The 144,179-nt window shown below is 43.3% G+C and overlaps 1 protein-coding gene and 1 long non-coding RNA gene across 2 annotated transcripts in view; both read left to right on the forward strand.

The window, feature by feature from the left end:
- Positions 1-2,343: 2,343 nt before the first annotated feature.
- On the forward strand, positions 2,344-100,104 carry CACNA1E (calcium voltage-gated channel subunit alpha1 E). Its single transcript, XM_033196736.1, has 40 exons — positions 2,344-2,454; positions 6,764-6,817; positions 7,782-7,871; positions 8,799-9,008; positions 9,762-9,874; positions 11,419-11,531; positions 11,867-11,998; positions 12,451-12,523; positions 13,420-13,537; positions 16,113-16,180; positions 17,706-17,803; positions 22,560-22,616; positions 23,761-24,411; positions 24,808-25,121; positions 27,690-27,849; positions 28,940-29,069; positions 29,794-29,853; positions 30,574-30,680; positions 44,140-44,236; positions 47,246-47,406; positions 47,965-48,102; positions 48,930-49,131; positions 49,951-50,115; positions 50,760-50,870; positions 54,602-54,685; positions 55,461-55,586; positions 59,340-59,405; positions 63,965-64,056; positions 64,737-64,902; positions 69,500-69,627; positions 72,859-72,955; positions 77,073-77,178; positions 78,044-78,151; positions 78,701-78,801; positions 79,092-79,198; positions 83,788-83,899; positions 86,964-87,092; positions 88,156-88,336; positions 89,954-90,144; positions 91,600-100,104. The coding sequence occupies exons 1-40, from the start codon at positions 2,385-2,387 to the stop codon at positions 92,140-92,142; spliced, it is 5,829 nt and encodes a 1,942-aa protein (XP_033052627.1). The 5' UTR covers positions 2,344-2,384; the 3' UTR covers positions 92,143-100,104.
- Positions 100,105-137,755: 37,651 nt separating this feature from the next.
- LOC117074041 overlaps positions 137,756-144,179 on the forward strand; it is a 25,547-nt gene continuing 19,123 nt past the window's right edge. Inside the window, exon 1 of the long non-coding RNA XR_004433507.1 lies at positions 137,756-137,769. This is a non-coding gene — a long non-coding RNA (uncharacterized LOC117074041). The remainder of the gene's footprint in view (positions 137,770-144,179) is intronic.

Here is a 144,179-nt window from a genome sequence, read left to right on the forward strand (position 1 = left end):
GGCCTGAAGGACTTGGGCTCTTATAAGAGAAAGGCCTGGGTTCTAATCTTGGCTCTGTTTCTTAAACTCCATCAAGTTGCATAACTTTAAGTGAAGAATGAAAACACCTATTCTACCTTCTTCTCAGAATGGTTGTAAAGATTAAATGAGCAAAATGTATGAAGATGCTTGGTAAATTAAGAGATGCTCTACACATGCTACTTGCTATGGTTATTACTGGAGGTAATAACCTCCAGTAGGAGGTTTAGAAGTGGTAAGATCCAATGAAGCGCCTTTTAAAAAGATAACATTGATAGTGTGAGATGGGTGAAAGGAGGAGAAAGAGACAGGAGGTTGAGAGACCAGCTGGGTGCTATTGCAGTGGTCCAGGCGAGGAAGGATGAGATCATGGACCAAGATAGCAGGGTGAATTCAGGTGCTTTTATGAAGGTAGAACCAACAGGACAATGGTACTAATTGGACAGGAGGGACGGAAAGAAGCAAAGATCCAAAGGTAAGAATTTTGGTGGATGGTGATGCCATGAACCAAGCCAGCCCCTTGTTACTTTCAAATTGCTGAAATTCAGAAAGCAGAAAGGAGGCATCCCAGGGCTTGAATTCAGTTACCCTGGCCCTCACTGGCCCTGGTTGCTCTTCATTCTGACTCTCCCCTTTCCTTCTACCATAGCACCTTTAGTAGAACCCAGTGAACCTGAAGCCAAGCACAGGAGAAATTCTCCTTCCAATGTGCCTTTCCCTAAACCCTCTGCCTGATTGTAAGCAGGTGGCTATACCCAAGGACACCAGCTCTATTTCGGCAGGAGGGCCAGGTGAGGCACGAGCAGGTGTCTCTTGGCATTATTGTAGACTGGCATCTCCCCTTTCCCCGCACTGTGGCTGGGGCCCATCCCCCAGCCCCTCATTCATTTCTTCTTCCCTAGACATGAGAGAGAAACTGGTAGGACTCACAGTGGGTGCTGGACTCCCTCAGATTCAGACTGCACCTCTCTCTCTATTTTTTTTTTTTTTTTGAAACAATGTCTTGCTGTCACCCAGGCTGGAGTGCAGTGGCACAATCACAGCTCACTGTAACCTCGAACTCCTGGGCTCAAGCAGTCCTTCCACCTCAGCTTCCCAAAGTGCTGGGGTTACAGGCATGAGCCACTGTGCCTGGCCTGCAGTTCTTTATGGAGATCACATTTAATAAGTAGAACAGCTTCTCAGGTAGTAGAACACCTGAGCCACGGCTGGGAGGCACTGCGCTGGTAAGGGGCATCTTAGCCTGGAAGGGTGTTTGGTGATGAGAAAGGCATTGCTAGAGGTGGCTTCTGGAGGAACCTGTTAGGAGACTGATTTATTTATCCCCATTCTTTCACTCATTAAATTTGATCCTCCTTTTCTCTACCAGGGAACCGTTAGTCCTCTTCTCTCCTCTTCCTCCCATGGAACTGTAGCCTTCTCATTCCTATTGTCACACCAAGTGGCATTAGTCCCCTGAACCTGTCATGGGCTCTGTCTTCTTCCTGACCCTCACCTGGGCATTCCCTCTGCCTCATCATCTCCCCACCTTCCCACTGGCTTTATGGGAGTCAGGTGTCCTTCCCACGTCCCTTCCTTTCTTATTTAACTGACATCAGCCACCTTTGAATAGCATTTTAGCCTTTGAAGTCATCAGCCTCATTGATCTTCAGTGGCAGCTTTTATTAAGCACCAGAGTACAGGACAGCAGAGGCAACATGGCATTGTTGTTAGAGTTCAAATCCCAGCAAGGTATTTCACCTCACTAAACCTTGGCTTCCCCATCTGTTAAATAGGAATTTTAATAGTATTAATACTTCATAGGATGGTTGTGAGGATGAAATGAGTTAACGGGTGTGAAAACCATTGCCACCATCCAGGGAGGAGATAGTGGTGAGAACAGGTATTTTCCTAAGCCTTGGTCATATATTGATCATAATTGGTCAATATACATTAATCGCTATTGTTATCAAAAGGAGAAAGAGTAGCTGTGCCCTTCAGAGGGTTAAGGGTTTTCATTGTAGCTGAAGAGGTGGAACATGGCATTTTGAAACCTAGTTTCTCACATGGCTAAGAACATACCTTTCAAAATAGAGCAAGCAATCAGTTGGTCCTGAATGGAATACAGCTAGTCTGGGAAGGCTTCCTGTGTGAGGCTGAATGAGGTGTGTTTCTGTGTAACATTGTAAGGAGGTCATATTTGCAGCCTGGATCAGAGGAAAGGGTACATGAGCTTAATAGAGGTACTTGCTCAGATGCTCTGTCTCTGTTGCTTGATCCACCCTTTCCCTGAGTCATGGCCCTATCCAAACCCAGTGAATCTTATCCTTCTTGTCCACAGGGAGTTTGCCAAAGAGAGAGAGAGAGTGGAGAACCGAAGGGCTTTCATGAAACTGCGACGCCAGCAGCAGATTGAGCGTGAGCTGAATGGCTACCGTGCCTGGATAGACAAAGCAGGTAGGCCTGGGGGGCTGCAGGAGGCTGGTGAGTGGGCTGCAGAGACATCAGGGCCGGCCCCTCACTCCCAATTCTTCCATTCAAGGGGCAGCCTAGACAAGAGAAGAGAGACACTTTGGATGCCCGGTTGGCTCTTAAGGTTCCCTGCTCATCCCGCTTTCTTCCTCTGGGCTCTAACTGTCCCGTCTACCAAACTGTCCCATCTACCCAACACCTTAAGGCAGGCATCTTAGCAAGGTGAACTGAGTAAAAGTAACATACCCCAATCCTGGAGCTGAGACTGGGCTGATGGTGTGTTATAATATTGTTCCTGGTGCTCACAGCCATCCATTTGTTCAGCAAATATTTATTGAGTGCCTACTTTGTGCCAGACCCTGTTCTAAGCACTTGGGATACAGCAGTGAACCAAATGGTCAAACAGTTCACCAAAGCTCTTCTCTTGTAAAGCTCTCTAGTTGGGGAAGGCAACAATAAACAAAATAATAAATGAGTAACTCATAAGACAATGATAAGGTAGTAAGTACTATGGGAAAACTGATCAAGGTAGGGTTATGGGGTATAGAATGTGCCACAGTTTTAAATAGGAGGTCAGGGTGGCCCCATTGGTGTGTAGACTTGAAGAGATGAAGGAGTGAGCCAGAGGAAGATCTGGGAGAGGAGTATTTCAGCACCAAGTACTTAACATGGGAGTGAGCCAGGGGTGCCCGAGGAGCAGAAGGGGGAAGGAATAGGAAGGAGGAACAGGAGACAGAGTGATGGCTGTCACCGGGGAAGTGGGCAGCAATTGTGTTTGACCTTATGGGGCATTGTAAGGGCTATGAGCTTCACTCTGAGAAACACAAGAACCACGGGAGGGTTTTGAGCAGAGGACTGATGTGCTCTGACTTTAGACCATAAAGGAGCATGTGCTGGCCACATTGAGAATAGACCATAGAATGACAAGGTTGGAAGCAGAGGGACTAGTAGTGAGGCCATTGCCACCATCCAGGGAGGAGATAATGGTGAGAACAGGTGTTTTCCTAAGCTTTGAGCTGTCATCAGTTCTCACTCTGTGGCTCAGCATTAGGAATGGTTCTCAGCTGCCTGTGAGAATAGGTCCAAACCTATCATGATTTCATTAAACCACAGAGCCACTAGATTCAAGTTTGGCTGTGGCTCAGATGCTTATGAGGGGGCATCAATCACCCCCATACTTGTCAAGAAAAGGGGTGGGTTTGCTTTCTTTATTATTTTAAAGGTTGGTTTGCATTAGTATTATATATCTTCATTTTCTTCCAGAGGAACACGTGATTTTTTTTAAAAACTACACATATAACAGTCAGTATCTTTTCTCTGTTCCTAATAGAAAACATAGCACAAAAGTGAGGTCACAGAGGAAAAATTTGGAGTATGATTTAGTGCTTAGTTGCTTGAGCCTTATTCTTCTGTAGGAGCTTTGGAATGACACTATGACACTGTGGCTGCCAACACACAAAAACCCTCTCTAAGCTCTGCAGTCAACTTTTGGTGACCTCCAAGGGTTGAGAGAGTACATGTATGATTGCTATCTGCACTCACTTGTAGCCTCTGGAAACATGAGCAATGTGTATTGACTATACTTGCATTTCACCCTTTCTCCTCCAAGGCTATTGTGTAGGGATGAAGCGGACATGAGTGTCCCCCACCGCTTCCCAGAATGGTAACTCAGGCTTGCCATGGGAGGGCAAGCAGATTTGCCTCCAGGCCAGGCAGGCAGCTCGATGGTCCCAGCTGTCCTTGGCTTTCTCGGCGGAGGAGCCATCTGACAGACCACTAAGAGAGCTGGCAGCAGACCCAGGAAGGAGCCCTCACAGCCCTGGCCACCCCACACAGGTCAGGTGGCAGGGTATGCTGCTCGCTGGGGCTCTGCTTTTCAAATACTTGCAGAATTCCAAGGCTTCCCTTTCTTCCAGTTGGCAAAGCCAGCTCTCTCCTTCTAAGAAAAAAGACGCACTGCGACGTCAAAATGTGCTTCCTGGCCCTTCCCTTTACAAATGGAGCGCGAGTGAATCAGAGACATATGGGTTACATTTCCCTGGAAAGACACTCAAGTTCTAAAGCGAACTTGGCAAAAGGGATGAGGTGGGGAGGAAGGGGGGTGGCTTCAGCACATCCAGAGCCCTTGAGTGCTTCCCAGAGATCTCGGCAGCACCACACACCTTCCATCTACCCTGGGGGGTCCCCAGATCTGCCCACCCCAAAGCCCAGACACTGTGTATGCAAAAGTAACTGTCTGGCTAAGGTGATTAAAGTTGCTATGAGGGATTTTTAACACGTTCCTAATTTTAAAATGATGCCCTCCAAACATGTGCTATAAAATGACTTAAAGCCCCTTTTTGTCTGCAGGCAGGAGTGCCCCACCAATAGCACTTAACCTATTAACTTAGCCAGAGGCTATACTTAAAAAAGAAAGCAAACATTTATGACTTGGTAATAATGGCCATCCTATGAGTACCATCCAAGCCTTAACATGTTCACCTCCCTAGGAAATACATTATGTACTCTCAGTTTTATCTGCAGCTGGAATTATGGTAATGACTTTAACCTCTCCTACTGTCCTTTTACTTGTTAAAAGTGTTTATGTTTAAATTAAACCATTGTTTAGTAGGGTCTGAGGCTATCTTTCCCCCAGCAGCTGGGATCTTAGGGAATGTTTACTGAGGCCTCCAGCTCCCTGGCCTGTGGGTTGGGCTCAAAACTCATCCCATCACTCCTCCTCACAGGGCATGCAGGATCCCACCAGACGTGGGAGAGAAAGGCTATTTTGTTGGTGCACTTGGAGGGATGCTAGTGAGGTTTGGTCCAACAAGTCTTAGTAGAAAATATTCCCCTTCAGATGATGACACCTCAGTAGAGTATGGGACTGCTCCTGGGGGCACCAAGAAGGAAGAGGACAGGGGACTGTGTGGTGTCGTTTTAGAACTCCAATAAGCAAATATATTATTTCAGCATCAACCAATCCTTCAGTTCTCTAACACCAACTAGGTGTTCAACAATCAGTTAAATTCTAACACTAAATACTACCTCAAATTAGCACAGACCCCACAGGTTAAAGGCTCCGTTCCATAGGACTGCCCCCACTTGAGATGGCAGCCAAAACTGGGGTCTCCAGGCAACCAGCATATCTGCCTGGCTGACTACAAATCTGGGGTTCCCACAACTGTCCCCCTCCTCTCCACTGGTTCAGTAATTTGCTAGAATGACTCACAGAACTTTGGAAAAACCATACTGTATTATAAAGGATACAACTCAGGAACAGCCCAATGGAAGAGGTGTATAGGGCAGGGGATGGGGGTGGGGGGCGCAGAGTTTCGTGTCCTCTCTGGGAACACCACCGTCCCTGCTCATTGATGTGTTTACCAACTCAGATGCCTCCTGAACCCCAACATTTAGGGGGGTTTATGGATATCTCATTACATAGGCATGCTCGATTACACCATCAGCCATTGGCAATTAAACTCATCTCTAGTGCCCCCTCCTCCCTAGAAGTGGGAGTAGGGAGAAGCTGAAAGTTCTAGCCTCCAGTCCTGTGGCTGTTTGTTCTGGCTACAAGCTACCTCCTCTAATCTATCAGGGCCCCTCTCTCCTCCAAGAGTCATTTCATTAGCATACGAAAGACTGCCAGGAACCAGAGACAAAAACCAAATACTTACTTTTTATTTTATCTTAGGGACAAATTCATGATTGGCCCAAGCCTCTTTGGCTCAGGCTGTGGTAAACCAAGAAAGGATGGAAGCAATGGGGACAGGAGGAAGCCCACAAGCCCCTGTCCTGTCTCCGAGGACCTTTGGGCATCTTCCTCTGACCCCTCCTCAGAGACTTAGACTAAACCCCAAAACGTGGGCTCAGCTCCTGAATGAGGGTGTAGATGTTATGACCAATGGCCACTGGCAAGAGAAGCTAAGGAAGCTCTTGCTGCTAGAAGTTCAAGGAGTTAGGAAAGACAGGAAGCTGGGTGGAATTGAAAACAGAAATAGAAATTTTTCATTCCTATCAAGGATTTTAGCCTCTTCTTCTCCTCTCACAGGTATCCTCCTGAACAGGGGTATCAGACATAGAGTGGATTGTTACCCCAAGCACCCCCTCCCCGAGGCTTCCTTTCTGTTCTCAGGAGCTCTGTGTGCACCCTCTGTGACACTTGCTTTCTTTCTGATGCTGGTGCCTGTGATAGGCTCTGAACTCTGCTCTCTCTCTCTGTTGCCCTAAGCTGGAGCTGTCCCTGAGAGATTTTCATCTTGCAGAATAATTTGGCATTTACAGATAATTTACCAAACCATTTGTTTCCATATAGAGGAAGTCATGCTCGCTGAAGAAAATAAAAATGCTGGAACATCTGCCTTAGAAGGTAAGGAAATGTTCTGACGCCTTATTCCAGTTGGATTTGCCCCCTCTTCGGCGATGGCAATCTCTCTTGATCAAAAGGGGAGAAAGAAATAAAAGACGGTGCTCTGGGATTTGAAATGAGAGTCTTTCTGTCATAAAATCCCTCATGCTTTAAAATGAAGGGAATTGAGTCACAGATTTAAATGCCTTTTAAAGTGATGAAAATGAAACCCAAGAGTTGCTTTGTTCCAGGGCATGTGATTGATACTGAGCGAGGAAAAGGCCATCCTACAACCAATGCTATCTAAAGGGACCTTCTCTTACAATGTGTGGGGGTCACCTTGAGACCACTTTCTTTTTTTTTTTTTTTTTTTTTTGAGACGGAGTCTCGCTCTGTCGCCTGGGCTGGAGTGCAGTGGCCAGATCTCAGCTCACTGCAAGCTCCGCCTCCCAGGTTTACGCCATTCTCCTGCCTCAGCCTTCCGAGCAGCTGGGACTACAGACGCCCGCCACCTCGCCCAGCTAGTTTTTTGTATTTTTTAGTAGAGACGGGGTTTCACCATGTTAGCCAGGATGGTCTCGATCTCCTGACCTCGTGATCCGCCCGTCTCGGCCTCCCAAACTGCTGGGATTACAGGCTTGAGCCACTGCACCCGGCCGAGACCACTTTCATTACCAGGAAGTGGCATTGTAGGTGAAGAGCCAGGACAGATGGATACAGAGTGCCTGTTTACCTTCTGCATTTAGATAGGCTCTAGCATGGCTTCCAGAGCCCTTGTGTTGCAGGAGGTGCTGGTGAGCACGGCATTGGTGGTCTAGTAGACGTCCTTGATTTCTCTTACCCTGGCTCAGGTATTAAAGGCAGATAGAAGCCAATGTTACAGGGACCTCAAACGAGGCCTCTTGTCTGCATTCCTCAAAGTTTTGTCCAGAATGATCTGGGTGTACTTGTGGCCTCTCACTGGCCTTCCCTTTCCCTGGTGCAGTGCTTCGAAGGGCAACCATCAAGAGGAGCCGGACAGAGGCCATGACCCGAGACTCCAGCGATGAGCACTGTGTTGATATCTCCTCTGTGGGTGAGTGGATCCAGTTAGATCTTTTACTTCTCTGATCTCCCACGAAAAGGAAGATCCTACCTTTTGAGAAGCACCACAAGGAGGGAAAGAATCCGAACAGTCCAGATTTTAGGAATGTAATTAAGGAAAAGGGTGGAAATGGAATCTAGATTACAATGATTTGTTAAAAAAAAAAAAAAGACCTGGGGATGCTGTTCACATGAAACATGGGATTTAGGGCTAAGAATCCAACCCAAGTTTTTCAGGTGTGGCAGATGTATTCCATTTGCAGAGGTATCCGCCCTCTCCTGGGAGTGATGATGAGAACCCACTTTGGGACATTGTTCAAAGGATCCTGAGGACCTGTTGCTTCCAGGGACATGGATGTGAGATCTTGAAGCCATTTGCTTAACTTAAAACTAATTCTGACTGGCAATTCTTTAATAGTATGGGTTCCATCTCAGGTGCTCCTAGAGATTCTGGCTGATGGCAGGTTTTTCCTCCCCAGAAAAAGGGAAAAATCTTGTTCCATCCTCAAAAGCAGAAAGGACTTACAAAGCTCCTTGCTGTTTTGTGCCACCAGTAGTAGAAATATCACCAATGCAGCAGAAGGATTGTAGTGCTTGAAGCTATTTAAAAGGAAAGGGCAGAGAGAAGCCCAGTCTGTTGCCAACATAAACACGATCCTATTAAGATTCAAGACGCTGGTGTCCTGCCTGGGGAATCTTTCCATTTCTTAGGACTGAGAGTGCCCAGAGAGGAAAAACAGGGTCACTGCCTGTAGAAACTACTGAGCCCATAAGATGGGGATTCCCCAGACCTGCAATGTGGCAGTCACCTTGCCCTGGGACTAGAGCAGCCCATCTTGTCCTTCGAATGCTCCCTGGCCATGGAGGGTGACCACAGGATATTTTGCACTTCATTCTTCCTCCTTACTTTTCCCCTTAGGCACACCTCTGGCCCGAGCCAGTATCAAAAGTGCAAAGGTAGACGGGGTCTCTTATTTCCGGCACAAGGAAAGGCTTCTGCGCATCTCCATTCGCCACATGGTTAAATCCCAAGTGTTTTACTGGATTGTGCTGAGCCTTGTAGCACTCAACACTGCCTGTGTGGCCATTGTCCATCACAACCAGCCCCAGTGGCTCACCCACCTCCTCTGTAAGTAAAGCCTCTCTCTAAAGCCTCCTCTGCTGGTCCCCATGCAGGGCAGCTTGGTGTGTGTGTGAACGCAAGAGAGCAAAGCACCCTGCTAGGAGGAGTTCTACCTCTTCACACTGTGAGGGAGGCCACATCATCCTCAAGGGGGCTGGAGTATCTCATGACTGTTACCAGCTTTCATTCTTTAGGTAAACAGGTCATTGCTGATGAATCAACAAGATAGCATAGCGTTATACTTTTGGGTACCACAAAGCCTTCACTTCCTTTCTTAAGGAGGCTCAACGATCGGGAGTTTTGATCACTGAAATCCTGGGCAGGAAGTTCTCAGGGCAATGGAGATCTCAAATAGACCAGAAGAAGAGCTGATAGGTCAGCTCCAGATTAGACTGCCGCTGGACATGGGTGAGGGTCAAGGGCCTGTCCCTGCTGGGTGTGTGGGGAGGAATCCAGCCCGTTGATCAAAGCCATAGTAAGTCCTCTCTTTCCCCTATGAGGGCCCTCTACCATATAAAGGCCAGTGACAGGCCTACCTACTGAAAGAGAGCAATGCTGATCTGTTGAGTGCGCCTGGGACTCAGCCTGGGTCAGAGAGTACTCAGACATCACTAGGCTCTGCCCAGCCCTGGCCTGATATGGCCACCGAATGTCCCGACATGTGTTTTTGTGAGCTGCTCTGTAAGTGGGTGTGTTAGCTGAGAAATGCCTGAGCCCACCCCACAGGTGGAACCAATGCTCTACTTTTAATACTTCCAGACTATGCAGAATTTCTGTTTCTGGGACTCTTCCTCTTGGAGATGTCCCTGAAGATGTATGGCATGGGGCCTCGCCTTTATTTTCACTCTTCATTCAACTGCTTTGATTTTGGGGTAAGTCATCGGAAGCCTGCCTGTGCTCCTGCTTTGTGTTGATAGGCCCTGGTTTTAGATAAGCAGCTTGCTCCTTACTCAGCATGAGGTACTGAAATCAGAATATATAAAAAGAGAATCGATAAGATTAGCTAAAGGGAATTCAGAAGTGAATTAATCCTTCCCATGCAAGGTTTGTTTGTTTTTCTAAGCTCTTTGATTTTCAATATTTTTATTAAAATGTAACACATACATTATAAAGGGTACACTTAAGTGTATAGCTCCGTGAGAGTTTACAAAGCTACCCATAGCCAGACTTTTGAACCACTTATTATCTTGGGGGAAGCCTGAGAAGGACAAAGGACTTGATTCTAGAGGTGGTTCCGTAGGAAAGAGAAGCTTATATATTTGTTTTTCTACTTCAGTTTAAAATTGGGATAATTATCTAGATAGACCCTGATGCAAGCACACACACACACTCTTATATTAGCAAGTCCCCACAGAGAATCTCTCAGTCAGCTGTTTACTTTCTACGTAGTATGGATATCTAAATGTATACATTGTGCTAACACTTCAAGGTGCTTTCACATATCTTTTATTTTTGTCCCCTGCCGCTTACAGGAGTCCTATGACTATATTACATTGCAGGAGTTAGCCTTCCCACTTACAAAAGAATAAATAGAAACTCCCGTGCCCAAGTTCATATACTCAGCAGCAGAATTGGGTCGCAGAACTTTGGGCTCCTGAACCACTTCTCTTTCTGCCAATCCCACTACTTTTTCTGCCAAAGCTTCAGTTAGGTGCTAAAGATTTCGAGCACTTGCTAATCTACATTTTAACTTGGAGCATATGGTTCTGAGTACGGGCAGTTTTCAAGCATAACAGCTAGTGAGAGATCACTTTAACCTTAGTTTCTTTGTGTCCGTACCTTTCGGCATTACTGTCAGGATTAATAGTTGTTGTTTCTCCTAGCACAATATCTAGAACATAGTGGACATTCAATAAATACATAATTAAAATAAAAGGAAATTGAAATGTTCATCTGCAATTGCTGCATCTTGTAGCAATCAGATCCTACATCACCATGAACTGTCACATTGCGGGATGCAAGACCTCTGTGACTGAGAGATATTTATTATATCAAGGACCAAAATGTTCTTGTTAGCACTGAATTTTAGGATGATGAGAGAATGTAGACCTTCTCTGAGATTTCTGTATTGAGATGAAACTTGTACTAATCCAAATCGGTTTCTTTGTTTTGAGTACCACTCCTTTGTCAGAGCAGCAGAAGCAGCAACTGGCTGTTGTAGTTTTTACCAAGGACAGGAGTCAGTAAGCCAATCTACAGTATGAAGTATTAAAGTTAGGAAGGGGATTGAAGAGCAATGGGAGAGAGGTGGCAGCTTCCCACATAGGTAGTTTTACTGAAGGTAGAGCTAGTGGGAGAGGAGAGTTTTTATTCTCCCATCCCCCACCGAGAGCTGTTGATTGTGTGCTGGGCACTAGAATGCCCCCCTCTTCTTCTCCTCCTCCTCCTCTCACTGTGACTGGCATTGCCTCCCTAGGTCACAGTGGGCAGTATCTTTGAAGTGGTCTGGGCAATCTTCAGACCTGGTACGTCTTTTGGAATCAGTGTCTTGCGAGCCCTCCGGCTTCTAAGAATATTTAAAATAACCAAGTAAGTGAGCAGAATTTGGACTTTTCCCAATGACTTTGAGAGTAGAACCTTTTCTCTGCCTTGTATTTTCTTTCATCTTCTCTTTCCCCCTTAGGGAGAAAGTATCCCTTCCCTGCCCCACCCCTTCTCTATTCTTTAGCTCTTCCTTCTTCTCCAAAGATTAAACCAAAAATATCTATGGTGCCACATTCCCAAGGGGAGCAATAGGTTACTCCTATTGCTACAAATATACAAATGCAGGTTATTTCATAGACTACCAGGCAGATGCTGAGCTGGGCTTGGGGGCTAACTTGGTATGCAGTGTTCACAGCTGTCACATTGTCTGGGTTTTGTAGGTATTGGGCTTCCCTGCGGAATTTGGTGGTCTCCTTGATGAGCTCAATGAAGTCTATCATCAGTTTACTTTTCCTCCTCTTCCTCTTCATCGTTGTCTTTGCTCTCCTAGGAATGCAGTTATTTGGCGGCAGGTATGTGCTCAGAAGCTTTCCATCCAAAGGAGGCTCAAAACCCAGTCGTAGCCTGTGTTGGGCCAGGGTCTAATATTAACTCGATCACCATGTTACTATCCTGTCTGCCTTTGCCCATGGCCTGAATTGACCACTGAGTGCGTGCATATGTGGAGTAAACATCTCTGCTTTTATTACTTTCAGGCTGTACAGGGTTCTCGTTCTGGGGACCCATTTCTTTGGTGCTGTCCCTGAAATGTGCAGCATGGGCACATCCTTCAAAGTGCATAGTTCATCAGTAGTAGTCATTGTTACAGTCTTTATAAGTTATGTGGAATGGGGAAAAAGTAGGGAAGAGGGGGGTTGTAGAAGAAAGGAGAAAAGAAGTGATGAAATCTGTGATCTTGGGGAATGAAAAACTTGGTATGTGAGATTTTCATTCCATTCTTTTCTCTATTTTTTTTTTTTTTCAGATTTAACTTTAATGATGGGACTCCTTCGGCAAATTTTGACACCTTCCCTGCAGCCATCATGACCGTGTTCCAGGTATGAGGCCAGCTGATGGTTCACAAGTTCTGCGTGAGGTCCCTTGGACTGCACACTGCAAGACAAGGATGAGTTTCAGGATAATTCTGCTTTTCCTTTCCAGGCTCCTCCCAGGGGATTGAGACACTCTTTCTAGTTGAGCGGTCATTACTACAATAATCCCTAGAACTTCTGTGGCTTTGTTCTTACCAATAATAAGAGAGCTCTGTTGGGACCATCTCACTGTCCTTCTCCCACACCTGTGAGTTTGCAGGAGACATTGAGTCTGAGGCATTCAGCCAAGAATCACATCTATGGTTTTCTGAAATCTAGGGACGTCTTCTAACCCATTTAATGAGGTATCCATTAAATGGTGTTTATTTAACAAGGTCTCTTTTCCACCCCTGCTCCCCCTAAAACTCAACTGTTTAAATCATGGGGAAAATTCAAAATTGATAGTATCTTAGACCTAAAGAAAAATACTATTTGGCCAGAATCTGAGGTTGGACCAGAACCCAAGTTTCCTGAACTGCAGCTCACAAGGCTCTTTCCAATCATGCTGCTGTTCCAGACCCTGTATCTGGGAAGCTCTGAGGACAGTTAGGTAATGACCAGACCACCTGATTTGTGTGATTTCCACAAGGACCTTGCAAAACTGAAGGTGGGAGACAATCTGTAGTTGGAGGAACAGAACCTTTCCCTTTGATGCTCTCCTTCCATTTTCAGTGTCTAAAATTCTCTTCCATATCAAAAGAAAGTTTAGGATTATTTATGGGACTTTTTTTTTAACTCCCTGGCAGGATGGTCCAGCAAGGGGGTAGATGCAAAAGACCCAGGCCCAGAATTTGCCCTTGGCATTGACTCCATTTTCTCCACCAGCCCAGGTTTCTGATGTGCCTGTCATTTGCTTTGTGTAGATCCTGACGGGTGAGGACTGGAATGAGGTGATGTACAATGGGATCCGCTCCCAGGGCGGGGTCAGCTCAGGCATGTGGTCCGCCATCTACTTCATTGTGCTCACCTTGTTTGGCAACTGTATCCTTTTTAAGATGTACCTCCTCAAGCTGCCCGCCTTTCTGGACCAGCATTTGAGGAGGTATTGGTGGTGGTGGTGCTAGAGCTTGGGTTGGTGGGACAGGGGCGTGAACATTGTTTGGTGTTCTAAAGTAAATAAGGATCCTGATCTGAAGGATTTCATGTACTAGTTGGGTAAAGAATACAAACATAAGATAGAGTATTATCCAAATCTGTCATGTATGCAAAGAATAACATAGGAGGCTGTTACATTGAATGGTTGGCGGTACTATGAGCTGGGCAACATTAGACAAAGCAGAGATCACTGTAGGCTGAAATAGGCACATTATACCACTAATGAATTAATTACATGCTAATGTAGAACAAAGCCTGCCACATAGTAAGATCTCAGAATATTAGCGTTAGGATTAATGCCATTACTGCTAATTCTAGCAAATATGTATTGTATTTGGGCTATACGTGAGACCTTAAACTAAGTGCTTCATAGGCACTATTTAATCCTTATAAGAGAAAAAAAATCTCGAGTAAAATAACTATTAAATTGTAAAGGGAGACTAAAGTCCAGTTCCATCTAACTCCAGTGCCCTATCCAGTCACAAGATCTAGACCAGGAAATTTAGGTTTTAATCCCAGTAACTCTGTGTATCAGCTGTGTGGCCTTGGTGGGAACGTTACTTAATCACTCCAAGCTTCTATTTTTTACAGCTGAAAGGAGGATAATATTTATCTCCTTTGTTAGTGGTGAATACTGAATGAGATAATTGATTTGCATGTGATTTATAATTACAAACTTCTATACAACTGTTAGGTGCTTTTGGGGAGTGGGGTTGGCCATGAATTGGGATTAGTAGAATAAAAAGGGAGAACCATGGGATGCAGGTGTATTTTTGCATTTTCCATAGTTTCATAGAGAAGACGTGTTCTTTTAAGTTTTCTGCCCTGAAAATGTCTAGAGGTTGGAGCTGACTAGAAGCTCAACATGAGAAACTCATGAAAAGAACACCAGGCAGTGAGTCACAGTCATGGAAGCCCCATGTGTCCCAATGGCATCATGATTGTCCTGATATTCTGGGGGTAGTCAGAGCTGGACTTTGATGCTAGAACAGTTCTGTGTTCCACAACACATAGGCTTTGAAGACAGTTGGAAATTGAGACTTCAGGCCCTAGAGTATGGCATAGGAATAGATTTCATAGTGAATCATGTCTGCTGTGTGACATTTTGTTAAATGAAATGTGGAACCTTTCAGGACTCTCACAAGAAGAACGGGAGAAGTTAGCATCTCATTATTGGGAGATGCTCAGTAACAGGGGCTGTGGAATCTCATTCTTTTTGTCTTTAAGGACAGAATGGTGTGACACCCATTGGCCTAGGTAGGATTCAATTTCAGCCTCCCAGAATGGGCAGATGAGCTCCCACACTAAGCTCCCTACACATCTTGTTCAGTGATTCTCTTAGTTGTTATTGCTACAGGTAGAGGCCACAGCTGTCTAAAGACATTTTGAATGTGGCCAAACAAATTCAAAGTGCTTTTTCTGTTCCCTTACTCATCAGCAATCAATGCAGAAGACTTCTGTAACCAAATGTGTGTTTTTTTTTACTCACCAAGCAAACAATCCTGCAGCAGATACTAGTTGGTGTCCTCTAATTCAATTCTGATGCTATCTACCTGGAGATAGCATTAGATCCCACAGGTTGAGGGCTGAATCCCCAAGACTGCCACTGGCTTACAATGACAATTGCATGCCTCAGGTTACTTTACGTGTGTTTTGAAGACTATAATTTGGGTTTCCCACAACCCCCTTCCTGGGTTCAGTTAATTTGCTAGAGTGGCTCACGGAACTCAGGAAAACACATTTACTGGTTTATTATAAAGGATATTACAGAGGATACAGTTGAAGAGAGGCAGAGGGAAAGGCATTGGGGATGGGCACAGAACTTTCATGCCCTCTCCGGGAGTGCCAGTCTCCAGGAACCTCCACATGTTCTGCTATCCAGAAGCTCTCTGAACCCTGTCCTTTTGGATTTTTATGGAGCCTTCATTACATAGGCATGATTGATTAAGCCATTGGCCATTCGTGATCAACTTAACCTTCAGCCCCTCCTCCCCCAGAGGTTGGGGGGATAGGGCTGAAAGTTCCAACCCTCTAATCATGCCTTGGTTTGGTGACCAGCCCCCATCCAGAAGCTACCTAGGGGCTACCAGATATCACTTTGGAGTTTCTCAGGATTTTAAGAGTTGTATGCTGGGATACATAGTTAAAGACCAAATAATAATTTTTCAGAGTATTGTAATTCTCCTCACCCCATCTGGCCCCCAGATGGTTTGATTCAGGCATTTCTTTATCCTGGGTAAAGAGATGATATGTGGAAAGAAGGAAGAAATACCCTCTTTCTCCTTTCAACAGAGTTGTACAGCATCTCCCTCTCTGTTCCCACAGCCCCTGCTTAAGTGACTCTTCAGGGTAGCTTCTGTTCCTGTTAGTGTCCCAGGCAGGAAAGATCATTAGGTGGCCTCTCAGCCTTGCTGAAGACTTTTGCTTTTCTTATTTGCCCATCCTTAATTCATCACCCCAGACACGCTACTGAATGTGTTCTTGGCTATCGCTGTAGATAATCTGGCCAACGCCCAGGAGCTGACCAAGGTAAGCATTGTTCTCTGGGGATCTGATGTTTCTCTAGTGCCATTGGGTGCCCTCTGGCTTTTGGAACTCTCTCCAAAAGTCTACATTGTCTGAGTTAGGCCTGCCAAGAAGGCCCTTTCTGGAAACTTCTGGACAGTTGAATAGCCACACACCGATGATGGAAGCCTGGTTCACTTTTATTGAGTTTGGTGAGCCTCAACCTCACGTAGGGGGCCTCAAGGAACACGGAAAATAACATCTTAATTTCTATGAGCCCTCAAAGGAGTCCTTTCCAGGATTATCATGGAGAGTCAGGAAAATTCTAGAGCCCTGGTTTTAAGTTCCACCTCTGCTACTACAAACTATGGCTGTGTGACCTGAATCACATGACTTAACCCTTCTGGGTTTTGGTAGGAGAGAGATCAGGGCCATCACAGTTCCTGGGCTATGGCTGTTGGGATATTCCAGTGGCCAAGGTCATTTTGGGGAAATTTCAATGAAGCCAGATACTAAATTTCTCACAGAACTGTTCCCTTCTTTTCTCTGATTAATTTCCCCAGTATGGGGAGGCAATATTAACAGCAGTGGGATGGTCTACAGAGATGAGTAAATACCCTTTTCTCCACAGAGAGTGTCAATTTGGTTTTGGGCAGAAGTGCATAGCATCCTGCTGACGTTTCTGAGCTGCTTCCATGCATTCTCTGGTGTTCTTTCTACATCCTTGAGGGTCTTATTATCCGCATATATGGTAGGAAAAATACCAGCTTTAAGTAGCTGAGAAACTGGGTCTGAGTCCCACACCTGCCACTGGTTATGTTGGCTTGGCTTGGACTCCTGATCTCCATTAGCATCGGTTTCTTCATGCGTGAGGCAGGAATGCCATATCTGCCTTGTGTACCTTACATGATTACTGTGAGGATCAAGTAAAATAACGTCTGTGAAAACCATAGCATGCTCTGAAGATGTATGTGCTCTTATTAGCTCTAATCCTTTTACCTGAGCTGGTTTTCCTTGGGTTCATCACATAGAGGGGATGCTTGCAGGAATGCTGCTTGAAGGGATGAGAGCTCTGCCTAAGCACCCACTTAGCTGTGCAGGGAAGACACTGCAATGGGGTGCTCAGCCTCAGCACTTTACTCAGCAGGGTCCTTGCCTGGAAGTCCCCTGCTCCATCACTTCTAGACACTGTAGGACATCTGAGAAGTGTCAGCTCCTGCCACTGACCTCCACAGCCATAGCCAGCTCCACTGAGGACTAGGGGTTGGGGTAGACTTCTCCTGGTTCTCATGAGCAGCCTGTGGATGACTCCAGGATGGAGACAAGGATTGCTGACCATGCCGGAGCAGTGAGGCTCCTGACTCCCAAGGGGCCTGGCCTCTGGCCATCAGAGGTCTCCGAGCCAACCTAACATCTCGCTACCTTGTTTATCCTCTTCCTGTGTCTTCCTCACTTCAGTTGGTATTCAGAACTCCTCCTTAGGAGAGCCAAGGGAAGCTACTCTCCTTCCTGGGGATCCCAAGCAAAGCCATCTCTGCTTTGTGTCTAGGATGAACAGGAGGAAGAAGAGGCCTTCAACCAGAAACATGCACTGCAGAAGGCCAAGGAGGTCAGCCCGATGTCTGCACCCAACATGCCTTCGATCGAGTGAGTCAGCTGCCCCCTTCACTGATCACTGAGCTCCTGTGCTAACAGCCAATTCATCAACTCACAAAACTATTGGTTGTAGGAGTGCACCTACTCCATACCGGAACTGTTCCTGAGAATACAGCAGTGAGCAAGACAGAGTCTGTTCTCATGGAACTATTATTTAAGTGAGCGAGATAGATAATAAACGCGCACATTATTTCAGATAGTGACAAGTGCTATAAGTAAATGAAACGGGTCCTATAGTGGAGAAGTACAGGAGCTGGGTGGGAGCAGCTTATGTCAAGCCAGAAGGGATTCTCTGAGGGGGAGCTGTTTAAGCAGAGACCTAAATGTGTAGATGACAGTCATGTGACATTTTGAAGGAAGAGTGTTCCCAGCAAGGTCCAGTGTGGCTGATGTGTAATTAATGAGGGGAGATAGAGACAGGGCCAGGGAGGGGACGGGGCCAAGTCTGAGGTCCTTAAAGTCCAGATGGAAGAATTTAGCTTTTATTCTGGCTGAAATCACAGGAGGACCTCAAGTGGAAGGATGAATAGGATATGATTTACACTTTTAAAAAGGTCACTCTGTTCCGTGGAGCATAACAGACTGTAGGGGCCAGAGTGGAGGCAGGGAAAGAGTCAGCTCTCAGAGTAAAGTAGGGGAGAGGTGATGGGGGTTTTAGACTAGGGTGGGGGAAATGGAGGACATGAGTAATCCCATTCAGTCTGTAGTTTGGAGAGAGAGCCAATAGGATGAGCTCATGGATTCAATGTGGCAGGGGTGAGGATGAATAAAAGGGAAGAAACAAAAATTGATCCCAGGTTTTGAGGTTTTGCAGACTAAGCAGCGGGTTGGGGGTGGTGGTAGTTACTGGATCCCTGGAAACCGGTGGAAATCTAAAGTTCATTTTGAGATTCTTCTGAGGCATCCAAGTGTTGAATAGACTATTGGTTACCTGCAGCAGGAGCTCAGAAAAGTCAGAATTAAAACAATGATTGGGGGAGGTTATTCGCGTTTAGATAGTATTTAAGTTATCGGTATGGGTCAGGTATCCCAGAGACCTAGCTGCTGAGGACAGAGGCTGACAGTGCTCCTCCTGCTTACGAGGAGAAACCAGCCACGGAGACCGAGGGAGTACAGCTAGGAGGCAAGAGAAAGAACAGGAGGCATAGTGTGCTGGAAACCTGTGAGGGAAAACTCTGCAGGAAGGAGGAGTGGGTGCCGGTGCTGCATACTGTAGAAAAATCACTTACAATAAGGAACAGAAAAGGGACCATTGCATATGGCAAAATGAAAGCTGTTAGTGACCTTACAAGAGCCATTTCCATGGCCAGGTTGGAACAGAACCCAGTTGAAGTGGACTAGGGAGAGAACAGGAGGTGATAAAGGAGAGTGGTGAGTCTACTGCTTCAGGGGACCAGCCTGGACCTGTGGTAGAGCTACAGGCAGTCGGCCTGGGCCCTGCGTGGCCTGGTCTCTGCATGGTGAGACGGGGAGGTGTCGGAGGAGAGGCTGGGAAGTGACTGTAGAACCATATAACTCCTGTTGTTGCGTCCAGGCCTGCATGAGGACTGTGTGAGTGGTGAATGGTGCTGGGGCATCTGTGGGATGGTCTGAGACCCCCAAGGGGGTGGAAGTCTATCCTGGCAATGACCCTGTCATTGTTACTTGAAGCTAGTAAGGGAGGAGCCCTTGGCTGGCTAGAGCTCCGGTAAACAGCTCCCAGCAGCCTCTTCTTGCCTTGTGGGGCGTGCCAGGGTTGTGTGCGTGGTGGGGGGGACCTCCCTCCATGCACAGCCATCATCTTGCCTTTGCCTTTTAAAACTAAAGGCCTGGCCCTTGGAACCCTCTTCTGTGAGTGAGAGAAAACAGTTCCCTTCCGAATTGTTAAAAGTTGATAGGGAAATGCCAGAGATTGATAGGGAATATTCCTCTCTGGAATATTCTCTGGGCCTTGAGTAATTTCTGCTCCACCTTCCCTGAACTCATGAGTCTGGGTTAAAAACACATACACACAGGTAACCAAAAATGTGGATGGGTAGGCCTGGCTGCCGCTTAGGAGTGGGTGGTTCTATTTACTGAGATGAGGAAGCCTGGGGGAGAAGTGGGTTTAGAGAGATGTGAGTTGGGACGATGCTTGGCCCAGAGTAGAAACTCACTATTTCTGGAATGAAAGAATGAATGAAATGTGGGTAGGCACAGGCAGGGCCGTGGGAATTGAGCAGAGTGTGCATCAGGGCACAGCGAGGTAGAAGGAGGTGCTGCAAACATCCAAGACCAGCAGACACCCGGGCTTTGGTGCTGTACATGTGCTGTGAGGTTGGTGTTGCTGGTGTGAGCCACCTCCAGGTGTGTGTGCCCTGCTCAGCTGTGTGCACTCTGCTCAGGTATGTGTACTCTGCACAGATGTGTGTGCCCTGAAAAGATGTGTGCACCCTGCTCGTGTGAGTGCTCTGCTCAGGTGTATGTGCCCTGCACAAGTGTGTTTACATTGCTCAGGTGTGTGTGTCCTACATAGGTGTGTGTCCTCTGCCCAGGTGCGTGTGCCCTGCACAGGTGTGTGTATAATGCTCAGGTGTGTGTGCATTTTGCTTGGGTGTGTGTGCCCTGCTCAGCTGTGTGTGCCCTGCACAGATGTGTGTACATTGCTCAGATGTATGTGCCCTACTCGGGTGTGTGTGCCCTGCTTAGGTGTGTGTGCACTGCTCAGGTGTGTGTGCATTTTGCTTGTGTGTGTGTGCCCTGCTCAGCTGTGTGTGTGCCCTGCACAGATGTGTGTACACTGCTCAGGTGTATGTGCCCTGCTCAGGTGTGTGTGCCCTGCACCAGTGTGCGTACACTGCTCAGGTGTGTGTGCGCTCTGCACAGGTGTGTGTGCCCTGCACCAGTGTGCATACACTGCTCAGGTGTGTGTGCCCTGCACCAGTGTGCGTACACTGCTCAGGTGTGTGTGCTCTGCTCAGTTGTGTATGCCTTGCTCAGGTGTTCATGCCCTGCTTGGGTGTTAAGGCAAAACTGCTGATTTCAAACTACACTTTAAGTGCAAACATGGCTGTCCATGGGGAAACACAGAAGAAGCACTGTTAAAAACCAAAGTGCCTGAGTGCTAGTTATATTTCTCTCACTAATATACTCTGTGATCTCAGAGAGACAACCACTCCGATCTCAGAACCTCTGTTTCCTCATCTTTGAAATGAGAAGAATGCCACCTGCCCTCCCTATCCCACAAGGCTATTGTGGGGTGTACACAAGGTCTCATTCATATGAGTGGGAGACATATGGATGCTTCTCTGTATGATTTTAGGTATGAATGTAAGTTTGAATCTGTGCATATGTGAGTAGAGAGAATGCCCATGCTTGTGTGTATGAGAGAGAGAATCCTTCCACGTACATACACTCTTACACACATGCTTCTGGATAGCTGGTATTTGAATATTTGAGAATTTGCAAATAGATGGTGTGATGTGCTTTTCCTAGCAGGTGTGCATGCTGCCTGTCTAGAGCGTACGCTTCTACTTTTGTATCTACCCATGCTTCTTGGCTCTCCTGCCCCCACCTGTGCCTTGTTGCATTGCAGACTACTGATGCTGAGGGATGTATTCAGTTGAGGAGCTCACAGGCTTCTCCACAATGATGTCTGCATCAGTGGGTGCTCCTGGGCAGCCACACACATGTGCACTGTGCATCTTCCATACACCCAGAGTGGGCCTCAGACCAACTGCCTCTGCTCCCTCAGAGGGTGGGGGTCTTCTGCAGACATGTGAAAGATGGCAGTTGATGGGGATTAATTTGCCTAGCATGTTCTCCGTGGGTGGGCATCAGCTTTTTCAGGAGAGGAACAGCATTTGCCAACATCCCAGGTCCAAACAGGGCCCATTGGGCTGGACTGAGTTCATCAGGCCAGTAACTGGGGCAGGCTTACCGCAAAGATAGCCCAGATGTATCGTCCTCTAGCTGAGCATTGACCCTGTGCTGACAGCTTATTTACCAGGCGTCCTGTCTGTTTTTGTGGGCACAGTTCATACGTTGCCATTCTAACCTTGTGTTTGTAAGGACACAATATGCGTGTGAAAGAGAGTTTTCTCTGTACAAGGCTTAGAAGGTCAATATTGTGCTCTGCCCTGCCGAACATAGAACAGGGCCTATGGCCAGGGCCTCTGCATTGCTCATAGGCAGAGGTCACTGCTCATATCCTGGAGTACATGGATGGTGGCCTATGGAAAGATGGTGCTGCCTCTGACCGTGGAGCACTTTGTAGCCTTGACATCATGCATGGCAGAGCACTTGCTCCCCTGCATGTTTTGTGAAGCTGAGTCAGGGTCTGCTATAGGAGTCATGAGCTGGGGAGCCACACCCAATGAATGTGCTATGCTAGCCCTAGAAATGACGGGGGAGGGGAAGAAAACTACTTGGCAACATCTACTGGATTTCCAAAATAGGAATCTGAAGGATGTGTAGGTGGAAGTTTGCGTGCCTGTGGGGCATGGTGTTTGAGCATCTGGAGCTGTGGATCATGTGAAATGGCATAGCCTGTGTGGCTCTGCATGTGTGCTTCAAAAACTAGATCCATGTATTTGCACATAGCAAGGAATTGGAAGTCACTGCATTGGAGAGTCGAACATGGGGAGTCTACAGAAGGCAAGCAGGCACATGGAGACCCGATGGCCACGCAGAGGACTCTGTGTCCCCCTCCAGAAATCCGCTGGTGGCTCTGGGGCTTGAGGTTCCTAGAGGTTGGGGTGAACTGAACCTGTTCGTTTTTCTTCCCCAGAAGAGACAGAAGGAGAAGACACCACATGTCGATGTGGGAGCCACGCAGCAGCCACCTGTATGTGTGTACCAGTTTGCGTGTTTGTGAGTGGTTACGTGTGGGTGTGGGACAATGTGTTGTTGTCCTTGCCATAGACAAAGTGGCACTGGGTGTGCATGTCAGTGTGTGGCTTGGTGTGTGTGTGTGTTCTGTTCACATGATCTGTGGATATGCCCTCTGCACCTCTCAACATGTGCTTATATCAGTGTGTGTCTACGTACGTGACCTGTGTGTTTTTCGCTCTTCAGTCTGGCCTGTGAATGGGTAAATGTTGTGTTAGTGTTGGTGGGTGTACCTCTCACGGAGGCAGTTGTGTACAGCTATGTGTGGGCCTCAGTGAGGGTGCGTGTGGGTACATCTGCGTGTCCCCTTCACAGTTTGTAGGTGTGCGCCCACAGGCACAGGCGTGGGGGAGGAGGTGACTCCCCATCCGCCCAGCAAGCCCTCTCCTGTGTGCTCTCCTGCATTTGTGTTCGTGTGTTTCTGCTGCCCCGTGAATGCTCCTCTAGGCCCCTGGGCTGAAATGCGCGATCGCAGTTTTGAGTATGAGCTCCTGGTGGTCTCTGCACTTAGCCTTCTGTGGCTTTTATTAGCTATTGTGGAAGAGACTCCTAGCACTCACTTTTGAGGGTGGTATCAAGACTTTGTAATAAGTCTGCCTGGCACTCTTCTCACCCTTCAATGGTATCTGACCATTTCAGCCCTCATTATCCCAGGCTGTAACCTGAGAGGGAAGGGAGATGAGGGGGAGAGGAGGAGGAAAGACCTTTGACCTTGAATCAAGGGCCATTGAGTGTGTACAAGCAGATGCCCCAAAAGCAAGGAGAGCAGGGGAGTGAAGACGTGGTAAGCCTGTGGACTGCTGCCCCAGCAGGCCCTGGGGACTTGGAACCCCTCCCAGGGCTGATGCCTACCCACCCCTCAGTTACTGCAAAGCAGGGATTGGAGTGGAAAGTGCCCAGGCTGGGAGGCACCTGCCCGATGAGCTCCTCACGTGTGGCCCGCCTGCTCCTCCCATCTTTCTGTGCTTCCTGTCTGCAGGTCCTGGGCGCTCCCATTTGCCCCCACCATGTGTCCCGCCCTCTCACATGGCCCCTGCGGCCACCCTCCCTGCCTGCAGCTTTCAGGCTCTGACCACAGCCCTGCCCTTTCCCCTTGGCAGGAGGGAGCGGAGGCGCCGGCACCACATGTCTGTGTGGGAGCAGCGCACCAGCCAGCTGAGGAAGCACATGCAGATGTCCAGCCAGGAGGCCCTCAACAGGGAGGAGGCGCCGCCCATGAACCCACTCAACCCCCTCAACCCACTCAGCTCCCTCAACCCACTCAACGCACACTCCAGCCTTTATCGGAGACCCAGGGCCATCGAGGGCCTGGCCCTGGGCCTGGCCCTGGAGAAGTTCGAGGAGGAGCGCATCAGCCGTGGGGGGTCCCTCAAGGGGGATGGAGGGGACCGATCCAGTGCCCTGGACAACCAGAGGACCCCCTTGTCCCTGGGCCAGCGGGAGCCGCCGTGGCTGGCCAGGCCCTGTCATGGGAACTGTGACCCGACTCAGCAGGAGGCGGGGGGAGGAGAGGCTGTGGTGACCTTTGAGGACCGGGCCAGGCACAGGCAGAGCCAGCGGCGCAGCCGGCATCGCCGCGTCAGGACGGAAGGCAAGGAGTCCTCCTCAGCCTCTCGGAGCAGGTCTGCTAGCCAGGAACGCAGTCTGGATGAAGCCATGCCCACTGAAGGGGAGAAGGATCCTGAGCTCAGGGGCAACCATGGTGCCAAGGAGCCAACGATCCAAGAAGAGAGAGCCCAGGATTTAAGGAGGTGAGTGAGTCACGGGGTCCCAGATGGATGGCGCACAGGCTGCTGTTAGGCGTTCCTCAATATAAGCCTTTCTGAGCTCCAGTTTCCCCTTTTATAAAATGGAAATTATGCTGACACACACTTTGTGAGGTATGAGTAAATATAACAGGCAGTGGGCTCTGTCCCCCTGAAAACGAGGGCCTGTTGGAAGTGGGTCATGGATAGAAGGACAGGAATAAGGCAGTGACCATGGCGTGTGGGTCTTAGCACCTCTCTGCCTGGCTGGGTGGGGTGGAAGGCGGTGGTGGCTTTGTGCCTTCCAGGCTGCCTGAGCTTCCCCACCTTCCCCTCGGGCCAGGCACACCCGCCATTTGGGGACAGCATCTGAGCACCAGCTCTCTCCTCCTCTCTCTGCAGGACCAACAGTCTGATGGTGTCCAGAGGCTCCGGGCTGGCAGGAGGCCTTGATGAGGCCAATGCCCCCTTAGTCCTGCCCCATCCTGAGCTGGAAGTGGGGAAGGACATGGTGCCGACGGAGCAGGAGCCGGAAGGTAGCAGTGAGCAGGCCCTGCTGGGGGATGTGCAGCTAGACATGGGCCGGGTCATCAGCCAGAGTGAGCCCGACCTCTCCTGCATCACGGCCAACACGGACAAGGCCACCACCGAGAGCACCAGCGTCACTGTCGCCATCCCCGACGTGGACCCCTTGGTGGACTCAACCGTGGTGCACAGTGAGAGCGCGGTCCCGTTTCCCCTCCAACCCCACCTCCTATCCTGTCTGGGGCTGGGGCCCTTCCAATAAAGCCACATGGAAAGCACCACCAGGAGGAGGAAATCATCCTTCAAGAAGTAAAAATGGCCGGGCGCGGTGGCTCAAGCCTGTAATCCCAGCACTTTGGGAGGCCGAGACGGGCGGATCACGAGGTCAGGAGATCGAGACTATCCTGGCTAACCCGGTGAAACCCCGTCTCTACTAAAAAAATACAAAAAAAAACTAGCCGGGCGAGGTGGCAGGCGCCTGTGGTCCCAGCTACTTGGGAGGCTGAGGCAGGAGAATGGCGGCGGGAACCCGGAAGGCGGAGCTTGCAGTGAGCTGAGATCTGGCCACTGCACTCCAGCCTGGGCGACAGAGCAAGACTCTGTCTCAAGAAAAAAAAAAAAAAAAAAAGAAGTAAAAATGAGTGGCAGTTTTCTCCCAGTGTGCAGAACAAAAATAAGCTAGCATTCTCTTCATCTTAAATTTTTCATAAAATTTCCCCAAGCTTTTGGTTCCTGTGACCACACTCAGATCTTCAGAGTGATCACATGTGACTTTGTGCCCAGTGAGATATTCAGCTATTTGCTTTGGTGTATGAATATTTGATGGTGTTCTCTGGGGTCTCCCAGGTGCTCTGCTGCCCCAGCAAGTTAGGGAGCCTCTGATGGAGTGGACCATGGCTCTGCTCACTGAGTGACCTTGGAAAAACCTCTGTGTCTCTTGAGGCCTCAGTTTGTCGTCTGTAAAGTGAGAGCGTTGTACTAGATGATCTCTGAGGCCGTTCCCTGTACTAATATTTTATATGATTCTATTGCTCTTACCAACTCTTTTTCTCCTAGGAGCTGTTAGTCACAAGTTCTCCCCATCACAGTTCCCTTAGGCAACAAATGTTAATTATTGATGTCCTAAAGGGAAACACAGCAAAACAGACAAACAAACAAAACAAACAAAACAACACTTCCCCACCCCTGCCCTGACCCTACATCCCATCCCTGTATTCATCCCACTCCTTATCCTTGCCCGGACCCCATACCCCATCCCTGCCCTGACCCAACACCTCACCCCTGCATTATTAATTCCACACCCTATCCTTGCCCTGACCCCATACCCCATCCCTGCCCTGACCCCACACCTCACCCCTGCATTATTAATTCCATACCCTATCCTTGCCCTGACCCCATACCCCATGGCTGCTCTGGCCTCATGCTGTCCCCGCATTAATCCCACCTGCTATCCCAAGATCACTGAATTGTGACCACAGGGTTCCAGCTTTGATGTTTTCCTCTTACTTTTTCTGTATTTACTCTTTCACATGACAGTCTTCCCCCTCCCTGTTTTTCTTTCTTCCATGCTCCCTCCCCATTTCTGCATGTTCTCTACAGCCAACATGCCACTACTACTTCAGAAAGTGCAGTCTCCCATGTCCAGTGGCATGCTTCAGTTGACTTGGGCATGTCTCAGGATCCCAGACCCACAGCTCTTTTGGTGTTTGTTTGCTTTAATACGTAAGAAGTGTTTGGGGCCTTCTTTTATGAGAAAGAACGTAAAGCTTTACTCTCCCTCTGTTCTAATTCCAGAGCTACTCTTTGGTCTTGGTCATAGGTAAAAGCATGTGATAGGAAGGCTTTTGGATACTTCTTATGACTTACTCTTTAGGAAGAGGCCCTGGCATGGGCCAGGACCACCAGGATCCACTGCTGACACGGGGTTCCAGGGTAGAGTCATTCAATGAGCAGGGAGCAGTGGGTGAGGGTGACTGGGGCCCTTTCCCCACTGTAACAGCTTCAGCCTCCTTCCAGTTTAACCTATACTGTGTCTTGAGTATGGAAACAGCAGCAGCAGCAGCTGAGAGCTCCCCTCGACCTCTGGCTCTTTCGTCCTCCCAATCCTGGGATGCAGTCATGAACCTATACTCACATGATTATTACATTCTCATTTCTACATTAATCATGGCCAAAAAAAAGCATAGCCAGAAAGACTGCTGCAAACAGAGTCATGATTTATTGAAATCTTCCATTGCAGGGTGATTCACTTAAAGGCGATAGAATTTTAAATCGGGAACCCATACTAGCTGTATGACCTTAGGAAAAGTACTTAAATTGCCAGAACTTTAGTTTTCCCATCTGTATCATGGGAGTAATAATACGTGCCACTCAGGGTATACCATGGGAAAATTCAGTAAGTGAATATGTACAAAAAATCCAGAGTTTAGATATAAAATCTAAACCTTGTAAATTTTATAACAGAAACACTGTGTTGTTTATCAGACTCTAAAAGTTCAACCTTAAAAGGGGAAACATGATCATAGTCATTTATATGACATAAAAGGTTATTTCTCATAACATCTGGGGAGGGTGAAATAAGAAGAGAAGAGTTTAACTCAATGTCAGGTAGTAAATACCCCCAATGCCTGCAGGGCACCTTGTTAGGGATGTCCCTGGAGCCCTTTCTCCTCCTCTCCTTTCACCCCCAACTAAACACAAATGGTGCCAGTTTCACATGCGGCATGGTTTCTGAAGATTTCAATGTGTTCCTCTTGTAGTTAGCAACAAGACGGATGGGGAAGCCAGTCCCTTGAAGGAGGCAGAGATCAGAGAGGATGAGGAGGAGGTGGAGAATAAGAAGCAGAAGAAGGAGAAGCGCGAGACAGGCAAAGCCATGGTGCCCCACAGCTCAATGTTCATCTTCAGCACCACCAACCCGTAAGCCATCCTCGCGTTGCCCCCTCTTTGGTGCTAGGGTAAACGGCCAGGTGTGAGGCAGGGCAGGGTGAAGGGGAGAGGAAGGATGGGGGCCCAGCTATCTTCTTAAGCCTTCCTGGTGGGGCATGGCCAGCCATTGAGCATCTGGGGTGCCCACTAAGTGAGGTGGGTTGGTAAGTTAGACAGCCTCTGAACTCTGCCCGTAGCCGAAAGAGTAATGTCAGACAGGAGAGCATGAGACATGTCATCGGAAAGGAACTCTTTACCAGTCTTTGGTCAGTAGGTAGCGTGGAGAAAGGAAGGAAATCTACATGAGATTGTGTCACCGAATATTCCAGAAGTGGATAAAGCCAAGAATGTGGAGCCTAGAATGACCAGATCACCTGTTTGAGTTGAGAGTTTTGGTCACACTGCTCTCCATGTGGAGTTTTGAAATGGTCTGCTCTGAGCGTGCTACTCAGAGCAGAGGCAGGGACATGAAGTGGGCGTGACAGAGCGGAGTCTGGAAGGTTAGATTCAGGAAAGATGGAATTTGGGAAGAGCGTTCCAGCAGGGCTCCGGGAAGAGGGCAACCTGGGTTAAGGCATGTGAGCCATCCATGACTAGAATGCAGAATATAGAATACAGTTACTTTAACCAGAATAATCTGGGGCTCATGGAAACTCATTACTGCTTTCATCAGGAATCTTAGAATCAAGATCTATTTTTATGTTTCTTGGTTCTTTGTAATTTCCTTGGGATGTCCCAGTTTCCTTAGAGTGGGAGAGTAGACATCAAGATACAGCAGAGGGTGCTGTGCAGCCGCCCTGAGTTGGTAGGCTGATGCTGGCTGCTCCCCATGGCTCAGACGTGTCTGCAGATAATGTATCTTGGCTTGCGTGGTGCAGCCTCTAACCAATCTAATTACCTTCTTCCACTGGGGCTTTAAATCAAGGGTGGTGGCTGAGAAATTAAATTGCTCTCCCTGGCGGCTTCCTTTGGCAAGGGCCTGGCTGTCTGGCAGGGGCCGATATGTGTATGTGGGAGTGAGGAGTAAGGGCATGGGTGTAGTGGGGAGTGGGCCAGCTCAGCCGTGCTCCACTGCCCGCAGGATCCGGAGGGCCTGCCACTACATCGTGAACCTGCGCTACTTTGAGATGTGCATCCTCCTGGTGATTGCAGCCAGCAGCATCGCCCTGGCAGCAGAGGACCCTGTCCTGACCAACTCAGAGCGCAACAAAGTGGGTGCACAGGGACCATGTGTCAGCCTCCGTAGTACTCTGGTGCTCACCCCATCCCAGCACTGGAGGTGAACCGAGATGGTAGCAAGGTTTCTGGGGAATGAGCAAGGATTGGAAATTGCCCACTCCTGTTCCTCAGGGCTCAGTATGAACCATTCCCAGACAAGCCCCTTCCAAGCCCAACACACTGCAAGGCTCTGCCTCAAACCGGCCAGGGCTCTGCGAGGCTCTGCAGCCACCCATGGGCTTGGATGTGGGTCTAATGTAGGGTCATGGATGGTGTGTGTGAAGCTGGCAGCTGCAGCTTCACCACAGGGGGCCAAGGCCTCTCCTGGGGGTCCCACGGGTATATGTCATGAGACATGAGGGACACGAGGAGGACAGGAGCTGACAAGGATTTCAGGTCCCAAGCCAGAACTGAGGGACAGTTGGACAATTCTGAATATGGACAATTCAGACCCAAAAAGTTAAGTTCTGGCCAACGAGAGGCAACAGCCAAGGAGTGGCCACTGGGTCACACGGGTCCAGCAGGGCCCATGGCCCCTCCTTCTGGCATTTCTCTCTCAGTCCAGCTAATGGCTCTAATTCCAAGCCTTTGTTCTGAGGGTGCAGTGGGTGAGGGCCGGGGTGCACAGGCACGAGTGCATGTGTCCTGGCAGGTGGGAGTGCATGTAGTAGCCTGTTGGCCACACATGGTCATTTCCTTCTGCCATATGTCTTTCAGGTCCTGAGGTATTTTGACTATGTGTTCACGGGCGTGTTCACCTTTGAGATGGTTATAAAGGTAAAAACTTCTAGAGAAAACCTGGGCTCTTGGGTTTAGATGGGTCACCTGTCTGCTCCTTAGGCTAGAGCCCTTCCTCAGTGTTACCACCTACCAGCCAATGGCAGCCCTCAGTAGAGCTTCTGCCACCCCTTCTCTGGCCTCAGAATCCTGAAGAAATCTGTCTCAGCAAGACATGGCTGCATGGATATGTTTGTACTGGTGCAGGCCTGTGGACATGGCCCAAGTAGGAGGCAGGCAACAGGTGTGCAGACAGGCTTGGGGCCAGCACTCTCCTCCCCAGTGCTTGTCCTGGCTGAGCCTGGGTGTATGCCAAGGCAAAGGGCTAGGTAGAGATGAGTCTTCCTGGGCTTCATCTAGTCCCAGCCACCATAACACCCCATAGTCTGTCTTGTTCCCAGCCTCATCCATCCAGGATTTTACCCATCTGTGCATATGTGGCAATGCCCAGTGCTCTGAGCCATAAATGAAAGGAGGAATGTGGCAGGGTTCTGTGAAAACCAAGGAGTCTAGTGAACCCTGGGTGACTATGAGATGGGGGCCTCAGGACTCAGTCATGTGGAGAAAGCCTGCTGGACCTACGCTCTCATTCTCCAGGTCCTAGCATAGGGTTGGTTGTGGAGATGGTGGCAGTGGAGGCATTGCCATGATGAACAGAGCTCAAGTCAAGTGTTGCCCACACCTTCTGGGCTCATTGTGGCTGTTCATCTTCTTCTGCAGATGATAGACCAAGGCTTGATCCTGCAGGACGGGTCCTACTTCCGAGACCTGTGGAACATCCTGGACTTTGTGGTGGTCGTTGGTGCATTGGTGGCCTTTGCTCTGGCGTAAGTGACTCTTTTGTTATTTGATTCCCTTCCTTCCCTCTTCCTGGAGACTCCAGTTGATTTGAAGCCCTTTCCAGAAATGCAACATTCAGGGTGATGCCAAAGAATGCCCCTCTGGGAAATCTGCTCCCCAGTCACCCTCAGCAGAGCTCCTGAGCACCTTGCAGCTCCAGCTCATGTGACCTGACTGGCAGAATGGGGGAAGCAGGAGTAGGGAGCGTCAGGAGGGAGAAGTCAGAGGCCCTGGGAATTCCTTTCCTGGAAACGAGTAAGCATGGGCAGGCACTCACAGTGTGGACAGTGCTTCCATGCATTTAGCAATAGACCCAGGAACAGCTTATGGACCCTTTCTTTCTTGAGTGTGTCAATCAAGGAAGCAGCTTGAAAGAAAGATGCAGAGGGTAGTGCAAAGTTGAGGATCACGGAATCCTAGGCATGGTGAGGTTTTCTGTTCATAGCAGGTGTAAATGAGAGCTCTTCCAGAGATGCAAGAACCATGCTTTTGCACACACCTAATAATATGTTTAATCTCCGAAAGGAAAGGCTTTCCAAATTTTCCTTGATAATGTACTTAGGAAAACAGCCTTAAACCATTCAGGCAACTAAATCATGTTCATTATATTTGTGGGCTTTTTTTTCCCCCACACATGGATCCAACTCTAGACAGTTTTCAATCACATTCTGACATTTCCTGTGGAATCTAGCCAAGGAAAGGGCTCTTCTAGCCCTCGTGGGTGTAACTAGGAAATGGGATGCTTTCAGGGTCTTTTCCTTAACCCGGTGTGTAGAGTGCCCCAGAAGGATGAATGACAGCCTCGGGGTTCTGTCTGTACCTTGTTCACCCTGAGCAGCTTCAGCCTCTTCCAGGATGCACAACAGAATTCTCAGAGCTATCCCTCAAGTCTCTCTGAGTACAAGTGGAAGCCTCATCTTTAGCCTCAGCAAGGCTAGCTACACCGTGTGGCGAGGCAGGAGAACTTTCAGGAGCTGCTGTCATTGAGTCATTGATGGCAGCTGCGAAAGGAACACAATGTCTTCATACATTTACTCTTCTGAGTGGTTTTCCCTCCAAGGGTTTGCCCTTCCAAGTGTTTAGAAAGAGATCACTATTGGAAGGGTTTGCCCTTCTAAATGTTTAGAAAGACAGGGAAGCTGGGCCGGGCATGGTGGCTCACACCTGTAATCCCAGCACTTTGGGAGGCTGAGGCAGGCGGATCACAAGGTCAGGAGATCGAGACCATCCTGGCTAACACAGTGAAACCCCATCTCTACTAAAAACACAAAAAAATAGCCGGGCATGGTGGTGGGCACCTGTGGTCCCAGTTACTTGGGAGGCTGAGGCAGGAGAATGGCGTGAACCAGGGAGGTGGAGCTTGCAGTGAGCCGAGATCACGCCACTGCACTCCAGCCTGGGCGACAGAGCGAGACTCCGTCTCAAAAAAAAAAAGAAAGGGAAGCTGACAGTGCTTCTCCTCAAGCTTCTCCTCAAGTACTGTCAGCTTCTGTCTCTTATCCTTTCCGGCAGAAAAATAGGTGGGATGAGAATTACAAGATATTTCTCAAGTGGCCTGGTGGGGTGGGGATAGTGGAGGGCTATCTGTCTTAAGGAGAGGTACAAGGTACACTCCCAGCTGTGCTAGAAGTGTAGGATCTCCCAGAACCTGGAAGTGAACTGTGCTCCCTCAGTCATGAGAGACCCTACAAAAGAAAACCACGTTGGGCATAGTTTGTGACCCTGAAATGGGCTGGTGATCAAGGTAACTCCAGTGTCCCTTGTCTCCTTGTGCACATGTTAATTCCATTGTGCAGTCACTTTTGCCCCCCACAAAAAGAAAGCTTTCTGTCACATGTGGCTGGACTGTTCTTGAGGAAATTTTACAGAAGCATGGGGTATTTTCTCAAGCATCTGGGCCCTGTCTGGATTCTCGTGGTGCAGTGAAAGGAAAGGCAGCTCTGGCTCCATCAGAGGGACTTCCAGCTCCTCTTCCGTCTTCTTGGAAAGACGGATTAAAGTCTGCTTTTGCCCTAAGGAGACCCACATTTTTTGTTAGAGATAAATATTATCCTTAGATTTTTAAAAGGTCAAGTTCCCTTTTCATTTTGCTAATTCATTTGCATAGATTATCCACTGTATCATTCTCATTTTGATCTCTAAAAATCATGTGTCTCTCTTTGAAGTATAAAGAACAAGGAGATAGAAGCATATAGGAAAGAACCCACCCCATCTTTAGAAAGAACAGAACCCATTGGCGTAACAGGACAGAGTGGCAGTAAAGGTTGGGCTGTGGAACCAGATGGGCCCTTGTTTGAATCCCAGCCCGTCTACTTTCCAGCTTTGTGTCCTTGAGCCACACAGCAAAATATTAACCCTCCTAACCTCAGTTCTCATCTCTGAAATGCAGATAAAATAATGTGTATAAAGTGCTTAGGACAGGGCCTGATGTAGTGTGAACAATCAATACATGTTAATTCCCCCTCCTCATCCTTCCATTCTCCTATCACATCATGAAATCCAAATATAGGAGCAAATATGTATTGATGCGCAATGTATACAGATAGATGTGTGCAGGCTGGCCCAAGACCTAGCTGTTTTATACATATACACCCCCTTGCCTATGCCTGTGTGCCTGGTAACCAGGATGGCGTTTTGGTGCCAGTGTGGGAGGAGGTGTGTTTTAGAGGAAGCTCCTGCATGCCTGCCTATTGTCCACAGTCCAGACATCTCTCCTCAGACCCAGAGCAGTGATGTGCAGTAGAGCTGTCATTTGTCTTGTTCTTTCTTTGTGCCCTTTGAAACATGGCAGTGGTGGCTTTGGTGCTGGTGGCAGGGGAAGCCTTAACAGCCCCGGAGCCGAAGCCTCTCTGTTGTTCCTCAGACCAGGTACAGTGCAGGGGCCTCCAGGAACTCCCTGGTTCTGGGGTCCATACTTATGTGATGGATTGAGAGTTATGATCCATCATTTGCTTTTAGTCATGTCACTTCTTGAACTCTCCCTTCGTTTTCTCCGAAACATAGATGGTACTTGCTCACCTTTCTCCATCCATTTTCTCTTTTGCCTTCAACTTTCCAAGCTTGCCATACCCATTCCCTCTCCCCTTTCTCTGCTCATGGAGCAGGCTTCCACTCCCCCTCCTCTGGCCTTCGTCATATTTGCCGAGCGAGGTCCAGGTAATGCTTTCTTTTGCTCATGCACCCATGCTTTCAAACTCTGTCCTGTTCCTTTCCTCATTAATGGCACCAGAGAATTCAGCTCTCCCATCACTTTGGTGGAGTTAGCCAGAGTCCTGCCTGCCAGCAGAGAGAGGACCTGGCCTGGTACAGAGAGTGAAACAAGTCACTGAGACTATGTCCCTCATGGTCAGGGGCTCAGGCCAGCAGAAAGCCAAATGTAGGGTTGTCTGCAGGCTTGTCAAGTAAACGTGTAAACGTGTGTTTACAACTTTCGTTATCATATCCCATATATTTGCCCCATAATGTCCACCATTCAAATAACCTTATTCCTGTCCCAGTCTCTTTTTCTCTCTTTCTTAAAATTGAACCATGACTTACTGAGGAGGTTTCTGTGAAGCCTATTGCTTAATTGACTTGAGCTACTGATGGTGGTTGCCATGGTAGCATCTTTCTGTGGCTCCTCAGAAACCAGGGCTGACATGGCATTCCTTCCACCACCCAGCCAGAGCCTTCTCAGACCCTGGTCCAACCCCCAGGAGCAAAGCCCCTCACCAAGCGAGGGGAATGACCTCTAGCTGAATTCTCAAAGAAAGCTGCAGTGTCCCCTGAGCCCTCCTGCCGAGGCGTGTGCCTGCCACCATGTATGTTTTCTACAAGCATATATGTTGTTTATGCAGTGGCTGAAGAGAAGACTGTTCTCCACAGCTGCATACATCAAGTTAAGGGAATGTTTATAATGTAAACCTGGAAAATTCCACTGGGGAACTTTATTGACTTTTGAGGAGGAAGGGAAGGGGATTTTTTCATTTATTTATTTTTCTTCTTGGATTTATTTTAAGTGTGGGCAGAGCAGTGGATAAAAAAAATAAATGGAAAGATACCCACATTGCAACTTCTCTGTTCTTTCCAATTCACTTTTACATTATAAGGCATTTATAAGAACACTCAGGTCTCCTTCCTTAAGCTCAGCGTCCCTGCAGGGAGGTGGGCAGAGTTTCGGCAAAGGTTGGGTTCAGGACTTCATTATTCCACTGTCCTCACAACGCCTGCTTTCTGGGCCACATGGAGACAGAGTGTTTGCTGACTATAAATGTCCGGAGCTGTGCCTTCTGTACTTTGAGGTTTCAAGAAAAGTCTGGTGAGTGGCTGGATCTATGAAACCTTCCTCTTTTATCTTTTTCTTTCCAAAGAAGAGGGATTCTTTTGTGTGATTTTATGTGAAAGGACCAGAAACCACTTTGCCCAGTTTCCACACACCCTGTTGCCATCTCTGCTGCTTCCCGGCCTCCTGGAGGGAAGGCAAAGATGGTTACAGCCTTGGCATTTCCGGGGATCTGCACATGAGGCACATTCCCTTGGTTTGGGGGACCCTGCTCCCCAACTAAAGTCAGCTGCCTTGTAGGGAGGTCACGCAACCACTACACAGATTACATTCCTGAACCTCACAGAACCCTCATGTTTCATGTCTTTCATGTTTAGTGAAGTGACTTGGGCAAACAGGTGGGCAGGGACAGCATCTCTGGAGGAATGCAGAAGAGGACCAGAACACCTGTGCGTGTGTGTCTTTCTGTGTGTGACACCTGCACTCCAACCCAGGACCCTCACCCTCTCCATTTCCACTGCTCTACAACATGTTACTTGACTAGCTCGATTCAGATGAGCAGGTGAGCTCTCCTGGATTGGATTCTAAGTAGTCAACTCACGGCTTATAATTGTTCAGCAGCAGCACAGATGGTTTAATAGAAAAATAACTAGCAATTCTGCTCCCATCTCCTCCCCCACCTCAGAATTCACAATGGCCTGTGCATCAGTCAGTTATACAGGCTCTCCGGTGGCTGACGCCAAAACTTCCTGTTGCCATTTGCCGTTGTAGCAGGGCATGGGGTGAGGTCAGGACTCCCTGGCACTCAGGAGATTTGGCTCACAGCCGCACTTGGCCTTTCATTATTCAGTCCTTAGCCAGAAATGAAAAACATGAGTCAATCTGCCTTCTTGATGCCAGAAGGAACTGGAGTTCCCACATTAGCTTTTATTACATTCTTTTCATTAAAGTATGTCACTTTCCTGACACTTGACACTCTGCCCTAGTCGCTGAGATGGATAAGGTCCATTGAATGCATTCAGCACTAGCTGTGGCAGCAGAGTTATATACACAGGCATGGACGATTTTAGATTTGGAAGGAATCTAAGGAGCCAGAGAATATGTTCCTCTGGGAGCTGGGAGTGGTGGCTCACGCCTGTAACCCCAGCAAGTCGGGAGGCTGAGATGCGAGGATTGTTTAAGGCTGGGAGTTCAATAATATGGTCCTCTGGTTCTGGATTTGCTTGTGGGATTTTGTGTGTTAGAAGGTGAGAATGTGCACATGTAAGAAAGAGGTGGCTATTCAGCACCAAAATGCTCATACATACTCATGCTCAGCACAGCATGGAAACAACAGACAAACATTTCACCCTAAACCTGGTTGGTTGTTTCTCCTATTCTTCACTACCTGCCTGTGTCTCAGGCAGTCCCCTCAAACCTCCAGCGTTGCCTATGGGACTTCTTTCTTGACAGAACTTCCCTCTTTTTAAACTGAAAGGGGAGTCTGCCAAAGGAAGCAGTGACTGCACATTAATCTTGGAGGCAAAAAAAGTGGACGAAGTACTGCTTCATGCAGAGAAGACCCATTTACCACTGAGCCAGACAGGCCATCCAGTTCCCCTGTTCTGTGGAAGAGAACGAAGGATTAAAATTAAATTTAGCCGTCAAGTAGCCCATTAACTGTGGATTTAGGAGGCCAGCTGAAAAAGAATTGGAAATTTCCAACCGTAAGCAGATAGGAGGATATTGTTCCCTGAGACTCCAGTTTAAAAGTCACCTCAAGAATGACTACATCTGATTTTTATGCCCAGTCAAGGACACTAAAGATGGTCAATGCCCATGGACTTTTGAGCTGCCTACTGCTATATCATAGCTGCTTTGAAAATGGAGTTTGGGAGGGAGGAAGGAGGGACAGAGTGGCAGCCACATGGAGGGAGTGAGTGTCTGAAAGGAGATAAGTCCTCAGTCTACCTACTCTTGGCATTAAGTCTCAGCATGCATAGTTTTTAGTGAACGCTGGAAAATGTGTTGTCTGTTGCATGTGACATTGGTGCTGCCGAGGAACCGCCTGTAGAATATTCACTTTGAGACCTTTATCTTACGGAGGCAATGGCTGTGAACACCACAGTATTATTATTATTATTTTAATCAACAGCATGAAATTGGGAGACGGTTCGTTGTAAATGGGATCTTAGCCTGTGGCCACAGACCCAAGCAAAATGAAATGATCCAATTAGGGAACACTGCCCCATCCACATGGTAACCAACACCAACCAGACCCACATACAAAAAGCACCCTGTGAGCCTTCACAACCATGGGAAGAGCCCAGTACTGCTGAATTAGTGGAAACTCCTCATAGTGCCCTCCAGATTTAAAAGTAGATTTTAGGCCGGGCGCGGTGGCTCACGCCTATAATCCCAGCACTTTGAAAGGCTGAGGCGGGCGTATCACGAGGTCAGGAGATCGAGACCATCCTGGCTAACACGGTGAAACCCCGACTCTAATAAAAGTACAAAAAATTAGCCGGGCGTGGTGGTAGCGGGCGCCTGTAGTTCCAGCTACTCAGGAGGCTGAGGCAGGAGAATGGCGTGAACCTGGGAGGCGGAGCTTGCAGTGAGCCAAGATCGCACCACTGCACTCCAGCCTGGGCGACAGAGCAAGACTCTGTCTCAAAAAAAAAAAAAAGGTAGATTTTAGAGTTACTTGGGTCAGAAGACTTCGTAATGGACTTGGGGACCATCAACACAGATCATGCCAGCCACCTGCCTAATCCACATGCACAGGGGCACAGCCTAGCATTTCAAATTAGTCTTCAGTGGGACAAGTGTATTGGGTAGACTTCTACCAGCTCCAAGACCTTCTTAGAAAGATCAGCAGATGAGGTGTCTTTGGGTATGTTGAGAATAAAAGGACAAAGAAAAGAGACAACTAAGTCCACTGTTCACCAGATTGAATAATAAAACTGCTAGGAGACAGTTAGATGCTCTGCTGTCTCCTTTTGCTTCTCAGTGTTTGGACAAAAACACCACCAGTTGGAGTATGGTGCTGTGTATGGCAAAGGAGGAAGCTTACAAAAGGCTCTCAGGAGTGTGTATGAGCTTGTTGACGTCCATGTGCAAGAGGGAAAGGATTATGCACCAAACACTTAGCACAGAGCTAGTGCTCTGGTCACACGACAAAGAAAGATGGCACAGTAACAACGGATTGAGGGTTCGAGGGTGACCCCAAGAGATGCTGAGGCACAGACCACGAGGTAAAATAAACCCCAAATGGCAGCTGCTAAGCAGTGACAAGGTCAAAGTGGTAAATTTAAAATTTTCACAGAAGCAGATGAACATATCCTTATCTGCAGGTCCTAGAGAGACAGGCACTGCCAGTGCAAAAGGGGAAACTTCCCCACAGGTCTTTAGCAAAAGGGGAAACTTCCCCACAGGTCTTTAGAATTTTTAAAGTGTTTTCACACTGTTTATTTTATTTATCACTGAACAGTCCTGTTTTACAACTGAGAAGTGGATTGCCTGAGGTTTGACTAGTCTAACTCATTTGACTAGTAAGTAGCAAAGCCAGTTCTTGAACAACCTTGGTGTTCTGATTTGAAGTTCAGTGTTGTCTCCATTATGTTAAGCGCCCTTCTACACATCATGTTCTCGTTAGCTCCAAGCAATTAACCCCTGTAAGCTAAGAGCAGTGGCTTAGTATAGATCTCTCCTCAACCTACAGATCCTTCTGTCTCTACCTGGTGACAGACAAGACCTATGGGTAGATGGAGAAGGGCATCCCTGAACTTGTCCATCTTGATGTTTCATCTGCAACTTTTTTTTCCTACGAACTCTCATAGACCCTAAACTGATTACAGGGAGTGTGAGAGCTCACTATTTGAGATCAGGAAGTACTGGTCCTTTTACTGTTTCCTTCTTTGGTTAAAACCCTCCAGTGGTTCCCATTTGAAAGGCACTCTAACATCACAAATAAGAGCATAGGTTTCAGAGTCAGGTACATTTAGGTCTGAATCCCAGCACTATTATTAACTGCCTTAACTTTGAACCTCTGCTTCTTCATCTGTAAATGGGGATTCAAAAATAATATTTTGGTCCTATGAGCATTAAATAAGGTAAAATGTATTTAATGTCTGCTGTAGTGCCAAGCACTTAGTAATTGTATAATGATAGTTATTATTTCCTACCAAATAATAGTCCAGACACATTAGTGAGACACTCGAGGCTCCTCACAGCATGACCGCTCCATCTACCTTTCACTGCTGCAAGCCTGGCCATTGCCTGAGGCAAGAGATTCCTTCAGATCCCTGAGCTATTCCCTGCTGAGCTCATGGGGGTGGGCAGAAGGCCATGGCACTTAAAGGACATAAGGGTTCTTCAGAACCTGATGTCCCTGCTCTGCCCTCATGGGAGGAGAGTCAGTTCCTGGCAGAAATCAACTTGAGAGCATGTCCTTTGAGAAGAGGGGACCTGGGAGGTGAAGAGCAAGATTACATTGAATGATGAGTGATTACACATGAAAGATCTGGAGGCCAACTTGACAATTGAGCTGGAAAAGTCTCATCTTTTCCTGATGAAACAAGAAAAAAAATGTGTCATTTTTTTCTCCTGGAGAGCAGCCAGGAACCTACCAAATAAATAGAAAATAAATAGTAAAATGGGTGGCCCAACTGAGTCCCAATTAAAGTGAGACCAGTGCATCCTAGTGTGTGGAATTGTCCTTAGATTTTAACATTAGAGTCAATTTTTGAACCTGATAGAAATTTAGTTAATTAGGCAGTGTAAAAACATCTGATGATAATTTAGTAGCAGAGACTAGCAAAGTACTACCGAACTATGACATTTAAATGATTTGTAAAATGCACGTGAAATATTTCCAAAACAATGTGCCTTAATTAAGGTACTTGAAGAGCTTATCCTTTTAGTTTAGTGAAATGTCTTCCTTGCGATCTTGTTGACTTTGATAATGGCTTAAATCACTCTTGTATGCGTGGATTTGGGAGCAGTACTTTGGCCTAGTCCCTGTGTAAATTATATTTTAACTAATGGGGACTAAATTGTTGAGGCTTTTCTTGACTCCAGGGCTTTGTTATTCAGTACTCTTTTCATTTCAAATGGCAATTTTTAAATCAGTTAAATCTTGCCCCTGTTAACAAAACTGAGGATGAAAGCATAGTTTTCTGCAGCTATTCCAGTTTATAGCTTTTCAATGGCTCCTCTGCAGTAAGAGACCTGATGAAAGATGCGTAGAGCAACGACTAATTTTTTTTTTTTTTATTTAACTTTTGGCCTGTGTGTGATTGCTATCCCTGGCTCAGACCTGTGGGAGTTAGGATGGGACAAATAGCCCCACCCAGTGGTTCGGCAGCCACACTCAGCTGTTAAGATCAGAGTGTACCATTAAGGAACCCTGTTTTCCAAAACGAGGGACAATGGTGAGTTTGCATTATGCCATGCAATATATGATATATGTGGTAATATAATGAATTATACCATGACGTTTTACTAGGATTCTGGGGGGGAAATTAATTCAAGAGAGCAAATTATATCCTTTATCCAGGTATGTGGGAAGAGCAGAAAATATTGGGGCCTCCCGCAGAAGATGCATGTCTGTGAGCGTGACCTCTGAGAACCTTTTCAGATGCTGCAGGATAGAAAGGTCTCCGGGATGAGGACTTGAGTTAAGCAGAAGGCAGAAGCTTGGGGTGTGTGATCCTAGACCACCTACCTATATATCGATCTCTTACCCTATTCCTACATCTTAGAGATATGAAAGATTATCCCGTAGTTCTTCCTTAAGACAAATGTAGCCTGGGGAAAGGGAAACCTATGTAGTTATTTTGGTAAACTTTTTAATTGATTTCATTTTTCCTGTGGCAGCTTGCAGTTATACTTTTATTTATGTGCTTGTTTACTTGAGGTCTGTCTTCCCTACTAGACTAGGTAAGTTTCAAAAGGTTGGCAACCTCATTTGGTCACAACTGTGTATCCAGTATGCAGAACAGTGCCTGATATATATTAAGGACTGCACAGATGCTTGCTATATGAATGAACAAAGGTGTGTTTGGCTGACCTACCATATGCCCTGTCTTATATGTGAGAAGATGCTGGGGGAGATATTTCTGTCCTCTCAACATTTGGAGGTTATCACATTAAGGATTTAAGGTTTATAAGGCCTTGGGTCTAATTCCCAAGTCATCATTCATTTGGCATTTATAGTGAAAATGAATTTAATTTTGAATATGGGATCATTTGTTGAGTAAAATGACCATTAGAAGTCTTTCCTTGTGACATACAGTAGTGGAACATAGGTTTGCCATACATTGGCAAAAAATAAGAAAGGAAAGAAAAAAAGTAACCTTCATCACAATCTGCAACTAAGAACCAAAACCTGAATTATGAGCACTTCTTCTTAGCAGCAGGCCAGGACAGGGAATCATGAGATGCAGGTTCACCTATGGTGAACTCACTCAGTGAATAATCTTAGGCAAGGCACTTCCTCCTGGGGCCTCAGTTTCCTTTGCAGTTGGGTGGATTTCAGGGATCTCTTCCAGTTCAGAAATTCACTGTGCTGTTTGACAGAACTTTGAACTAAAACCTGCTGGTGCAGAGCCTTAGTGGTTAAGAGCAAGAGCTTTGATCATCATACATGCTTGGGTTCATGTCCCAGCTCTGCCAACTGATGCCGGGCACTCTACCTCTCTGAATCTCTTCTGTGAAATGGGGATAGTGATTCCTATGTACTAAAGTTAGGAGGTTTAAATAAAGATTTGCACTAAAATTGCTTAGCACAGAGTCTGGCCCAGAATAAATTAATATTCAAAAAATTTAGAAGTTGTCATTACTTCTATCTTGAAGATATTTATGCCCTTACTTATTTTAAATGCCTCACCAATAGAACTGGGATGATTTTTCATCATCAAACTGCACAGTATGCTCACAATGGACAGGTGGTCATTTAATTTATCAAAAGGCAAACTTTGGTGTGACATCATGATCTTGACAGACAAATGCCTGCCTCCCTTATTTCAGGTTAGTTTAATGGTGGCGCTCCTCTGAGCTTCTAAGAGACATCAGTGTGTCTCTCTCTGAGTGGTTGCGTGTCCCTCTTTAGATGAAAGCCTTTATAAGCATAACCATGCCAGTGTGTGAGAGAATTTCTGACCCAGAGTGGGCATAGTTCCTCCAGCCTGGTTTCTTATAAATTCACTGGAAACAGAGTTTGTCTAAAGACTACACAGGAAATGAAAGTAAACACCTGCACTTACAAAACTGCAGTTAAACCAGACTCCATGGAAATAATGCACAATACCCAGAAGCCTATGTAGAATTGTCACTTGTGCTGGCAGAGGGCCTTCGCCCCTGCAGGCTGGGACAGTGGCCATGGAGCAAATGGTGTGCTGGCCCTTCCTTTCACAAAGGTGTGGACACTCTAAGTGCCAAGGCTGTGGGTGGGGTCCCTTGGGCCTGTGCTGTTCTGCTTCCCTATCATTGTAAGGTTCTCTTTTCTCCCTGAAGTGTTCTGACTGTCTTTCTTCTCTCTACCCCAACCCCACTTTTGTTTTACTTTGATTTTCTACTGCTCTCTGATTGGATCCTCCATAGGAACGCTTTGGGGTAAATATGTTCAATTATCTTTGATGTAAAAGATACAAGGAATGAGTTGGAGGAGCAAGAAAGTATGGTTGGGAGGAGAGGGGCTCATACATTGAGAAAAGAGTGATCAGCTTTTATTTATATCTCAGAGACCAAATCAGGAGTCACCAAGCCTTCTTGGGAAATGATCATTCTTGTTGGTTTGGATATGTATTAGACTCATACATTGCCTCTTTTAGGTATGTAGACAGATGAGCCTAATGCGGTGAAATAGTTTGTAAAATATACCAAAGCCTCTGGATGCTAAAGACCGTATGAATGCAATGTTTTTGGATTATTTATATTCAGATCTAGGATTGAATAAAAGTGGCTAGTAGGTCATGGCTTATAATCATTAAGAGAGTCTTAAAATAAACATTCTGGGCAAAGTCGGCATTCCTTGAATTCAATTAAATATCTTTTGGCCTCGCTTCTGTGAAAGAAAGCCCTTGCAGTTCCCACCTGATGTTCTGGACCCCATTTCCTCAGACTGTTGGTGTAAGAGTAATCTGGGTCAACATGAAGAAAGAGACAGAGCCTTACTCCACTATTTGGAGTCTTGTTTTCCACCATTTGTGTGTTTTATAAATGATAATTATTTGAATTAAATGCAGAGGTCTCAGGGGATGAACAGGGAAGAAAGAGAAATGCAAGTTTATTGTTCATTTTATTCCTAAAAATAAAAAGAGAAACATACTGTCACTATTAGGAGTAAACATTTCCAAGAGGCTGAATAGGGAGGGTCATTAGCTGTAGGGCCAGGATAAAGGTAGGCTGGGCCTGCAGTTTGGGCCTCCCCCAGCCGAGTGACTCTGCAGCCTGTGCTAGGTGCACACCGTCTGCAATGGAAGGTACTGTGGGAAAAACCAGCCACACGGAGGTACTGCAGTTTGAGCCAAGGTCCTGGCTAGAAGCCTGCATGACATGCTTTCTCTGGAACACGTGGCCCAGCGAGAGTGTCATGTCTGCCACCACCCTGCCTCACCTTGCTCTCTCCTGCACTAATGAACTGTGCAGCGGTGACAAACCTAGGTTAAGTCAAGTGCGCTGATGAGGCTTGCTCTCAACTGTGGGTTCATCAATTCAGCGATTATCATTTGAGAACCTATCATTTAACAAACACTGGATTTGGCACAGTGGGGATCTGAAGTGGGCTACTGCTCACATTCCCTAGTGGACGTGTCTTCTGTTTTCATTGTGCCAGTGTAGTAATCAGCAGCATTAGACTGGTAGTTAGGGAAGGAAGTGTTTATTAACATATGTGCATGGATGCCTCTGTGTGCCTATATGTTCCTCTGTGTATATATATTTGAGTGTGTATGTGCATGTGTGGGTGTTTATGCACGTGGATGTGTGTTCATGTGTGCACACTGGGAAGTGATTTGAAAATATTCCTGCAGCGTTTTTCGTAGGATGTCCCTGGAGTCAAATCTGACTCAAGTTTCTGACTTCTTGCCTCCATCTCTCCCATACATCTCTCCCCTTTTAGTCTGTTGTTGCTAATGCCATAGTTTGAATGTCATTTTTATTTCTCCCCCATTCCATATGATTCCCTGGGGGCCTCTCCCCTGCAGAACCAACAAAGGACGGGACATCAAGACCATCAAGTCTCTGCGGGTGCTCCGAGTTCTCAGGCCACTGAAAACCATCAAGCGCTTGCCCAAGCTCAAGGTAGTGTTTACAGAGTTTGTTCCCATCAAATCCCCTTCTCCCATCTTCTCTCTTTAGCCATGGCTGGCCTGCCTTTGGAGAATTTGTTCTGGGAATATTCCTTTTTCTCACACAGATATTGAAGTTCTTGTCATCTGTCTGAGCTGAAGGTCTTAGTTTCAAAGGAAAATAGCCAACATCCCAAGAAATCTATAAGAAAGTTTTTCCTTTTAGTTCAGACCCAGGTGGTATCTTCTCTCCAGTGTGATATGTCATCCAAGAGGGAATCCTGTGTGGCTTTGTCCTGGGGCCTCCTATGTCCCCAGTGCAGACCCAGAACACCAGAATGGAAGCAACGGGACCCCTCTGTGTGTTGTGGTCTGCGTATTTTTTAAGGCCGAGTATCCTGGGACATTTTCTTTTTCTTATAGCTCTAGAGGAGAAGAGGCTCTTCTAGCCCCACCCTTTATAATTTTGAGGCACAGATAGGTCAGTAACTTGTCCAAGGACATGCAGTCCATTTTTGGCAGAGGCAGAGAAGAAATGGGGAAGTGAGATGACATGAATTAAGTTCTTCCTATTGCCAGGACTTTGACTAGGTATCTTACCAGGATTTCTCCTTGTCTAATACTCCCTGCTCAACTCGCTTGGGGCTCCACCTTCCATGAGCCTTCCTGCCTCTCAGGAAAGCATCATGCACTCTATTACACAAGTCTGCTAGCCTGTTGAACCCACCTGCCCCACCCCACATACTTTGCTGTTAATAGAAGCTGAGGCTCCATGGGAGGAAAGTTCTTTCTCCCTGAATTCCTATGAATGTCAGCAAGTCACTGCCAGGGAGAGGAACAGAGCTCCTGGTTTCCAGCCCCAAAGTCTTTCTGCTGCTCAGGCCACACAGCCAGCCAAGCCCCATCTTCAGGGGCTACACCAGAATACTTTCCAGCAAGCAGACTCAATTCCCTAACTTCAGCATCGCATGGAATCATGCAGTGCTTCTCAAGGTGTGGGTCATAGGCCACCTGCATCAGGATCACCTGGGTACTCCTTAAAATCCAGATTGCTGGCCACCACAACACAACAGAGCCAGAATCCCTGTGGGAGGGGCTTGGAGTGCGCCTCCTAAACCGGCTTCCCAGGTGACTCTTAGAATATAGTGTAGTTTGAGAACCCCTGTCAACATTAAAAAGAACCCACGTGAGTGCCAGGCTCAGCTCTAGGACTTAGGAGCTATATGACCCAGGGCAAATTACTTATTCTTTGACTTTCTTTCACATGGGAAATGAGGACACCTTGTAACTCATACATCTGTGGTATGGAGAAAATGAACTGATGTGAGTGGTCCCTGTTAGAAAACTCAACAGTTCCTCTGGAATGCCTGGGCCTGCTCTCCCAAGCCTGCCACAGAGGACAGAGCTTGGGGAGGGCTCTTGTGCACTTGACTCTCCCTTGCTTCTCAATTCCCACTTCCTATTGGATTCTCATCACCTCTGATACTCTTTGCCCACCCCCACCCCAAACCTCCTTCAGGCCTCATAGCACTGCTTCCTTTTCAACCATTTGGCTCTGCAGAGAGGTGGCAAAACTAACTAGGTTCATGAAACAGAAGAAAAGTCACTTCTGAGAGACCCTGATGTGACTGAAACCTGGCTACGTTTCAGAGCCCAGGGCCCTGGCCCACCGCATGGGTTCCCAGAGAGAGACACCCATGCTCCCAAGGAAGTGGCCTGGCCGACTGCTGTCCTCCCTGGCTACCCCGCCTTGCCCCTGGAGGAGGCACTTGCACAATGTTAGCTGTTTATTACTACCTTCCTGCCCGATAATGGCCCAGTTCAGCACCTGCCCATAAATACTCATTGGGTTCTGCCTCACATCCCACAGAGTGTGCTGCCTGGGGCCCTGACCCTTATCAGTGTTGTCAGTGATCCTGCAGGGCAGGATTCAGTGGGCCTCAAGGAGAGTGCAGACAAGCTTGATGAGATTAGTTAATAGGCCAGAGAAAGCACCCTGCAACCTTGCTTAATTCTGTTAAAATAGAAAGGGCTAGTTTCTCGCTCCGCAGCTCCATAACCTGAGGGAGACGTAGGTGGCTCTGATGATTCCACAAGGCTGCCTGTCACTCACATTCCCCGCAGTGTTGAACTAATTAAACCAGCAGTGCTTCACCCAGTGCTGCAAAGAAGCAACTGCACAAATGCAGCACCACTGTGGGGCTAGATTATCCTGTGTGCTAAACCTAAAACCTAGAAAATAACCTAAAAATGGCCTACAATGTGTTGAATTCCCATGTAACTCCTCACAGCTTAGGGCATAGAGTGGAGGTCTCTGGAGGTCTGTTGCCTTTTAACTGAAGTGTAAGTCCCTGGTTCTATCTACCCAGTCTCGCCATCTCTAAGAGAAGGTGTATATTGGTCTTTCCCACTTTACTTCTATTGGTCTTCATCCCAAATGCAGCCACCTTCACTAGAGAACATTTACATGAAGTACTGAATATAATCACAAATGTATGAACTTGCTATGAAATATTAGTGAAATGAACAAAGATGATAGTGTATTATTACCTGATCCTTTTAGAAAGGTAAGGAGAAAATAATACATACTCAGTATATAATTCGAATCTAAGAATGTCACCAAATAAAGCACAAGCTATTTAAAGACTAAAATGGGCTAAATGATCTCAAAGATCCCTTCCAGCAATACACTTCTATGCTTCACACTAAGTGGAGTACCGGTACCAGGAACCCACAGAGGACCACATTCCTTGCTTGATATCATCGGATTTCTACTGCGTTGGGTCTACATTCAGTTTCAGAACATGTGTTCCCATCTTAGGTGGTAGGTCCTTGCAGTCATAACCAGCTTAGAAGCCAGCCCTTAATCTCATGAGCGACGCCTCACCTCTTAGCAGGAAATTCTGTCCTGGGACAACTTCTTAGTGGGGCTTGGTGGTGGTGGTGTGGCCCAGCTCGGCTCTAGGCAAGTGTGCAGACCATCACAGGGTTCACACAGCAGGGCTCTTTGCTCTATCCACAGGCTGTCTTCGACTGCGTGGTGACCTCCTTGAAGAATGTCTTCAACATACTCATTGTCTACAAGCTCTTCATGTTCATCTTTGCTGTCATCGCAGTTCAGCTCTTCAAGGGAAAGTTCTTTTATTGCACGGACAGTTCCAAGGACACAGAGAAGGAGTGCATGTAAGTGCCGCCAGCACATCCCACTTGATTTTGCTGAAGCATGTCCTGATGAGCCCACTCCACCCCCACAGGTCCACCTTCCCTCCTTTCTATCTTACCCATCTCCACTCTTCTTTCAGCAAAAAGACAAAACAGGGAATCAATAAACTTTTTATTGAGTGCCTCTTTTGTGTCAGACATGAAAACTTGAGTGTAAACTGTCTTGTACCATGACATTTTACACTCGAGTTTTCATTTTAAACCCCTATAATGAGCTATTGAAATGAGTTTTATTTGCTTATTATACAAGTGGAAACTAAGACTCAGAAAGTTAACCTTAAGCAAGTTGCTCAAGGTTACACAGCCACTAGTGAAAGGGTTAGGATTTACTCCCATATCTATTGGGCACCAAATCCCATTTTTGCTCATGGTAAAAATACATTCCTTTAATAAAATTCCTTTTCCTTACACATATATGGTGATCATTATTACCCCCAAATTATTGTGGCCTGTAGAATGTGCTGACTCTTCCATGAGCTATAGTGAGGAGGCCCTCTTTCATTTCTGCTCTGGTTTTAGAGGCAACTACGTAGATCATGAGAAAAACAAGATGGAGGTGAAGGGCCGGGAATGGAAGCGCCATGAATTCCACTACGACAACATTATCTGGGCCCTGCTGACCCTCTTCACCGTCTCCACGGGGGAAGGATGGCCTCAGTGAGTGATTGAGTTGGCATGCTTGTATGTGGCTGCGATAGGGCCCCTGGTTGCCTTGAGAAGCTGACTCAAGATGAACAAGGCTCACCCTTTGTTATTGTATCAGGGAAAGTAAGGGGTTTTCAGAAGGTGACACAGGCAGAAAAGAGGAAGAATGAAAATTCTTCAGGCAAAAATGGAGAAGTGGGTGAGCAAATCAGGGAAATATTTGAAACTCTTAATGGTTTAGCCCATTATTGAGGAGTTGAGTGGAGCCATCTGACTTCTGTGGAACAAATGAGTTTTGAACAGCCCTGTACCCATAAGGAGAGTTTCTAAAAGCTGTTATAGACAGATTTATCCTCCAGGGGGGCCCAGTACCTGAGAGCCTGAGGATTGAGGGTTAAGAATGAGTTGGCAAAACCCAAAGGCACTTCCTGTGATCATGAAGAAGACCACAGAATACAGGTCTTATGCTGCCCATAGCTGAAAGCTAATTTTTCAGAGACTTAGCAATAACTAAGACACCACTTTCTGGTGGCAGCATGTTCTTGTTGGCAGCAAAATGTTAAATGGAAATCTAGGAGTCTCCTTGTATTGAACATGACAACCTAAACTATGAAATTATGTCCCTCTGTTGCTTAGGAGTCAAGTGCATGATGGAACAGGGGCTAGAAAGAGAAGCGGATTGTTGATAGCAGGATATGACACTTGGGTTTGGACTCAAAAAACTTAATGGAGGATCTGCAAAGTCAAAGAAGTCAGATAAAATATTATGATAGGTGGCATATCTCCTAATGAAGCCAAGACTGTCATCCACCATCTGTGCCCTCGTTCTGTCCCCACAGAGTTCTGCAGCACTCTGTAGATGTGACAGAGGAAGACCGAGGCCCAAGCCGCAGCAACCGCATGGAGATGTCTATTTTTTATGTGGTCTACTTTGTGGTCTTCCCTTTCTTCTTTGTCAATATCTTTGTGGCTCTCATCATCATCACCTTCCAGGAGCAAGGGGATAAGATGATGGAGGAGTGCAGCCTGGAGAAGAATGAGGTAACAACAATTGGTCTAAAGTGGGAGGCAGGAGGGGCTCCAGAAAGGATTCTTGGGCCAGCAGTATAAGAAAGGAGGACTGCATTTTCTTAACTTGATTAAGAATTATAGAGAGAAGATGAGAAAAGTAATTATTCAGTCATTAAATAAACATTTTCCAAGCACTGTTTAAGGCCTGTGTATGAGGCACAGAGATCTGGAAGATGTGTAAGATGTTTATGATACAGTCATTACCTTTGTGTATGCATAGTCTAGAAAACAAAGATGTGTGGCACAATGATATCAGATATCTGCTTATCTGACTGCTGTGACCTTCCATGCCATGTATTTGCTGTAAAGGCAGGGAATGTGTCTTATCGCAGCTTTTCCAGCAATAAGCATAGTTCTGGCACACTGTAAGGTTTCAAAAGCTTTTTTTGAAATTTCTTTCCTTTTTTTTTTTTTTTAACGATGGAACTGAACTAGAAACGTTAGGGACTGTAAGAGATGTGACAGAAAGTGCTGTAGAAACACATAGGTAGGTAGATCTTTACTTCTGACTAAGGGCACCAAGGAAGGCTTCCTGCCTAAATAGCTCAGCCACATGCTGTGTAAAGGACTTTTAAAATAATCATGAAGTCTCTACTCCACGTGACAACACCTCCTTCAAGGTGATGCCTTGTCTGTAGTTTTGTCTAGGTGACCCCAGTTGCCATCTTTACTTGCCCAGGCCTGCCCTTTTTCCCATTCACCGTCCTCCTCTTCTGAGCATGGAACAGAGCCTGCCATGCTAGATCTATGGGATTTGAACTTGTGCGAATAACCGTGACTTTCTTGCAGAGGGCGTGCATCGACTTCGCCATCAGCGCCAAACCTCTCACCCGCTACATGCCACAGAACAGGCACACCTTCCAGTACCGCGTGTGGCACTTTGTGGTGTCTCCGTCCTTCGAATACACCATTATGGCCATGATCGCCTTGAATACCGTCGTGCTGATGATGAAGGTGAGAGGAGAGAGGCACAAGAGCCGGTTGAGCGCCAGCGATGGTTCCCTCCCAGGGCAAGTGGGAAGACACCCCAACATCCCAGCCTGTCACTGCTTTACCTACTTTTCCATCATGGAATCCTTTTGTGATCTGTATTTTGTTCAACAACCCAACCTCTGGGGCTTTGGGGGTCCACTGAGCAAAATGCAGTGCAGCCTATAGTAGCCATCCAGGGGCTCCCAAGACCTGAGATGGCAATGGGAGGCAGCTTCAGACAAGGGTGGAAAAATCAGGAGACAGAGATCCATCATCATGGGGTCTGAAGGAGCCTTGGCATTTCAGAGAGCCTCATCTTATTTAATACTAAATGACTAACTCCAGTAACTAACTCTAGAAAACGTTTCTTCTCTGCCTACCCTCATCTCTAGGAAGACTGGCCATTTTGCTATTAAGTCTGGTGGGCGTGGGTCTGTGTTTTCTTTTGTTTTGTTGGGTAGAGTGCTGGTTCTCCCCTCCAGCACTCGAAGTCCATCTCTCCTCCTGTACCGCGTACCAGAGTCTCCTACAGGGCAGGAATGAGAGATGGCCAACCTCGGTGACATGTATTCCCCCTCTTACCTTAAGGCTGTGATTCTTTCTCTCTTCTTTTCTCTTCCTGGCAGTATTACTCTGCTCCCTGTACCTATGAGCTGGCCCTGAAGTACCTGAATATCGCCTTCACCATGGTGTTTTCCCTGGAATGCGTCCTGAAGGTCATCGCTTTTGGCTTTTTGGTACGTGGCTGAATGCTTCCCAGCACTGGGCTTGTCTCTTTCTGTTAGGTGCTTTCCCAGCCTTTGTTGAAAGGGAGGTGGTTACTGCTTTTCCAGAAATCACTCACCTAGATGTGGGCTCGTTTTGACCGCTCAGTAAACTGCCATAGAGACAAGATGATGTGTGAGGAAGTTGGGAGAAAGGACAAAGGCAGCCACATCCCAGGTTCATGCTTATGGAGCTATCAGCCCTGGTCCTGTGAAATTCTGTCAGCAGTCCAGAGGCGGCCATCATTGGGTTTTACTAGAACTGCAATTTATGTGTAGATGAAGGAGCAAGCCAAAGATTGGGCTAATAAACTTTGAGTGCTTATTTACTGGTAAAAGGTATAAGAGTTTTATAACACAAATGGGAAAATACCTATCTCTGTTAGCCTCAAACATAGCAAATAATAGATTTTACCTATTAGTCCTTCTGCCGTTAGTAACATGAAGAATAGTTTCTGCCAAATAAAATAGGTGTTTATTACTTATGCCTATAAAGGTTAATGGCCTTTAAGAGGTGTGTGTGTGTGTGTGTGTGTGTGTGTGTGTGTGTGTGTAGTGCAAGGGGAAGGATTCTGGAATTAAGTCTGAGGAGGTTTGGGGATGATGAATTTTTCTGCTATGAGCCCTCTTTTTTCTTTTCCTCAACTACTATTAATAGTTATAATTGTTTGGCAAATTCTTGCATCTGTTCTCAAGAGTGTTAAGAAAACCTAGCCCTTTGCTTCAGTGTCCTATAAACAAGATAATCCCCCTGGCCACCCTCCCCCGACCTTGCTTCAGTGTGTACAGTGAGTTCAGTGGGATGCAAGCCCACGTGACAGCTGTTTCACACTTACTTAGGGTGTGAGCTACCATTTCAAATTACATGGGTATATGGCTTTCCCTGCAAGAAGGAGAACTTTGCTCATTATCTGAATAAGTGTTTGTCTGGTAGCAGCTTTAACAGAGACTCTGGGCTGGGTTCAATAATTGTGAGTGTTGATTACGGGGGCTGCTTTTGGTCTCCCAGCAGGTTCTTTGAAAAACCATTAATTTGATCATTTTGGGTGGAGAGTTTAAGGGAACCAATTGCAGTTGGCTGCATTGTGTTTGCCTGGCTCCCTTTTGAGTGTTTTGAGACTTGGGGAATTAAAAAAGTAAAAGAAACTACCACCAACAAAGATGCCTTTATAATACAGTCTAGCCCTGAGCAGGGGGAGTTGACCGAGAGAGAGACACAAGCACCACAACAGGGAAAGTTTTTCTGTGCATGTTGATTACTTGTATGTGGTATTGACATTGTCTGTGACTTAAGTCCCATTACTTGTCTAATTATGGTGAATGCTGAATATATACTCACAGCCCTAACTAGATTCAGCCCTTGAAGCCTGCATCCTTCCCACCCTACTCCCATGTTTTCATTCAAGGTCTAGAGGGATTTTCACTCTATAAAAGGTACCACTAATTCTGATAAGTCCTTACATTGTTAAGGCACTCTAAGCCTTCAGAATATCGTAATATATACTATTTCATTAGATCTTCTCAGTGACTCTGAAATAGGTATGGCAGATGTCACTATCATAATTGCCATTATTGTTGTTGTTATTTTAAATGAGGAAATTGAAGTTCAGAAAAATTGTATAGCTTCCTAAAGATTACATAATGACAGGCAATAGAATTGCAAGGCAAAATGGGAAAAAAAAGGAAAGGAAAAAGAAAAAGAGGGTAAGATGTAACAAAAATTGGTTGGTTATCAAGTACCAAATGCTTTACATATTGCTTTTCTCTCCATAACAATATCTTAGATAAGCATTCTTATTTTTTCCTTTTTATGGATCAGCTGGAGCTCAGAAAGGTTGAATACTTTGGCCAAGATTAGTAAGAGGTAGGGCTAGGATTCAGACCCTGTTCTATCTGACTTCAAAGTTCACAATAATCTACTAGTCTACACTACACTGTACTATTCTATACCATACACCACAGTGTGCTAGTCTATACTACAGCATGCTATTCTGTATTGTAAAGCATTGTTAACTGGAATCCAGAGCTTCTGGTCCTCTGAGACTTAGATCCATGCACCAATATTTAGAAAGAATTAAAACCAAGAATTAGGAAGTTCACCCCAGGTTGGACAATAGGAGAGCCCTGAGAATTGAGGAATTCAGCGACTTAATTTAGCTCCACCACTGATAGACTAAATATTCTAATGGAAAGTGAATTTATGAAACTGTGTGCTTCAGTCTCTCCACATGCCCCGTAAGTACATGTGGCTTTGGAATAAGGCCTCTCTCAGCCTCATTTTCTGGTACATAAAATGAGGATAATAGTAGCTACCTTATGGCCTTAGCTACTTTGTTGTATGTATCCAATTAAGTGATGTTCATAACCTTCTGAGTGGATGTTCATTAAATATAACTTCTCTCTCTCTCCACACTCCTTTTCTCTCTTTATTGGGTATTTTTCCCCACTCTTGCCAACTTTTCCGTTCAGGATTCTATGAACATGGGGTATTTGTCACTCCCTGCCTCTAGGATCCATGAGAGGAATAAATGAGTTGAAAGAATGCCAAAGGCCTGGCCTAGTGTCTGGCTCATGTCATAGGAATTCAGTGATGCTAGTTGTGAGGCTGGGATGGAGTATACTTCTGCAGTGCTCTGAGAGTCTCTTGTTTTTTATGCCAAGGATAGGATAAAATAATCCATTGTCCTGTGATCTTGCTGAGGATATCAATTACAGGTGTTTGAAATTTTCTTCTCCTTGTACTTTCTCTGTCTCCTCTGAATTTCTGCATTCTGTTGATTTTAATCTCTGTTTTCTGTGTTACAGACTGCCCTTAAATGTCCCAGGGGCAAGCAAGTGAATTGTTTTTGAGATTCAAGTATCCTTTTTGTTTGTTTGTTTTTAAAGGAGCATGGTCTAAGGTCTGTGTTCATCTGAGCCTAGGAGATGGATGCATAGTCCACCCCCTCCTGTTAAATGGAGTGTTATCTGGTTGGTGGATTTTCCAGGCCTTTTATATCTCCTTCAGCCCACTCATTTTATTACTGCTTCCTTGTACTTAGTTACATCTCCTCAAAAGGTATAACAGCAGAGAAAAAGGGGAAACATGAAGTCTATTCATCCTATTACCAATCAGTAGTTGGTTTGAAAAGGCTCAATGGAGTTAGAAGGAGATTTTTGGCACATCTGTAACCTTTAATCAGTTACAACTTGTGTGACTTTTGTTGATAGTTGAAAGTCAGACTGTATTTTCTAGGGCACTTGATGCAATAGAGATAATTTGAAAGCTATAGCTGTATGACCATGGCGATGGTTTCACAGGTACAGACATTTCCCCAAACCAATCAAGATATATACCTTAAATATGGATAACTTTTTATTTGTCAATCATGCCTCCATAGAGGTTTTAAAATACATAAATATTTGTTAAAAGTAAAAATTGGAAAAACCTTTTTTACATATGAGCTTTTGGTGACTGTTTCAAAAATAAAGTCTTCAAATGGTGATGGAACTGCTTTCCAAATGAGAGATTCCCAGATTAGTAAAGGAGAAATGGTATCTCTGGTTAGAAATGGGAAACTGAAGCCAAAGTAAGAGTGAACTTATGCATGAATTGACAAGTTTTATTTCCAAGTGACAAACAAAGTTATATAATGAAAGATGTCTTTTCTCCTCTTTTTTTCTTTCCTTTTTCTGATGTTCCTATGACTGAATTCATTTGGCAGAACTATTTCCGAGACACCTGGAATATCTTTGACTTCATCACCGTGATTGGCAGTATAACAGAAATTATCCTGACAGACAGCAAGGTGAATGGCCTATAAGATCCATGTCTGTAAGCTTGGTCCTGGAGTAGCATTTTTAAGAATCCTCTGTACATTCAGTCCATTTTTAACCCACCAGAGAAATGTGTACCCCTCTAAGTGTTGGGAATTTACTCCCTCACTGCTCGGCATTAGCCAGGGAATGCAAACTTGGGAGTGGCACTGGATCTCCAGGAAGGCTTTGTTGATCTGCATGACTCAGGCAGCAGACCTCTAATGGGGTAGGTGGAATAGACGGTGTCAGAAGAGAGCTAGTATGCATAGCATTCCACTAGATTCTCAAAGGAGGCACAGTGTCTTTGCCCTCAAAGTTCATAGACTTGTTCCATAAACTTGTTCTTTCTAAAGACGTATTTTTTCCATAAACTTGTTCTTTCTAAAGACGACTTGGAGAGCTCATGGTAACTCTCATTGAATATTAGAGGGCCAACGTGTGCTAGAGGGGTTCCTAGATCTGCTCTTTTTGGCATCTAAGTGCAGACTTCAGACCACTCAGTAGAAGACTAGGAAGGCTGGATTTGTGAGCAGGGTACCCTTCTCAGGTACATCCTTTACCCTTCTACCTGGGGAAAGAGAGCAGGCATGGGAAGACTTAGGAGATGGGCCTCACTGGCCAGCCCATCAGCTGGAATTGGGGTTAACAAAGACAGAGAGTGTGTCCCATTTATCGGAATGAGGGATAAATACACAAATACTAGTGCTTAGATTTTTCTGAATGACCATGATGTTCCTAATTATATGTTTCCTTTTGGTCCACCAGCTGGTGAACACCAGTGGCTTCAATATGAGCTTTCTGAAGCTCTTCCGAGCTGCCCGCCTCATAAAGCTTCTGCGTCAGGGCTATACCATACGCATTTTGCTATGGACCTTTGTGCAGTCTTTTAAGGTAAGAGGTACCAGCAAATCCTCTCTGAGGGTTATCATATCAGACAGCACAGCCAGGCAACACTGGCATCATTACCCGAGTCCCTTCACCTCTGGGAAGCTGAAGCTAGTAGAATGGGTGTTTGTTAGAAGCATTCAGTAAATACTGCAATTCTTAGTTACAGCACAGCTTGGCTTGACTGGAATCAGCTTATGTCTACTGGATAGAATCTCATTTTAGAAAAACACCTTGACTTTGTGACTCAGGGATCCTCTCTGTCTGCTGAGGCAGGAGACACGTTTTATAAGATGTGCTTTGTCCCTAGAGATTCCAGACAGTCCTGAGTAACCCCATCCATGTAAAGAGCCAGTGGTCTGTAGTCAGATGTCCTCTGCATTTTCAGGGACTTTGGGTGTTTTTATTTCACATGAAAGTTTTTCACAGGACTCACTGAGTTGTGTTTCATAGATGATTCATATTTAGCCCCACCTTTGTCTTCATCAGCGTTTATTTCCTGAGCCACTGAACACAGGGTATACTTTTTTTTTTTTTTTTTTTTTTTTTTTTTTGAGACGGGGTCTCTCTCTGTCACCCGGGCTGGAGTGCAGTGGCCGGATCTCAGCTCACTGCAAGCTCCGCCTCCCGGGTTTACGCCATTCTCCTGCCTCAGCCTCCCGAGTAGCTGGGACTACAGGCGTCCGCCACCTCGCCCGGCTAGAATTTTTTTGTATTTTTTAGTAGAGACGGGGTTTCACTGTGTTAGCCAGGATGGTCTCGATCTCCTGACCTCATGATCCGCCCGTCTCGGCCTCCCAAAGTGCTGGGATTACAGGCTTGAGCCACCACGCCCGGCCTACACAGGGTATACTAATGGTCACCTCTGCGTCCTACAAATAAATAGGGACATCTGGGCCGGTTAATATGCTGTGTTTCCTTTGAACAGTCTAGTGGAGCTGTATAGCCGTGTATATATAATAAATAAAAGTAAAAAATTGACAGCTGAGACCCAAACTTTCAGTAAAAGTTTCCTAAACATACTTAAATATCTTTGGGCTCTAGCAAGTACCATAAATTAGTTGTTTTTAAGCTTTGGGGGGCAGGGGCCTAAATGTTGTTCAAATGCCTGTTCTTACTAAAACGAGTTTTCCAGTGAATGTGTTTAAAAATAAACTGGATGGAATTACGTGATTCAAAGATGAGAAATTATGAATTCACCAAATTGACTTTAATTATTTATACAGTTTAATTAAAAATTAAGCTAAAGATTGGGAGGCCGAGACGGGTGGATCACGAGGTCAGGAGATCGAGACCATCCTGGCTAACATGGTGAAACCCCGTCTCTACTAAAAAAAAATACAAAAAACTAGCTGGGCAAGGTGGCAGGCGCCTATAGTCCCAGCTACTTGGGAGGCTGAGGCAGGAGAATGGCGTAAACCTGGGAGGCGGAGCTTGCAGTGAGCTGAGATCCGGCCACTGCACTCCAGCCTGGGCGACAGAGCGAGACTCCGTCTCAAAAAAAGAAAAAAAATTAAGCTAAAGAAGGCAAGCCAGTGAACTCATGGTTTCTCATCACTTGAAAAAGGATTTTTCCCCACATCCATCATTACTGATTTACTTCCTCACCGAGGACCTGGAGTTTGAGATGTGAGATCAATTTGAAGGATGCTCTGGCTCCTAGGAGCGACCTTGACATTTTTATCATATCCAGAACAATTGTTTGGCATAATGACTCCCACGGAGGCCTCACCTCAATGAAAACTATTTTTCTAAAGCTAGATATGGAAAGAAATCTAAAACCTTAGCAAGAATTTTCTGAGTCTCAGGTGATTTTGGATTTAGAATTGGAAACACAAGATGCTTTTAAAAACTTTTTTTTTAGAGTATTGCCCAATAAACCTCAGTTGTTGGTCTCTTAAGAAATATGTGTCATCCTGTCATATTTTCACAATTACCAAGTCTCTGAGAAACCATATACTATTGAGGGCAAAGATAATATTGTCAGAATTTTCTTGATGGCCAAATGGTTGACTTATTCCAGCAAATACTACAGAGAACAGAGAAGACAGGTGAATTTGCCTCCAGGTGACACTGTGTTATAGATAGATGTTTCCTTTTCAGAACAGTTCTGGGACACAGTATAGAAGTTTGATTTTTAAAAGTCAGATTAGCAAAGGCTGCCTCTGCAAATAGAAAGCAGAGAGCCACACAATATAAACAGCATCGACATTGCCTATACCTCCCCCACCTTCCCCTAAACAGCATCCAGTTTTCTCCATCTGACCCCTACTCTAGAGTTCTTCCCTCTTTTTCCTTATTTTGTGTTAGAATGTGTAAACATGACAAGAAAGGAAAACAGAATGAATCTTTGCTTTTCCCCCTAAGTTGGGAGTAGGGAGAGATAAACTAGGGACTAGAGTGGAGACCATAGAATAAGGGTAGAAGGTGAAGATGAAAGGCAGCAGCACTACAGGCACAAGAAACCCTGTCTCCTTCCTTCTGGCTTTCTGTAGAGAAGGTCCACATTACCCGTCAAAGTGCAGCCAACCCCCATCACAGAGCCTAGGAATCAACACTTCCTCGGAGAGGGAATTCTCCCACCCGCTTTCAGTCGCATTTTAATTTTAGCCTTTATTCAAGTTGTAAATAGTCTCATCGGGCTCTTCATTTTGTTAGTGCTGTTGAAAAGCTCGGCCCTGTTCATGTAGTCTGAAAGCCTCAATTGATCTCCTGGGATTCATGGTGTACACAATCAAGACAGGGTGGAGACTCCTCATAGCACTGTCTGCCAGGGAGCTTAGTGGATGGTAAAGAAGAAGGACTTCTCTGACAGCACTGAGATCAACACAAAATTACAGTGTCCCACCCTGGCCCCAAATCCAAACTGTCCTATGTCTGCATCCTCCTCCAGCACCAAGGCCAGTTCCCTGCCTCACATCTCCTTGCCTTGACTGACCCTCACCTCTAAAACTGGAATATTATCCCAAAGTGGCAGTAAGCATGCACAGTATGGAATTTTGTGCTACATGGCTTCATGGAAGAGTTTTTTGGTGGCTAACTTACCAGGCTTTTGCATGAAACATAATAAAACGTCAGGAGGCTTAAACACTGGGAAATGACATTTCATCAGAAAATGAAAGAGCCTTCTGGGAACTTAAAAACAAGTGAGCTACTTGGGAGGCTGAGGCAGGAGAATGGCGTAAACCCAGGAGGCGGAGCTTGCAGTGAGCTGAGATCCGGCCACTGCACTCTAGCCCGGGCAACAGAGCAAGACTCCGTCTCAAAAAAAAAAAAAAAACACAAGTGAGACCCCAGTCATTTCACTTTGATTCCAGAGTCTTCACTATGGGCACCACTTTGGGTATGGGAGTGGGATAGGGTAATACAGGGATTTGGAAGCCAAAGCTAGGTGCTTCCTATTTAATTTACATCATGATTGCTAGGTTATTGATTTTCTGCATAGCAAGTAGGATGAACCCCAAGTCCAAGAAGTTTTCCCAGCTTTCCTTCTAGATATGGGCTATACTTATGGGTGAGTAAATCTTCCTGATAGAAGTAAATTTTAAGCCTCCCTTTGGCCAACTCTTTACCTATCTGTCAGAGGACAAGGATGCCTGAGAAAGTATTGCACCTCAAAACAGAACAACCTCAGGGAATAGAGAGTCCCAGTCTCTGTTTGCATTAGCCTCCAGGCAAGATCCTGTACTGCCAGTGACTGCAGCTTGTTGAGTCTGGGTGCTGCCTTTGATTAATGTCTTATCTCTGCTTTCCTTCCAGGCCCTCCCTTACGTCTGCCTTTTAATTGCCATGCTTTTCTTCATTTATGCCATCATTGGGATGCAGGTGAGCTAGTAAAACAAGGGCCCGGTGGGGGACAGCTGTTACCCAGATAATCTCTGGCTTAGCAACTTAAGCATGCAAGACCTGAAGATGCTTTGAACCCCTTCTTGCCTAAGGGTGTTCCCGTGAGGTCTTGTCACAATGTGACCTTGGGAATTTCACATGTGCAGTGGCTCCCCATTTAGCTTGCCTAAGAATTCAGGGTAGTCTGGTACAAGGGCTTCAGCTCAGGTTGTCAGATCATGGTGCTAATTCGTAAGCAGCTAGGCTTCTGTGGTGACAGCAATGGAACTAAAGCAAAGATGACACCTTTGTTCTTAGCCAGAAAGATCCCCCAGGAGACTAAGAAGTGGGAGCTCATGTCAATCTATTTCTCAGGATATCTGGTATTTTGACTTGGCCTAAAAGAAGGTCAGATGTTAGTTCTTCCTGTATATGGTGACACCAAATCACCACATATAGTCATGGCTGTCTTATAGAGTCTTATACTTACACAGTCTTGACTGGCTCCCTAAGGCACATCACTGTGAACAACTCATGGAGTTCCTGGCAGCCTGCTCATTCCTAGGGAGACTCAAGGGCCACATTCCAGCTAATAAGGCCATGCAACTTGCTGGACAGTTCCCTTGTTTTCCCACCCCAGGTGTTTATGCAGGTAGCCAGAGGCCTGCTAAGCAGAAGAAGCCAAAGGACCTTTCAAAGATGATGGTTGTTCATGGTGGGTGAACTCCTACTGTAAATAACCAGCAGCACATCCATGAACCTATCTGGTTGGAGACACAGGCTTTCTGCTTGTCTCCAGAGGACTAACTTTCTGACTTGGAGATACTGTGACTAGATCCCAGCAAAGAACTTCGGCTATGTGACAGCCTCCTGCAGTCAGGCAGTCTGGCTGCCTTGGGCCTGCCGGCTGCCTTCCCAACTGTGTTGCCACCTGGAGCTGCTGCTGGAGTGTCCCAGCCTTGCTGCGTCTGCAGCCTTTTCCAGAGCCTTTCTGAAATGTCTCTTCCTTTCACTCTTCTCTCTTGCCTGTACTTCTTGGTTTCATTCTTTAACTCTATTACTGGAGAAATTTGTTCTCTAAAAATACAATAGAATGTCAAGTGTCAAAATGTGTGACTTGGTTGAGAAGTCGTGAGTTCTCCTTCACTGAGGATATTTCAGTAGGAATTTAATGATCATGTTGGCAGTGTTGGAAATAGAATTTCTGCTGAAGTTTCAGATTGGCTTGGTAACACCCATGAAGTCCTGTCTAACTCCAGTATATTTGATTCTGGAATTAAAATATCCTCGAAGAGCCAAATGAAAGCTTGATTTAAATTATTTTTCCAAAATTAATTTTTTTTATATATAATTGTAGATATTTTTAGGGTACATGTGATATTTTGATGCTTGTATATAATGTGTAATGATCAAATCAGGGTAATTGCATTATCCATCACCTCAAACATTTATAATCCTTCTTGTCTGGTTATCATTAAGTTCTTTTTGCCTATGCTCAAAATAGTTCTTACCCCTTTTCATCTTCAAACAAAATAAACTAGAATAATACCATCCCCAGTACTGATCTGGTATGAATACTGTTGATTCTGATAATGGCGATAATGCTATTTACCATTATTTAAATTCCTTGGTGTACAAGACACTGTACTAAATGTACATGGAGAGAAAGAAAGTGAGGGGGGGAGAAAGGGAGGGAGTGAAAGAAAGACAGAGCAAGCATCCCCAGGCAAGACATATGACTAATGTTTTTGAGTAACGTGAAAACATTTATAGGTGGGTTTCATTGTCTCCACTAATGTTTAGTGTAGTTAAGTAACTTATAACATGTTCAAGTTCCCAGACAGTAAGTGAAAGAGGTGAGTTGTAAGATCACTAGTATTTATTTTTACCCTCTAGTTGGAGGTAGAAGTTGTTCAGTTATGAAACTGTAGTCTTCACAATAACTGTGCAGTCTAACATCTTATTCCCCTCAGATTTCTTTCCAAAAGATAAGAGTACTATGTCCATTCCACAGAGACATGAATGACATTTCTGCTATGACTTGCTTTGAGCTGGCTATCCCCATCCTGGTCTGTGACAGAAATACAGCACCAAGCACAAAGCAGATACCTGAGCTTGTTGCTAGAGAGACTGTTTCTAATATAGTCACAAAAAAACTGAGGGATCTATACAAATAAACACAAGGGCAGGGACAAGCTTTTGGAAACGTATTAATAGAAACAAGGTATGTCTGAGAAAAACCTTTATTATTCCAAACTTTCCAAAGCACCTTGGAAAAAGGGACCTTTGCAGAAGAATCAGAAGTTAGAAAGGAGGAGTAACTTGCTGGGAATGAGAAAGAGCCCTGTGGCTACATGGTGTTAGGAAGTGGGATTGTCAGCCTTAGCTCCTTCACGAACCGTGTGAACTTGGTAAAGTCACAATATCTCTCTTCACCTTAACTCCCTCACCAGTACAGTGGAGGCGTTGGTTAAAGACCTTCACAAGTATCTTCTAGTTCTAAAGTTCTGTAATCCCAAGTGAAATCGATTTAAATCTATACTCTCGTGAGATTTTTCTGTGGGGCCTCAGCATCCCCTCTTTCTCTTCCATACCCTATTGATGGAGGTTTAGGTTAGTGACAAGGACTAAGTGAAAAGTGAAAAAAAAAAAAGTACAAATAATTTAAGACCACCTTCACAATAAATATATGTTTTTGACTTAAATTTTGTTTTGTTTTGTTTGTGTGTGTGTATTTTTGTAAAGACGAGGTCTCACTGTGTTGCCCAGGCTTGTCGTGAACTCCTGGGCTCAAGCAGTCCTCTCACCTCAGCCCCTCAAAGTGCTGGGATTACAGGTGTGAGCCACCATGCCCAGCTTGACTTAAATTATCTTAGATTCAAAATAGCTTTGGTTTACTGGACTATTACTCACATATTTTGTGCAAAATCACAATGTGCTCTCCAGTTAGTTTGTGATTGGATAGAGGTGTTTGAGAAAATCATAATGAATTCAACTCATGATACTTCCAGGAGTGTCATAGGGGAAAAAAGACACTGTAAGTTGTATGTCTGATGAATCAAGGATAAATCGTGAATTCCGAACCAAGAGGGTGAAAAAGAAGAGGGCAGGAAATGTGAACAGGGCAAGGATAAATGTCAGTGCCCTCCTGGGGTATCCAGAGTTAATTAGATTTGATTGCTTGGGTGAGATTTTTTAAATGCTACTATTTGTCTCTTTGGGGCCCTCTAGCTTCTTCTCCTCTTTCCATTCTTCTCTGCTGCTGCCTCACTTGCCACCTCCATTCTCCCTGAGAGACAAGTAGTATTTGGGTTTTGAAAAACAGCGTTGAGAACAAATTCCCAGAGCAGGTGTCAGTGGGAGTTACTTGAGCAAAATAGCTGGGGGCAGAGATTGTTCCTCAATTGCACATTCTAAAAACTGTGAGGGGGAAAATGTGTTCCATTTAGTATACATTGGATAAACTGAAGCATGTTCAGTGCAGGCTGAAAATTGTCTCAGATGACTGGAAAAGTAACCCCGTAAGTCCTCGACTGTCCCAACATTGACTTGTGAGAATAGGTGCTGATACCCGAAATGTGATTGGGGAAGAAGAGTACATGTGTGAAAGCCTCCTTTTCATCTGAAGAGTGGAGGGGTTGACCTTGGCTCCAGGCAGCCCTGTGTCTGGGAGTTCATCATTACTCAGTCTCTGTGGATAAAGATCTCTGAGTGTTCACAGTGATCACATTCTAAGCTCAGTAGCCAGCAGCAGATCAGCAAATCTCACTCTGTCACTCAGAATCTGCCCAAAGCCATTTTTTGTTTTCCTTTTCAAAGTGTCCAGTTGGCCCGACTTTCTCCATCCTATTGGCCTGGACTTCATTTTAGATCCTGCACAAATGTTTCCTTTTGGATGGGATTTGGGTCTTTTGGATGATACATGTGGACATACATAGATATATGCACATGGATATATGTGTGTTCATTCTCATGGATTCTACATTAATGACAAACAGACCTTCTAAGATGTGACTCAATGGATAGAAACATATCTAAGGAAGATAGAGATGCCACTCTCTGACCTGATCTGCTTGTAAATTCCAGGGTAGCATCTCCCCAAGCCATAAATGATGTCTTCTTGCAAATTTGAATGCTCCCATCATGACTACCTGAGACAGGAAGAGAGGGGTAACTCCTTCCATGCACTCCTGCTGTGAGATAATGTCTTTGACAGACTGCTTGAGTACCATGGTGACAGGTACCATGGAAATAAAAGACCAGATTAAATGTGGGAGGAACTATGTACAGGCAGAATGACTTTGAAAGAGGCTGCATTCTACGTTATGCTCGGACCTTGCTGCACAGGTCCCCTTTGCTGCACTAGAGCAGTGGAGGATAATTATTCTTGCATATCAGCCCAAGAGCACAGTGTCCAGCAGCTCTCTGGGTCTGAGTTGTCTGCTTCAGGGGCAGGTCATCAGGAAGAGCCATGTATGTGGCTTTGCCAATCCCCATGTGCTGGACACATCACACAGCTTGGTAAGGCTCATTGTTTTTCTGTTGTTTCTCTCCTCAAGGTATTTGGAAACATAAAATTAGATGAGGAGAGTCACATCAACCGGCACAACAACTTCCGGAGTTTCTTTGGGTCCCTAATGCTACTCTTCAGGTACCTGGATGCATAACTGTCGTAGCTGGAGTTCTCCTGATGCGGGGAGAGAGAGTCGGTCTGCCTCTTCGTCCCATTTCCCATTGTATCTTTATTCCACTTCCTTTGCTCCTGTCAGTAGAAGGGGGAATGGGCAATGTCTTTGCCAAACTGCCCCATAACATTAGAAAGTTTCATCTTGTCTACAGCCATACCACCATGAATGTGCCTGATCTTGTCTGATCTTGGAAGCTAAGCAGAGTTGGGTCTGCTAAATACTTGGGTGGAAGAAAATTTCATCAATGTCTTTGGCTCAGCAGTTAATTTGCAAATTTTAACTTCAACATGGCCTGCAAGGGTTTGGGAGGGGGGAATGTCAGGACAGTGTTTGCAGACCAAATTCCACTTAAGGGCCAAAACCTTGGATAGCCAGGTTTATGTGGGGTCTTAGAGAATCCCACAACTAGTAGCAGAGACCCCACAAAAGATGGAAAGGCAGTGGATGTGGTAGCAGAACCCAAAACAGACCTCAATGGGACTCTTTATCTCTGCATGGAAAGCACTAGAAGGGGAGAACTGGGTAAAAAGGGAGCCTGTTGGGCCCAGGCAAGAGCAAGGATGGGGGAATTGGGAAAGAGGAACAAGGATGTAATAGGATCTGCAGACCTGCTCCTGCTAACCAAAATGTCTCTTGGGCTCAGGAGTGCCACAGGTGAGGCCTGGCAGGAGATTATGCTGTCATGCCTCGGGGAGAAGGGCTGTGAGCCTGACACCACCGCACCCTCAGGGCAGAACGAGAACGAGCGCTGCGGCACCGATCTGGCCTACGTGTACTTTGTCTCCTTCATCTTCTTCTGCTCCTTCTTGGTGAGCAACATTGTGCTCTTGCCTTGTGATGTGGCCCATCCCATCCTACCCCCAACCCTCTGATACACAGACAGGAGATGTTTACTTCAGTGTATGTTTGTACTTCCCTCCCCTCCTATCCCCCTCTCTCCACACCCCCACCATTCACACACACACACCCAGGCCCAGGTTAAGAACTAGATCATCCTCTAGAGAACTCTTGGAGATTAGCGTGCCTATCAGACTCCTGGATGGGTGACTTTCAATGATTAAGAAAAGTCTTTGTTGCTTCTAGGGAAATATTTTTGTGAAAAGGGAAGGTGAGCATATTTCAGTGTACTGAGCTTCATATCGAATCTATGAACACTCAGAGTAAATCCTTTGTCATATCTCAGGTATTTTATCTTATAAATAGGTCTATGGATATCTTCTCTTTGGGAGATGTTTGAACTGCTTGAGAAAAGGTACCTGAAAATGCAAGGTTATAGCATTGATAAGAGTAGAATGATGATAATGGAATAAATGTGGTTCTCTCTTGACTTGTAATGTTATTACATTTGATAGTTGACCAGCTGATAGATGATAAAGAATATGATTGCTTGATTGCTTTGGGTGTTAGTAAATATTGAGTAGTATATGTGGAGCACACTCACCTATAAAGTGGTGAGAAACCCTAGGTGCCTCTTAAGTCTCTTTTGGAGAAAGCATGACTCAGCGCACCCACTTCCAGAAACTTCTACCCTGCATATCAGACAAGCAGTGATAAATAGAATAATAAAAGGGTCAGTTTAGTGTTTCTGGTCACTCTGAAATTCCTCAGCTCAGCTTCACTGCTAATGCCACTGGCTGTACAAAAACCTAAAATTAAAACAGTGACACCACTGATGACCATGCATCAAAAAGTGAATTAATTGTCTTATGTCCAGGCATTGCTACCTTGCAAGTGATCCCAAGGGGACTAAAATTTCCCACATGTCCAGCTCTCCAGTGAGGGGGGTAGGCTACAGAAAGACCATTAAGTGTTGCCTGTAGGTCAGTGTGGCAGAGAGTGAGCTAACGGGAGATGTGGGCAGCCCACGCAGTAGTCTTGGCTTTGTTCCTCTGCTAGCCTTGGCCCTTTAATAGCCCTTTTATAGTATCTATAAAACGGGAGAAAAAAAGACTTAATAATAGCGTTTTATACACAATGAACTGATCCATGTGTTTTAATATACTTCCTTATGTATGTGAAAGGTTTTTCAATAAAAAGAATACACAACAGTATCTTATTTACAAATATAGAAGTATAATGTATAAAGAAAAAAAACCCCTGAAATTTAGAAGAATGCTATTGATGGGAGTTTTCCATTTATCACATCTTCAGTATATTTTTATTGAGTGGCCATTGTGAGGTTCACTCTCAGCAAGGCCCATCCCTCAATCACCAGTAGTCAAGGGGTGAAACTGGCTCTCAGCTTCCAGGAATCGGTGCTCACTGCTAGGGTGAAATGGAGCGGATAGAAGCACATGTGGACTTCTTACTTTTATCTTACATGGTTTAAGTGTTTCATAATAAATATTTGAAAGAAACCAAAGATAAAACTGGAAATTAATTAGAGACCATAAAGGTACTTTTGGAATTTTGAGACAGAGGGAGCTGCATAATTCACATTACTGTTATTTTTAATGAGGCTATATTCGGTATGAGATGATCTGCTTTCAGATCTATATGAGACTGCCTTTGTGACCTTGGACAAGTCACACAGCTTCTCAACTCAAACCAGCCACTCTACAGAGATTTACTGATGCCCCCATGATGTGCCCCAGGCCTTATGCTGGAAGCTAAGAATACAAATGTGAATCCAAAGCAATTCTGTCCTTGAGGGGTGATGGTAATTAAACCTGCCTCAAAACGAGTTGGAGCAAGTGTAAAAACAAGTAATAGGTGTGACTGTACACGTTACACTCATAAAGACTGTACAAATGAAAAGCGGTAACAATGCTAATAGTTTTTGTTGACATTAATACTAGGTACCCTGAAAAGAGTACAAAAGAAATGTCTGGATACATGGAAAACCCTTTATAACCCAGGCAGTGGTGGAATAAATTCACTGTGGCTCCAACCTTAGAGGCAGAAAGACAGGCCTGTGTTGGGATTAGGTTCACCTGCATGAGACGGAAATCTCCAGATAACAGCAGCTTAACCAGGAGGGATGCTGATTTCCCTTCCATAGCAGTGAAGTCTGGAGGAAGGCAGGCAGTCTGGTTATGGTGGCTCCACAGGGGTGTTGGGGCCCCAGACCTATTCCTGCTTTCTGCTCCATCACCTCTGTGGTATGTCCCTCATCCTCAAGGAAGAGGAGACACCTAGACCTCCAGCCATCCATCTCTACTCTACTGTAGGCAGCAGGAGAAAGGAAGAGAAGAGTCGAGTCTGGCTGTTAGGTGTGACCAGCAGTCTGTGTATTGTAGAGAGACTCCAACCGTGTCCTTCCTCCACACTGTCTCCTTATCCTGTACACCCTGTGTGCATATCTGGCACCTCTGTGCACCTGGCCTCCTTGACCTGGGGGTCCACAACAGACTCCAGTTCTCCTACCAGTTGTTATCTATCAGGCAGGACCCTTTCACTTACAAGAGACAGAAAGCCCAGCTAAATCCAGCTTCAGTAAAGTGGGATTTTACAGGCTCCTGTAAATGAGGAGTCCTGGAGCAGAGCAGGCTTGATATGGGGTTCAGATGATATCACCAGGTCCAGTTTCTTTCTGTTTACAGATCTTGCCTCTACCTTGCTCCATCCTTGTGAGTGCAAATATCAACATCCCAAGATGGCTGTAGTGGCAGCTCTAGACCTCACATTTTCACACATTTAAGAGCAACAGGAAGAACTATTTTGCCCTGAAGGTTCAATACCATTTTATTGGTTTTGATGGGATCACCAACCACAGTGCCCAGGGAAATGGGATTTAATGACTAGTTGAGGCCTGGGTCACCAGAGGGTGTCCCATTGAATCTCACTAACTGGGAACAGCCAAGAACCTGGGCCAGAAATACAGTGAATGGGTGAGCAGGGCAGCCAGGAAACAAGGAAACTGCTGTTGACCATCAAGTCTTGTGGATTCCACCTTTGTTAACTCTCTGCTCTGGTCCTTGCTGTCGTCCTGCCCCTGGTAGATTCAGGAGTACTGCAACATCCTCCCTTGGTTTCCCACCCACCCTACATGCTGCTACCAAGAGTTCTTTCTGAATGCAAATGTCCCTTTATCTCTCTCCTCTCTAAACCCCTTTAGTAGATCCTGTTGCTTACAGAACAGTCTAGATCAGTGGCTGGCAAACTACAGCCCTTGGGACAAATCAGGTTTACCACCTGTTTTTGTGTGGCCAGTGAAATAATGGCTTCTACATTCTTAAATGGTTGAGGAAAGAAAACAAAAGATGAATGATGTTTCATGACATAGAATTACATGGAATTCAAATTTCAGTGTCCATAAGCAAAGCTTTACCAGAACACAGCCATGTTCATTTGTATACAGATGATCTATCTGGTGCTACAACAGAAAAACTGAATAGTTACAGCAGAGACCGCACAGCCTACAGAGCCTAAAATATTTGCCATCTGACCAGTTCACTGATCCTGGTCTACACTCTTTAGCTCAGTGTATGAGATGCTTCTGTGATCCGGCACTTGGATCCAGCTGCTCTGCCCTCCTTGCAGATCCCTGGCTATTCCCTGTCCCTGCATACCTCTGTGCTGGCTCCTTTGCTAAAACACCCTCCTCCATGCCCATGTCTATCTGGTGAACGGTACTCAAGCATCAACTCTCTTATACATTTTTTCATCAGCCAGGAGAAGTTGCCTTCACACTCCTTTTTGTCCCCACCAGAACCTGCATATGCTTCTTTCATGGCTCGTAATATTTGTCACATTTGTATGTTTCCATTACATCACAGTCTCTACTCAGTACCCAATAAGTCTTGAAGAGCATTCAAGTAACCACATCTAGTGAAGCCCTGCTGTGCTGTAAGCCCTGTGCTAGGCATGGGAATATACCTCTGGACAAGAACTTTGTTATCTCACATCTCTGGCACCTGAATCTGTTTGGAACATAGTAGGTGCACAGTAAAGGCTGGCTAAACAAATACGTGGAAGACTAGGGATATACAAACTGGTTAAGAGCCAAGGACAGCTTAAAGTCATCACAACAGTAGACCATGCCATCAGCTCTGAAACATCCTACCAGTTGTTCTTTGGGCTGCTTTTATGGAGCAAGAATGAAGGGGGAGGCTAGGGAGGAAAGGTTGGCATCTGGCCTTGACTTCCTCTAGCCCTCAAGAATGTTATGGCTGCTGGTGTTCCCTCTGCTGCCACAGTAACAAATAAATGGAACAGATAATAAAAGTGACTGTGGGGTACTCTACAAATATGAAGTGGCATAGAAATGTAAAGAATGCTCACACAATGAAAGTGTGGTACAAATAATGAAAACGTGTTGCATTCAGCAAGATCAGTGGTGCTTGAGCTAGGAACTTCAGCCCTACAAACTTTTGAATTCTTTTCTTTGCCCTGAAGCCTGTTTTCCTGCTTCCTGAGCTCTGCTTTAGGTTTCCCCTAATCCCTGTTCTTCCCTTTGCCCTTCAGATGCTCAACCTGTTCGTGGCCGTCATCATGGACAACTTTGAGTACCTGACTCGGGACTCCTCCATCCTGGGGCCTCACCACTTGGACGAGTTTGTCCGCGTCTGGGCAGAATATGACCGAGCAGCATGGTGCGTAGGCCCCTCAGCCGTCCCAGCAGGGCCCAGAGCAAAGGTCTCTGGAGTTCCCAGGGAAGAGGTCGGAATTGGAGCCACCCAAATGCCTGCCTGTTGCAGAAGGAAAGGAGATTCCTCTTGATTGTGGCCCATGGAAGAGGCTCTGGTATCAAGCCAGTCACCAAAGACTTCTGAATCCTCCTTTCCCCTCTCTTTCCTTCTGTGACAGGGTTTTCCTTTTCTGGGCTGGTCTTATCACCCAGGTCTCACCTCAGATTATTTGGGTTCAATCCCAAGAGAAGTTTCCCATAATCTTTTTCTGCCAATGGTTTAGTGGACTCCTTTGAGTTACCAGGGGGTTTGACAAAGGTTTTTGGCCAGCTGGACATCTGGCCACCATGATCAGTGCCTATGAGCATTTTCTCTTTCTCATTCCTCTCAGCAGATACAGTTGGATATAACTCTGAAATTATTCTTTTTAAAAAACCAAACAAGTTGTTCTTCCAACTGTTCCCTTAAACATTAGTGGATTTTTATTACATGGACTAAATTAAATGGTAGGAATTGGTGAAGATAACCTCTTTACTGTCTCTCTTGCTGTTGAGTAGTTCTGAAGTGATAGCATGCCTTCTAGGCTCTAGAGCAGGGATTGGCAAACTACATCCCATGGGCAAAATTCAGTCCATTGTCTGTTTTTGCAATTAAAGTTTTATTGGAAGACAGCTCAACCATTCGTTTATGTATTGTCTCTGGCTGCTTACATACTACAAGGAAGAGATGAGTGATTGTGACAGAGATGGTATGGTCCTTAAATTTGAAAGTATTTAGTATAGAAATATTAGGTTGGAACAAAAGTAATTGCAAGCCATTTTTGCATCAACCTATAGTTTACTGTCAAAAAATGTACTGCCAAAAACATTTGCTAATCCCTGCTTTAGAGTATAAAGGCAGAAAATACTCCCTTTTTTTTTTTTTTTTTGGCCCTCATGGCCGAGGACAAGGTGAGAGTTCTGTGAATGCTCACTCCAAAGGAACTGTCCTGTTCCAGGTCATTTTAGCTTTTGGGTCTTAACTCACCAATCGTCTATCCATTCTGGTCCCCCTCTGAAAAATACTACAAGAAATGTTATCCTTCACAGGCATGGACCAAGTTGCTTCCACCTGGAACCCCCTTCATGATCAGAGACTTTTCCCAAAAATCTATCCTCTGGTGAGGCTGCTGAACTTGGGTCACTGTTTTAGCGACTGGAAGGGTGAATCAGAATTCTTTCCTTCATTAATTATTAATGACTTAGGGTACAGAGTTATCTAAATCCATTCCTATTACAATGGCTGAGCAACAGCTTTTTCTTTCTGGTCTTACTTTCTAGTCAATAGATCTTAGAAAGCAATGGGCAGTGTGTTAGAGGAGAAGGCAGCCAGGCCTGCGTGTCTTCAGCTCCATGGCCTTGGACAAGTCACATAACCACTCTGGCTTCTTTATCTGTAAAATGGCGATCGTGATACCTACATAACTTGCAAAGTGGTTGTGAGGATGATATTAAATCATGTGTATAACTGTTATTATAATCAACAATAACCACACGGGAATGCTACTTGGAATGTCTAGAAAATTGGCCTCTGTAAGCATGGATATCTATGGGATTGGGAGCCTAAGAAGGGACCTCTTCACTCACCCAAGAGGAGAAACCAACTGTGAGCAAAAAGTCCATTATTCATCTGGGCTCACTCAGGTATCCTTGGCTTCCAGAAACCCCAGCTTCTTGTGGTTTCACTTATCTTGGGATCCAAATGCCATGTGTATAAAGCATGCGTCTCCCTACTCTTTCCAGTTGCTGGGAAGAAATGATTCCATGAGGATGACACATGAGACTCAGACATGTGGACTGGGAAAGAGCAGAAAGACAAAGAATTTCTTCTGTGTGCTTTGAAATTCACAGTGTCACTCATTCTAGTTAGAGTTTGGTTGGCTTTCTTTATAAGGTGGGTGAGGAAGACTAACAAAAGTAACGTGAGCCAATGTCTTCAAAAGGAGGACTGATACCAGTTGCAAAAAATGTCAGTCTATAGCCACTTCCAACCCACCTACTTCCCAGTCTCACTAAGGCAAAATGAAAGGACAACTGGCTAAATTACCTCAAGAGTTGGGAGACTTGGAGGTACTGATGAGCTGCTATCCAGAAGAAGAGGAGGAATCAACCCTCAAATTTCAAAAAGCCTAGGAAGAGTAAAGCTGGGCTGAAGCGGTAGTCTCCATATGGCTGCCAGCAAGGACTGAATGCACAGAGGTGGAGATGGCTGTGTTTATAATTTCCAGCGGAAACCCCGGTCTGTACCAGGATGTATACAGACCTGCAAATTCCTGGGCGTTGCTTCTTTTTCTGGACCCTGACAGAGAAGATGCTGTAGCCACTGAAAATTAATCAATCATTAATTCTATCCCTTCCATAGGAAGCTAGTACTCTCTAGTGGGCTCCTGGGAAAAAGGTTGGTAAGATAGCTAGAATTCTGGCTGACTCCAGCCAAGCTGCTGTTGGCTGAGTGGCAGGAAGAGGGCTTGGGGGGGAGAGTGTTCATGGCTTCCTCCCTGGCTGCTCTCTGAACACAGACCTCAGCAGGCTCCTACCGAGTAGAGAAGACTTGCCCAAGCTGAACGCAGAAAAATCTGTCACAAAGAGAAGCAAAGCCCTTTGTGATTTCCCTCATGCCAGCTGTGCTCCTTGCTAATTAGCCTAATGGGAAATTTGTCTCTTCCAGACTGCAGAAAGCCGCTGACTTTCCACTGCCCCTGACAAGCGGGTCTGAGTAACTGACTGTAATCAGTGTCTGTGAAAAGCAAACAGTTCGCAGTCCACTTCAAGGCAGCCTGGCATCTGCTCTGGACAGCAGTCTGAGTCATTTGTGAATTAGCAGGCTTTGTTCCTAGAAGCCTAGCTAGAGCCAGGGCTGTGTCTGCATCTGGCCAGGTATGGGCCAGATAGGTATCATGGGGTGCTCTTGGTCATTAGGCAGTTCCCTTTGGCATTGAATGGGCACTGACTTCCTTAGAAAATTGCAGCAGTACAGTTTGGCAAGGTAATGGTTCTCTGGTGCTTACTGTTTTCAGTCTCTCCTGGTCTGGCTTTGCCAGGCCCAAGGAAGGAAGCTGCTCTGACCTCTTTCAGCCATCCTCTTCATGGCTAAGCTGTCATTTATTTCCCACCCTTCTCTGAGTGTCCTATTAACCCACCTGTGCTTCCTTTACAGCGGCAGGATCCCGTATAAGGATATGTACAAATTAGTGCGGGTGATCTCGCCTCCTCTGGGCCTGGGAGAGAACTGCCCCTACAGGGTGGCTTGCAAGGTTTGCCTCCCAGTCCCCAGCCATGACCTGCCGTGGGATGCAACATCTAACCCCTCCTCTCTGTCCTCTGCTCCACCACCACTGTGCCACATGAGGGAACCTTCATGTTGCTTTCCTTTGAGTTTAAAGAGGTCCAAACCCTTCCAGAACCAGCAGCTGTTATATAAGCAGAAGGGCATACTTTGGGGAAAAGGCAGAAGAGTTAAGAACTTCATATGAAGACCAATGTGATCACTCTCTTCTTCACATGCACACACTCATGTATGTGTATGTACATGTATACACACCACACACACACACACAGGTCCACCTTAGTCTGTATAATCAGAGGGACCTCTCCTTTATCTATAGAATGCAGAAATGTTTTTAACCCAGCAGAAGCATTCCGGCTTATTTTCACTGGAGACAGAGAAGCCTTGTTTTAGCAAAATAGCGTCATCATCCCATATGTAATTTATCAAGTATGATCCCAGTGATCCCACCCTCCTAGCTCCTGGATGGTCTGGTCAGAATGACTATGAAAGCTATAGGACAGAAGGGGTGAGAAACAAAGAGGGCAAGAGGTGAGAGTAGGTAAAAGAGGCATGGATTTGGTGCTGTGTGGAAGAAGGTAGTAATAGCTCAGAGAGTCTGGGAAGATCACAGTGAATGAAGCACTCCTGAGCAGAGTCCATGCCTTTGGTTCCTGCCATGGGTTGCAGTAAGGGATCTGAGGGGGCTGTGATAATTTCCAAGTCACTTCTTTGTCAGACCAAGGATATTGTTCAGGGGGGAGTAGAACCTCCCTGCTCAACTCTGCCATACCCGGGGAACTCTCTATATCCCAATGGCTCTACTAAGCCCCTATGTAAGGCCAAGCCTGCTAGGTAAGGAACCCTCTCCTGGTGCAAGTGGAGGGAAGCATGGGCTCCCTGGGGCATAGCACTGCCCAGGCAGCTGGAAGATGACCTAGGCTCAGGAAGGATGCCAGCCTGGACAATGGGATACAGCTGGCCTGGGAATGGTGACACAGTGATTCCGTACTCAGGAGGCTGGACAGCTGCCTCTGCTGAGACTCTTTAAACTCCACCCTGGTGAAACCCGCAGCCGCATGTGGGAGAGCTGGGGAGGGTAGCATGGCATGCAAGATGCTCTTCCTCCTCCTGTTTTTGTTTCTTCTGTCCCCAGCATGCCATCGACCTGGCACATGCTGGGGAATAAAGAGCAGTCTTGTCCACAGAGCCAGGTGGAAGCAACGGGGCCAACTCTTTGACAGCAAGCACAGCCCACCACCTTCAGTGCAAGACGCCGCCTCCTGCTGCACACACACCACAGAGGGGGGATACACGACGTTCTGCCTGTGGGTTCAGTGGAGAATAGCCTGACTTTCAGGCCAGCGCCCCAGCCGGGGTCAGAAACTCCAACCCATGGCTGGAGCACCGTCTATCCGGTTTATACCGCTCACACACAGCCCTGGGAATTGAAAATAAGCTGTGCTGTATTGGGGAGGGATGAAGTGAACAGGGAAGTCAGGGGAATGCTAATCGAGGAGAAAATGAGTCCCTGTGACTGTTCCCGTGGAGAGTCATAGGGACCGAAGGTTGCCACCAGTGTTCCTGGGTCTGTGTGGGGCATGATATAAACCGCACCAGGATGGAGTCATGTCTACGATTTGCCTTGATTAACAGGTTTCCTATTCTTTTCCCGTTTGTCCATTTTGTTTTTTCTTCTCCTGTTTTCTGTATTTTGTTCGTTTTTGCTCTCTGGGAATGCCTGTTCTCCTCTCCTACCTGTCTGCATCCTTCTCCCCACTTCCTTCTCCTTTCCCTGCCACCTCCCTGCCCTGCTAACCCTCCCCATCCCAACTCACCACCCTCCATGAGCAGTGGCCGCATCCATTACACTGAGATGTATGAAATGCTGACTCTCATGTCACCTCCGCTAGGCCTCGGCAAGAGATGTCCCTCCAAAGTGGCATATAAGGTAGACCACCCCTTCTTTGTTCTGGGCTAGAGACCAACAGGAAATGGGATCTAGTTGTGGGGAGGCCAGAACATGGGGAGGAAGCCAGGCTGGGGAGGCGGAGGAGGGAACTAAGGAGGAAAGGCACGATGAGACTGAAGAGTCAGGAAGGTTCCCAGGACGAAGTCATGAGATAATACAAGGAATGGTTTTTAATACTGTTCAACATGTTTTTTTATGTGATATTTTGTGTTTCTACAAGTGTGTGGCTTCTTGTGAGTGAGTTACCTGACAAGCAGTGTTAAGTGATGTGTTTCCTTTTAGAGGAGGCAGAGTGGTGGCCTATGGGATGGCATATATGGGCAAGAAGGAAGCCTACAGCAAAACAGCTATCAGTGCTCATATGCAAAGAAATATCTTCAATCAGATAAATTAAGGAAATCATGCAGAAATTCCTTTATACATGGAATTGTTAGGAGAAAATTACTTTAAACAAGAAATTTTTAGGAGAGAGGAAAACTCATAAGAAATGTTTTTACCCATGACAGGAAGAATGGCATAGGTTCCTTCTAGGTCTAAGAAGAAAAGAGGAACCTATCTTCCATCCTGTGATAGACTAAGGAATGCAGCGCTATCCCACTAACCCACCTACCCAATTCTCTTGGAAATACTCAAAATGAAGGGAAATCATGGGCACAAGTTGTATTCAGCGTTAAATCTGACTTACTGGCATAACATAGTTATGGGGCCTGGCCCCGGAGTTATGGGTGGATCCCCCATGGCTTGCTGCTTAGAGATTATTGTACACTGGGAGTCATTTGCCCTTGGGGTGCTCATAGCTTTCAGACATGAGTTGTTTTGCCACCCATTAGTAATAGTTACTGTCGGTTCCCCTTTGCTATTTAGACTGGCCCAGAACTCTGGAGCTCTTTCATTTACCTAGGAACACATCATAGTAATGTTTCCACTCCTCTAGATGTTTAAAGAAGTGGGAGAGAGATGGAACTCAAATCCAAACAAGAAACTGGCTTTCCACTCTAAGACACCATGTGGCATCAGCTTTAGGCAGGATGCTGCAATGGAACGTTAGAGACCCTTCTTTGGGAAGAGGTACTTCCCTCTCTGCCAGGCTGGTGGTTCTGCCAGAGGACATTCTCCTGCTGCTACCTCAAGTTGTATGGCCCCAGAGAGCATCTCACTGGAACGTGGCCATTAGGGACCCTCATTCCCCCCAGTACATGGCTCCTCGTGCACAGCTTAGGGGCTGGCATCCTTTTTGCTCACGATGGCCACATCCAAAAGTACCAGGTGGTAGAATGTGGCCTTGAATTTGTACTTCTGGGATGAAGCTTGGTGGGAGAAGGGGAGCGGGGGTTGGAGGAAAAGTAAAAGAACTCCAAAAGCAAGATACTCTCTGGAAAGTGGATTTGGCCATTTCAGTGTGATCCCTTTCTTTGGGTGAGGGGAACGAGGCCTGCCCACTCTGCTCCTGCCTGGGCCACCCTTCTCTCATTCTGTCTTCTCCGCTCTCCCCATCCTCCTACCCCAGAGCCTGTTTGCACTCTCCCCCTCGTTCACCCTGCTCCACCTCATCCTTTAGACAAGTTGGACTTATGCATGTTCAATCATGTGCTGGCAAATGTCATCTATTAAAGACTCAAAAAGGGGGCACCAGGATGCATCTTTCAAGTTAGATAAGCAACGCAAAATCTCATTTCTCACTGTATTTCCATGTGAGTTTCAGGGGGTATTCATGGGACAAGTGGAAATATGGAGCAGCCCTGAACAGGGAATGGAGCCACCTCCCAGAGCTGACTCCTTTCCTTGAGACACTTCTTTTAGAAATCACTTCCCATCCCTATCAAAGACATTCTTAGGACTCCATCGAGGGAGCCCTACAGAATGATTAGGGAAGCTCCTTCCCTTGGGAATTTGGCATCATTCCCTCAGTGGAGAAAAAACAAACTCAGAAAAAAAAAAAAAAAAAAAAAAGCAGCAATAAGCCTTAAATGAGAAGCAGGGAGAGAAGGACTGGGGCAGGGGATGGGGATCCTTGCCCTTCTTTTTTGTCTGTGCATTTGACCTCTGCCCTTTTCTTCCTTTCTCACTAAGGTGTCTTTCAATTTTTTTTTTTTTTTTTTTTTTGCCTGCTCTTTCTTTTTTCTCTTTCACACAGAGGTTGGTCCTGATGAACATGCCAGTAGCTGAGGACATGACGGTCCACTTCACTTCCACACTTATGGCTTTGATCCGGACAGCTCTGGACATTAAAATTGCCAAAGGTAAGCTTAGGAAGGGAGGTGGCAAGGAGGAATTCTGGAACAACTCATGCAGGTGGCACAGGATGGAGATATTTGAACTGTCATCTGTCCAGCTAAGGACACAACAATGCAGTCATCTGAACATCAAGTATCTGAATCAATTAATATTTACCATTCCCTTCTGGTACAATGAATGGTTTGATCATCTCCAAGGCTTCTTTCAGCTTTAAAAGTAATGATCTTCAGTGTCTGGCTCACAATAGGTATTCTAGAAATATTTATTGACCAAAGGTTAATTTTGTCATTTTTTTCCATATATGTTTATTTTTCTGAAGTCTTGAGAGGCTTCTGTGGCAGAAGGTGCTGTCATAGAGGCCACAGTAGTGTTTTATTCCTCTTGATTTCTAATCAATGGTTTAGGAGAGACCAGGTTTACTACTACTTCCAGGTGGACCTTTAGCCTTTCTGCTCTTGTGCAATCTAAATCCTTTTTAAAATCAGATCACTCAGACTATGGAGTTAGGGTTGCTGGAAGGGTTGCTGTATGGATAAGAAGGCAGAGGAACGTACTTGCGGCTATTTTTATTTTCTCCTCTGATACACTGAGCACCCGGGAGGCTTTTAGAATGAATGAGGAAGTTGCTCTTAGTCTGAGGGTCTCGGATCTCTTGGCAGGATATCCCTGAGTCACTGAAAACAGGAGCCAAAATGTGTTCTGCTTCTTCAGCAGAATGACCTGGTATTGCAAGATCCACTGTCACTAAGTGCCAAGATTTCTTCTTAAAATATGAGGTGCCCTGCTGATTTAGCTCCTACCTCCACCTTCTCCCTCAGTCCTGGTTATTTCCGGGTCTGTTCTATTTATTAGTAATTTATCTTATTCTAGGTGGTGCAGACAGGCAGCAGCTAGACTCAGAGCTACAAAAGGAGACCCTAGCCATCTGGCCTCACCTATCCCAGAAGATGCTGGATCTGCTTGTGCCCATGCCCAAAGGTTTGGGTCTTCTCCTGGGTATCCTTATCACTGTGGGCCCAGCAAATGAAGGCTACGTCTTTTGGGGGAACCCAGAGTGATCAAAGAGATAAGGGAAGTTTGCCCTTTTATCCTTAAGTTCCTTTTGTCCTTATTAATTGAAAACATGTTCTTTAAGATAGGTCACTGTGGTTGTGGATGAGACTTCCTGGGTGTATAGCTCCTTCCTTCCACATAATACTCCTCAGCAAACCCTCATGGGAGAAAGGATGTTGTCACTTAGCTATAGAGATTTAGAATGGTAGGCGTGAATATTACTCATGTACTGCTTATCCTCAGTATCATCACCATCACTAGGTGGGCATGCAAGCCCCCTGAGGACAGATCAGGGGACCTATGCACTCTGCATCCTCAGATCCTGGGACCATGGGGACCCTCAATATATGCTGGATGAATGGGTGACTGACAGCGCAGACCTGTTCCAGAGAGTGGGTAACAAAGCTTAGAGGTTCCTCACTCTATCCCATCATCTTCTCCCTCTTCACCATCATGCCACATTTGTGTTTTTAGCCTCTGACCTGACTGTGGGCAAAATCTATGCAGCAATGATGATCATGGACTACTATAAGCAGAGTAAGGTGAAGAAGCAGAGGCAGCAGCTGGAGGAACAGGTGAAGGTCAATGCCAGCATGCTAAGTGGGTGGGCCACGAGGAGTTGCAGGAGGGGATAGGCCTGTGCATCCCTGGGGCATAGTGCCCTGCAAGGACTTAGAAGCAGCAGTAATGGGTGCAGGGCCCAAGAACTTTGTAGTGACATGGAATTAGAAACCCAGTGGATCAAAGGTTAAAATGGTCAAACAAGGGATAAGTTATGTGCCTGTATTATCCATGTAAATTGTATTTTCCCCATAGCCATCTCCATAGTCATTGGAATTGTTTTCTTCCCCTTCTTTTTACCCAGAAAAATGCCCCCATGTTCCAACGCATGGAGCCCTCATCTCTGCCTCAGGAGATCATTGCTAATGCCAAAGCCCTGCCTTACCTCCAGCAGGACCCCGTTTCAGGCCTGTGAGTAGCACCAAAACATCCCTGGCATGGCTGCTTGCAATCTGTCACCCATGCTGTTGTGCAGACCCCAAAACTCACTGCTCAGAAGGGCCCAAGAATGAATACTCTGAGCTTGAGTGATCCTTTTTCTGAGGTTGAATATCTTAAAATGATTTTCAGCAGGAGTAAGAGAAAAGCAGACTAAGCATACTTAGCACTGTGGTCAGCGTCAGAGACAGCGATCACTGAATGAACAATAGAAGAAGGGAGTTTCACTTGTCTTTTAATATACTTGGGTCTTAGTTGTAGTTCTGTTGCGAAGAATAATCGTCTCCTGTCTAATTCTTGGCCATCGCTTCCCTGTGGATCTAGTGTCCTGCTGGAAGATAGAGCCACCCTCACAGGTGCCATGCTGGCTGAGTGTAAGAGAACCACTAGTAACTGCTTTCCCTGAGGTTGACACTTCTAGCGACACTATTTGCAGGATCTCACTTGATTCCCACTCTAGCAGCCTACTATACCCTGGAGGTATATATTAATATCACCACTTTACACATGAAGAAACTGGAGACTAACTGAGGTTAACTACGTTGCCTAAAGTCATGGCTAGTAGAATGTGGAACTGGAATTTAAGTTCCTTATTTCTGACCCCAGAGTGTTTTCCCTACACCATGTTTTCTTTAATAAACAAAAGGGACCTTATTCAGAAAGGGACCTTACTTTTTCTATAATAGGAGTGAAAATAAAACACAAATGAAGGAATTTTCCTATCCTTCTGATAAGCCTTAGCCCCAGTTAATCTACTATAGCATATGTATCTCATAACATTGTATTTCTGTCATCAGCATTTAGTGTGCACCCAAAGAACACAAGTCTTTCTTTTCTACTCAATGTAAATGAGCTTTTGTGATTGGATTTAACAAAGTCCCAGTTCTTACAAAACCAGGAATCACCAAATCACATTTTTTTTTTTTTAGACGGAGTCTCGCTCTGTCGCCCAGGCTGGAGTGCAGTGGTGCAATCTCAGCTCACTGCAAGCTCCACCTCCCGGGTTCACGCCATTCTCCTGCCTCAGCCTCCTGAGTAGCTGGGACTACAGGCGCCCGCCACCACGCCCGACTAATTTTTTGTATTTTTAGTAGAGACGGGGTTTCACACTGTTCGCCAGGATGGTCTCGATCTCCTGACCTCATGAGCTGCCCGCCTCGGCCTCCCAGAGTGCTGGGACTACAGGCATTAGCCACTGTGCCTGGCCCAAATCGCATATCTTAATTACTAAGAGAGTGATACCCAGGACTTGGGAATGAGACCTCTGTCGGAGTCATTTGGAATTGCTCAGATCATTTCTTTCTTTCTGCCTGTGGTGCTGGAGATCTGTTTTTGAAAAGCACTGCTTTCAGATATCAAAGTCCAACACCTTTGGAAGAGAAGACAAGACGAAGAGTCATATTGGTTTTTATATATATATAATTTGATATATATACTATATATGTGTGTGTATATATATATATAATTTGATGTGATGAAGTGCAGGGTGTGAATTCTCCTGTCCACAGAAAACAAGTCAGTGTTTATCTTCTGCTTGTGTAGGAGGGAGGGAGGGAAGGAAGTATGATCGGAACAGTGGGACCTCTCCACTGGAAGGGTTTATGCTGTTTTTTGTTTTACCAGTCCTTGGCTTAGAAATGGGGGACACACCCCCTAAATTGCAATCTCTGTTTTATCTACATTTTGCTATACAAATTAACCCCCCACCATAGGATCACTCTGGCTTTTCTCCCATATATTTATTGATCCATTTACTCATTGATTTTTACCAATATTTTTTAAGAGCCAATATGGCCCCAGAGCTGGCTTAGGCACTGGGGCTATGGCAGAGAACAGGTCCCCATGGAGACATATCTGGAAGAAGAAATTACAAGAACAATACAGGCAAACAATGCTGAAGGGTGGGCTGTTGTGATGTCATGGAAACAGCTCACCCAGTTTGAGGGTTTAGAGAGGCCTTCCTGAGGAAGTAACATTTGAGTGAGACTTGAAGACAAGCTCTTCAAGAGTGGTAAGAGAAAGTATGGTAAGTTTAAGGAACCTAAAATCTGTCATGATGGTTGGAGCATGGAGAGCTCAGAGGATGTGTTAAGTTACGGATTTGGAGAGATACACAGGGGCTAGTATTTTGGGGGCATTATAAGCAGAACAAAGAAGTTGGATTTTGTCTTAGGATAATGGGGTTTTATGCATCACAATGATGTGATCAGATGTGTGCTTTTTAAAATTCAGTCTAGACTAAAGGGATTGGAGGGAAGCAATTCTAGAGGCAGAAACACCATTTCGTAGGTTATTACAGTTGTGTAAATTATCAGTGAGAATAGCTTGGACTAGCAAGATGGAGACAGATGGTCAGATGTCAGATATTTGGTAGATAGACTGGATAGGATTTGGTGATTGATTTGCTACTTGGACTAAAAGGGAAGGAGGAAGCAGAGGATTCTGGGTGAAGCCTTTGGTAGGTGCATGTTGGTATATTTCCTGACATGGAGACACTGGTGGACCAGCAGGCTGGTTCCTTAGAACCATCTGTGTTTCTAGAGCCATGCATCATTGTTCAGTAGAGGTTGATCTAGGGGTACAGTGGTAGACATAACAGATAGGGTCACTCCCTCAAATATGATGGAAAACCAGACATTAAACAGAGATACTGGAAAGAAGAAAAGTTGCATTTTCAGTGATTTAATTACGGAAAGAGTTTACGGGGCGGTAGGGAGTTGGAGTGAAGTGTTCTGCACCCTTGGAGTGGCCTCTATTAAAATCTCGACGCAGAAACACGCCTAGCCTATCCAATGAACTAAAAGAGGCTGGCGTGTCTCGAATTCAGGGAGCAAAGGGGAAAGTGGTACAAGAGGAGGTTAGTGAGGTAGGGACCAGATCGCGAGGGAGGCTGTGTTCAGAATTCTGGATTCTGTGCCCCAGCTTGACAAGGTTTTCAAAGTAGGAGATCACTCTGGGTTCCAGTTATTCAACTCTGTTAAGTGATTCCAAGGGTCCTCTCCCTCTCTTGAGGATTCTATAATTATTTACTCTCTGTAGGACAAAAAGGAACCCATTTCTTTCTTTCTGAGACATGATCTTACTCTGTTGCCCAGGCTGGACTACAGTGGCACAACCGGCTCACTGCAGCCTTGACTTCCTGGGCTCAAGTGAACCTCCTGCCTTAGCCTCCTGTGCAGCTGGGACCACCCCAGGCATGTGTTATCACTGCTGGCTAATTTTTTTGTAGAGACAGATCTCGCTTTGTTGCCCAGGTTGGTCTCGGACGCCTGAGCTGAAGCTATCTTCCTGGTTCAGCCTTCCAAAGTGCTGAGAGTACAGGTGTGAGCCACAGTGCAAAGCCGAGAACTCATTCTTTTACTGGCTGTGCTCAGTCTTATTCCTAGTGGTTCTCAGGAGATGCCACCATGAGGAAGATGACTGACATTAGGCAGGTCATTTAAATATCGTGAAAACTCAGCAAAAGCTGTCACTGGAAGCAAGGGGACAGATTAGGTGACTCTGCTCTTCAGATCTTCCTCTGTAATCTAAAATTCATACCTATGGATTGTTTTTAAGTAATTGGCAATCCTTGCTCATGCCTTGAGTTTTCCATTGGATGCAGTCATTAGCAGTAGACTTAAAAGAAATGGTATCCCATCTCTCCCTCCTAGCTCCGCCACCAAGAGAGCTGCTACCCAGCCACTTACCCCAGTCCTTCCTCCCATACTCTGGAAGCTCACTCTGCGTTCTTGAGCAGGTGAGATGGTAGCTATTACCATACGGGTGGCAGTCAGCCAATAATTTGGCAACAGGCACCACATTCTCCAGAAAGCTCGGCTGCTTCTTTCTCTCCTAACCAGCCCAGTGGATCCCCCATCAGGTTAAGAGTGTCTGGAAGTACTAGACAGTGGTTTAATAACAAGCCTACTGTGCCAGTTCTCCATTCTTTTCCCGTGGAGGCCTCTAAACAACTGGGCAGACTTCGTCTCTGTCCTCTTTTCTCACCACCATTTAAACCTCTTCCTACATTGCCATCAACCAAGAGGTTTTCATCTCATCACCACATCTGAAATCCTTCTCAGTTCATGAACCAACAGACTTAATGTATGGTACATGGTAGTCCTTCAATAAATGGCAATGGAATTGGACTGAATGGTTTTGTTCAGCCAGGGATGTTGGCAAAACAAGACCACATTCTTACTGTGAGTAGGGAAAATTTTTAAAAAGACCATGGCTGCTTAATACTGAAACAAACTGTTCGCTGTGTAAACTAGGGTGTTTCTCCGCCAAATGGGGAAACTGAGCAGAAACAGGTTTACAATCTAGCATTGGTTTTCCATATGGCTGAGCGTGACAAATGATGTCATTTGTCATAGATATGCTAGTCCCCAGAATAATGAATGGTTCCAAAGGCAGGATGCAGGTTGAAAACACCAGCCTCTGTCTTTTCCAGTGCAAGTTACTAGGTTTACAAAAGCCAGTCAAGGCTAAAGGGTGTTGCCCTACTGGAGTGGGAACTGCTAGTGGCAGCCATGACATGACTGTCCCTCATTACTTCTGGATTTGACATTGCTTTTCAGGAGTGGCCGGAGTGCATACCCTTCGATGAGTCCACTCTCTCCCCAGGAGATATTCCAGTTGGCTTGTATGGACCCCGCTGACGATGGACAGTTCCAGGAACAGCAGTCTCTGGTGAATGCATGAGTTATATGACCTCAAAAATATTTCCGTGGTTTCCTGATCCCTCTTACTAATTTTAATACATAGTCATGGTCCGTCAGGAAAATCCATTCTGGAGTTTAGCCAATTGCCCTGGAGATGTCCTGCCTTAGCCCTTTTCTAGCCCAGTTTCTCCTGTGCTCTGACAATGTTCCCTCTTTAGATTTTATAGTCCCAGAGGTCCCTTCCCTGCAGCAGGAACTTAAATTGCTTTAGGCCAAGCCCTCTTAGTTTATGGCCCTGAGTATCAAGTGTAAGACCAAAAGTCACATACAAAATCTTGCCTTTGATGGGGAGCTTAAAGATGCATCACCAGAGAATGAGTGATACCAACCCTGCCTCTTAGTGTACCTAGGTACAGCTTGTGGGACACACGAATGCCCCATGCCATTCCTTAGTGATGCCCACCTCCTCTAGAACCTAGCAGCAGCATGTACCACAGTGACGAGCTCCCTGCCAGGAGGAACAGAAGATTGTCCTACCTCTGCTTTGTGTGGGTTCAGTCACATTGTCCCTTTTGGTCACAATTCAAAGACATTGTAACAGGCCACTAAAGTCACTTCCCTGACCCCAAAATGAGTTTATTAGCATAAATGGTAAAATTCCTGGCCGGACACAATGACTCACACCTATCATCCCAGCACTTTGGGAGGCTGAGGCTGGTGGATGATGAGGTCAGGAGATTGAGACCATCCTGGCTAACACAGTGAAACCCCATCTCTACTAAAAATACAAAAAAATTAGCCGGGCGTGGTGGCGGGCACCTGTAGTCCCACCTACTCAGAAGGCTGAGGCAGGAGAATGGCGTGAACCTGGGAGGTGGAGCTTGCAATGAGCCGAGATCGAGATCGCGCCACTGCACTCTAGCCTGCGCAACAGAGCGAGACTCCGTCTCAAAAAAAAAAAAAAAAACAAATTCCTGAGAGACCTATTGAGTCAAGTGAAAGCTTGAAGAAGAGAGGAGAGATTGAAGTTTTGGCTTAGCTAATACAAAGCTAAAATATGGTTCCTAACCATTGACTTTACCATTATTCCTGGTTTAGGAGCCATGAGCTCAAGGTCCCCCACCCCAACCTCAACTTAGAATTGAAGCCCAAGCAGAAAAGAAAAAAGACAAAACCCAACCATTGCAAAAGTCTGTACAGACAGCTTGTACTGAGTTCCACATCATTTAAATTCTGATTCAGCTGTGGCTCTTCTCTCCCCTTCATTTCTCTCCTGATCCCTCCCTGCTGCTACTGTGTACCTCAGAGCCACCCTGAATGAATGACGTGTGATGGAATGGGCACCCCCTCAGAGGGCGAAAAACACTCAGCGGCTCAAACAAATGTATTATTCTATCTCCTGCGAGTGCTGAGACAGAGAATCGTGCATAGTTGTGTGGGGGAAGACAGTTTGTCCAGACACCCCCAGGGCTGAGTGATTGACTGCCTGAGGGTGTTCTTGATGAGGCGGGTAGGAACTCGTGGAGTCATTCTCTGCCCTCCCCTCTGAGGAACTTAGCACCAAGACCTGTGGAATAATTGGTACAGAGAGTTTGATTCTTAAAAAGGCCTCGCAGCATTTTGCCTGCCTGGGGATGTGTCTAGTGGGAAAAAAATTGCAATAATGTGTCCTTTTTTTCACAGGGTGACTTTATGACATCATTTCTGCGGGTTCCCCAGGGCTGAGCCATAGTGCCAGGACTTTTTGGATATGTGTTCATCTCATTGTCAGTACTGGTGTCTGTAATTCAATTCAGGTGTCAGCCTGTGCTACACACTCACCACTGTGTACTTCTGCCCATCCCTCGGGGCCGCTGCTCCATGTCCCGAGGCGTGGCCATGATTGTGTGTGTGCATATGGAGTGTGCGTCTCACACCACCTCTGATACCTGTAGACTGCAGTGTTGTGACCACGTCTGTTTGGAGTCAGAACTGTGTGCTGTATAAAGCATGTGCTACAAACACTATAACTCCCTCAAGAGCACCATAGCACATGTCTTGGGAAAGTACCCCTCCCATACACACCGGAAACCACTCAGCCAAATGGCCACAGACGCTAAGGTGGGGGTCCCAGACATTTTCTTTTGGGCAATGCCCTCCATGTTTTTAGGATGTCATTTCCTAAATATAAAATAGCTTTTTCTGGTACTATCTCCATCTGCCCAAGATGTTCTTAGATCTTTCTGTTGGGTAGCCCACGTAAACATCTCCCATACCGCTCTTTATGCAATGATACTAGCTATCTGTATAGAGCATGCACGACTGCCAAGCTAACATTCTTTAACCAGGAAACTAACAAAAATGACAGAACCTTAGAGATTTGCAGTCCAACCTAATAACATTGTAGGCTGGCACAGCCCAAAACAATAGCTCTTAGCCATGTGTGGCTAGTCCAAATGAAATATAAACTAATTTTTATATTGATTACATGTTGACATGCTAATATTTGGATATATTCAATGTTATTAAATTTCTTTTCACCTTTTACAACATGGTTACTTGGACATTTAAAATTCTGCAAGTGGCTTGCATCATCCTTCCATGGGACTGTGTTACTCAGGGCATCCCTGACAGCCACCCACCACATCTTTGGATGGTTTCAATCAGAAGAAAACTCTTAAAGTCATGTGTCTTAAGGCTTGAGAAGACATATTTGACATCAGAAATTGAATACTGGTTTCCATTTAATTGATTAGAGTCTTCTTCAGATTAAAAGAAAATTCCAATGCTACCACTTCTTGAAAGCGAACTTCACATATCCGAAAAGTATTATACCCCACAGTATTTGTTGCAGAAAACAATAAAATCTGAATCATTGCTTAGTGATGAAAAATAGGTGACCTTCAGCACTCAATCCCAGCTAGAGCTTCCTGTCTGGAACATATAGCGCATAGGTGCACACAAAAACACACACATACACACACAACTGAGACCTTAAAGCTGCAAGTCTCTCTTTTGAAAGTCGTTCTTGAGGAGGCTGAATTGTCCACTGGACGTGAGAAGCAATGAGATGAAACCAAGTCCCACAAGCTTGGCTGTGTGTTTATTTCCAGGAGCCAGAGGTTAGTGAATTAAAAAGCGTGCAGCCCTCTAACCATGGCATCTACCTTCCTTCGGACACCCAGGAGCATGCGGGATCTGGGAGGGCATCCTCTATGCCACGTCTGACTGTGGATCCCCAGGTAAAAAGCAACCACCTACCTTAATGCAGTGGCATCCGGGCTGTATTAGCTGGGTTATGGAATAATATCTGATATTTGCAGGTGAGCCCTTGACTTGCCCGCACCCCTTCCCTATAAATAAAACCTGGCTCATGGGCCTTCTCTAATAGAGCCTGCTCCTCCAGTGTTTTCAGTGACTCCCTAACCACAACAGCCCAGCCAACAAAATTGCATACCTCACTCTGGACGGGCTATACATCCTCAAGATTCAACCAGCCACGCAAGAAATATTTTCCAGGATTTTCTCTGTGTACTTTTCCATCCTTTTTTCATTTCCTGACTCCTCCAGCACATATGCAGTTACTTACACACACAGGTCTGTGTCAGGACTGTCTGTCCTAACCAGTGCAGGCCACGCCTCATTTCTTTGTCTGTTTTCCTGGCTGCTTTCTCCTGTCTGTCTGTCTTACATCAGGTTTTGACAGAGACAAGAAGTTTTTGTGGATTTGTTTTAATATGTGTGGCAAATCAAAATGCCAGAATTTAAAATGGGGCTAGGTGGGATTGATGGCAGCAGAGGGAGAGTGATACATGCTTAGCACTTGTTAAATTGCAAGCTCTCCTGGGCTGTAGTGCAGAAGGGCAGGTACTTCTCTGGCAAGGGCATTAAAAAAAAAAGCAAAGCTATGTTTCTTTCATGGGGTAGCCTCTTAGACAATTGCCGTCATATGTTTCAAAGCAGCACGGTATTTGCTGCAGCCCGGCTGCACCCATGGTAGAGGGCTCTGTGGGAGCTTGCACAGTGCCTGCCTGCCTTCCTGCATTCTGCTTGGCTTTGTACACTCAGCTACAGGAAGAGAAGATCCTGGACCATTTCCAGTGACTATGTTAACATAACGTAAGGATACTTTCTTGAACAGTTTCCACCAGCTAAGGTTTGAGCAAGAGAGATTCAAAGGAAGTTACCATTTGCAGGGGTTATAATTTGCCTTCCTCAACGTCTCAGTCTTGCCGCTTCTGTCCTTTTAGATCTTTTCAATCATTAATCCATACCTTGTGTTTCTCTGGGGGCTTGTATTTCCAGGTGGTGACAGACCCTAGCTCCATGAGACGTTCATTTTCCACTATTCGGGATAAGCGTTCAAATTCCTCGTGGTTGGAGGAATTCTCCATGGAGCGAAGCAGTGAAAATACCTACAAGTCCCGTCGCCGGAGTTACCACTCCTCCTTGCGGCTGTCAGCCCACCGCCTGAATTCTGATTCAGGTGAGGTCTTCAGTGTTCAGCTCTTTCATCAGGCAGTGGGCTCCTGCCCTGATGGACTTACTCTCCGAGCACTGTAGATAACCAGAAAATAATTTAGAGACAAGGGTTGAAAGTGAAGGATGCTCCTTACCAAAGGGAATTCCTGTATGTGACTTAACATCCTGGAAACAGGCCAAAGCCCTCCACTGTGTTCACCAGAAAGGCTGTTGCAATCCCTTCCTTCTGGAGCAGGGCTATACAAATCATTAGAATTGAGGGAGCTTTTCAAATAGTCTTCTGCAAAACCACTGGGGCTTTTTAGGAATGTATTAGAGACTCACTGTGAGGACTAAATTTTAACCACCAATTCCACTTCAACCCAAACAGTGCTACCTGGAATTATTTCCTGTGTTTCAATTTCTTTTTCTTTCTTTGAGAGAGAGTCTCGCTCTGTCACCCAGGCTGGAGTGCAGTGGTACAATCTTGGCTCACTGCAACCTCTGCCTCCCAGGTTCACACTGTTCTCCTGCCTCAGCCTCCCAAGTAGCTGGGACTACAGGCACCCGCCACCACACCCCATGAATTTTTTGTATTTTGAGTAGACAGGGTTTCACTGTGTTAGCCAGGATGGTCTCAATCTCCTGACCTCATGATCCACCCGCCCCGGCCTCCCAAAGTGCTGGGATTACAGGCGTGAGCCACTGCCCCCAGCCTGAATTTCTTTTGAGCTTTTCGGAAAAAAAAAAAAAAAAAAAAAATTTAGTCTGGCTCAACCATTTTATTTTATTGGATAAAGAAATGAAAGTTGAAAAAGCAGTGACTTGTCCCATGTCATAGGGCCATTAAGTGGCAGAACTGGGACTAGCACTGGGATCCTTTCATTTCAATCCTGGACTTCACACCATGGCGTTATGTTAGGTGGGTTATTTAGTTCACAGAAATTTCTTAATTCCCTTCTGCTGGTACCACCTTTCCCTCAAAAAGTGACACAGCCATATTTATGATACAGAGAGTTCCTGACCCATATTGTTAACCAATATCCTATATTGTATGTAGCGTAAATAGAAACAGAATAGACTGCATTGTTTGACATGTGTGTCTCTACTGGCACCTTGCAAACTTACCTGCTTACAAAATAGGTAATTTGTTAGCCTCCCTTTCTCCCCTGCATCCCTTTCAGATCATCTTTTGACATACCTGGAGAAGCCAGGATTCTTTTAGGGGCCTCTCTTTGTTCAGGCTGCTACAAGAAATTACCACAGACTGGGTGGATTAAACAACATGTATCTGTCATGGTTCTGGAGGCTGGTAAATCCAAGACCAATGTGCCAGCAGATCTCTGTCTGCTTTCTGTTCTCACATGATGGAGAGAAGAGAGAGTGGAAGCAAGCACTCTCAGGTCTCTTCTTATCAGAGCACTAATCTCATAATGGAGGCCCACCCTCATGCCCTGCCTCCTAACGCCATACCATCAGGAACAAGTTAGGCCTCAACATTTGAATTTGGGTGGGGACAGAAACATGGTCCATCTGAGGGCCCAACCCCAGGCTGTGATGGGATACTTGGAGAGAAGTTCCTTCATCATCAGTGGTCAGAGTGGGCAGAGTTATAACCAAGTGCTTTTGTCACCTCTCACAGGCCACAAGTCCGACAGTCACCGCTCAGGGGGCAGGGAGCGAGGACGATCAAAAGAGCGAAAGCATCTTCTCTCTCCTGATGTCTCCCGCTGCAATTCAGAAGAGCGAGGGACCCAGGCTGACTGGGAGTCCCCAGAGCGCCGTCAATCCAGGTCACCCAGTGAGGGCAGGTCACAGACGCCCAACAGACAGGTGAGCACTGAGAGGAAGCCAGTCTACAGCAGAAGGACAGGGGAGGGTGGGCTGTATAATTACATGCAAATTGTGGGTATTTAGCAAACACATTCAAGTAACCACTGGAATTTCACAGGAAGCTTTACCTATAGTGCGTTGAGGTTAGCTGCTCAATGCTTGTGTACTCAGAGATTATCTGAATTCACAGAAAACCAGATTTCCCCCAAGGAAGATGATGTCTAGAGGTCATTCCATTCCAGCCTTCGGAATCCAGAGATATAAATAGGTTGACAGATGTCTCAGTCAGATTTTGGAGGAGAGGATGGTCCTTTAGCCAGAAAGGTTCCTTTGACCATCTTGTGATCCCCAGTATTTGTGAGAATGGTGATTCATCTCTCAGCTCAGGATTCACAAGTCAGAGCAGTTCACCCTCATTTACCTAGCTTCCAGCCGTCCCAACAGGACCATGCCTTTTGCTGAACCACCAGCCTGGTGCGTAAAGAATAACTATCAGAGCTGTATGAGAACATTCATCGACTCTGTGTTACTCCTCCTCACTGTAGCCCTATCTCTAGTCATGGCACTTTGACCCATAATAGGAGACCCCCTCAACAGAAATGATCAGTGGAGAAAAGGAGGGGCTGCTAATGCAGACCTTTGGAGACACAGCAGCTGAGAGGTTTCCCTTCTAGAACAACAGTTTTCAAATTTTAGACCAGAACAGCATTAACCCATGAAGTTTACTAGCACTGCACATTCCTGGGGCCTGAAGGATTCTAGTGAGACCCAGAAATCTGCCTTTGAAAAGACCCCTACATAGGATTCTGAGCGAGAGGTTTGTAGGTCACACATACCTTAAGAAATGCTCTCCTGGAGGTTTACTTCCCAAAACCTGGGCTCAGTTTCCCTTGGGAATAGGTGAGGGCAAGTATGGCCTGAGCCAACAACTGCATGTATCAGGTCCAGAAGTTGAGTTCAGCAAACCACTGAAGACATGGGCGGGAATAAGGGTTTCCCAGACAGAGCAACTCCAGCGTTTATTCACTTTCCACAGAGTTGTCTTTCTCAAGTTTAAAGTCTCTCTTTTAGTGTGCCCCTTGTTACCTATGTAGAGCTTCCTTAGTAGTCCAAGTGCTTGTTCCACGGACCTGCCACCCCTGGCATCACCTGGAAGCTTGTTAGAAACGCAGACTCTCAGGCCTCGCCCCAGATCTTCTGAGCCTGCATCTGCACTTTAACCAAATCCCCAGAGGTCTGTATGCTCACTAAAAGTCTGAGATGTCCTGGTCTAAATGTTCTTGACTCCTTAATCTCTTCAATCCTTGTGTCCCTGAGTGGATGTGAATACTACAGGGAGATCCAGCGCAGGCCTCTCCCCCACAGAGTTCAGACTCCAAGGACTCTCTTAAAAGAGTTGCAAGTAGGGATCATGCCAAGCCCAATCTAACACGCCATGTCTCTCCTGCTATCCAGGGCACAGGTTCCCTAAGTGAGAGCTCCATCCCCTCTGTCTCTGACACCAGCACCCCAAGAAGAAGTCGTCGGCAGCTCCCGCCCGTCCCACCAAAGCCCCGGCCCCTCCTTTCCTACAGCTCCCTGATTCGACACGCAGGCAGCATCTCTCCACCTGCTGATGGAAGCGAGGAGGGCTCCCCGCTGACCTCCCAAGCCCTGGAGAGCAACAACGCTTGCCTGACCGAGTCTTCCAACTCCCCGCACCCCCAGCAGGGCCAACATGCCTCCCCCCAGCGCTACATCTCCGAGCCCTACTTGGCCCTGCACGAAGACTCCCACGCCTCAGACTGTGGCGAGGAGGAGACGCTCACTTTTGAAGCAGCCGTAGCTACTAGCCTGGGCCGTTCCAACACCATCGGCTCAGCCCCACCTCTGCGGCACAGCTGGCAGATGCCCAATGGGCACTATCGGCGACGGAGGCGTGGGGGGCCTGGGCCAGGCATGATGTGTGGGGCTGTCAACAACCTGCTAAGTGACACGGAAGAAGACGACAAATGCTAGAGGCTGCTCCCCCCTCCGATGCATGCTCTTCTCCCACATGGAGAAAACCAAGACAGAATTGGGAAGCCAGTGCGGCCCGGGGGGGCGGAAGAGGGAAAAGGAAGATGGAAAGACACCATGCATTATCAGAGAAGAGGAAGTAAAGGACAATCGGAACACCAAACCCACCAAATTGCTTTATTCCCCTTTGCAAGATGGGCACTGCCATAGTTCTGCCTCTTTGCTGGGGAAAGAAAACAGGAACGTGGAGGGTTATTCCTGCAGGAGAAGGGACACAAGGATGGCTTTGCTTCCCCTTGCCCCTTCCCACTTTTCTAAAAGCTGTGGAGGGATCTAGCTGGCCTATGTCTACACTCAGTGCCCTGAGAAGCCTGGAAGACTTTCTGGCTCTTAACTGGGGAGTAGTGGAGACCATAGGAGAGGACTCTCCTCCCTCACCAGCTCTTACGCCTCAGCCAGCACCACTGCCACCAGGGCAACGCAGCAGCATCTCATGCATAACCCTGTGGCTTTCTTCCCCCAGGGCAGCACAGGCTAAGTCAGGAACATCGGATGCCAGGGAGGGAGGAGAAAGCCGAAGCGAAAGGGGTCAGTGTGCTGAGGCAACAGCAGCAAGGGCTGGTCTGGATAAGAAAAGCCATAGCCCGGCAGCCCCTACCATGAGGGAGACGGTCAGAGAAACTGGTGGTGCTGGGGGGTATAGCCCCCCATCCTTGAGGCCTGTCACTCACAGTAGGTGCTGAGTGTTAGTTAGGACAGGTCAGGAAGTTCCCCAGGGTCCACAAAGGTGCCTAAGGCTCTGGTAAGGGTGAAGGTAAAAGTATTTAACAACTGCTGTGGCATCAATATAAGTGGAGTTTTGTTGTAGTGCTGGAGCCCACGCTGTTCCAGGCATTGGCTCTTTAGATGCCAGTCATGGGGGAACCCTGAGAATGTGGGTAGAGTAACAGGGGCCACCTAAGGGACTCAAAACAGAGTCTGTTTTCCAACCAGTGTGGGAACAATTAAATATGCGCAACAGTGCTACGGCCACACCAGCACCTCCTGGCTGAATGTCAGCCCACACTCTGGTCCGTGAGGCAGCAAGGCCAGTGCTGTGCCAAGCCCAGTAAGGCCAAGTGCCAGAGGCCCAGCCTTCCCTGCCACTCCTCTGAGAGGGCAGAACACACATATCCAAGTAGGCTACCCACCACTGGGTAGGGACTTCTGTAAAGATGGGAAAGGCAGATAGATTGAAATAAGCTTCTAGGAAAGTCTGGATTTACTGAGGACCTCCCATGAGGCAGGACCATTGGGACCGCAGCGTCTGCAGCTGGTGTGGGGTTCAGGTCAGTTTGTCAGGATGCTTTAAGGTGATTAGTAAATATACCTCAGCTTAGACCTGGGCTGCTCCTTCTAGTAAAGCGGGCTCCAGTGGGGCCTCATCATACAGGATGACAAGACTGGGACCCTGGTCACCTTGAATATTCCCCTGGGCCAAGATGGGGCTTCACCCCTCCCCAGAGTAAGAGCTGGGGCTGACAGTCCCACCCTGTCATTCCTAACTGCCCAAATGCAGAAGCACTGAGCAAGAGAGCCCTTTCTTGCCAAGCCAGTGCTCTTTTGGTACATGGCATACAGCTCCATTGGAGGGCACACATCACTGGCTTTATCTGGTGGAAATGTACCTTTCCCTTAAGTTCCTCTTTAGTGCCATCACAGCAGGGGAAAGGACGGGGCCCTCCTTCCCCCCCCACCCCCACAGGAACAGATGGAGCCTGCCACCCAGGATCCTGATCTGCCCTGCACTGAGCACTCAGTGGATAAACACTCCTCCAGCCCAGACACACTCCTCCTCTTGGGCAGGAGAAATCCAGAGCTGTTATTTTTCTTAGAAGGAGCCTCTTTTTCCCCTATTTTTTAAATTGAAATATAATAGCTGTATCAGCCCTGAAAAGCCAAATTCAACCACATGGCTGGAGAATCATTTTTCATGGCCCCGCCTTCTCTTCTGATACTGATCAAGCTTCATGACCCATGGTCAGCCCCCAAACCAAAGCTGTCCCAACAGAGGAGGCCAGTGAGGCAGAGACAGAGCTCTCCCACTCAGACCCTCTTTCGTCTTCATTTTCCTCTCCCACTTAGCACGTGTGTGCTTGAGGGTGGCTGGGAATGTGATATACAGTACCCGATCCTAACAGGTGTGATTATTACATAAGACGCTGATGCTGGGCCTTGTTTTGTTTTTAAAGTTTCCTCTGCTCAGTGTCATTTCATGCCAAAGTGTTGCTATGGGCTGCTTCGTGTGTACGAAATTGCTTTTTCCACTTTGGAAATGCAGCTTTCCCTAGGGGAAGGCCTACAACAGGACGACTATTCTGAGCCAGCGAGTCTATTGCATGGTGTTTTGAGAAAGGGAATTGTAGTGATACCTTATGCCATTTCAACAGGAGAAATGCAGGCTGGCAGAGCAATTCCCAGAAATGGAATTTGCCTGCAAGTAGTATAAACAAACACTACATTTACTGTGCCAGGAAACCTTCCTGAACTCCTTGAACTCATATACACAAGTATTTGAGTCCTGAATAAAGTGTTGGAAGCACTGCAGATGTGGTCACCTGACTGACCACCTGGTTTTTCTATTACCAGTGAATTTCTTTTATTCACCTTCCCTTGACCAAGAAATTGGGTTTCTTTTCCCTCAGCCTGCACTTACTCTTCTATTAAGACCAGAAAATAAAATTTTCTGTTGAGTCACAAACATCATGTTTGGTTTTCTGCTGCCTCTGAACAAAAGTGAATGCCAGCCTTCCCTTGCTAGGTGTCAGAGCCTGCCTCCCTTGAAAAGAGGCCCATGTAGACCCCAACACCTGTTCTTTTCTCTGGTTAATTACAGCAGCGTCTTGAGAAATTCCATGCAAAAGAAGACTACAACCAGTGTTTGAGATATACCACAAGATCAAATTTGGGCACTGGCGGTCCCCTCAGAAGACTCTTGAGTCATATGTTCAGTTTATCTTGCTAATATATGACTCGTCTTCACCATCTCCTCAAAACAGAGTGAAGCCAAGATAGAGGAAGGTAAAAGGAGAAAAGAAAAGAAACCAAGGCAGGGAGATGATGTTCTAAGTAGATTGGCGTTTAGATATCCCTCATTTCACTTAAGGCTCCAGACAGACTCCAGGTAGGGAATGCATGTCTGTCTCTTTCTCTGTATCTTTCTCCGTGTCTATCTCCCCATCTCCTAGAGGACAAAGTGCCAGCGACCTTTGGACAGGGGCAGGGCTCCAGCCAAGGTGCCCCTGAGCCAGGGTCAGCATAGAATTTCCTGCCCCATGAAGGGCTGGCACTGGCTAGCATCCCCTTGGCTCCACGTGAGTCATGAACACAATTGTCAGTGGGGGTCTGTGCCGCTCTTCTAGCTGAAGAATCTGTTTTTCTTCTGGGCTTCACTTGTAGTCCCCACTCAGTGTCTCCATAGGGCACTGAGATCACCAAGAACACTGCCCAGAAGCTAAACTCCAGATGTTCTAGATTTTGACCTCCCTTGACTCTGGGGTCACAAAGAGAAGACCCCATAATCCACCTCTCAGCCAGTATCTCCCTTCCCTGCACAGATTCCCCCCGACCCCATAGAGTCTATGTGGTGAGCATGAGGGTCATCTTCCCTCTGTTCTCCCATCTCAGCCTCCGTTTTGCTGCATGTTAGCAATCTGATCCAACTCCTGAGATGGTTAATTCCACCCAATCCAAGCTTATTGGCTTGCCTGACTGACTCCACCAGTCTCTCACCTATTGGGGAATGCTGCATTCTAATGAAATAGGGTTTGGAACTCACCTGGTGCTCGTCGCAAGACGACTGACACACAGTGTAGGGCGTGGGGGTGGACATAATGCTCACCCACTGGATAAAAGCTCATGGCAGGAAAATGAGGTCTCTCCTGGCATAATGGAACAAAAATCTCAGATAATTTTGATTTTTAAAAAGTTCTCAATTTTTCATTACATCCTACTTCTCAGCCCTCTGGATGCTTCATTTCTTTGGACAGAGTGTTTCTTTAGTGGGTGGGGCCAGGGACAGGTTGAGGGATATTTCTCAGCTCATTTATAAGATGATATAAATATTATGAGATTGTATGTAAAGAAAAAGCAAATGTATAGCAGAAGGGGAGCAGATAGCTACCTTTCAGGGATTTTGAGACTTGAAGGTTAAGGGATTTTTACTGCTATTTTTGTTCATCAGTTTCACGTCTGTTATGTTTTGAGATCCTCGGAAGCCTAGGGCTAGTATATGCCAAGAATCCTGGTGAGAGGCGTTGCCATGCCTTGGGGTGAATTCTTCCCCACCAGCTCTCTCACCCATCCTGCAAGTTCTTCCCTCATAGATCCCAGAGCAATGGGCACCGTCCAGGAGGTATAGGAGAGGACTTTATGATGCAGGAAAGAAGGAAGAAGTGGGTCCCTTGCAAGTGGCCAGAGAATGATGGTTTGACTCCAGAAAGAGTCTCTATGGAATCAGGTTCAGGTTTGGATAACTTCTCTTTAAAATATCTCCACACTGAGACTCTTATTTTAACAAAATCCAAACAAAATTAATTAACTCAGGGCTTATGACCTAACCTTTGTAAGAAGGTGATCAAAGAGATCCCACATTAATAAGCACTGCCCCAGCAGCTTTGCCTTTTTGTCTTTTGCTGTTTCTTTTCTGAACCTCCCTGTACATCATAGCCAGGTCTACCCCAAATAGAGCAGCAGCTGATGGTTTCTCTGCTGTCTGAGGAGGGAGGGCTTGGCTGCAGAGCTACAGTGTTTTGTCAGCTGTTAGGTGCTACAGCCCACCCAGTCAGAGTACATAGACATAGCGCTTTAAGGGACAAAGGACAAAGAACAGAACTATCTTTGCTTTCCGGAGGCCATCTTTTTCTTTCCTTGAATCCCTTCTGCTTTAATCTTCTGAGGTGTATGCATCCCAGAGAGGTCACACCAAGCCAAAGAGAACAAATTCACAGATTGTCCCAACCTACCCAAAGGGCCTGAAAATCCTCTCTGAACAAAACTCAAGACAGTTGAGAAGTATGAATGGGGCTCATAGCAAAGTCCAGTTGATGGCTTCTGAGGCTGGGGCATCCCCAAACTGCCCTTCTATTTTTGTAGTTTTGCTTTCTTTTACCCACCCTCTCTCCGCATGCTATAAGTAGGGGAGTTAGAATCTTGACCTTCTAAATGCAAAAGGAGATTTTATAATAAGCCATGCTACCTATAAATACACTATTGAGGTTTGCATTTTTATTTTTGGAGGTATGAAAGAGTTGAGTAGACCAAGTCAAAACAGATGTGGGGATTTATGTTTATTTTTATTTGTTTGGGGTTGTTTGGTTGGTGGCTGGGTTTCTTGTAACAGACCTATTATGGAATAGTAAAGAAGGATACCTTTGTGATCTGCAATGTTTCTGAATCTGTTTCTCTTTAGGAAGTGATTGCCATCAAATTTAGTGAGATGATATTTGAGTCAAAAATCTGAGGTTATAGCACCACCTCTGTCTTTTCTCTCTGGTCTCCTTTTTGTCGTCTTTCTCCTTCTGTCTAAATTGGCCTCTGTCTTTTCCTAAGGACGTAACATATAACCCAAATTAATGAAAAACTGCCCCAAAACTTCATTGAAAGCCAAAGAGATACAGAATTTTTTCAGGACATCTTTAACCAATACAAAATTTATGTCTTAATAAGAAGGTAATTTTTACAATAGTGTAGTAATCTGATAAATGAAAACTATTGGAAGTCAATAGTTTTTTATGTTCCAGCTTTCTGTATTCAAACTTGTGCCTTCAGCAAGCATTTCTTCACTTTCTTTCCCCTGTCAACTGAAATATGAATGTTTGGCTAACTCATGATGTAAAGTGTCTGTTAAGTTAATAATACATAATTTAAAGTACTTAGTCTCCACAAAGCAATTAAAAAAAAAACTTTCACTTGTTAGATCCCATGAAGTACCTATGAAATTCTCAGCATTGCTCTAAGCATTTGATTTTTTTAAGGAAACTTTCTGTTTAATGGAATCTGAATCCAGGATTTGCTTTAATTTCACTCTGTTCTTCCCATTTTCCCTTATTCTTCTTGTTATCTAATTTTGAAAAAAAACAAGACTTTTTTTTTCAATCCAGAAAGTTGGGTTTTCATGATCTGAGAGCTTCCTTGTGTCACCTTCTCTTTGTGCAAACTTAAGCCAGTCATATATCGTCACCCAGACATATTCTCCAACCCAGCACGGGAAATCTGAACGAATCTTTTCTCTTTTTGTCCTACAAGTTTGTCAGAGATAAGAATGGATTGCTGTCTACATTCTACAACCAGACCCTAGACTTTACACTAGGCTGTGCCACTTCCTCTTCACTTCACTCAGAGGATGGCCCCAAAACTTTTCAGGAAATGAAACCATTCAAATATACCAAGTCTGAATTTGACTTTATTTGATGACTTAGTTTTCCTTCGAGTACTCTGATTGTTTTTATGGCAATGGCCGATATGGCACAAGAACCCACCACTTAAAGCAAATCTGTTAAACATTTTTATAAGGGATGAGCAGGAAAAACATACTCCAAAATTTTAAAGTGCCATTAATCAGTTTTTAAAAATAACGGTACTATGAAATGAGGGCTAAACAATGTAATATAACTGCCAGTTAAGGTAGATAGTAGTTGTGGTCTTAGTTACATTTGATATGGAGTTGTATAATATTAGGCAGATCCCAGTGGAGTTAGTAAAAACATAGGTATTAAGTTTTAATGGCTACCAATTGGGATATATACTTAGCCTGCAGGCTGAACTTTAGTCAGTGTTTTTCTATCCTGGTGTTTTGTGAACCAGTCAAAAGTTATACAGAGCCACCCCAACTGCTGCAATTGCAGAGGAACTTGCCTCTTGGTGATATTAGAGGGCAGTCCAACTCCACTCAAACTGAGTCCAAGATTTGAATTCACCCAGAACAACAAATGGAGGAGAAAAGCCTAATTCACTACATGTGTTTGGCATTTCATGGCTGGGACATTGGAGTAGAGGGTAGGAAGACAAGCTGTAGAACAAAAGCAAAGTGAGGTAGAAAATAACAGGTCCCAGAAGGGGACAGACTTACAGATGTGTAACCTTGGATCCTCTTTTTCACTTAAATTATGTGTAAACTTCTTAGCACAAGACTGGATTCAGAGAAGTTCTTTCTGTTAAACTCACCTTGGGTAGTGGATTTGAAGGCCTCAGAGGATTAATAGATTCCCGAAATTCTCTTCCAGATCTAAGAGATGGAGAGAAAGAGGTTCTTGCTTTAAAGCGGCTCGAAGACAATCTTTATGACTTTAGCAACTCTTCAACATAGTAGCACCAATAATGGAGAGATTCTATTAACTTCCTAGTGGTGAGAATACCATGGGATGGGAGAAGGGCCAGTGAGTGGGACAGGGATGAGCTTCATCAGGAACAGATTTCAGACTCTGCAGGGTGCACCGGTTCTAGCCTCAAATAACAACATTGCAAGGAGGTGGACTACAGGGTCCACACCCTCTGTCCTTTGGGGCCCATGGTCAGGCCATTCCCTCTTTGTTTTGCTCCTAGAGGATGAGCATGTAATATGAAATCAGGAGGGAAATTGGGTGCTCTGCCTCAGGCTGTTAAAATGCTGCTACCTGCATTCTAAAACGTGCAAGTCATGCCCCACAAGACACCTCCTTAGGGCAGCATCCACTGTGGTGTGCCAGCCTGACACCCCTGCAGTCACGGTGTTTGAATGGCAGCCGATGCTGGCCCACCCAGAGTATCGGTGCATCTCTCCTAAAGCCACAGTTCAGCACTGCATGTTGACCAGGCGGATATCCTGTAATATAGATGCTCGTTTGGATCCAAAAGGAAAACCATTAAAAATAAAAGAAAGATGAAAAACTTTAATGTTTTGGGGGGGATAAAAGAAAAGAATAAATAAAACCTTGTTGTAAAGAATGTATCGGCCTGATTTCCCTCACTTGATGTGTTTCTTTGCTGCTACCAAAAAGGGAGATCATGGGAGTGAAGCCCACCAGGACCCTCAGGGTAAGCTGGCAGCAGGCTCTGCAGCTGCACTTAGTTGGGGTCTGCTCACACCACTCAGGAGGAATTCAGGAGGCTTTCAAAGTCCCAGGGACATCCTGGCCCTGAAAGGTTTTCTTTTACTAAAAATGCACTTTGTGCTGTGTGTGGTAGTTCGCACCTGTTACCCCAGCTATTCAGGAAGCTAGGGCAGAAGGATTACTTGAGACTAGGAGTTCGAGACTGGCCTGGATGACAGAGTGAGACCCTCACCTCTTAAAAAGAAAAAATAGGAAAAAAATATTCTCTGCTTTGGATAATATTTTTTTTTAAAAGATTCCATACTAACTCGTTCCCTGAAAGAGAGAAACAGATTTTCTAATCAGGACACTGTCCTGATCTCCAAGTGAGGAATTTAACAAGGTAGGCAGAGAACTTCCTTATGGAACAACAGGGCTCTGTGACCAGAAGAGCTATGACCAGTCTCCTCTCTGAAAAATGGTGGGATTATAGGACACCAGCTCAGCCACCAAGTTCAGGAAGTAGCTGATTCCCAAGACTCTTAGGAGATACTGTCCATTCTTCCTCCTGTCTACATCACTCCCCATTTCACTGCAATTGCTCCCTTGCCACAAAGAAAGCAGCAAGCCCCAGGCCCAGGCATCCATTTGATTTGCCACTCCGAGAACTGTCTGCTTCATTCTGCTTGGAGAAATATCATCATCTAATCCTAGTGTTAATTATTTTACTCTGAGCAACGCTTTTATCAATTAGATAGAAACCAGCATTCCAAAATAAGTCCCCTAAGTTTGAGCCAAGATATTTCTTGAGTCCTAAGATATATGACTTTATTAGCTAGGATTTTTCTTTTGATTAAAAACATCCAAAAATGTGATATGTGGTCATCTCTCAGGGAGGTCTAGGTCCTTGGAGGCTGGATTTTAGAAATTTCTAAGATTCTCTACAACTCTTAAATTTTATGTTATTTTTCAGTCATAATTTGTTTCCTGTGGCTTCTATCACCATTGGAGTTAGAATTTGACAACCTTTAACTTCACACTTTTATGAGATAATAAATTGGTTTCTTGGGCAAAGGTTGGTTTGTAAGCAATTTACATGGATTGATGATTTCTGTTCTTGTTTTCTTCTAACCTGGAACTTAGGTCCACAGTTTTCCACAGGCTAATGGCACTAGGAAACAGATATAAAGAAAAACAGACACTGTTCTGAGTTTCTCTTGAGTGTTTTTGTGCTATGATCTGATCATCTGTTGGTTACCTTTATATATCATGTTCCTAAACCTTCTATTCTGCCTTTGGGATATTTGAAACTTGTCTTTACTTGTGTATCACATTACTTTGCTAATGAGCTGGGAAAATTCCCAAACTAAAGACCCAGATTTCAGTTTTTTAAACATTTAATCACAAAATATTGGGACTAGTCACAGGCGCACATACCCCGGGAACTCCTTAAACACCTGCAACAAAAAGAAAGAAAAGAATAGAGGCTACAAATGCAAGTGCTGGAATAGAACCAACTGAAGTCAAACCTGTGCACCACCAGTTACATGGTGTGTGGCCCCGAGTTGGCCACTTAACCCAAGACTCACTTTCTTCACCTTTAAAATGGGAACAATAATAGCAACTACCCCATAGCGTGGTTGGGCAGAGTGAACACAGAGTATATGAAGAGAAGAGCCTGTGTCTGTCCACAATAGGCATCTGATAAATGTCAGGTCTCACCATTGTTGTCATCATTATCACCATATACAAGTGCATTCCCCAAACCCACCACATCTGAGAAACTGAACCTTTCAGGACCACATGCTGAGAATACGCTGGTGGGTGCTCCCCTTCTGTTAATGAAACACAGAGGACTAGTTGATCCTTAGCAAGTTTCTAAGGAAAAGGGGATACATTTAAAAAGCAAATCATTACTGTGTAGCTATTTTAAAATAATGCCGCCACTCTTGTCTCAGAAACAAGTCATAATTTTGTTTATTCTTCATTTCTAATTTCCATATTCATTTAATAACAAAATGGGAAAAACGTTAGTGGGAGATGGTAATTGTAAAAGTAGCCAATAAAGTTAATGGCAGCATTGAAAACACTGTACACCTATAAACACAGCAATATTCAAGGCAATTCGAAATATCAAGTAACTCATTGACGGCACATGTAAGTGAACCATAAATTTAGGGTCAGTGGCCTAATGGTTAGTCCATTAGAAAAAAGGAAAAAATAATAATAATACTTTTTGAAGACCATTCCTAAGTGGTCAATAAAGAATGATTAGTTCATAAAGCATCAACTCTGGACATAAGTAAATTGAGAAACCCTTTCCAGGAGATCGCCAGGGGAATATTCAGGATACCAGAAGGCGAAACAATGCTTGACTGAAGTCAAGCACTATAAATCCATCCAGAAAGAGGGCTCCCATCCCTCAGGGCACTGCTTCCAGATTCCCATCCGCTGCTTCTGCATGCAAAATCATGTGTATGTTTAAAATCAACTATAGCCTTCACCTGCTGATCTAAATGATTCTACAACACGTAGGAATCACAGAGCCCAGAATGTTGACTTAAGGGAGAGCCTAAGTATTGATTCTGCCCTAGTCCATTTCATACGTGAGGGATTTGACATTTGGAAACACTCTAAAATGGGTTTTCCAAAGGCCAAGAAAGTCTCCTGCAAACCTGGACTGCCATATTAGACTCCCGAGGGTAGCCTCAGCAACCCTAGCACAACCGTCCGAAAACGAAGGAAAAAATAACCGCAACACACCCCAGGAGGCTTCTTTTGCTAATGTGTCCAGAAGACTCCTTTAGGAACCTAATGGAAGCTATATATCCTCTCCCTTGAAAAGGGTACCAAAATATCTGAGTGTTTACATCCTCTAGTCCCACCCCGAGCCTGTTTATAACCCCTGCAACAGTAGCAGGAGGTATCATGGAAAGACCAGGCATAAATGAGCTATTTTCATCAAAGTAATTCAAAGAAAGAGCTATGACAGTTGAACCAAACTATTCAGGCCTAGAAATAGAGGACAGAATCCAGGCTGATTTCCTGGCATATTGGACATACTGCTTGCCCCTGTGACCAGATCAGATGGCTTGACATTGATGGGAATACAATGTGGCTATCTGGGAGGTGGGGTGGAAGAGAAAAGGGCAACTTACATAAATATAGCTCAGTAAATACACTGGCATAAGGCATTAGGTAGACCTGGGTAGAAATTCTAGCTATGCATTTAACAGTGACCCCAGCCAGGTTACTTAGCTTGTAACCCCTGATTTCCTTAACTGTATAATTAGAATAACAAGACTAACTTTGCATAGTTGTTTTTAGGTTTAAACACACACACACACACAGAGAGAGAGAGAGAGAGAGAGAGAGAGAGAGAGAGAGAGAGAGAGAGAGAGAACCCAGCATGGTGTCTATCACATAGCTGGAATTCAATGAAACATGACTGCTATTATTAGTCCACTCATTCATTGAATGTATTTATTAACCATTTACTATGGTGCCAAGCACTAGGGTTTTAATAAGCAAGCCAGATGAAGCAGTGTCCTTAAGTTGTTCACAGATTAATGGAAGCTACAGATAAGGAAACAAACCACTGCACCATGGTGTAATCTTTCTGAGGGTGAGGGATTTTCAGGGTACTATGGAAGCCCCTAAAAGCAACTTGGGGAGTCAGAAATGGCTTCCAGGGAGAACTGCTATTTGAGACAAAGCCTAAAGAATAACAAGAGTTGGCTGGGCCATAAGGATGGGGGCGAAGATGTCAGGAAGAGGGGCAGGAGGAGGTATCTTGCTCTAGTTCAAGGGCAGATCTTTGAGAGATCTTTCAAGGACAGGCTGGAGAGTGAAGGGAGAGCTTACAAGCCATTTCTCAGAGTTTAGCCTTCACACTATCCCTGTATTGGCAAACAGCAATGGCAAGTATTAAAATCATGGGGAGACTAGGCACAGACATTGTACGGATAAACCAAACCAGGTTTACTTACCTGAATAAGGAAGAAACTCAAAATAGAGAAATAACTGTATTCTCCAAGACCAAGATACAAACTTCTGGCCATTGAATTCTGCATGAGAGTGCGCACAGCTAACAGTGAAAACATGAATGAGTAAGGGTCATACCAGACCCTCTGGAGACCTGATTTATCTCCCCCATTTTTAGCCTACCTCAGAGGGTCTCATTTAATTCTTTCAGCAACACAAGCTCCACATGTCTATACCCACCAGTGGAAGGCAGTGAGCTTGACCAGTACTAGTGAAGCCTTCAGACATTCCCTGCTGATTCTCCACTGCCCTAAGAGACCCAAGGGACCCTCTGCAGGATACCTTTCAAGTTTCCCTTAAGGACATATACAGCTCTGTCGCGAATATGTTCAGCTTTTTCAGAACATTTCTCACATGATGAGCCAAGGACCAAAAGAAATCAGACCACAGTCCCATTTTCTAATAAGAAAATCCTCTGATAGAATCATAGCCAGTGGTGGAGATAAATTATAGAAGCTTAATGTATGTCATCAAAGCAGTCTTTTCTTCATTAAAACACAATAATTGTCCCTTAAAAATAGGATTGTGTTAATAATAAATTGATAGATGAACAATTTCCAGCAGCATATCTTAAAGTGAAACTCACCTCAAATATTTGTCTAAGGAGAAGCAAACTAGTTGCCGAGGTAAAATTGGTTAACCAATTCTACTGAAAGTCCTCTCTTGTCATATTAACTCCTTTTGCCTGGGACTCTATTTCCCTGTTATATTTCTGCCCCAGACCTATCAGATCACCTTTCTTCTTTTCCAGGCATTTGGAAACTATCTTTTTCAATCGCTTTTCTTTTATTCAGTGTGGGGTATGTCATTAAAAATAAAGGAGAGGGTCTCCATAGATAGACTGTAACTGTTTTAAATAACTCCGATTCTTAGAATCAATTTAAAATAAGCCATGTTGTATGGGCGTGAGTGCTGCTTGGGGAGATTGGTGATGCCCCCTCGGCTAACAGTGGAGTAGGTGAGCTAACAAGGAGTTCCTGGTGCCAGGTGGGTCTTTGCACACTGAATTCGTGTCTGTGGGGAGAAGCAGCTGCCAGTCACATCTGAACTGGGAGGAGATGACTTTAACCTTGGGCAATAACTAGAGTTCTGAATGGCAGCTGCTCTGCAAGATTGAGGAAATAACAGAGGTTCTCAGGCAGCATAACTGTATGCCAGCATAAGTTGTTGTTTTATCTTTTTAAGAGAGGGAGAGAGAAAAAATAGGTATGGAAAAGAGCGGAAGAAGAAGGAAAAGAAAAAGAAGAAAAATGGTAACTGGCAACTTTACCATTATCAAGCATCACAATCTAATCACTCAGCATAGAAGAAAGACTCTTTTTTAATTAGAGAAATAAGCAGGTTAGTCACACACTAATCAAGACCTATTTTTGCTTGAATTAGGTCAGTCTTCGTTAAATGCCTCTCTAGAAATAGGCGGAGGTCGAACTCTCCATGGGTGGTTTGCATGGATGCAGCAGAGATGACTCACGTTTGCTGATCTTAAAAGCTGTACAGATGGCTGGGAGCAGCTGATTAAAACCTCCTTGACAACTCCTCGGAGACTGAAGACCACCCACCTCCATCTTCACTGGGAGCAAATGGACTGTAGAGTGAGCAACATGGTTTCTGACCTGATCCTCATGTCAGGGGGTGCACAAAGGCAGCCTGACCTTTTGCTAAACAGAGTGTCAGCGAAAATAATCCTCGGCTTGTTGTGAATGCACACTGGACAGAGAATTGCTGGCACTTTTGTGAACTGGTAGGTCTCTGCACCAGAATAAGAAGCCACTGTAACTGGGTCCTTGTGGTGTGACTGATTCGTTTTCAGTCTACCCAGACTGTCCTGGTTTTAAAACTGAAAATCCTGCAGCCTGGGAATCCCCTTAGTTCACTGCAAACCAACAATTGGTCATCTTCGCTCTCCTCACAAAGAGTAAGATGCAAGACCAAATTTTGGCTTGAAAGATGCTCCAGGTTCTCCACAGTTGGTGAAAAATCATTGAATGAGAAAATGTGCAGGATGAAAGGGATATTAGTAACTACCTGATCCAGTAGTTCTCAAACTTCAGTGTATATCAGAACTCCCTGGGCTGCTTATTGAAAATGTAAATGTCTGGGTTCTAATTCCAAAACTCTGATTCTGTATGTCTTAGGTAGGGTCCCAAATTCTGCAATTTTATAAGCACCCTGGATGACTCTGATTATACATGGTCCAAGGACCTATGTTTGAAAAGCAGAGATTTAATTATAGCTCATTTTATGGATAAGAAGTCTATGTTGCCTGAAGCCACACAATACGCAACTGCAACGTGTTCTAAAATAAAATCTCAAATCTGCACTCCACTCTTGGTCCAAATTTATTTTCATTTATAGCATTTGGGGGTTACATGGTCCCTTTTTCTTGCGACTGTCTGATCATGTTATCCTTCTCGAAAAATCATCATTTCAAAAAGTATTTGACAAACAGAAAATAGAGACTCACTAGATGTAGCCATATTTATAGGGTTTGGCATTTCTTTTCTGTGAGTAGCTGATGTCAGCTTCCAAGGAACAGAAGCTGTAATGTCTTGTTTTCCTTCTTGAGAAGTTTCTTAGAAGCATCAGCTGCTTTGAGCCAGTTTGCTTTTGTATACAAGGTTCTGAGACCTCACACTGATTCAGCCAGGACACGAGATGTTAATTTTAAAGGTACCTGAGGCTGGGCATGGTGACTCACGCCTGTAATCCCAGCACTTTGGGAGGCCAAGGCAGGCGGATCACAAGGTCAGGAGATCGAGACCATCCTGGCTAACATGGTGAAACCCCGTCTCTACTAAAAATACAAAAAATTAGCCAGGCATGGTGGTGGGCACCTGTAGTCCTAGCTATTTGGGAGGCTGAGGCAGGAGAATGGCGTGAACCCGAGAGGCAGAGATTGCAGTGAGCCAAGATCGCGCCACTGCACTCGAGCCTGGGTGACAGAGTGAGGCTTTGCCTCAAAAAAAAGGTACCTGAGATTAGACATAATAAAACAATTCAGTCTCCCAATTTTGCAGTTCATAGAATTGGACCCAAGGCATTTCATGTCAGTATGCCTCATCTCTGGTTTTTCCATAGCATGTAGAATCAGTCCTTAAATTTCAGGGCAAAGGGTAAGCTTTCTAATGTAGTGTTTTAAGCTGACTTTGACTAAAAAGCTGGCAATTTGGGATGGGCCCCATTTCATGTTGTTTTATTCAGTGTCTGTCTTCTCCCATTTTATTTTTTGTTTTTATATCTGAACGCATACTGCTAGTCTTCAGAAATCTTTCTCCATGTGACTTTTGTCTAATAATGCTCATAGGCTTGTCCTCTGGAGCTACCTAAGTCTAATTCCTATTCCAGAAGACAATTCTTCAAATATTTGAAAAAAGTTATCAAGACCTACCTATGCTATATGTGCCTAATTTATTCAGGTGTCAAGTCCCCTTTCCAAACTCCTAGTTCTCCTCCAGGTATGATTTACAACATTACTGTCTTCTTAAAGTACATCATCCAGGACTGAACCCAGATCCCCATCCCCACCAATCTCCTCACATGCAGCATCCATCATTAGAACTGGGTGAGGTGAAGGGAGGAGACCCACAGACCCACAGAAAAGCACAAAGATTTCCACAACTAGGAGTCTGTGAAAAGGGCCCCATCCAGAAAATGGAGGGGAAAGCATCCATTCCTCTCACCTTCCAGGTGTGGACTGGGAATTGCTTTAGCAATGGTGACAACAAATTGAAGCCTAGTGGAGATGTGGAGACAATCCATTCAAAGCATTGGTATGATCAATGCAATGGACTGAATGTTTGTGTCTCCCCAAAATTCATATGTTAAAACTCTAACCCCAGTGTGATGCTATTTAGAGGTGAGGCCAGTGGGAGCTAATTAGATCTGAAGGGTAGAGCCCTCATAAATGGGATGGGTATCGGTCTTAGTCAACTAGTGCTACTATAACAACATACTGTAGACTGAGTGATTTATAAAGAACAGAGATTTATTTCTTGGAGTTATGGAGGCTGTGAAGTCCAAGATCAAGGAACCAGCACTGGTGCCTGTTATGGGCTGCTCTCTCTTACAGGATGGCATCTAATAGCTGTGTCTTCACATGGCAGAAGACAGGAGGGCAAGAGAGTGCTCCCTTCAACCTCCAGTCCTTTTATAAAAGTGCTCCACCCTCGTGACTTCACGGCAGATGTGACCTACCAAAGGCCACACCTCCTAATACTTTTGTATTGGAGGTTAAGCTTTAACATGAATTTTGGAGTGGCACCATCATCCAAACCATTGTAACACCCCTACAAGGAGAGGCCAGAAAGGTAGCTAGTACTCTTTGCACCACAGAAGCAACACAGCAAGAAGACAGCCACCTACAAACCGGGAAGCAGGCCCTCACCATACACCTTATCTACTGCACCTTGATGTTGGATTTCCCAGCTTCCAGAACAGTAAGAAATAAATGTTGTTTAAGCCACCCAGTCTCTGGTAATGTGTTATAACAACTGGAGCTGACTACGATAACCAGCTTCTTGAGCCACAGTTCCTACAGACTGGGTTGCATATGTTTCAAAGAAAAGCATTTTTTTCAATAAAACATTCTTTATTCATGAATTGCAGAGTTTTGTCTTAACATTTTTGTCCCTTAACAACTTTAGTGAGATACAATTCACATCTCACAGTGCATCCATGTATAATTACAGTTTAGGGCCAGGCACGGTGGCTCATGCCTGTAATCCCAGCACTTTGGGAGGCCGAGACGGGCAGATCATGAGGTCAGGAGATCGAGACCATCCTGGCTAACACGGTGAAACCCCGTCTCTACTAAAAAATACAAAAAACTAGCCAGGTGAGGTGGCGGGCGCCTGTAGTCCCAGTTACTCAGGAGGCTAAGGCAGGAGAATGGTGTGAACCCGGGAGGCGGAGCTTGCAGTGAGCCGAGATTGCACCACTGCACTCCAGCCTGGGCCACAGAGCGAGACTCTGTCTCAAAAAAAAAAAAAAAAAATTACAGCTTAATGGTTTTTATTATATAGAATTATGAAACAATCACCACTGACAACCTTAGAATGTTTTCATCACCTCAAAAACATAATCAAATTTTAGGCATTATCCTAATCAATTTATTTACTAATTTCACCCATTTACAGGACATTTACTTTGTGTAGTAATAACTGTGCAGCGAGTACTAAATATTATAAGAACCCAATATGAAAGAACGAGGAATAAAGGGGGAAATTTACTACTTGGAGACTAAATGACCCTGGTGTACAATATTAATATGCCATGTATTTATTTATGCCATTTATTTATTACTATGCCAATTTTGTATAGCAACTAAGAGCAAAGACTGGGGCCAAATTGGCTGGGTTCAAATATTGCTTTCACTACCTCCGGACCCTAGGAAAGTCAGTTCCATGTGAAACATGAAGACAATGATTGTTCCCACCTCATATGATTCTTACAAGGATTAAATAGATTAATATGCACAATATTTAGGACAGGGCTGGTTCTCAATCAGTGTTTGCTAATCTTATTGTATATAAAGTAATCCTATACGTTCTGACCTTCTACTAGGGTAATCCTTCATGACTATGAAGGCTGTGAGATTTTGTATTTGTACATATACTCTGCCAGCAGTTCAGTATGCATCAAGAATGTGGTTAGAATGAGATACTTTTGAAATTATTCATGATTGGGTGTTTTACCTGGGAGAAAAATTAGAGATAGTCTAATCTTATTTAATGAATGAAAAGGAAACGAAAAAGAAGCCCAGAGAAGTAACTTATTCACTCAAATTCACACAGCTACAGAATGACGGTTCTTGGCTTAAAAATAAGGTTTTCTGTCATTTAAGTTTGCCAGTGCCCAGAATGGTACTTAGTACATAATAGGTACTAAAATGTTTAATTGAAGGAAGTGGATGATTCACTTAGAATATGCTAGAGTGATATAAGAGAGTCACTGACCTTTCAGTTTCCTTATTGCAACATGCTTTCTCTCACCTCCAGACTGAGGCATGCATTTTTATTTACCTTGAAAACCTTTCCCAACTATCTTTTGCCTAGCTTCCTACTCCACCTTCAGGAGGAGTTGAGGCAAAAAATCTTCCCCAGTGGTATAACTCTGGGTGGAGCACTTCTTCTATGTACTGCCATAGTACCTTGTACTTTCCCTGTTATTGCAATGTTATATAATCACACCAAGTTACAACTGGTCAATCCATTCCACTAGAATGTAAGCTACACAAAGGTGAGGACTGTGTTAATGTTTCAACAGTTTTCATTTCTGACACAACAGGGACCTAGCATACAGTAATAATATTTTCAGAGGAACATCAGAAACCATGGAAGGAACTGATGATTGTTCCCAATATTTGTTCTCCCTTCTTCTAAGAACAGACTTTCTCACTGGTATTTTAGGTCACATTACTACCAAACCAGAGACAGCATTGCCCAGACCACCTTGGAGCTAGATGTAGACAGTGATTAAGTTGTCACCAGTGGAATCAAAGTGTGGCAGGCCTGGTTTTATGAACGCAGGCCTCCACAACAACTGTTCCAGCACTGACTGAGTGCTTAAGTTAAATATTAAAAGCTGATAGAGCCAGTGTCCTTATACAAAGGCTGGAATGTAATAAAAGCCCACCAAGAGTTTTGCCCAGGCCTTTCCTGGGCCTTAACAAGATAACTAAGATAACAAGATAACGAAGGAATTCTTAACAGGACTCCTTTAGAATTAAACAAGTTTTACTGGGGTTTTGAAAAAACTCCTCAGACTTCCACAAACAAGTTTACTGGGTGTCTGAAGGAACTCCTCAAACCTCCATAATTTAGCCGAAGACAAGATAGGGGTAATCACCCCACCACTTGGACACATTTAGATTAAGTAAATTTACTAAGGATCCAGAGGGAGGTCTTCAGGACTCAGATCTTAGTTATAGATCAAAAGAAGTTAATCACTATGTCTTTAGATAAATGCATGCTTGCACATAGACATATAGCTTAGAAGGTATATAAGCTATAGAAAACTTTATAATTTTTGAGTTGTTCTGGTGATGTTTTCCAGGCCTTCTCCCTGTACCCAGTTACAGAAATAAACTCTCTTCTTTCCTAGTTCATCTGCATCTCATTATTGGGTCACAAGAATAAGCAGCCCGACCCTCATTTTGGTCCGGGAACAAAAGCGCAAGTGATACGTACAACTTTCTTAAAAAGAAATGCTTACAATTGACTTTCTCGTCTTCTCTTCTTTCTTTGGGCTAGAAGGCAGTTGTGGTGCTGGTAAGCCAAATGGGAGCAGGTGAGGGCAGAAAATATCCCCAAGGGACGGTGAAGCAGCCAGGTAGAAGGAAACAAAGTTCTTGGATGATCGTGTAGGGTAGGGTAGTACTGTCCGACCTACCATGACTGGCTGCCTAACTTTGGATTGTTAAATGAGAAATATATAAACCTATAACTTCTTCCAACTCCTATGCTTTGAGGTCTTCGTTACAGTCTCTTAGGCCATTCCTTAACTAAAATAAAAACAAAGCATAAGTATTCCAAACAATCACCGACCATTCAGAGCCTCTGAAATTCTAAATACTAGAATTACTTAAGCTCTATTGCTTGCAAAGAATAGCTACATCCACTCAGGTTAGCACTAGTACTAGAAGAAATTTAATAAGGCTATCTCTGGACATAAGAAAAGCAGTCATCTTGACCATATGACCAGATGCCACTGGGACTGGAAAAAGTTTGTAGTCTGCAGAATTCTGGTGACCTGGCAGATAGGCTAACAACTGACCCCGTAGAAGCAGGCATCCATTCAAGGCAACCCTGTATCCCCCAGCCATCAGCATGACTCAGCTACTCTCCTCTTGGCTGATTCCCCGTGGTCTTTCCACTTCCTTCTTCTTTTTTTATGTAATTCTGATTCTCTCATATCTGAGTTCAAAATCTCAAGAAAAAAAAAAAAAACACCTGATTAACCCAATTTAATCAACATCTAATAGGCTACCGGCCAAACTATAGATGGGCAGCTTTTATTTGCAATGTCTTTCATGCATAAATTAGCTGCAGCTAAATTGGGATTAGAAGTCATATGGCACAGAACATGGCCATGTCTGTTTTAGAATCTTCTTGATAGTTTATCTTCAGCAGGAGTATACTATTGCTGTTATAACAAAATTGCTAAAAATTTAGTGGCTTAAAGCAACACAAATTTCATTATCTTACACTTCTATAGAGCAGAAAGCCAACATGGATCTTACTGGGCAAAGGTCAACAAGTAAGCAGGGTGTATTCCCTTCTGGAAACTCTAGGGGAGAATGCATTTCCTTTCCTTTTTTAGCTTCTAGAGACCTCCCACATTCTTTTGCTCATGGCCTGCTCTTCTGTCTTCAAAGTCTTCAACATCAGGCCATGTCCTTCTCATACTGCTATCTGTCTAGTTCTCTTTTGCCTCCCTTTTCTGCTTTTAAAGACCCTTGATTTTACATTTGGCCCACTCAAACAATCCAGGATAATCTCCCTATTTTGAGGTAAGCCAACTAGCAAGCTTAATTCCACCTTGTCCCTTAATTCCTTTCTTTCCATGTAATAACGTAACATGCAGGTTGGAGGGATTAGATATGAACATCTTCAGAGGGCCATTATTCTGCCTACACAAGGAGACTACAGATGAAAGTTTGCTAGCCTCCCATGATAACTTTCTTCTATATTTTCTCATAGGACAAACATTTTGTATTTTTTGTTTATTGTATGAAGAATTGCAGCTCCTTTTTGCCCCCATATGGATATCAAGTTGTTCTAGCACCCTTAAAACAGAAAAAAAGCAAAAGACTAAACTTATTCCATTCAATTATATTGAATTGTTAAAACAAAAATCAACTGACCATATACATGTGGGTCTATTTTTGGAATATTTACAGTCCTCTATTGTTCTATAAGTTTATATTTATACCAAGTGTATATAAATATACCAAATATATTTATATTTATACCAACCATACTATCTTGATAGTTTTATAATAAATCTTGAAGTCAAATAATGTTAGCCCAATTTTTCAGAATTGTTCTGACTATTCTTAGCGCTTTGTATTTTTACATAAATTGTAGAATCAACTTGTCAATTTCCTCAACAGCAGCCTGTTATGATTATAATTTGGATTGTATGAAATCCTTTCAAATATTTCTGGGTTAATTTTATAAATTGCTTAGTTCAAATCTGTTAATATTTTATCAAGGATTTTTACATTTATGTTTATGAGAAATATCGGTCTATAGTTTTTTTTCTTGTAATATTTTGAGGATAAGAATAATGATAGCCTCACGTCTTGAGAGAGGTTTCGATGTGCACCTCTAACTCCATAGATTTAGAATTAGTTTCGAGCAATAAACCCAGCCTGCTGTTCCTCAAAGTCCTTTTATCCCGGACAACGATCAGCCAGCCCTGTGAACTTGAGATTCATTGATATAGACCTGAATGTGTGCAGAGGAGTATAACAAAGATTCATTGATATAGACCTGAATGTGTGCAGAGAGGAGTATTACACAGAAGATATAGGTAGAGACCAAAAGCTGATTCCCAGCCCTGGTAAAATTTATAAAATAACTAAATGGAGAAGTCAATAGGGCCTAAATGAAGCTAAAAGTAACCTCTGCTGAAAAATTTTCTCATTTGTTATCATTTAGTCTGAGCTGAAATGTATTGGGGGAGATGGGTAATATTTGTATATGTCTGCACTCCCCTTGCTACCTTTCAGCCTAAAGCTGTAGTGCATCCATAGGAATGGCTATGTCCATCACTGTAAATGATTAGCATCATAATTTCCAACACAAGTATTAAATATGGATACTTGTTAAAAATTTCCTTTTTACAAGTATTCATACTTATGAGAAATAAAACCCTCTTCCTTTTAAAGTCGCCAACTAGGGCCCCTTAGGGCACTCTTGCCTTGTTTTGATCAAACTAGCAGAGCGGCAACTGTTACTGTTTGGAAGGTATGACTTAGAAATAACCATACTGTCTCCTTAAAATTGTTTCCTGTGTGAAAGCTACAAGGCTGTAAGTAGGGAATGCACATACAAGCAGGGTATACATCTACACATTAAAACCACAAATGCACATGTGTATTGAAAAGTTCATTACTACTCAGCCATAAAATGGAATGAATTAATGGCATTCACAGCAACCTGAATGGGATTAGAGGCCATAATTCTAAGTGAAGTAACTCAGGAATGGAAAACCAAACATCATATGTTCTCACTCATAAGTGGGAGCTAAGCTATGAGGATGCAAAGGCATAAGAATGATAAAATGGACTTTGGGGACTCAGGGAGAAAGGGTGGGAAGGGGGTGAGGGATAAAGGACAACAAATTAGGTTCAGTGTGTACTGCTCAGTTGATGAGTGCACCAAAATCTCACAAATCACCACTAAAGAACTGACTCATGTAACCAAATACCACTTGTTCCCCAAAAACCTGTGGAAATAAATTTTTTTAAAAAAAGATCCTTCCAAATGGCAATAATTTCTTGAGACCTTTCTAGATTCCAGGAACTGTGCTAAGTGCTATGAGGGATTCATAGATGTCAAATGAGGAAGGGACTATGAATGAAATAAGCTTACACATCAAATGAGAACATTAACATTCATATACATAATTCTAGGACATAAGAAAGAGTAATAAGGTTTAAAATGCTAGAAAGAGGCACATATATACAACCTGAGAGGGTGAAAGTGCCAACTAGTGCCTGCCACATTTAAGTTCTCAATAAATATTTATTTAGTGGATACATGGATGATGAATAAATATCTCTGGTCATATCCATTAAACACAATTACTGAATAAACTATTGTTGAGCAGGGGGAAAAGACTGGGGACTATAAGAATACTATTAGAATAATTTTGCCCTTCATCTATGCTTACAGGCCTGTGTAATCCAGATATATCAGAAAGAGATGTTTCTGAATGATTTTTCTAATATTCTTCCTGGAGGTTATTTTATAATGAAATGCTGTGTTGCTATGTCATTAGTTATCAATATTAGGCTCACTCTGACTCTTTACCCACAATACACAACCAGGAAGCATGATTTCCAGAAAGCTGCAGCATTACACAAAAGCAGATGGAGGATCAAATCTGGATACTAAAGTGTGTGCTAGTAAAAGAGAAGCCAAATGATGTCTGCTGCTGAGAAAAGCTAGAGAACAGTATTTTCCTCTAGGGCAGGCCATATGACTTCTAGAATTTCATTCCTCTTCCCTACCCCTAAATGTGCTTCCATCCAAGATGGAACAATAGGGTCTATGTTTAACTTCAACCAACCAAAAAAAAAAAAAAAAAGGACCATCTATAGGAAACAATGGTTTGTAAGACACTGCATATCTGGCAATGAAGAAGAGTAATCCTTGAGACACAGGAAACAAATAAAGTGAGTATTATGATTGCCCCAGATTAGTTTCTTGAGAAAGTTTGCAGGCCACGGTTTAAGGGCTGGGAGAAGGGGACCTACATGGAGCCCAGTGAACTCCTTGAGCTGAGAAGGAGAGGAGAGGTTGTGGGAGACCATGAATGTTCACACTGGCAGAATAGAGTACCAGAAAGAAAACAACTTCAAAGAGAATTCTGGAGATCTGTAGAGATTTCCCCTTGAGTATTGAACTGAATACTGATCAGCCCATGCATATGAAAAACCATAGCTGGGAAGAAACCCATTTCAAATGATAACAGGTAACAATGTCTGGTGATAAGACAATGCAAGAAACTGGAATGAAAAACCAGATTCATGGGGTATTGGGTATACTTCCCAAAAGGTATTTAACTCATAATGGGGAATAATTAGCCCTAGGAAAACATTTCTAATTCTGCCTTACAAATCTTAACAGCAAACCTTTAAAGGATTAAATTATTTCCAGGTAACATAAAAACAAACCGGAACAGAGTTCAATAATATTAACTGAAATACATAAATATACAGTGCCCCACAAAGTAAAATGTACAGTGTCCAACATCTAATCAAAATTTTTAATGAGGCAAAGAAGCACAGAAATACAACTCATGAGATAAATTAGTAAATTGAAGCTGACTTGGAACTGACATAGATGTTAGAATTGGCAGACAAGGACACTGAAACAACTATTATGGCTGTGTTATGTATGTTCAAAACATTAAGAAGAGACACCGAAGACATTAAAATTACCCAAATTGAGCTACTGGAGATGAAAATTACAAGTGTGAGATGAAAAATAAACTGGGTAAGATTAATAGCAGATTAGATTTTGCAGAAGAAAAGATTCGTGATTTTTAAATATACATAGTAAATAGAAAACATGCAAAAAACAAAGTTAAAATATATGAATGGAGCATCAGTGATCTATGGGTCAACTTTATGCAGCCCAACTAAAGTGCAGCTTGAATTTTTTAAGGTCGGGGGACAGAAAAAATATTTTTAAAATAATGGTTGAAAAATTTCCAAAGTTGATAAAAAACTATAAACCCATCCAGGAAGCTAAATGAACCACAAACACAAGAAAATGAACCACACAAACACAAGAAACGGAAGTAAATATACACCAAGGCATAGCATATAATTGCTCAAAGTCAGTGATATAAGAAAATCTCAAAAGCGTCTAGAGAAAAAAGACATAATACATACAGAGTGTGGTGTGCAGAACAATTTCTTCCTAAAGATATCTATGTCCTAACCCTTGAAACCTATAAATGTTAGGTTTAGGTTTCATGGCAAAAAAGAATCAAGGGAGAAGAGAGAGTTATGTTTGCTAATCAACAAACTTGAAGATAGAGAGGTTATTTGGGTTGATTTGAGTGGTCCCAATGTAACCACAAGAGTTCTTAGAAGTGGAAGAGGGAGGCAAAAGAGAGGATCAGAGATGGCAGTGTGAGAAGGACATGGCCCAATGTTGCTGATTTTGAAAGCAGAAGAGGGAAACAGGAGCCAAAAATGTGAAAGATTTCCACAATCTGGGAAAGGCAAAATAAACAAACAAACAAACAAACAAATAATAAATATTTTCCTTTAGGGCTTCCAGAAAAGAATGTAGCTCATGAGTCCATTTCAGATTTCTGACCTCCAGAACTGAAAGGAAGTAAATTTGTACTGTTTTAAGCTACTAGGTTTCTTGTAATTTGTTACTGCAGCAAATAAAAAGTCAATAGACAAAGTAAAGAATAAAAAAATGACAGATGATTTCTTATTGGAAGCACTGAAAGAAGACGGCTTAACATCTTTAAAGTACTAAATGTTTTAAAATGTGAAATTTTTTTTAAATGAAGGTTAAGTAAAGTTTCTTTCAGATGTATGAAAGCTGAAAGACACAGCAGATAAATGTTTAAGGAGGTCCCTCAGGCAAAAGGAAAATGACCCCAGATAGAAATATGAATTTACACACACAAAAATGAAAAGCACTGGAAATAACTACATGTGTAAATAAAAAGTATTTTTTTTCTTTTTTTTATTATACTTTAAGTTCTAGGGTACATGTGCATAACGTGCAGGTTTGTTACATATGTATACTTATGCCATGTTGGTGTGCTGCACCCATCAACTCGTCAGCACCCATCAATTCATCATTTATATCATGTATAACTCCCCAATGCAATCCCTCCCTCCTCCCCCCTCCCCATGATAGGCCCCAGTGTGTGATGTTCCCCTTCCCAAATGTCCATCTGTGACAGACTGGATTAAGAAAATGTGGCATATATACACCATGGAATACTATGCAGCCATCAAAAAGGATGAGTTTGTGTCCTTTGTAGGGACATGGATGCAGCTGGAAACCATCATTCTTAGCAAACTATCACAAGAAGAGAAAACCAAACACCGCATGTTCTCACTCATAGGTGGGAACTGAACAATGAGATCATTTGGACTGGGGAAAAAGTATTTTTATTATTTAAATATTTGTTAAAGATAAAGTTTTAAATCAAAGATATAATGTATATTGTGGTTTACAACATCTGTAAAAGTAAAATTTATGACAACAACAGACTTACAGTAGTACACTTCTCATTTCTCCCCTCCTGAAATGAGGGGAGAAATGAAAGTATAGTGTTATAAGTGTCTTATATCCTGTTAGAAGTGGTTTATCACTGGAAAATAGACAAATAGTAAGTTAAAGACATACATGACAAACCCTAAGGCAACCACTACAATGACAAAGCAAAGAGTTATAGTGAATAAACCAATAAAAAACTAAATGGAATTGTAAAAATACTAAATTAATCAAAAGGAAGGCAGAAAAAAGAAGAAAATGAAAAACAGATGGACAAACAGAAAACACTAGCAACATGATACATTAAAACTAGACATCTCAAGAATTATATTAAAGTAAATGGTCTAAATACACCAATTAAAAGGAGAGACTGTCAGATTGAAATAAAATGTAAGGCTCAACTTTATGCTGCTTATAAGAAACACATTTCAAATATAAAGACAGAAGTAGATTTAAAATAAAAGGAGGAAAAATACACAATGCTGACAATAGTTTTTAAAAAGCTGAAGTGGTAATACTAATATTAAAGAATATAGATTGCAAAGTAAAGATTACTACGAATGAAAAAAGTTAATTTATAATGCTAAAGGGTCATCCAGTAGAAATAATCATAGAGGTTTATGCGCCATGTGACAGAATTTCAAAACACATAAAACAAAAATGGATAGAACTGCAAGAATAAATAAGCATATTCACAATTATTGTTGGATATTTCTATACTCCTCTCCATTTGTTGATAAAACAGACAGGAAATCAGTAAGGATATTGCAGACCTGAATACCTCCCTCATTATTTGACCTAGTTGAAGACCATAGAAGATTAAACAATAAATGGAAGGCATATTTTCAGGTGAACAAGCAATATTTATCAAAATAAACCATACTGTGGGCCATTAAAAAGCCACAAGAAATTAAAAAGTATTCAGCTAACACAAAGTATGTTCTTTCATTACAATGAGATGGAACTAAAAGCCAGTAACAAAACGATTTATGGAAAATCACTCAAATAATTGGAAACTAAATAATATGCTTCTAAAAAACACAAGTCAAAGAAGAAATCAAAAGGGAAATTAAAATGTATTTTGAGCTTAATGAAAATGAAAAGACTACATATAATTTGTGAGATACCATAATTTTATAGCATTAATGCCAACATTAGAAGAGGGGAAAAGCTTCAAATCAGTGACTTCATCTTCCATCTTAGGTAACTAGAGAAAGAAGAACAAATTAAATCTGAAGGAAGTAGAAGAAAGAAAATAAATTTCACATAAGAAACAAATGAAATAGAAAATAGGAAAAAAAATCAATAAAATGAAAAGCTGGTTCCTTGAGATCAAGTGATAAATCTCAAGCTTGATTCATTAGGAAAAGAAAGAAAAGATACAAACAAGTAGTATCAATAATTAGATAGAAGACATTACTACATAGTCTAGTAATATTAAAAACCTAATAATGGAATATTATGAATAAATTTATCTCAATACATTTGACAACTTAGATTAAATTTGTAGTTAAAAACCTTCCCATAAAGAAAACCCAAGCTCTGGCCGGGCGCGGTGGCTCAAGCCTGTAATCCCAGCACTTTGGGAGGCCGAGACGGGCGGATCACGAGGTCAGGAGATCGAGACCATCCTGGCTAATACGGTGAAACCCCGTCTCTACTGAAAAATACAAAAAACTAGCCGGGCGACGAGGCGGGCGCCTGTAGTCCCAGCTACTCGGGAGGCTGAGGCAGGAGAATGGCGTGAACCCGGGAGGCGGAGCTTGCAGTGAGCTGAGAGCCGGCCACTGCACTCCAGCCTGGGCGGCAGAGCAAGACTCCGTCTCAAAAAAAAAAAAAAAAGAAAACCCAAGCTCACATGGCTTCACTGGTTAAGTGATACCAGTTCTATACAAACTGTTCCAGAAAACTGAAAAGGATGGACTACTTCCCAAGTCATTCTATGAGGTTATTAGGTTATTACTAAATTGATGTTAAAACCAGGTAAAAACATTACAAAAAGTGAACTACCAATTACTATCCTCATAAATATTAATGCAAAAGTTATAAATAAAATTTTAGCAAATCAAATCCATCAGTATGTAAAAATAATAATACATCATGACCAAGTGAAATTTTTTCAGGAATGTGAGATTAGTTTATCATGCAAAAATCAATTAATGAAGAATTATGGAAAGATGCAGAGTAGGAATCACCAGAAATCTGTCTCCCCACCTAGACAACAATTGCACTGGTAGAATCTGTCTGATATAACAATTTTGAAACTCTAAAGTCTATTGAAGGCATGTAACTTCCAAAGGAAGATTTAGACAATAAATTACAATTAATTTCAGTTAGTTTCAGCTCTTAGCAAAGTAGTAGCTACTCCTAATTCTCCACTCCTCATTCCTGTAGGAGACAGCTGTGCATGTATTCCTGGAGTAGCTTGCACAAAGTTTGTGGGAGCCAAGGTGGGCAAAAGTACCATGTCCTTCCAACAGTGAAGATCTGTGTTCTCATCTTAGAGATATAGACAAAGAGATGACAGCCAATGTTGTTACATCTCCCCACTATATTGTTTCAAGACCCTCCTCCTCTGGCTGAAATGACTTTCATAGTATTTAATGATCTAGTGCTTTGCATTGCCACCTCCTTTATTTGCAGTGCCCCCTTCTCTACTTTTTCTTTTCCCTGCTAGGGACCCAGATATTGAAAACCAGATCATTCAAAAGCAACCATACATATGAAGCATAGGTAGAAAGTCACCATGCATCCCAAAGACAGATACCTCAAAGGATTAGCAAAAAAACTTAAGTTTATACCTGAGGCTGAACTATGGCCAGAGACTGCCTACAGCAACTAAAAACAGAAACAGCAAGCACTAGCAAAACATTGTTAGATTCAAATGTTCAGTGTTCAACAGCAGAAAATCACAAGGCATACAAAGAAACAGGAAAGTATAGCCTTTTCAAAGGAAAAGAATATGAACAGAAACTGTCCCTGAAAAAAGACCTGATGATGGATTTTGTAGGCAAAAACAGCTAGCTTAAAGATGCTCGAAGAACTAAAGGAAGATGTGAGAAAGTGGAGAAAGTCAATAAAATGATTTAAGAACAAAATGGAAATATTAGAGATAGAAAATGTAATAAGAAACCAAAAGGAAATTCTGGATCTAAAAAGTACAATAACTGAAATGAAAACTTTACTAGAAGAGGTCTAGAGGCAGATTTGAACAGGCAGAGAAAAGGATCAGCAAATCTAAAGATGGAACAATAGAAATTACTTCGTCTGAGCATCAGGAAAGCAAAAAAGACCAAAGGAAAGTAAACAGAGGGTAAGGGACCTGTAGGACACCATCAAGCAGACTAATTTACTACTACTAAGTTCCAGGAAGAGGAGAGAGAAAGAGCCAAAGGAGCATACAGAATAGTTGAAGTAGTAGGTGAAACTTCAAGCTTGATGAAAGATATAAATACCCGAGAAACTCAACCAACTCTAAGTACAATGAACATAAAAAGCCCTATGTTGAGACACATGATAATCAAACTGTTGAAAGACAAAGAACCATGAAAGCAGCAAGACAGAAGTGACTCATCACATACAACAGATCTTCAATATACTATTAGACTTCTCATCAGAAATTTTGGAGGATAGAAGGCAGTGGACTGATATATTCAGAGTGCTAAAAGGAAAAAAAAAAAACTGTCAACCAAGAATTCTATATCCAGCAGAACTGTACTTCAAAAGTGAAGGAGAAATTAAAACATTCCCAGATGAACAAAAGCTGAGAGAGTTCATTATCACAAGACTTGCCTTGGGATAAATGCCTAAAGGAACCCTTCAGGCTGAAATGAAAGAACACAACACAATAACTTGAAGTGATGAAAAGAAATAACTATCACAGCAAAGGTAAATCATGGGCAATTATAAAAGCTAGCATTATTGAAGCAATGGTTGTAACTCAACTCTTTGTTTTCTACATGATTTAAGAGACTAATATATATTTTTAAATAATCTAAAAGCTAACATTATTACTTCGGTTTATAACCCTATATTTTATTATCTAACTTATGAAACTAATGCATTTAAAATTTGACTAATCTATGTTTCTGAACACACAATGTATAAAGATATAATTGTATAACATCAACAACTGAGGGGGTGAGAACAGAGTGGTTAAAGAAGAAAAGTTTTTATATGCTATTAAAGTGAAACTGGTATAAATTAAAATTAAAGTATTACAACCTTAGAATTTTAAGTGTAATCCTCATGGCAATCACAAAGAAAATGGTTAAACAACATACAAAAAAAGAAAATAAGAAATAATTTAAATGTTTCACTACAAAAATTCAACGGAACACAAAAGAAGACAGTAATGCAGGAAACTAGGGACAAAAATGCTATAAGCCATAAAGAAAAAGTAGCAAAATGACAGAAGTTCCTCATATCAGTAATTACTTTAAATGTAAATAAACTCTACAATCAAACAGAGAATGTCAGAATAAAAAAAAAATGATCCAACCATATGCTATCCACATATGAATATCCATATCACTGAAAGTGATAACATAGAAAAGAATATTGCATGCAAATAGGAACCAAAAGAAAGCAAGGATGGCTATATTAATATCAGGCAAAATAAACTTTAAATCAAAAAAGGACACAAGGGATAAGGAAAGATATTATATATAGTATTTAACCCAGCAAGAAAATATAACATATATTTCATAATAGATATAACATTATATCTATTATAAACATTTATGTACCTAATAACTGACCATCAAATATGTGAAGCAAAAATTGACATTATGGAGATTAAACAACACACACTTAGAAAACTAAAACCAATAAATCAAAGAAGAAATCATGAGGGAAATTAGAAAATACTTAGTGATGAGTGCAAATAAGACCACAACATTCCAAGACTTATGAGAGGCAGCAAAAGCAGTGCTAAGGGAAAAATTTATAGCTATAGATGCTTGCATAAAAAGCCAGGAATATCGCAAATCAATAATCTTTCTTTACAATGTAAGCACCTAGGGAAAGGACAACAAACTAAACCCGAAGCTAGCAGAAGAAAGTAAATAATTAAGATTAGAGCAGAGATAGAGTGGAAAAAAAAAAAGAGAGAGAGAACAGAAAAAAAGAGAAAAACTATCAACAAAACCAAAAGTGAGTTCTTCAAAATGATCAGCAAAATTGACGATCCTTTAACTAGATGAACTAAGAACAAAGAGAGAGAAGATTCAAATTAATAAAATTGGAAATGAAAGTGATGACATTATTGTTAATTCTACACAAACAAAAATAATCAGAAGCAGTACTATGAGTAAGTTGGAAAACTTACATAAAATAGACAAATTTGAGGAAACATAAAACCTACTAAGATGAAACTTCAAAGAAATAGAAAATCTGGATAGACCTATAAATAGTAAGGAGTTAAATAAGTAACTAAGAAATCTCCCAACAAAGATAGCACTGGTCCTGATGACTTTACCAGTAAATTCTACCAAACATTTAAAGAGCTAATATCAATCCTTCTCAACTTTTCAAAAAATTGAGGTGGAGGGAACACTTTCTAAATCATCTGATGAGATCAGCATAACTCTGAAACCAAAGCTAGACAAAGATACTACAGGAAGATAACAGACCAACATCTTTTATGAATTTTTATTTTTAAGAGAGAGTCTTGCTCTGTTGCCCAGGCTGGAGTGCAGTGCTGTGAACACGGCTCACTGCAGCCTCAGCCTTCTGGGCTCAAGTGATCCTCTCACCTCAGCCTCCCAAGTAGCTGGAACTACAGGCATGCACCACCAACCAATTTGGTAGAGACAGGATCTCAACATGTTGCCCAGGCTGGTCGTGAACTCCTGGGCTCAAGTGATCCTCCCTCCTTGGCTTCCCAAAGTGCTGGGATTACAGGTGTAAGCCACCATGCTTGGCCAACTTTTATGAATATTGGTGCAAAAATCCCCAACAAAATACTAGTTAACCAAGTTCAACATCAAATTAAAAGACTTATACACCATGACTAAGATCGTTTTAACTGCAAAGATGGTTGAACATATAAAAATTGATCAACTTTATATCACATTAACAGAATAAAGAAAACCACATGATCATCTCAGTTGATGTAGAAAAAATATTTCACAAAATTTAACACTTTCATGCTGAAAAACTCATAAAAATAGGAATAGAAGGAAACGAACTCATCATTATAAAAGTCATATATGAAAACCCACAGTGAACATCATATTCAATGGTGAAAAATTGGAATATTTGCCTCTGACATCAAGAACAATGCAAAGATGACCACTTTTACCACATCTATTCAACATAATACTAAACATGTTAACCAAAGCCTTTAGGCAAGAAAAGAAATAAAAGGCACTCAAAATCAGAAAGGAAGGAGAAAAATTATCTCTATTCAGAGATGATATAATCTTTTAGGTAAAAAACCTAAAGCTTCTATGAAAAACTATTAGAACTATGAACAAATTTAGCAAAATACCAGGAAATAAAGTCAACACACAAAAATCAGTTGTATTGTTATACATTAAAAATGGGCAATTTAAAAAGAAAGTTAAGAAAAGAATTACATTTACAACAGCATCAAAATGAATAAAATACCTAGGAATTAACATAATCTAGGAGGCCAAAGACTTATATAATAAAAGTTACATTCTTCTCAACAGCACAAGGAACATTTTCCAATATAAATTATATGTTAGGCCATAAAACAAGTCTTAAATCTTTAAAAAAGTTAAAAGTATATTAAGTATCTTTTTAAACCACAATGGAATAAAACTAGAATTCAGTAACAGGAGGAACTTTGTAAACTACAGATGCATGAAAATTAAACAGCATGTTTCTGAACAACCAATGGGTCAATGAAGGAATCAAAAAAGGAAATTTAAAATTTTCTTTAGAAAAATGAAAATGAAAACACCACACATCAAAACCCATGGAATATAGGAACAGCAATCCTAATAGCACAGCAATAAACATTTTTATAGCAAAAAAATCCTAGATCAAAAAAGCACAAAGATCATAAGTAAATGTCTAATGTTACATGTAGAGGAACTAGAAAAGTAAAAACTAAACTGAAGATTAATGGAAAAAAAAGAAATAAAAATCAGAACAGAAGATATTTTTTAAAATACAAAAGATTAATGAAATGATGAGTCGGCTTTTTGAAAAGATAAACAAAATTGATAAACCTTTAGCTAGACTAAAAAAGGGGGGACAGGACTCAAAGAAAATCAGAGATGAAAAATGAAACACCACAACAAATACCACATAAACAGGATCACAACAGACTATTATGAACAAATATGCCAACAAATTGGAAAACCTAGAAGAAATGAATAAATTTCTTAACACATAAAACCTACCAACATTGAATCAGAAAGAAATAGAAACATAATCAGACCAATAGTTAAAGCAGTAATGAAAACCCTTTTCTCAAAGAATAGCCCAGGACCTGATGTCTTCCCTGCTGAATTCTACCTCGCATTTAAAGAAGAATTAATACCAAATTTTCTAAAACTATTACAAAAAAATTAAGAGGAGGAAATTCTTCCAATTTATTATTTGAGGCCAGCATTACCCTGATACAAAAAAACAGACAAAGACACCTCAACAACAACAAAATTATAGGACAATATACAGAAATCTTCTACAAGATACTAGCAATTCAAATTCAACAGCACATTAAAAAATTCATTCACCATAAACAAGTGGGATTCATTCCAGGAATGCAAAGGTGGTTCAACATACACAAATAAATGTGATACATCACATTAACAGAATGAAGGATAAAATAATATAATAATCTCAATAAAGGAAGAAAAGGCTTTGGTAGAATTTAACATCCTTTTATGATTAAAAAAAAAACTTTCAACAAATTAGGTATAGAAGAAATATATCTCAACATAATAAAGGCCAAATATGATATACCTGCAGTTAACATCATACTAAACTAAGAAAAGTTGAAAACTTTTCTTCTATGATTCAGAAAAAGATAAGGATGTTCACTTTCACCAGTTTTGTTCAACATAGCATTGGAAGTCCTAGCCAGAGCAATTAGGCAACAGAAAGAAATAAAGAGATTAATAACCAGAATATGTCAAGAGATCAAACAACTATGAAAAAAATTAATAATCTGATTTTAAAATGGGCACAAGATTTGAATAGACATTTATCAGAAGAAGACATACAAAAAGGCAGGGAAGAAAAATGGCAGATAGGAGGCAGGACTAAATTGCAACTCTCACTTGGACGGACAGGGCAGTGTGTGGAAACTCACATCATGAACTTTGTTCCAAGAACTACTGCAGGAACATAACAAAAAAGCTGAGAGAATCCACAGACCCTTTAAAGGAAGTAGATTGCTCCTGCAGGCCATGAGAGACAGCTGAAAAACTGTGAGTACCCACAGCATAAAAATGTGACAGGGGAATCATTCACCCCCGAACACATACCCTCACTGGGGAACCTGAAGGTCCAGGTCACTGGAGAAGGATTTGACCTTACCTGGAGCTGAGACAAATTTAGAGAGCCAAGCAAAATACAGGAGTAGAAGAAGCAACAGGAAGAGCCTTGTGGGCTCTCTTGGTCCCCAGGGAAACCATTTCTGATTTTGTCTCACAGAGGTCCTTGAGGAGGGCTGTCAAAAGATCTGTGAAAAGACCACAGGAAGAAGGAAACTTCCAGCTAAACTTGGTAACAAGTTCACCCAAACACAAAGTTTCCTGAACAGAACTCGGGGGAGGGGCTGCACTGGGAATGCAGACACAGCACAGAAGCCACTGTAGGCTGGGAGGTGTGAAACCTAAAAGCCCTGCTTGTTTTCTCAGCTAGGAGGCTGGTTGCCTGGGGCAAGTTCTCAGCCCTGTTCACCCACTGCCTGGAAATAAACTTAGTGCTGTTGGGGGGTGGGGAGTGGGTGGGAGTGAGACTGGCCTTTTGGGCTGTGTGGGAGCTGGATAAGGCCTGTAACTGCCGGCTTTCCCTCACTTCTCTGGTGATCTGCATGAGACAGCAGAGGCAGAACGTAACTCCATTGGCCTGAGAACCACACCCCTATCCCCACCAGTAGTTGCAGCAAGCCCCACCCAAGAAGAATCTAAGCTCAGACACACCTAACCCTGCACCTGATGGTCTTTCTCAACCTGCCCTGGTAGCTGAAGACAAAGGATATAATCTCTTGAGAACTCTAGGGCCCCACACACTGCCTAATCTTCCCTATACTACAGCAGTGGATGCTCTCTTGAAAGCTTCACCTCCTGGCAGGAGGCCATCCAACACAAAACTAGTGCAATCAACAAAACTACAACTCAAGACTCTCAATCTATTTCACTCCCCTGCCACCTCTACCGGAGCAGGTGCTGGTATGCATAGCTAAGAGACCTGAAAATAGCTCACACCACAGGACACTGTGCAGACACCCCCCAGTACCAGTCCGAGGCCTGGTAGCTCTGCTGGGTGGCTAGATCCAGAAGAGAAATAACAATCACTGCAGTTAACTCTCAGAAAGACACATCCCTAAGGAAAGGGGGAGAGCACTACATCAATGGAGCACCCCTTGGGACAAAAGCATCTCAACAGCAGCCCCTAAACCCCAGATCTTCCCTCTGACATAGTACAACAAATTAGAAGGAACCAGAAAAACAGTTATGGTAATATGACAAAACAAGCTTTTATAGCTCCCCCAAAAGATCACACTAGCTCATGATCAATGGATACAAACCAAGAAGAAATCCCCGAATTGCCAGAAAAAGAATTCAGAAGGTTGATTATTAAGCTAATTACGGAGGCACCAGAGAAAGATGAAGTCCAACTTACTGAAATCAAAAAATGATACAAGATATGAAGGGGAAAATCTCCCGTGAAATAGATTGTGTAAATGTTAAAAATCACAACTTCTGCAAATGAAGGACACACTTAGAGAAATGCAAAATGCATTGGTATCTCTCAACAATAGAATTGAACAACAGAAGAAAGAAGTTCAAAGCTTGAAGAAAAGATCCTAAATATATATGTGCCTAAACTGGAGATGCCAAATTTATAAAACAATATCTACAAGACCTAAGAAATGACATAGATGGCAACACAGTAATAGTGGGGACTTCAATACTCCACTAATGGCACTAGACAGTTATCAAAACAGAGAGTCAACAACGAACAATGAATCTAAACTATACCTAGAACAAATAGAATTAACAGATATTTACAGAACATTTTATCCAACAATTACAGAATATGCATTCTATTCATCAGCACATGGAACATTCTCCAAGATAGACCACATGATATGCCAATAAACATATCTCAATAAATTGAAGACAATTCAAATTATATCAAGTATTCTCTCAGACCACAGTGGAATAAAATTGGAAATCATCTCCAAAAGGAACCCTAAAAACCATGCAAATACATAGAAATTAAATAACCAGCCCCTGAATGATGACTGGGTCAAAAATGAAATCAAGATGGAAATTTAAAAATTCTTTGAACTGAGAGATAATAGTGACACAACCTACCAAAACCTCTGGGACATGGCAAAGGTGGTGCTAAGAGAAAAGTTTATAGACTTGAAGGCCTACATCGAAAAGTCTGAAAGAGCACAAGTAAATAATCTAAGGTCACACCTCAAGGAACTGGAGAAACAAGAACAAACCAAACCAAAATCCAGCAGAAGAAAAGAAATAACAAATATCAGAGCAGAACTAAATGAACTGAAATAAAAAAATATAAAACATAAATGAAACAAAAAGCTGGTTCTTTGATAGATAAATAAAATTGATAGACTATTAGTGAGATTAACCAAGAAAAGAAGAGGAAAGATCGAAATAACCTCAATTAGAAAAAAAATGGGAGATATCACAACCGATACCACAGAAATACAACAGATCATTCAATGCTACTGTGAATATCTTTACATGCATATACTGGAAAACCTAGAGGAGATAGATAAGTTCCTGGAAATATACAATCCTCCTAGATTAAAACAGTAAAAAATAGAAACTCTTCACAGACCAATAACAAGCAATGAGATTGAAATGGTAATTTTAAAAATTGCCAACAAAAAAGGTCCAGGACCAGTTGGATTCACAGCTGAATTCTATCAGACATTCAAAAAAAAACTGGTACCAATCCTATTGACAATATTCCACAAGACAGAGAAAGAGAGAATCCTCGTAAATCATTCTATGAAGGCAGTATCACCTCAATACCAAACCAGGAAAGGACATAACAAAGAAAACTACAGACCACTATCCCTGATGAATGTAAATGCAAAAATCTTTAATACTGATGAACAAAATCCAACAGCATATCAAAAAGATAATCCACCATGATCAAGTGGATTTCATACCAGGGATGCAGGGATGGTTTAACATTCACAAGTCAATAAACGTAATACACCACAATAATCTCAATAGATGCAGAAAAAGCATTTGACAAAATCCAGTATCCCTTTACGATTAAAACCTTCAGCAAAATCAGCATAGAAAGGAAAGACCTTAATGTAATGAAAGCCATCTATGACAAACCCATAGCCAACATTTTATTGAATGGGGATAAGTTGAAAACACTCCCTCTGAGAACTGGAACAAGACAAGGATGCCCACTCTCAACACTTCTATTCAACATAGTCCTGGAAGTCCTAGCCAGAGCAATCAGACAAGAGAAATAAATAACGTAAAAATCAGTAAAGGGGAAGTCAAACTGTCACTGGTTGCCAATTATATGATCATAGACTTAGGAAACCCTAAAGACTCCTCCAAAAAGTTCCTAGAACTGATAAGTGAATGCAACAAAGTTTCAGGATACAAAACTAATGTACACAAATCAGTAGCACTGCTACACATCAACAGCGACCAAGCTGAGAATCAAATCAAGAACTCAACCCCCTTTACAATAGCTGCAAATAAAATAAAATACTTGGGTATACACCTAATAAAGGAGGTAAAAGAGCTCTACAAGAAAAACTACAAAACACTGCTGAACGAAATCATAGATGACACAAACAAATGGAAACACATCCCATGCTCATGGATGGGTAGAATCAACATTGTGAAAATGACCATACTGCCAAAAGCAATCCGCAAATCCAATGCAATTCCCATCAAAATACCACCATTATTCTTCACAGAACCAGAAAAACAAAATCCCAAAACTCATATGGAACCAAAAAAAGCCCACATAACCAAAAAGAATAAATCTGGAGGCATCACATTACCTGACTTCAAATTATACTATAAGGCCATAGTCAAAAAAACAGCATGATACTGATATAAAAATGGATGCATAGACCAATGAAAGAGAATAGAAAACCCAGAAATAAACCTAAATATTTACAGCCAACTGATCTTCGACAAAGCAAACAAAAACATAAAATGGAGAAAGGACACCCTATTCAACAGATGGTGCTGGCATAATTGTCAAGCCACATGTAGAAGAATAAAACTGGATCCTCATCTCTCACATTATACAAAAATCAACAAAATATGGATCAAGGACTTAAATCTAAGACCTGAAACTAAAAAAATTCTGGAAGGTAACATAAGAAAATCCTTCTAGACTTTGGCTTAGGCAAAGAGAATTCACGACCATGGACCCAAAATCAAATGCAACAAAAACAAAGATAAATAGATGGGACTTAATTAAACTAAAAGGCTTCTGCAGAGCAAAAGGAATAACCAGCTGAGTTAACAGACAACCCACAGAGTTGGAAAAACATCTTCACAATCTATACATCCGACAAATGACTAATATCCAGAGTCTACAAGGATCTCAAATCAGCAAGGAAAATCCAGACAATCCTATCAAAAAGTGGGCTAAAAACATGAATAGACAATTCTCAAAAGAAGACATGTAAATGGCCAACAAACATATGAAAAAAACGCTCAACATCACTGCTGATCAGGGAAATGCAAATCAAAACCATAATGCAATACCACTTTACTCCTGCAAGAATGGCCATAATTTAAAAATCAGAAAATAAAAGATGTTGGCATGGATGTGGTGAAAGGGGAACACTTTTATACTGCTGGTGGGAATGTAAAGTGGTACAGCCACTGTGGAAAACAGTGTGGAGATTTCTTAAAGAACTAAAAGTAGAAATATCGTTTCATCCAGCAATCCCACTACTGGGCATCGACCCAGAGGGAAAGAAGTCATTATACAAAAAAGATTCTTGCGCACTCATGTTTATCCAGCATAATTTGCAATTGCAAAAATATGAAAGCAGTCCAAATCCTCATCAATCAATGAGTGGACAAAGAAACTGTGGTATACCTATGCCATGGACTACTACTCAGCCATAAAAAGGAATAAAATAATGGCATTTGCAGCAACGTGGGTGGAATTGGAGACCATTATTCTAAGTGAAGTAACTCAGAAATGGGAAACCAAATATTGTATGTTCTCACTCATAAGTGGGAGCTAAGTTATGAGGATGCAAAGGCATGAGTGATACAATTAACTTTGGGGACTCGGGGAAAGAGTGGTAGAGGGGTGAGGCATAAAAGACTACACATTGGGTACAGTGTACACTGCTTAGATGATGTCTGTACCAAAACTTCAGGAATCACCACTAAAGAATTTATCCATATAACAAACCCTACCTGTTGCCCCAAAAACCTATTGAAATTTTAAAAATAAGACATACAAATGGCAAACAAGCATATGAAAAGGTGTTCAATATCACTGATCATCAGAGAAATGCAAATCAAAACTACCATGACATATTATCTAACCCCAGTTAGAATGGATTTCATCCAAAAGGCAGGCAATGACAAATGCTGGCGAGCATGTGGAGAAAAGGGAACTTTTGCACACTGCTGTACAAAGTGTCGAATGTAAATTAGTACAATCACTATGGAGAACAGTTTGGAGGTTCCTCAAAAAACTAAAAATAGAGCTTCCATATGATCCAGCAATCCCACTGCTAGGTATATACCCAAAAGAAAGGAAATTAGTACATCAAAGAGATATCTACACTCCCATGTTTATTGCAGTAATATTGGTAGTAGCCAAGATTTGGAAGCAAACTAAGAGTCCATCAACAGATAAATGGATAAAGAAAATGTGGAATATATATACACAACGTAGTACTACTCAGCCATAAAAAGAATAACATCCTGTCACTTGCAACAACATGGATGGAACTGGAAGGAAAATGTATGTATACACAATGGAGTATTAGTCATAAAAAGAATAACATCCTGTCATTTGCAATAACATGGATGGAACTGGAGGTCATTATGTGAAGCGAAATAAGCCGGGCACAGAAAGTCAAACTTCACATGTTCCCACTTATTCTGGTAGCTAAAAATTAAAGCAATTGAACATACGAAGATAGAGAATAGAATGATGCTTACTAGAGGCTGGAAAGGGTAATGTGGAGGGAGGGGAACAGTGATGGTTGATGGAAACAAACAAATAGAATGAATAAGATCTAGTATTTCATAACACAATAGGGTGAATATAATCAATAATAACTTATTGTACATTTTAAAACTACTAGAGTATAATTGGATTGTTTGTAACAGAAAGAAAGAATAAGCGCTTGAGGTGATGGATACCCCATATACCCTAATGTGATTATTATGCATTGTATCCTGTATCAAAATATCTCTTGTACCTCATACATATATATACCTACTATGTATCCACAAAATTAAAAATTAAAATTTTATTTTAAAAAGAAATAAAGAGCAAATTAGAAAGGTCAAATTATTCTGTTTGCAGATGACATGATCTTACATATAGAAAACCATAAAGACTCCACCAAAAATTAGAGATAATAAATTTAGTAAAGTTGTAGCATACAAAATCAACATGCAAAAAGCAGTGACATTTCTATACACTAAAGTGGACTATCTGAAAAAGCAATCAAGAATTTAATCCCATTCACAATAGCAACAACAAAAAGCACCTGGAACTAAACTTAACAAAGAAGTGAAAAATCTCTACAATGAAAACTAGCAAACATTGGTGAAAGAAATTGAAGATGGCACAAATAAATGGAAAAATATCCTGTGTTTTTAGATTGGAAGAATAAATATTGTTAAAACATCCATACTGCTCAAAGCTCTCTATATCAAAATACTGATGAATGCAATCCCTATCAAAATATCAATGACATAGAAATAATAAAAAATTCTAAAATTTGTATGGAAACACAAAAGACCCAATATAGCCAAAGAAATTCTGAGCAAAGAGAACAAAGCTGGAGGCATCAGACTTTCTGACTTCAAAATATACTACAAAGCCATAGTAACTAAAATAGCATGGTATAGGCATAAAACAGACTCACAGACCAATAAAATATAATAGAGAATGTAGAAATAAATCCATGCAAGAATCAGTGAACTGATTCTTGACAATGGTACCAAAGGCACACATTGGGGAAAGAATGGTCTTTTCAATAAACGGTGCTGGGAAAATTGGATATGCAGAAGAATAAAACTAGATTCCTATCTCTCACCATACACAAAATCAACTCCAAATTGATTAAAGATTTAAAAGTGAGACCCAAAACTATGAAACTACTGAAGAAAACCTAGGGGAAACACTTTATAACATTGGTCTAGGCAAGGATTTTTTGGATAAGACCTTTTAAAAGCACAGAAAACAGCAAAAATAAACAAATTGAATTATATCAAACGAAAGTTTCTACACAGCAAAGTAATCAACACAGTGAAGAGCCAGCCAACTTATAGAAGGGGAGAATACATTTGCAAACTATGCATCTGACAAGGGGTTAATATCTAGAATATATAAGGAACTCAAGCAACTCAGCAGCAAAAATAAATTAATTAATTTTAAAAATCTGATTTTAAAATGGGTAAAAGACCTGAACAGACATTTTTGAAAAGAAGACATGGTCAAGTATGGTGGTTCACACCTATAATCCCAGAAATATGGGAAGCCAAGGTGGTTGGATCACCTGAGGTCAGGAGTTTGAGGTCAGCCTGGCCAATGTGGTGAAACCCTGTCTCTACTAAAAATACAAAAAATTAGCCAAGCGTGGTGATGTGCGCCTGTAATCCCAGCTAGTTGGGAGGTTGGGGCATGAGAACCACTTGAACCCAGGAGACAGAGGCTGCAGCAAGCCAAGATCATGCCACTGCACTCAAGCCTAGGCAACAGAGTGATACTTTGCCTCAATAATAATAATAATAAAGATACATAAATGATATAAAGGGCCAACAGGTACGTGAAAAAATGCTCAACATCACTAATCATCAGAGAAACACAAATCAAAACCATAGTGAGATATCATCTCACTCTGGTTAAAGAGATGAGCCATTATCAAACAGTCAAAAAATAAATGCCAGCATGGATGTGGAGAAAGGGGAACTTTTATACACTGTTGGTGGGAACATAAGTCAGTATAGCCACTATATTCAACAGTAGGGAAGTTCCTCAAAAAATTAAGTATAGAACTACCATGTAATTCAGAAATCCCACTGCTGGGTATACATCTACAGGAAATAAAATCAATATGTTAAAAAGATACCTTTACTCCCATGTTTATTGCAGCAAAAATTCACAACATCTAAGATATGAAATCAAGTGTGTATCAACAGATGAATGGATTTTTAAAATGTGATATATGTATACAACATAATACTATTCATCCATAAAAAAGAATGAAATCCTGTCATTTGCAAAAACATGAATAAACCTGAAAGATTATGTTAAGGGAAATAAGCCAGGCACAAAAGACACATACCACATGATCTCATTCATACATTGAATCTAAAATATTTGACCTCTTAAGAGTAGAGATTGGAACAGTGGTTACCAGAGGATGGGAGAATGTAGGGAGAAGGTGGGAATGGGGAGAGATTGGTCAATAGTTAAGTTATAGTTAGAGAAGAAGAATAAGTTCTGGTGTTCTATTATACAATAAGGAGTATGCAGTGAACAATAATGTATTGTGTATTTCAAAATAGCAAGAAGAGAGAATTTTAAACAAAGCTGGAGGACTCACATTTCCTGATGTCAAGTCTTACCACAAACCTACAGTAATCAAAAGTGTGGTACTAGTATACAGACATATAGACCAATGGAGTAGAATAGAGAGTCCAGAAATAAACACTGAATACTGCCAAGACCATTCAATGGGAAAAGAAAAGTCTTTCCAACAAAGGTGCTGGATATCCATAAGCAAAAGAATGAAAGTAAACTCTTACCTAACACCAAACACAAAAATTAATGTGATGAAATGAATCAAAGACCTAAACATAAGAGCTAAACTAAAAACTCTTGGAAGAAAATGTAGGACAAAATATTAATACTACTAGATTTGGTAATTATTTCTTATATATGACATCACGAAAACCAGCAATAAAAGAAAAACAAATTGGACTTCATAGAAAAATTTTAATGTGCATCAAAAAACACTATTGGAATAAAAAAGAAACCCACAGAATGGAAGAAAATATTTGCAAATAATATATCTGATAGAGAATTGATATGCAGAATATACAGAGAATTCCTACAACTCAAAAATCAAGCAACCTGAATAAAAAATGGTCAAATTCTTGAACAGACAGTCCTCCAAAGAAGATACGCAAATGGCCAATAAGCACATGAGAGCTTGTTTGGAGTTTCTAGCAGGGGAGCGCAGTTACACCTACTCGTATACCCTTGACCTGTCTTCCTCTATCAGGGATGGTCATCCTCTATGATTGAGAATGCAGCTTCAGGAGGGATGCACATGGAGCAGTAAGAGAGAAAGGGCATACCTGCCTAGCCAGCCAGATCAGCCAAATCAACCCTGGCAATCAAAGGGGAGACAGATGTTGCAGCCAGATCACCCTCATATCCAAGCACATAAAAAGATGATCAAATTCACTAATAATCAGAGAAATGCAAATAAAAATTATATTTATATCTCACCTCTTACCCATTAGGATATCTACAGTCAAAAAACAACAACAACAACAACAACAAAAAAGCAAGCCAGGGAAATATAAGTGTTGATAAGGATGTGGAAGAATTAGAATCCTTGTGCACTGTTGGTGAGAATGTAGAATAGGAGAGCCTCTGTGGAAAACAAATGGCGTTCCTGAAAATATTAAAAATAGAATCACAACATGAACCATCAATTTCACTTCTGGGCGTATGCCCAAAAAAATTAAAAGCAGGATCTAGAAGAGTTATTTTTATACTCATAGCAGCATTATTCACAATAGTTAAAATGTGGAACCAACCCCAAATGTCCATCAATAGATGAATAGTCAAAATGTGGTATATACATACAATGGAATATTATTCAACCTTAGAAAGGAAGAAAATCCTGACAACTACTACAACACGGATGAATCTTGGGGACATTATTCTGAGTGAAATAAGCCAGTCAAAAAATATAAATATTTCATAATTCCACTTATATGAGGTAGAGTAGTCAAACTTATAGAAGCAGATAAGAGAATGGTGGTTGCCAGGGGCTAGGGATAAGAGGGAATGAGGAGTTATTGTTTAATGGTTATAGAGTTTCCATTTTACAAGATAAGAAGAGTACTGGAAATGGATGGTTGTGATGGTCACACAACAATATCAATATGGCCAATACTATTGAACTGTACACTTAAAAATGGTTAAGATGGTAAATTTACATTACATGTATTTTACCAAAATAAAAAGTTGGAATAATGCAATGTAATTAATCATATTAATAATCTATAAAAGAGAAACCATGTGATCAGCTCAGTTGATACAGAAAAATCACATGACAAAATCTGACACCCATTCCTGACAAAATCTGTTAGCAAGAATATACGGACACTTTCTTAATCTTATAAATGGCATGTATGAAAAACCTATAGCTAACATCTTGTAGTGGTTACCTTACAAATTTCAACGTTCATATTTTACATATTCAGCATCTTAAATTAGTACTTTTGCAATCTTCCAAACAAAAGCTTAACTGTATTTAACTTCAATCTCTTGCCATTTGTACTATTGTGATATATAGTTTAGCTACATATGTAATAAAATTCATAGGACTTCATATCATCATCATTTTAAAAAGCATTATTTTAGTTATCATCTCCTGTTGTTTTCTTTCTTTCAAATAATTCCATGATTCCAATAGGATTATTTTCATATGGTCTTAAGAACCTCCTCTAGTGTTTTTTTTAGAGCTTATTTGCTTGCAGTGAATGCTGTTTTTAGTTGTCTAAAAATCTTTATTTACCATAATTTTCTTTTAACTTTTTATTTTGACAGAATTTCAGAGTTCAAAAAGTCAAAGCAGTAATACAAGTTGAAATAACACAAACAATTTCTATATTCACCTAGATTCCTCAGATGATTACTTTTTTGCATTTATCGTACTATTCCCTCTCTTTCTTCTCCCCCAACCCCACTTCTTGTCTTTTTTTTGGTTTTTGTTTTTTTGTCTTTTTTTTGAGACAGAGTCTCACTCTGTCACCAGGTTGGAGTGCAGTGTTGCCATCTCAGCTCACTGCAACCTCCGACTTCCGACTGCCTGGTTCAAGCCATTCTCCTGCCTCAGCCTCCCAAGTAGCTGGGATTACAGGCACGTGCCGCCACACCCAGCTAATTTTTTTTTTTTTTTTAGTAAAGACGGGGTTTCAACATGTTGGCCAGGATGGTCTCAATCTCCTGATCTCATAATCTGCCTGCCTTGGCCTCCCAAAAGTGCTGGGATTACAGGCGTGAGCCACTGTGCCCGGACTCCAACCCCACTTCTATGTATTTCTTCTGAACCCTTGAGAGTCAGCTGCAGATATGATAATCCTTTAACCTTCAGTACCTCAATAAATGTGTATTTCCTGAGAAACACAATCACATTCTTACATGGCCACTGTACATAATCAAAATCGGAAAATTAACAGTGATGTAACAGTAGTGTCTGATCTACATATCCAATTCACTTTTGGCAATTGTCCTGGCAGTTACTTCTGGCAGTATTTCTTAACCTTTTTATGTTTATTGTATCTTCCCACCAAAAGCCTTTTAAGACATTTTTTCCTAACCACTCTCCATTAAATTAATTCTACAAATATACTCTGTGTATGTGGTTGGTGGTGTTTATTTACTGTGAACCTTTGAAGGGCCATTGTAATTTCTAAGACATTTTAGCTCTTCCCCTAAGAACCAACTTTTTGGCCCCTTGGTAGGGTGTGTGTGAGGGTATCTTCCACACTGAAAATGCATGTTTTGTAGCAGAGAAAAATCTTTTTAAATAATTTCAACTTTTGGCGGGGCGCGGTGGCTCACGCCTGTAATCCCAGCACTTTGGGAGGCCGAAGCAGGCAGATCACGAGGTCAGGAGATCGAGACCATCCTGGCTAACACAGTGAAACCCCCGTCTCTACTCAAAATACAAAAAATTAGCCGGGCGCAGTGGTGGGTGCCTGTAGTCCCAGCTACTCAGGAGGCTGAGGCAGGAGAATGGCGTGAACCCGGGAGATGGAGCTTGCAGTTAGCAGAGATCACGCCACTGCACTCTAGCCTGGACGACAAAGTGAGATTCCATCTCAAAAAAAAAAAAAAAAAAAAAAAAACAACTTTTAGTTTAGATTTATTGGATCATGCATTGCATTCAGCAGTCACATATTTTTAATTTACTTTAATATAGAATCGTTATCAGTCTTTGTGTTTCATGACATTGATGGTTTTGAAGTGTACAAATCAGTTATATTATAGAATATCCCTCAATTTGGATTTGTACAATGTTTTCTCATGGTTAAATTCAGATTATATATTATATAAATTTGTTACATTATTATTAGTGATGCTAACGTTGATCCCTTTGTTTAGGTAGTATCTGCCAGGTTTCTTTACTCTAACATTACTATGTTTGCCTTCATAAGTAAGAAATATCTATGGGCCAATACTTTTAAAGTGTGTGGATATCACATTACTTTTTAAACTTTCATCCACTTTTACTATCCATTGATGATTCTTGTCTAAGTGAATCATTGTGATGGTTGCCAAATGACAATTTTTCGAGATGGAGTTTCATTCTTGTTGCCCAGGCTGAAGTGTAATGGCACAATCTCAGCTTACTGCAACCTCCTAGGTTCAAGCAATTCTCCTGCCTCAGCCTCCCAAGTAGCTGGGATTACAGGCATGAGCCACCACGCCTGGCAAATTTTTTGTGTGTGTTTAATAGAGATGGGATTTCACCAAGTTGGTCAGGCTGGTCTCAAACTCCTAACCTCACGTGATCCACCCACCTCAGCCTCCCAAAGTGCTGGGATTATAGGCGTGAAGCACCATAACCAGCAATAATTTCTTAATTATGTTATTCTTTCTAAATTCATTGGCTATCTAGCATCAGAAACAGCTTTTCCTTCTTAGTCATTTATTGATTGGTATCAATATGAATTTATGGGTTTTTAAATTTCACCTTTATTTTTTGAAGGATAGTCTCTCTGGATGCAGCTTTTTTAAAGACGTCATTTCATTGCCTCAGGCTTAAAGAGTTTTAGTTGAAGAGTCAGCCATTAATCTTCTTGTTACATTGGAAGTGATGTCTGCAGCTCCCACTTTGCTCTGCCCCCAGCTATGTTTAAGGTTATCTCTCTCTGGTTTTCAGCAGGTTGAATATATGTACTGTAGTTGGTTTTCTTTGTACTTTGCTTTTTTGGGATGTGCTAAACACTTTGATCTTAGAATTGAAGACTTTCATTCACAGATGAATGAAAAATTCTCATCCATTACCTCTTGAGTTATTACTTTGGCCCCAACCTGTCTTTCTTCTTCTTCTGGGACCTATATGTAATCCTATAATTTTTCTTTTTCTTTTTTTTTCTTTTTTTTTTTTGAGACAGGGTCTCATTCTGTCACTCAGGCTGGAGTGTAGTGGTGTGATCATGGCTCACTGCAGCCTCTGCTTCCCTAGAGTCAGGTGATCCTCCCACCTCAGTCTCCCAAGTAGTTAAGACTATAAGTGCATGTCACCATAGTCTATTTTTTGGTATTTTTTGTAGAGGTGAAATTACACCAGGTTGCCCAGGTTGATCTTGAACTCCTGGGCTCAAGCCCTCCACCTGTCTTGACCTCTCAAGGTCCTGGGATTACAGGCATGAGCCACCATTCCTGGCCTACCACAATTTTTTTTAAAACTGAGTTCCACATATCTGTTACTCTCTAATTTAAAAAAAAAATTTTAATTTGTTGTGCTTCAATTTCAATTTGAGTATTATCTCTTGATCTTCAGTTTACTAATTCTGTATTCTGTGTCTAAGACTACTGTTGAAACTAATGACATTTTAACATCACTGAATTTTTAATCTGTTCTTGTTAGTTCTAGAGCATCCACCTGACACTTTCAATGGTTTTCAGTTCTCTGATGAAACGTTTCGTGTTTTATCCATTTGGTCCTCTTTATGTTGTTTAGCATAAATCATTGTTATTTTAAAGTCTTTGTCTGTTAACACCAATATCTGGATCATTTGTGGATCTTCTTTCCTTATTCTTCCTTCTCTTCCTCTTTCCCTCTTCTTGTTCTTCTTCTTTCCTTGTTTTAGGCTATTTTCTGACCTATTTGCATTTTTAGTAACTTTTAAGATATCGATTGTTTTATAAATAAACCATAAAGACAACAGATGATAAATTCTATAGCAATTGTTCTCCCTTTTTGTCTGTTAGGTTTATCGAGTATAGGGTTAATAATCTCAATGTAGTCAGGCTTTCTACTGAATAATGTCTGGTTTGAAGATTTAGTGTGACTCAGTTTACCTCTGGTGTGTCCCTATGCCCCAGGATTAGCTCTCCAGGGCTTTTTGTAGTCTAGTGAGCATCTTTCTCCCACCTGAAAGATGGTATGTGCTTCTATTATTCCTTTCAGAGGTTTTAAGCTTAGCTTTTTAGTCTCCTGCTTTATCCCACTTCAAAATCTGGCAAAGGAAAGGACAGTCTGTTTGTGGTAGCCCCCTTTTCTCTAGAAGGAATTTGTCTCTTAAGTCCTGCAGTGTTTGGTTTTCTGTTCCTGTATTAGTTCACTTAGAATAATGACCTCCAGCTCTGTCCATGTTGCTGCAAAGAACATGATATTGTTCCTTTTCATGGCTGTGTAGTACCCCATGATATATATATACCACATTTTATTCAATCTACCATTGGTGGGCATTTAGGTTGATTCCATGTCTTTGCTATTGTGAATAGTGCTGTAATGAATATACATATACATATGTCATTATAGTAAAACAATTTATATTTCTTTTGGTATATACCCAATAATGGGATTGCTGGGTTGAATGGTAGTTCTAAATTCTTCGAGAAATTGCCAAACTAGCTGGGCGCAATGGCTCATGTCTGTAATCCTAGCACTTTGGGAGGCAGAGGCGGGCAGATTGCCTGATCTCAGGAGTTCAAGACCAGCCTAGGCAACACGGTGAAATCCCGTCTCTACTAAAAATACAAAAAATTAGCTGGGTGTGGTGGCAAGTGCCTGTAATCCCAACTACTGGGGAGGCTGAGGTAGGAGAATTACTTGAACCTGGGAGGCAGAGGTTGCAGTGGGTCAAGATCGCATCACTTCACACCAGCCTGGGTGACACAGTGTGAGTGTGTCAAAACAAAAAACAAAAACATTCCCAAACTAATTTTTGCAACTTTTGAAAATTATATTTTAGTTGCTGCAGATATGGTTTCCAATTTTCTAATGAAAACTGGGTGTCAGTATATTAATAACTGCTACATACCCTAATATTACTTTTTATTTAAATAAAATAGCAGCATCATTTTAGGAAACTGGGAAGCCTGAACATCCACTAATTCTAATGAAATCTTATTTGACAGTCTGTGAAAAATAAAGGAGGAGTTTTATAAGCTAATAAGTTTATAAAATCTCAAACTTTTTAAAAGAGATTCTTCAAAATATGCCATAGGAATATAGAGAGAAAAATGAGGTATCAATGTTGCATTTATACATTGTTTATATTCACAGTATAGTTATTATACATTTATAATGCAACAAGACTTCATTACGCAGCTTTTTTTTTTTTGGTTCCCTGTGAGATATAGGTGACTAGCTCTCTATCCTTAGTCTCTTCTGAAATCATTGAACTGAAACAATGTCGTGACCATAACCTTGGACAATGATGTGTTGCTAAATATCTAACAAAAGGCTCTTCAAGGAAGAAACAAACACACATGGACTTATAGCATTACCCATTACTCATGGTATAAATCCTCCTACTATGTTCAATTTCAAGCAACCAGCATGATTACTTAATGTGGGGTTTGGGAAGAGATATGAACAACTGGCTTGCATAAGCCAATGCCAACAAGCTCCAGTGTGCCACTGAGTCCTAGGAATGACTGAGTTGAGCATAGTGAGGAGTTCTTTAACAAGTCTATTCCGGCTTACTTGATGCTTTACAACTGCCTACGCTGGTGTGGTCAGAGCGCACAATAGGCTGCCTTAAGTGATTATCTCTTTATTCCATGAGCCATTACTGATTTTACACAGGCAACTCACAAACAGCACCTTCTACTGAAACACTAAGACAATAATAACAGTAAAATGAAAAAAGGTTTCTAAAATCCAGGGGTGCTGTCCATCTGGGACATTTATTAAGATTTATACAGACTTCAAGTGACAGTCAGCTCTCAGAGGAAATGGAATCTCAGCAGAGGGCAGGGAGCCCAGTGGGGGGAAAAATTAAATCACAAACCTGGAGTTGCCGCTGGACATAGATTTACCTTCAGGAAGAGTGGCTGACATTGCTTTTGGTGTTTTAGACATGAAGTCCTTGCCCATGCCTATGTCCTGAATGGTACTACCTAGATTTTCTTCTAGGGTTTTTATGGTATTAGGTCTAACATTTAAGTCTCTAATCCATCTTGAATTAATTTTCGTATAAGGGGTAAGGAAAGGATCCAGTTTCAGCTTTCTACTTATGGCTAGCCAATTTTCCCAGCACCATTTATTAAATAGGGAATCCTTTCCCCATTTCTTGTTTCTCTCAGGTTTGTCAAAGATCAGATGGCTGTAGATGTGTGGTATTATTTCTGAGGACTCTGTTCTGTTCCATTGGTCTATTTCTCTGTTGTGGTACCAGTACCATGCTGTTTTGGTTACTGTAGCCTTGTAGTATAGTTTGAAGTCAGGTAGCGTGATGCCTCCAGCTTTGTCCTTTTGACCTAGGATTGTCTTGGCAATGCGGGCTCTTTTTTGGTTCCATATGAACTTTAAAGCAGTTTTTTCCAATTCTGTGAAGAAAGTCATTGGTAGCTTGATGGGGATGGCATTGAATCCATAAATCACCTTGGGCAGTATGGCCATTTTCACGATATTGATTCTTCCTATCCATGAGCATGGTATGTTCTTCCATTTGTTTGTGTCCTCTTTGATTTCACTGAGCAGTGGTTTGTAGTTCTCCTTGAAGAGGTCCTTTACATCCCTTGTAAGCTGGATTCCTAGGTATTTTATTCTCTTGGAAGCAATTGTGAATGGAAGTTGATTCCTGATTTGGCTCTCTGCTTGTCTGTTACTGGTGTATAAGAATGCTTGTGATTTTTGCACATTAATTTTGTATCTTGAGACTTTGCTGAAGTTGCTTATCAGCTTAAGGAGATTTTGGGCTGAGACAATGGGGTTTTCTAAATATACAATCATGTCATCTGCAAACAGGGACAATTTGACTTCTTCTTTTCCTAACTGAATACCCTTGATTTCTTTCTCTTGCCTGATTGCCCTAGCCAGAACTTCCAACACTATGTGAATAGGAGTGGTGAGAGAGGGCATCCCTGTCTTGTGCCAGTTTTCAAAGGGAATTTTTCCAGTTTTTGCCCATTCAGTATGATATTAGCTGTGGGTTTGTTGTAAATAGCTCTTATTATTTTGAGATACGTTCCATCAATACCGAATTTATTGAGCGTTTTTAGCATAAAGGGCTGTTGAATTTTGTCAAAAGCCTTTTCTGCATCTATTGAGATAATCATGTGGTTCTTGTCTTTGGTTCTGTTGATATGC

This window comes from Trachypithecus francoisi, unplaced genomic scaffold (assembly GCF_009764315.1).
Source record: "Trachypithecus francoisi isolate TF-2019V2 unplaced genomic scaffold, Tfra_2.0 Lachesis_group5, whole genome shotgun sequence".
NCBI lineage: Eukaryota > Metazoa > Chordata > Mammalia > Primates > Cercopithecidae > Trachypithecus > Trachypithecus francoisi.

Excerpts from the sequence above, each read along its gene's own strand:
- CACNA1E (XM_033196736.1), top strand. The coding sequence starts at position 2,385 with ATGAAACTGCGACGCCAGCAGCAGATTGAGCGTGAGCTGAATGGCTAC. Across the intron at positions 11,999-12,450 it reads ATGCAGTTATTTGGCGGCAG|ATTTAACTTTAATGATGGGA; the intron begins GTATGTGCTCAG and ends TTTTTTTTTCAG. Across the intron at positions 69,628-72,858 it reads GAATATGACCGAGCAGCATG|CGGCAGGATCCCGTATAAGG; the intron begins GTGCGTAGGCCC and ends CTTCCTTTACAG.